General features: G+C 53.3%; 5 protein-coding genes across 9 annotated transcripts; 2 read left to right on the plus strand and 3 right to left on the minus strand.

Moving 5' to 3' along the window:
• The first annotated feature begins 1,925 nt into the window (after positions 1-1,925).
• On the plus strand, positions 1,926-14,410 carry ASPHD2 (aspartate beta-hydroxylase domain containing 2). The gene is made up of 4 exons (XM_037052383.1): positions 1,926-2,105; positions 5,582-6,687; positions 11,967-12,080; positions 12,596-14,410. The coding sequence occupies exons 2-4, from the start codon at positions 5,880-5,882 to the stop codon at positions 12,703-12,705; spliced, it is 1,032 nt and encodes a 343-aa protein (XP_036908278.1). The 5' UTR covers positions 1,926-2,105; positions 5,582-5,879; the 3' UTR covers positions 12,706-14,410.
• Positions 14,411-23,115: 8,705 nt separating this feature from the next.
• HPS4 (HPS4 biogenesis of lysosomal organelles complex 3 subunit 2) lies at positions 23,116-48,173 on the minus strand. 3 transcript variants are annotated; one of them, XM_037052386.1, is made up of 14 exons: positions 48,113-48,173; positions 45,857-46,382; positions 44,118-44,208; positions 42,129-42,272; positions 38,989-39,096; positions 38,410-38,526; positions 37,159-37,253; positions 35,563-35,635; positions 33,625-33,661; positions 32,758-32,854; positions 31,266-32,196; positions 26,423-26,555; positions 25,841-25,949; positions 23,116-23,373 (listed from the first exon to the last, which is right to left on the minus strand). In XM_037052386.1, exons 2-14 carry the CDS (start codon positions 45,895-45,897, stop codon positions 23,202-23,204), a joined length of 2,148 nt encoding a protein of 715 aa, XP_036908281.1. In that variant the 5' UTR covers positions 45,898-46,382; positions 48,113-48,173; the 3' UTR covers positions 23,116-23,201. The 3 variants fall into 3 exon arrangements, with proteins under 3 accessions (XP_036908281.1, XP_036908280.1, XP_036908282.1); XM_037052385.1 differs by having other exon boundaries at positions 48,117-48,163; XM_037052387.1 differs by lacking the exon at positions 48,113-48,173 and adding an exon at positions 48,031-48,086.
• A 28-nt stretch (positions 48,174-48,201) lies between these two features.
• SRRD (SRR1 domain containing) lies at positions 48,202-57,384 on the plus strand. The gene is given in 8 exon segments (XM_037052388.1): positions 48,202-48,414; positions 50,031-50,071; positions 52,576-52,835; positions 52,928-53,026; positions 54,696-54,850; positions 55,312-55,357; positions 55,535-55,727; positions 55,730-57,384. Coding segments are annotated over 8 exon segments (993 nt in total). The 5' UTR covers positions 48,202-48,241; the 3' UTR covers positions 55,756-57,384.
• On the minus strand, positions 55,850-71,205 carry TFIP11 (tuftelin interacting protein 11). Its single transcript, XM_037052384.1, has 13 exons — positions 71,109-71,205; positions 68,994-69,211; positions 67,086-67,242; positions 66,615-66,771; positions 64,894-65,021; positions 63,186-63,338; positions 60,958-61,485; positions 60,766-60,872; positions 59,874-60,042; positions 59,155-59,398; positions 58,524-58,666; positions 57,695-57,860; positions 55,850-56,339 (listed from the first exon to the last, which is right to left on the minus strand). The coding sequence occupies exons 2-13, from the start codon at positions 69,200-69,202 to the stop codon at positions 55,984-55,986; spliced, it is 2,517 nt and encodes an 838-aa protein (XP_036908279.1). The 5' UTR covers positions 69,203-69,211; positions 71,109-71,205; the 3' UTR covers positions 55,850-55,983.
• A 6,745-nt stretch (positions 71,206-77,950) lies between these two features.
• Positions 77,951-120,737, minus strand: TPST2 (tyrosylprotein sulfotransferase 2). Of its 3 annotated transcripts, XM_037052390.1 has the most exons (7): positions 120,641-120,721; positions 106,927-107,035; positions 89,792-90,697; positions 86,969-87,167; positions 84,075-84,125; positions 81,184-81,232; positions 77,951-78,460 (listed from the first exon to the last, which is right to left on the minus strand). In XM_037052390.1, the coding sequence occupies exons 3-6, from the start codon at positions 90,631-90,633 to the stop codon at positions 81,191-81,193; spliced, it is 1,134 nt and encodes a 377-aa protein (XP_036908285.1). In that variant the 5' UTR covers positions 90,634-90,697; positions 106,927-107,035; positions 120,641-120,721; the 3' UTR covers positions 77,951-78,460; positions 81,184-81,190. The 3 variants fall into 3 exon arrangements, with proteins under 3 accessions (XP_036908285.1, XP_036908286.1, XP_036908284.1); XM_037052391.1 differs by lacking the exon at positions 106,927-107,035 and having other exon boundaries at positions 120,641-120,737; XM_037052389.1 differs by lacking the exons at positions 106,927-107,035; positions 120,641-120,721 and adding an exon at positions 112,182-112,277.
• Positions 120,738-127,753: the final 7,016 nt, after the last annotated feature.

Genomic DNA, 127,753 nt, shown 5'->3' on the forward strand with positions numbered 1-127,753 from the left:
AGCAAGACATGTTTTCTCTGGGCCCCCAGGGACTCCATCTGTAGGAGGAAGAAACTAGGTGGCCCCCACGAGGGTAGGAGATGGCATAATGATAGGCTGTGTAGCCTTGGAGTAGGTCGGAATGACTGCGGGGGCGGGGGCGGGGGGGGGAGGGGGGGAACAGCGAGGGCGGGAGGACGCGGGTGGCAGCCAAGCCGAAGGCAGACAATTTAGATGCACTTGGCCCTCATCTCAACTCCTCCATTAGCACGGCGATAGTTCCTCTGGAGCGCTCACCCAAAAGCCCCTCTGGGGTGGGGCTCACCTCCCAGGGTCTCCCAGAGGCAGAAATGACAAGCAAGGTTAGCAAAATGTGTGCATGGTAATATTGCCACTGAACAAATAAATACTCTTAAGTACAGAGCAATATCATTTGCACTGGCCAAAGATCATTACAGGATTTATAGACAATATTAATTCATAATGTACTACAGATGGCATGGTCCAGGAACAGAACACACATTTGTAACTATGTGAAGAATGTTTTCCTTTTTCCTCCCTGTCAGTGTGATGCTGTGGCTGGCTGTAGGAGCACCTTCGGAGAAATCTGAATTAGAGCAACTTTCTGAATGGAGATGGACCAAATGCCCTGCCCCCCATCTCCACCCTACCCAGGCTCAACCACACTGCGGCTGGCAGTGAAAAGAGTTTGTTTAATGTTTCTAAATCTGATGCCCGTCGATTACCCACACTTTGAGCAAATCTGGGTGCATTTTATGGTTTCCCAATGCACTGTATGCATTTTGGCTTATTTCAGTAGAATGAAAGGGAAGCAAAGTTCTTCCCCCTTTGGCTTGAGAAAAGGGATGAAGTCACAGTGCAAGTGGGCTCTAGACCACAGTAGGTGTGGATTCTGTGCCACAGTAGAGGTGGGATCTGGAACAGTGGTGAGACGTCGATTCTGGGTCCTGGTAGAAGTGGGTTCTGGATGGAGTGAGGCGGATTCAGGGACCTGGTAGAGGTGGTTCTTAGGACAGGGACCAGGTGGATTCTGGGAAAGCAACAAGTGACTAGTGGAACAGGAGCAGATGGGCTGAGGGCCCACTGTCCCACTCCATCCTCCCAGAAGCTGCTCTTGCAAAGTTCCACGGGAGCACCTCCCACGACCCCTGGTCACTGTTAGCATATTTTTCTCCCAGAGGCCTTAGCTCAAATCACTTCCTCAGAGAGGCCTCCACGCCCTCATGAGGTCCCCATTACACACTCCCCCCTGTCCCGTTCTTTCTTTTCTAGTGACGGTAGATGTGCACCTGTGCTTACATGGGCATCGTCTGTTCCTGGTTGGACCGCGACTCCCTGCCCGCAGTGGTACCATCCGACACGCTCCCTCAGAGCACAGGGCCAGGCACAGAGAGGCTGCCCCATCTTTATTCCTGTCGGGCAAATGAGTTTCCCCTGAGGCTAAGGACGCTGTCTGATTCGCGGTTTCATTCCCAGTGAGCGGCCTTCTGAGTGTATTCTGAATCAATCGATAAAGGAAGAAGGATGTTAGGGCGGGACGAAGTGAGAGGAAAGAAGAGAGGAAGTGAAGGAGAATGAAAGGAGGAAATGTAGGAGGGGGAGACTCAGAGAGCAGAGAGAGGGACACAGGGAGAAAAGAAGGAACGAATGAATTAAGGCACGCCGAACTGAATGAATTACTGAATTAGGACTAGGCGGAAGGTGCGTCTTGCTGCACAGGGTCATGGCAGCTCCAGCAAAAGCCACCTGAGCGGGTGGCGCGAGTCGCCCTCCGCTGACCCCGCTCCAGACCAGCGAAGATAAGCGCTGGAAATCGTGGTCCCAGCCAGCTAGCTACCCACGCCTGCCTGCCCCGCCCACACCGGCCCGGCTGCGCAAGGCATAGTGGGAGTTGTAGTCCTGGCGACCCCGCGGAGCGCAGCGCCGCGTCGGCAACGGCGGGGCTCTACCTCGGCTCCAGCACAGGCTCCTGCGGCGTGGGCCGGGCAACGGCCAGGCGGTGGCTACGTGGCGCGGGCAGGGGGCGTCCGCGCGTCCGCGCCCTCGGGCGGCGGCGTCACTCGGGCCCCAGGAGTCGCCCCTGACGCCCGCGCGCCGGGGCGCAGGTAAGCGGCGTCTCTGGGGGCTGCGAGGCGGGAGGGCGGCGCAGCCGACTGACCCTGCTACGCCAGGAGGAGGCGGGGGCCCGGCGGCTGCAGGCCCGCGGTCCCCACGCCCCGCGGCGCGGCCGCCGAGGATGCTCTAAGACGTCGGCGCTCGCCTGCGCCCCGCATCCTGGCCCAGCTAAGGGGCCCAGCCGCCCGGAGCTCTCTGCGTGCTGAGCGCCGCCGCCTCGCCAGTGTTCGCGGCCCTGGCCGGACATCACCCTCCTCCTACCCCCTGCCCCATCGCGGTCCCCTGCCTGGTGTTAATGCGCCCCACCCACCCGGTTACCCTGCTTCGCGGTGACCCTCCTTGATCCCTTCCCTTGCTTGCAGTCTCCCTCCTTGCAGCGCGAGCGTCGCCCACTTCCCATATTTCCTGTAGTAACCCTCTTCTTCCCCTGCCCCTTGGTTATCACCGTAATCCTAGTTGTTCCCTGCTTTTTAGCTAGTCGTCTACTTTTCCTGTCAATAGTCACCTTCCTCTTTTCCCATCCCCTCCTCCCCTGGCCTCCTGGTGATCACCATCTGTGTTAACCTATCCTCTGCCCTCCCCTTTTCCCCCGACTCCGGAGCTAGGGGATTGGCCAAGAAAGTAAGGAGGAAAGGTCTCCAGGTCCCCACCGGGAAGGGCTGGCCCCTGGGTGAAGAGGGAGGCATGGATTACACGCCTTGCCCAGCACTACCTGGGGGATGACCTGGCCTCACCCTGAGAATGAGCAGAAGCTCTTAAGCACCAGGCAGCCCCTTGGACTGGTAATGTGAACTGGATGAAACCAGGTTAGCGCCATTAGTCAGTCTGTCCCCCAAGTAGGTGTTCATTGTATAACAAGTTATATTGGATTGGACTTGCTCACCATTGGCCATGAATTTGGACTTTGTTCCCCAAGCCCACCGACCTTTAAGGTCTGGGGCTGCATGTTATTGAAGTGCAGAACTGCAGTGAGATGTCCCCATGCCTAGTGAGGATGAAACAGATGAAGATGCACAGATGCAGGAAGGAAGCTGGAGGTTACTCTGGTCCCTGAAACAGGAGCTGGGGCTGGGGGAATCCATGCCCTCCCCACTGGGGAGAGGGGGGGGGGGGGGTTGTCACCAGGCACAGCGGGATCAAATGTTTGAAGCAGTGTTTAATAAGCTGCCAATCCCACTGAAAACGTAAGGGCTGCTTTTGGTGTCGTATTTCAGCTGTGAGCCCAGATGATCAGCCTCTGGGCTCAGGGGGCCTGCCTGCGCATTTTTGACTAAAAGTGACTGACAGGTCTGGAAAGTCCTCACTTCAGCCCTCAGTGCCGGTTTTGATCTTTGAACAGGGTCTGAACCTGGAGCTCAGGGCCTCGGGATCTCTAGCTGCCTTTTGGTAATAGCTCGCTCAGTCTAGGGAGCACTGGTGGCTGCCATTGTACAGAGTGACGCTTCCCCAGGGGGAGGGAGGACAGGGAGTAGCTGCAGGGTGTCCCGAAGAGTGATTCCTTCACCTTCTACCCTGCCCTCCCTGTCTTCATTTCGATGGACTGAAAACTCTGCTTCGAGTAGCAAGGCTGATGGGAACTAACACTTAACAGGTGTTTGTCAAATTATCACCATCTCACTCTTAGAACATTTAAGGAAGCCTCACTTCCTGAGAGACGGAGTTTAATTCCAATTCGTGGTTTAGCTCGGTGTTGGGGGGGGATCCTTTCGGTACACGCGCTTGTTAGTATGCAGGTGGTAGTTTCACACTGAAGTTCAGGAAGCTGAGGGCTCTCTTGGGGAGATGGCTCGCAAACAGTTCACCTTTCATTCAGGTTTTTCTTCCCTTTTCAAGAGGAAACAGCTGCCAGTCACCTATGGTAGGACGAAGAGAGAACCTGGGGCCCAGAGGGGTCTGTACCCATCCAGGGGTGCCCAGCCCTTCCCTCTTCTCCCAAATCTCTGAAAAAGTGGAGAACGTGTGAGAAAAAAAAATAGCATGGAACCTCCCCACTCTTGTATTTTTCCTAAAAACAGGAAACACACACACAGATCTTTGGCATGTGGGTTTCGGACTTACTGAACACGACAGCGGAGTGATTCTTCATGAAGGTCAGAGAGGCGGTCGGTGATCACCTAAGGCTTCCCTTTCGGTTTTCGGCTTTGCAAGTTGGGGACCGAAAATCATCCCTTGAGATGTGTGGCAGCAAGAGGGTCCCAAATGTCCCTTTGGCTGTTGGCGTTTTCAGTCCTCAGATATCTTTCCCTGATGCCCCCCCCCCCACCGTGGTTTGCTGGCTCATTGGGGTGGGACACCACCACATGTCGTAGCGGCCACCAGCATATACTGAGTGCTTACCATGACTGTAAGTGCCCGCTGTCCGTCATTCACCTCCAGTCAGTGAGATGAGCATCCCCCCATCCTGAGACTCAGAGTGGGGAGCGACCTGGCCAGGGGTGAGATTAATACTTGGACCAGCCTGTCTCCAGTTTGGGTTCTTAATCTCTCTGCTACGGGGCAGGGATGCACTAGACTTGTAATAGAACGTAGACCTGGCTGTTGTCACCAGATTAGAAAAAGCAGGACGCACAGAGAGTTTCAGCTGGGGGATGTGGCGGGGGTTTATAGACACGGGCAGCCTGCCAGCGGGGCTTCGTGCACAGGGTACTTTTAGGTTAATTGGGGTGATGGACAGTGGCCCCAACCATCAGTAAAATACACGGGACAGCCCCTTGTGTCTGGTTTGGAGACAGTCAGAGACCTGAAAGGGCTTTTATTTCCATTCTGTCTCATTGTGTCTCTTTCACAACCTCATGGCTGAGGCCGAGGGAGTCGTCTTCCAAGTGGGCAGACAGAAATTGCCCAGTGTCTGCCATGGCTGTGACCACGGAGGGCCCACTTCCTTTTCCAGTTTGATTTAAGCCTGACCCATGTCGGGAGGGCGAGAGAGAGTAAGAAGGATGGAGTGCTGTGAAAACGGATGGCCAAATGGAGAATGTGCGGTTTTAAAGTTCCCACGCCACTTCGACAGTGGTTTTGAGTCCATGTCTCTGAAGAGGCGCAGAGATTGAAGAAGAATCAGTGTTTATTACATGCCTACTGTGGAAGAGTGTAGCAGAATGGATAGCTGTCACTCGGAGAGCAGATGGGCTTCGTGTCCCTGCTGTGGCTGCATGAACTTGGGGGAGTGAAGGGACCTCTCTGAGCCTCGGTTTCCTCATCTGTGAAGTGGGAACTGTAGCGCCTCCTAGGGGTGAGAATATGGGTGGGATTGCACGGTAATTATCCGAGAGTGCTTGATGCCGACGAAAGGCTGCTGGATTGGGGAAATGGGGGTGGCGGTAAAATGCGGGGAGAATACACAAAATTGAGAAGTGTGTCCCCTGCCAATGAGGACCTTGCAGAATGATCTGTGACTTTATGTTTCAGTTGAGGACTTTTCCAGATGTAAAAAGATTCATGCTGTTTGTTTGTTTTTTCATCCCAGGGTTAGACTTCCTGGCAGATCATTTCCCAGGAGGCAGCACCACATGCTGACGTGACCTAAGGCAGCTCCTTCCACTTGTCCCCACAGTGACTTTTGCCTGGAGAGGAACGGTGCACACGGGTGGCCTCGGCGTTTGTCGATGCAGCCGTTGGCCGGAACCCGAGGAACCGGGGTGGCCATGCCTCCCCCGACCCCCACTGCCCCGCGCTAACCTGCACCGTGTGGGCGCCCTTGGGACCCCAGAGGCCTGACTGTCTGTCTGACCTTGCTTAACACCTTCAACAGCAACTCCCCCAAGATGTCGCTCGAGTGGCTGGTGGCCTGGAGCTGGTCTCTGGACGGCCTGCGGGACTGCATCGCCACGGGCATCCAGTCCGTGAGGGACTGCGACACCACCGCCGTGGCCACCGTGGCCGGCCTGCTGGTCCTGTTCGTGTGGTACTGTTACCACGTGGGCCGGGAGCAGCCCCGGCCCTACGTCTCCGTCAACTCCCTCATGCAGGGCGCGGACTCCGACGGGCTGCAGAACGGGCTCGTGTACTGCCAGTCCCCCGAGTGCGTGCGCTGCACCCACAACGAGGGCCTCAACCAGAAGCTCTACCACAACCTGCAGGAGTACGCCAAGCGCTACTCCTGGTCGGGCATGGGCCGCATCCACAAGGGCATCCGCGAGCAGGGCCGCTACCTCAACAGCCGGCCCTCCATCCAGAAGCCCGAGGTCTTCTTCCTGCCCGACCTGCCCACCACGCCCTACTTCTCCCGGGACGCGCAGAAGCATGACGTGGAGCTGCTGGAGCGGAACTTCCAGACCGTCCTATGCGAGTTCGAGGCCCTGTACAAAGCCTTCTCAAACTGCAGCCTGCCGCAGGGCTGGAAAATGAACAGCGTCCCCAGCGGGGAGTGGCTCACCTTTTACCTGGTCAATCAGGGGGTTTGCGTCCCCAGGAACTGCAGGAAGTGCCCACGGACGTACCGCTTGCTCGGAAGCCTTCGGACCTGTATCGGGAACAATGTGTTTGGGAACGCGTGCATCTCCGTGCTGAGCCCCGGGACTGTGATCACGGAGCACTACGGGCCCACCAACATCCGCATCCGATGCCACTTAGGTAGGTCGCGGGGCCGGGGTCTCCCGACACGCACCCTCCTGGGCAGACTCGGCCTGGCCGGCTGGAATCCCAGCACCAGCTCCGTCGCCAGAAGTCGCCTCCTTCACACCCCTCACCGCACTTGCATCACACATCGATGAGTCCCCTGTAAACCGTGCCGACAGCAGGGACTGGGTCAGCAGAGACCCTGGCGATCAGTAGGAACCTAGTTTCTGGCAGAGGCTGTACCAGAAGGAGCTTCCCGTGGTGGCAGAAACAGTCCCCGTGCGCACTGACATGGCCGCCGCGCACCTTCAGGGCTCTTGAGGGCTTGACATGTGACTAGTGCACCTGAGGGGCTCAGTTTTAACTTGCTCTAAATTAAAATCTCAGTGGCCACACGGGGCTGGTGGCCGCTGTGGGGGACAGGGAGCCGTGGAGCTGAAGGCTGTCACGGTGATCGCCGGGGCTCATGGTGACGTCAGGAGGCCGAGTGCCTTCTGAATATGCAGAGAGAAGGCGATGCTCGGTGGTGACTTGACCCAGATTCTCGGGAAAGGGCGGGGTGTGCCCTGCGCGTCGCGGTGGTGTTGAGAGCAGGGTTGGCCAGACCGCCCGTGCGTGTGTCCTGGCCCCTCCACGGGCCGGTGGTGTGACTGGGGGCAGGTCGCTGCACCGCTCTGAGCCTGAGTCTCCTTGTTTGGAAAGTGGAGGGAAAAGATTGTTTTTCACAGAGAATGTGTGTCGTAAAGCATTTGTTCACATGGAGCGTGACAGGGAGAGAGTACTTAATCAAAGTAGGCTTGAAAACAGTGTGGTAAATGGGGATGTTAGCTCCCAGAATGCCGCCTTCATTCCTGGTGAGTCGTGACGATGGCTTGGTTACCAGGACGTTGGCTTCCCAGACTAGAGGAGGGTACCGGGAGCCGAGGCTCGGCAAGGCTCTGGGAAGTTGGTGGCACTGCCTCGGCATCAGGGTGGAGGGAGCGAACCCTGATGAGCCCCTGTGGGCTGGGGCAGGCGTCCCTAACTAGTTCTGCAGTGGAGCCTCAGGGCTGCCTGCAGGGCCTGGGGTTGACCCTGCTTCAGCCAGAGCCCTCTGCTCCCCCTGTTCCTCACTCTGGGGATCCTGAATAAAGTTCAGCTTCACCCTAGGACTTCACTGCTTTAAACAGCAAAAGGGACAAGCTTCGAGCAGCTGACACCGTGAGTGTTTGAGCAGAAAGGAAGGACAGGGTGGAGGTTCTGGAGCAGGTGGCCTGGCTTCATGGTCAGCCGGGTCACTCCGGGCAAGTAGCTGAGTGTCTCTGTGCCTCAGTTTCTTCGTCTGTATAATGGGAAGGTGGCAGTTATCTCACAGGATCCTTAGAGGCTTAAAGAAAGTATTTTCTTCTGTGGCCTCTTCATGGTGCCCAGCACGTGGCAGCATTCAATCAACAGTTGCTAGTAGCTTTGTGGATCAGACGCCATGTTGGACAGTGTAGTAAAGAATCCACAAGGCCGGGCTCCACCCTCGGGAGCAGGGGGAGTGAACAGACTCTGGAAGCAGACACACCTGGACGCAAACCTGTTAGTCCCATGTACTGAGCAGCCTCGGGCACGGCCCCGAACCTCTCTGAGAGGCGGCCTGCTCCTCTCCCAGTGGAGGCGGTGACCCCTCCCTGGAGGGCTGGTTAGAGGGTTAGAAGTGCTGTCTGCGGAGCAGGTGGACAGCGGTCAGGTAATGGCGGCTCCGACTAACCCAAGAGGTGAGATGCTCACGTGATGGACGTGAGCAGTAAAGTGGCCGTGCGAGGCGCCAGGGCACACTCCAAGGTCAGAGGTCGAGAGGGCTGCAGGTGGGCAGCTCCGGGGAGGCAGTGTGACCTTAGAGGGTCCCCAGGACCCCTGGGGTGGAGCTGGGGAGAAGGCCTCCCTTTGGAAGCTGGGGGAGCCGTGTCTAGGCCTCCCAGGGTGTCTAGTGATGGAGACCGAGCTCGAAGCAGCTGGGTGGGAGCAAACCAGTGAGCCCCACCCCCCAGGCTTCCGTCTTAAGGCTGCGGGCAATGAGGAGCAATGCTAGGGGGGGGGTTTGTTTGTTTTTTAAATAAAGAGTTTCCTTTTCTGTTTTATAAAACTTCACCACCATGTAGGGAACAGCATTTGAGGATGGATATGGTAGAGCTCCAAGCAGGTGTGAGGAGTCGGAAGGGCTGCTGGCAGGAACACCAAAAATTTGCCTCCTGTGCATTAATGCCGTCTGCACACCCATGTAGTTGACTTGTGTGTGTGTAAGTCACACCCACGAGGGTCCTCTTTATAACCCATCATTCTCTCTTGGCCAGCTAGCTGCTGGCCCCCAGGAAAAGTGGGCCACGACATGTCCTCAGACAACAGGACACCTGGGAAGACGTCCCACTGGAGTGTGGCTAGTCCCTGTGGCCAGAGTATGTTCCCTTCTTTCCGTGCCGTGCCCCACCCTGAAAGGAAAGAAAGGTGTGTTCGATTCACGTAACCTTGAGTGTTGACAGGGGTCCAGAGAACGAGGCGAGGAGCAGGGCAAGCCTGGTGCGTGACTGGAGGCCGCACCTCTGCCAGCTTCCGGGCTGCAGGTGGAGGGGGTGCCTGTGGTTCCAGAACGATGCTCGTGAGTTGCCGGCCCTTGTCCTCCTTCTCTGCCTGCTGTCTGGGTTGTGGCTGATGGCCCTGCCCTGCAGGTGCTGTTCACAAGGCACGCATTTGCTGAGCCCTGATCTGAGCTACCTTTAGAGGAGGCGTCACTCGGTCTCAGTTCCCTGCAGAACCACAGGACTGTCCAGCCCAGCCACCACCCAGCATGGTGCAGGGGGCTGAGATGTGCCGACCACACTGCCCCAAACCTTCAGGAAGTGGTCTCTGATGATTGCTAGGCTGGGGTCACAGGGGAGGCCAGTACCCACCCAGTGGCCAGCTCTGGGGAAAGGGGAGGTTGGAATGCAGGAGCGTGTGCAGCCAAGTCTCAGTACATAAGCCCAGTTCGCCTCTCATTTCCTTTTCACATGTATGCTGTCCAATTTCTGGGCTGCGGAGCTACCTGGTACCAGCAGACCAGCTCGTGTTGGCCTTGCCCACCCTGAGTGCCAGCCACCAGCCTCCTGAAGTGGGGCTGCTGGTGGCCAGTCTTTTCTCCACCCTTTCCCTGCCCCCTGCAGTGGCTGGGGGGACAGAGCAGCAAACCCTAAGCCAGAGAGGGCCTGGGCATATGGGACAAGCCGGGGCCATGTGGGGGGCCTGTCTCTGTCCCCAGGAGCCACCTGAATTCTCTGGGGGAGTAGCAGTGACTTCGGCCAACTAAACTGGTTTGTGGGCAGGTGGCAGGAATGGTAGGCCCCTGGGAGGCGGCAGCAGGAGGAGGGGAGGCAGGGGGGAGGAGGGGAGGCAGGGGGGAGGAGGTGCAGCGGGCAAGCCAGGCCATTTTTCTGTCATACTGTGGTGTGGTGGCCAATCATGTAGTGTCACAGAGAAAGGGGAGCTTTCCTGAACCCCGGGTAGACTGTCCCTGCAGAGAACAACTGTCCCTGGAGTCCTTCTCCCAGCAACTGAACCCCCCTCATCCCCAGTTGCTGTTAACACTGGCGGGTGACTGTGGTTTCAGAGCCAGCGCGGACAGTCTCAGCCGATTCAGGGAAGTGTCCTGTTGGGGTTGAAACTTGTGTTAGCTGCAGGAAAATCAACAACCCTTTTACTGCCCCTGCTGCTAACGGAGTAACTCGCATTTGTGTCATGGTGACCAGTGTCCTAAGGGCCTGTTCTTTGGACCCAGAGAGGTTTGGATTCAAATCCCAGCTCCTGCCAGGACTAAAGAGTGAGAGCCAGCAGGTCCGTTACCGCTCTGTATCTCAGTCGCTCCACCTGCAAGCAGGTGATGTCTGTAAAGTGTTTCTGCGTCACAAGCCTGCCCACAGCGAGTCTTCAGTTACTGGGAGCAAGGACAGTGGGCACGTCACACTTCACAGACGCGGAGGCCGTGGCTCAGAGAGGTTCGGTGCTGGCCCGGAGCCCCACAGCAGCTGCGAGTCAGAGCCAGTGGGCCGATCACAGGGCCTTTGAGAGCTCTCGCCACATCCGCTGGCTCCTCCTCTGGCTCCGGGAGTGCCTTTGAACAGAGAGTGCGCTGTCAGAGAGAGGCTGTTTCCTGTTTGTCACAAGGGACATCAGGGGAATGTCGACTGGCCCAAGGCCGTGGCCGTCACAGTTAGCCACTGAGGACAGAGGAGACCACCACAGTCGCAGCCCTCTTCCAGGGCCCGCTTCGTCCTGGGTGAGTCCTGCCGGGCAGTTGTGAGGCTGCCCCAGCCTCTTCCCCAAGCATCCCTGACGGGGCCAGTGTTCCGTCAGATGGATGGCTTGGAGACGGGTGCGTGGGGGTGCGCGCACGGCCGAGGTTCAGCCAGACCCTCCCCAAGGTCAGGCACCCCAGCACGGCACTCCCCACGAGTGTTCTGAGCATGTGGCTCCTAACAAAGGTGCTGTTCTACAGCCTCTCAGCGCTCAGGCATTTCCCTCCAGTTTTCCTGGATGTGGCCAGGGAAACTCAGGCCAGGAACATGCCATCCTCGGGCCTGAAAATGGAGGGAAGGGTTGGAACCCAAAGAGGAGGGCACTGTGAGCCTCTGCGTCTCTCCTGTCGCCTGAAGCAGCCCTGGAGACGGGACTGCAGGTAATGCGATTATTGAGAGGCAGGGTTCTGAACCTCCATTTCCAGGGGTGTGCTGGGGGGCCTCCAGGAGTCCTAGAAGTGTCGGCTAGCCTCGGTTGCTGGGAGCGTCCATGACCTTGAAAGATGAAGCCAGCGATTTCCAACTGGCGAGCCGCAAGAATTTTCGAAACACGCAGTACCTGGGTAGTCGGGGCACTGACCGCTTTTCCCTTAGATTGTCAAATTTAAAAAATGACAACAGTGAACACATTATCCATCCATCAGAGTGAATGAATCAAAATTATACCTATCTTATGGTCAGATTGCCAAAAAACAGATTTTTTGGTGTACCACAGAATATTAGTAATTAGTTCATGCGTTCCATGAGATGAAAAAGGTTGAAAATCGCGGGGTTTAGCCAGTGGAGGAGTGAGTCTTTCCGAGGACTATGGTAAGGATCCAGCTGCTCAGCCTGTCTTTGCCCTATAGAACTACCCCTCCCTCTAAACACTTTCTACCTCATCCCGGGGGGTGAGGGTAGAGACTGGAAGCTGAGGCCTCCCCCAGAGCGCCCACCCCCTGACTTCCGGCCACGCCTGAGCCTGCCTGCCTTCACGCCGTCTTCTCTCCTCCTGTCCCCAAGGGCTGAAAACTCCAAGTGGCTGTGAGCTCGTCGTGGGGGGCGAGCCCCAGTGCTGGGCGGAAGGCCGCTGTCTTCTCTTCGACGACTCTTTCCTCCACACGGCATTCCACGGAGGTGAGTGTCTGCCCTCCCTACAGCCGCTTTCTAACCATGAACTTTATTTTAGGGGCAGTTCTAGGTGTACAGAAAAACTGAGCAGAAAGTCCACACCACACCCCCTCCCCATACACAGTCTGCCCTTTTAGTAACATCTTGTTTTAGTACATTTGTTGTCATTGATGAGCTAATGCTGACACGTCGTTGTCACCTACAGCCAGTCATTTGTATCGAGGTTCACGCTGTGTGGTACACTCTGTGGGTTTTGGCAAATGCATGAGGACAGGCACTGTGACATAATCACACGAAATAGCTCCACCACCCCAAATATCCTGTACTCCCACCAGGCACCCCTGTCCCTGGGCTTCGTTCCTTATGCATTCTGCCCAGAGCCCCTAGGAAGCCATGATCGCGTTTCTGATCGGAGAGCTGGAGATCTTCCAGTCTTGTCGAAAGCTCACCACGTGGGTGCCGGCTCTGCTCGGGCTCTGGCCTGCGGCTGTTTGACCTTTCCCCTCTTACCCCCGCCACAGGTTCGGCGGAGGATGGCCCACGGGTGGTTTTCATGGTGGATCTGTGGCATCCAAACGTTGCCGCGGCCGAACGGCAGGCCCTAGACTTCATCTTTGCTCCAGGCCGGTGAGTCCAGCTCCTGTGCTGGGCTTGGTGAGTGGCCCCGGGCGCACCTGCACAGACCACGGTGCAGCCCAGCGCCCGCCGCATCACGATTCCACGCTCCGAACCTGCCTCAACAGAAAGCTCTTATTTGGGATTTTTCCACCACGTTGGGTCCCCCTTTCCTTTTGTTATCGTTAGTGGGGAATTTCCAGCCTGTATTTTCTTCAATTTTTTTCTTCCATTCATTTGCTTCTGCGATTCCTTTCTGCCTACTGGCACGTTACCTTGCTCTGTGGCCGGAGGCTTGGTGCCCCTGTTGTCTCTGTCCCGTGGCTACGTGGTGTATCATTCCTCTGAAATAGTCAAGAGGTTACTTGTCCGAATGTAACAATGTACAACTTCTTGTGGTCACCTAAAAAGGAAAAACAGACAACACATTGTACACTGAGCACTGGAGAACTCGGCCTCTGCCTCTGCCACCGTCACAGTCCCACAGGGACCCTCAGCCCCTGCACCTGGCCAGCTTTGTGGGCAGGGTGGACCCGGTCAGGGGCAGTGCCCAGGGTCACGGCCTGGGGAAACGTCACACTCCACTCGCCCCACCCCAAACCCTGTTGGGTCTCCAATGGCAGAGAGCAGTCGGCTGCCGGGACTAGAGGCTTTTTTGCGACACTGCTCTCCTTCAGAGCTGAGGCTGGTGTCCTTGAGAGCCCAGCCGGGGCACTCACGGGTCAGCCGCAGGACGCGTACTTCACTTACCTCACTGCCTACAGAAGCCCTACTGCCACCCGGGGCCGGGACCACTCCCCGTGTTTGCCATCTTGATGATGAACTTGGACACCACCAGGCTGGCCCACTGGAGCCGTGGCGGAGTAAGAACTCACTCACCCAGTGACATTCTGGAAAGCCTTTCTCTGGCAAAACTGGAATCGTAGATGTGACCAAAGTGTCTCTTTTGTTTTGGAGTTCCATTGCCTATGATTTTCTATTTATTTGTCTGTACCTAAACATCCAGATGCTGGACTCAGAGACCGTGAGTCAGCCCTGTGTCCTTGTCACCGCACAAGGTGTGTGCTAAGCGATGGCCACCTAAGCAAAGGTGTGAGCGAGGACACTGGGAAGACCTACAAACGCGAAGGACCCAGAGTCCTGGAGCTGGCCTTTGGTCTCCAGGGAAGGACACAGCCAGGCTGAGGCACTAGGTTGGGAAGCAGCTCCTGTTAGCTGTTGTGCGAAAGGGCAGCCTCCAGCCCTGCTGGAGACACCGGGTTGAATAACGCATGGTGGTGGCGTCAGATCGATGCAGCCATCAGGGCGTGTAGCATGCAAGCAGGTCACGTGTGCAGGGCCAGCGTCTCTCCTAACAGAAGGCGGCAGCTTCAGCAAGGAGCAGCCGTCAGAAGCAAACACGGCCCGAGATGCACTGGACAGTTCTGGCCAGTGTGCAAAGAACACGTGTCTGCAGTTGAGTAAAATTTCTGCAGGATGTATTTTTTGGCGATTAGAATGCAGGAAAGGGCAGACATTTCAAAAACGCCTGAAGTCTTTTTAGTCATTAAGTATTTGTTCAAGAATCACTGAGGTGCATGATTTCTGTACATACCGACTGCCCTACGTTTACAAAGCCAACAGCCCACACAGGTGCTCACGCGGCACCTGTGCTCACAGGACGTGGTTGGGGAACAGGAGGTAAATAAAGGATCTTGCCGAAACCCAGAGCGCAGCGGTGAAGTTGTCTGTGGGGAAGGAGGCGTGACAGCGGCGGAAGCCCGAGGCTCTTGGGCTTGGATCATGTCACACAAAAGGCGGCACCTGAAGGTGACCCAGTGAGTGAAGCACAGTGTTCTAAAGCCCTGGGTGTGGAGCGGAAGAGACAGGAGCGCAGCCGAGGAACGTTAGGGATTTGCCAATGTCAGGCTGGCAGAGAACAGGGACTCTGGCTGAGGATTCAGGGCTCAGGGCCAGGCGCTCATTCCCGGGTGCCCTCTGGCAGGTCCCTCTGGGAGCCTCAGCCTGCTCCGCCACATAAAGCCACGTCGTTGGCTCCCTCCCACCGTGGCCGCGTGCCTGGCAGTTACAGAGGAGCAGGTGAGGAAGAAGGATGGGTAAGGAAGAGAGGGGTGCACGTCCCGTTGGGGTAGCAGGGGCCAGGCAGCCAGTGGCCCGTTTCCATGACCCATGGCCGACTACAGGTAGAGAAGCAGGTTCCTCAGTAGCCAGGTTTTGAATCTTTTCCCTTGGTCCTGGAAGAGGGACAGGTGACACTGGTGGCCTGGAACCCGAGGGGCAGTCTGGCTGCCAGGTGCTTTCCCCTGCAAGCCCCTTTCCAGCCCAGAGCCCAGAGCAAACCAGGGAAGAGCACCCCTCTCTGGGGACCTTGACGGTTCTCACTCGCCGGAAGTGTGCCTCGCCTAGGCATCCATCGCTAGGGTGATGTACATGGCTTAGCTAGGGAGGCTCAGGGCAGCAAAGGGGGCCAGCAGGGCCGCTCAGCCGAAACAAGAAGCCCTGCCTCTGCCTGGGAACCGCCCGCCTCAGTTTCAGGGCCAGCCACACAAGGTCACCTCCTGGCCCTCCCAGGCTCCTCGGCCCCCAGGCCCACCTAGACTGTCGGGGTTCCAAGCCCTTTGGTGACAGTTACCACACTCGGAACATCAGGTACCTTACAGCTTACAGTGGGGAGGGAAGACACTCCTAATCCAGGAGTTCTGGACTTTGCACAGCACAGTCCACCTGGGGAGTTTTGGGAAATCCTGAGGCCCCAGCCCCAGCCCCAAAGCATCTCATTTCCAGGGGCCAGGGTCCTGGTCCCAGTATTTGTTTCAACCCCTTTCCTGCCCTGACCCCACTGTGTGGCTGGAACTGAGGGTCGCTACCCCGAATAGCAAGAATAGCAAAGCCTTTGAAACCAGCCAGCTTGAGATTTGGGTCTGGGCTGTGCCCCCTGTGTGAGGATGGGCCAGCCACTTAACCCTGGTCTCCAGGGGACAGTGTTTTTAACAGGGTTCTCCAACAGAACCCGATGAGCCTTCTGCAAAGCCATGACACCCTATTCTCAGTCCTCGGGTTTCCAGGACTAGACCCAGCCCCAGCTGCAGGGCTTTGATTATGATCCAGACCTAACCAATCAGAGCCTTCCAAACACCTGGCCATTTAAGGATTGGATGAGGGCTGTGCTTAGTATCCAGAACTGGCCAATCAGAGCCTTCCAAACTTCTGGCCACTGAGATTGGGCCAAGGCTGGGCATGTGATCCAAATTATTTTGCTGGGACCATTGAGAAAGAGGCAACTTCTCACAGGAATCTAACATAAAGAAAATTGGTGAGTGAAACCCACAGAGAAAAAACAGGTCCCACCCTGCGGAGATCATCTGACCCCTAACTAGCTTTCCATGGACCCAGCTCCACCTCTGGACTTAGGTACCTGAACCAGTAAGCTCCCCTTTTATTCTTAAACCCAGTTCAAGGCGTGGTTCCTATCCCTTGCGCCCAAAAGTCCTAATCCACTCTGAGCTTCATCTATAGAATGAGCCTAATGTCTACTTTCAGACTTAAGGTGGAGTTTGAATAAGAGGTCACATTCTGGCTGGATTGGATGTGCTCCAGACGGATTTTAAAAATGTAAATCTGGGAAGCAAAGGCTAAGTACAAAGCGCTGTTTTCAAGGACTGTCACGCCTGCTGCCGGCACCGGCTCTGAAACATTCACGTCCCCAGCTGGCTCCCGCTCACCAGATGTAAACACGAGGGACGGCGCAGAATAAGGCCACATATTCCCGAGCTGCTGACAGATGGCAGCGAGAATGCTCAGGCAGATTGCAGCGTTGGGTGGCAGGAGGCGCACGCAGACTGGTCTACTTTCTGCCTCCTCCCCAGGCACACACACTGGGACCGATTTCTGATCGCCTCCCCCTCCTGCACGTCCCCACACTTCTGATGCCTTAGCTGCCCCAATTCCAGGGGAGGGGGTGCCCCCCCAGAGTCCAGACAGCACCGTGCACACTAGGGTTCCTTCACATCTGTTATTACCCCATTGGTCCTCACAGCCACACTGGGGCAAGCAGGGGCAGTCACACACATTTGCCATGAGAAAACAGGCTCGGAGCCGGCCGGTGATGGGAACAAGGCCATGTGGCCACATGGCCGGGATCAGAAGCCAGGCACCCAGGCTGACGGCCCAGCAGTCTCAGGCTCTAGACCTGCACGCAGCCTCACCGAGGCACGCAGAAGGACTCCCCACGCAGGGACACCCTGGGAAGGCCGTCCGCCTTCTCAGCGCACTCACGCCGAACTCCCCACTTCCACAGGGTCCACAGCATGCCATGCCTTTAAATGCACCACCTTTTCCTCTCCATTTTAAAGACGCTGACACTGGGTTTCAGAGAAATACGGGAACTTGGTTGGGTTTCCACAACGATAAGTCGCAGAGCTGTGACTGGAGCCCGGTCTCTGACACCAGAGCCCACATGGCCCTGTTGCCACAGGAACCAGTGGGGTCGGGCTGGAGACGAAAGGCATCCATTCAGATTAAAATTCTCTCTTACCAGCACACACAGGGGGTAGCTTGAGTCACTCACCGCTGCCCAGGAGGCCTTACTACATTGTCCATGATCTGGGCCCTGGGCCCTTCCCTGGGTCCAGCTGATGAGGAAGGCAGGGCAGGAGAGAACAGCTGGCAACGCAGCTTGGACTCGGGCAATCAAGAAATGACCTCTTCTGCCCTGGCTGGTGTGGCTTGGTGGTTCAGTGCTGGTCTGCGAACCAAAGGGTCACTGGTTTGATTCCCACTCTAGGACACATGCCTGGGTTGCGGGCCAGGTCCCCGGTAGGGGGCGCACCAGAGGCACCCACGCATTGGTGTTTCTCTCTCCCTCTCCTACCCTCTCTAAAAAATAAATAAATAAAATAATAAAAAGAAAAGAAATGGCCTCTTCTTGGCCCTTGACAGGATTCAAAAAGCATTCTGGGTCTTATCCCCAGGAGAAATACCACTGATTTCAGGTCGAGACATTTAAAATAAACAGAGAGGAAGTGTCCTTTTTAAACTGTGAAGCCTTCAGAACCTTCACCTTAAGCTTTCCCCATTCAATCAGTGTGCTAAGATCCAGGGTATCTTTGTTTTTCTTCCCCAGCTGGATGGCAAGCATTGATCTTATACTCTGCCCCCACCTGCCCCCCGCCCCAGTCTCCTCGCACAGGGGCCCGGGGGCAGGGGCAGGGGAGGCCCCTCTTCTGCTGTTCTTTTCCCAGGACAAGTCAACAGTCAAGAGTGGGGCCTGGATGTGTGTGGGGCTGTGGGGGGGCTGGGTATGTGTGGGGGGCTGGGGGGTGGGGAGGCTGGGTGTGTGTGGAGCTGTGGTGAGGCTGGGTGTGTGTGTGGGGGCTGGGTGTAGGGGGGCTGGGTGTGTGGGGGGCTGGGTGTGTGGGGGGCTGGGTGTGTGGGGCTGGGTGTGTGTGTGGGGCTGGGTGTGGGGAGGCTGGGTGTGAGGGGGGCTGGGTGTGTGGGGCTGGGTGTATGTGGGGGGCTGGGTGTGGGGAGGCTGGGTGTGAGGGGGCAAGCATATGCTCCCGTTGCGCACAGTCCTAGAGTATCAGCCATCCGCTCCCTGCATACTCCTGCCAGGCCAGGAGCTTTGTGAGGCTGGGGGCCTCCCTGGTTGCTCCCCCACCTGAGGACGCAGTGCCCACCGTAAAGTCAGCACACCCCTCTACCTGCCCAATCAGTCCATGGCCCAGAGCAGGTACTTCTCCTGAGTTAATCGTCAAGGCTGCCCATTTCTCTCCACTGTCCTGCCCCCTGCCTGTTCCATGCCACCAACCTGGACAACCACGGTCCCCTAAAAGTGGCCCCCACGCTTACCTGCTTATCAGCTCTACAGAGCCAGTGGGCTTCCTACTGAGAACCAGGTCGAGTCCCTCCCCTACTTCAAGGCTCTCCTTTGCCCAGCACCTCCGCAACCTGGCACGCCCTTTGTGGTGGGGCCCCGTCGCTCCTCACTGCCCAGCCTGCTCTGAGGCGCCGCACTGTTGGAAGGGCTCGGGACTGCCCGAAGGACAAACTTGTGATGTTTTCAGGGTGGGCGTGTGAGTTCCCCGTGGCTGCTGTAACAGACCACCGCAAGCGTGGCAGCTTCAAACAACAGAACTTTATTCTCGTACTTCTGGAGATCAGAAGTCCAAATTCGGTTTCATGGGACTTACACCAACGTGTCAACAGTGACTCGGGCAGAAGCCATCCCTTGCCTCTCCTGGCACCATCGGGTGGCCTGGTCGCCCCAGGTGGTCCTTGACGCACATCACTGCAATCCTGCCTCCGACTTCACATGGCCTCCTCCGTGGCCGAGGCCTGTCTGCATCTCTTGTGAGCACCCTGAGATGGCATTTAGGGCCTGCTCGGATAATCCAGGATAAGCTCTGCATCTTGAGATCCTTAACACAATCCCCCTGCAAAGCCGGCAGCACGTGAGGTCAACAGGTTCCAGGGATCAGGACTTGACGCTTTCGGAGGCCACTGTTCAGCCCACGACGCAGCGTGGCACACACAGCGGAGGATTTGTTGCTGCTCGGCGCGGCATTCAGTCAGGGGCGTGGTGACTGGAAGGCATCAAAGCCACTCAGCCACATTGGAAAGGACCACCGAGGGGGTTAAACACTCAGGAGGGACACCAGAAAGGGTGGCTTCCGCCAAGACCCCATCTTCACTAGCTGCCAAGGCAAGAGGAGCAGATGAGCCCAGATACCCCCCTGCAGGGGCAGCAGAGGTTGATGGGGCTCAAATGTCCCCCTAGGCACCAGAGGTCTTCTCCCAGCCAGAGTCTACTTGCCACTGTCAGTCACTCCACAGGGAACTGAGTCCTTAGGGTCCACAGGTGGCAGTCACTGAGCCTTTATAAAGCTGTCTTCTTCGGCCTTATTCTGGGGCACAATGGTTGGAGCCAGACGGCAAAGTGCCTGAGGAAACAGCCACAGCTGAGCCCGGAGGGTCCTGGTGAGAGGTTCCAGAGGCTTCTGGAGGATTCCGGAGCAGTGGAACAGTGAAATGCACACCCTAGGGGCCTCAGCTACTTGACAAGACAATAGGTGAGGGAGATTGACCCTGGCCCCTCCTCCTGCCGCCTCCCTGGGTGATTGATGTAGATGCATCGTAGGTCTGAGCAATGAGCCTCACCACAGGAACCCCCAACTTCTGCCACCACGCCGGTGGCAGGTACATCCTGTCCTCCAGCGTGTACCTGCCGAGTGTCCTCAGACTTTAGGTGGGGGGGGTCACTGTGGCCCCAGGGCTTCCACCACGCCCTTCCGGGAGTGGTGGGGCTTGGGGGCCACGCAGATGGACACCCACTCCCAGGTGAGGGTGCCCTGCTTTGGGGCATGTGGAATGCTGGAGAACGAAGGGGGCACGGGGCCAGGCCCAAAGGACGCAGGGACCCCGCTAGCTTTTAAATGCCAGGCTCTGGAACCAGTGGAAAGGAAGGTGAGGGGCCCTCGCCCTTTTCTCCTTGGTTGACGAGCCCCGTTCTCCCAGGTGGGAAAGGCGGCAGCTGGGCCCAGAGACTGATGCGCTGTCTTGCATTCGGCTGAGCCCACACACCAAGGACCTAGTTTGAGGATGCGTCACGGGCACGCGACTGTGTGGCCTGTTGCTGTGTAACAGATTCTCCAGAAGAAAGGCTGGAAACAGAAGTCTGGAAGTGGCTTAGCTTGCCGGTTCCGGCGCCGGTTCCGGCTCTGGTTCTCAATGGAGGCGCCATCAGGTGTTGGCAGGCCCTCCGAGATTTGCTTCCCACAAGGTTCACCTGCACGGCAGGGCCCTCGCCCCTGAGGGCTTCTCCTCAGAGCTACTTCACTGCTCGAACGCCAGCTGCCCCGGACGACAGGTGAACCCAGAGGGATGGACACAGTGGTGTTTTATAATCTGCCCTCGGAGTCCCGATGCGTTTCCGGCCCCCCCCCCAACATTCTGTTCACTGGAAACGAGTCACTAAGTGCAACCCACGCTCAAGGGACAGGAATTGGGTCCCTACATTGCAGCAGAGAATTTGTGAACATATTTTAAAGTGACCGCACACGGGTCTTCATTCTGCTGCGCTAACCAGTGCCTGGCATTTCACTGTTAAGGCTCAGCTAAGGGAAGCACCTGGCTGCCCGGAGCACCGATGCTGGGAAACAGAGGCTTTTTGTACGAAAAGCATCTGCAGCTCAGCAGCAGCCATGAGGAGACGGGAAGAGGCTTTTGAATGCAAGACAAGTATGATTAAGATCAGTGAGAGCCCAGCGACTTTCTCGTGAAACAGATCTCATGTGAAGAGTCCTTGAACGCAGCGCGCCGAGCTCCCAGGGGGTGGATGAAGTCGGGTTCCGGGCCCCGGCTCTGTGCCTGTTTCAACACAAAACAGCTTGTAATCCCACCGCGCTCCAGACTTGGGGGGCGTCACCGTTCTGGAGCACCAGGGAGTGAAGGGGAAAGTTTGGCTGCTTAAAAATACCCGGAGAGAGAAGAGGAACAGGAACGTCTTACATGTGAGTGGTGAAGGATCTTAGAGTGGTCAACCTGGAGGCTTGTCATGGATTTTCTTCTTGGAGGGTTTAGCCAAGAAGAAAAAATATGCATTCGTCCTCGCTGGAGATACAATCCCCTCCCACCGTGGAAGAGCACCCTCTTAGGTCAGCCAGTGAGAGGCAGGTGGGTGGAAGGGTGGTGACCAGGGCCAGCTGGGGCTGCTGGGGCTGCTGGCTGTGACCTGTCACCCTCGCAGAGGCCATTCTGAGGTGCACTTTCTTCGCCTGGCCATGCTAATCAGGCAAAAGTACACGCAAAATACGTGCACACACACACATCTGTAAAATATCACTCGAAATGTTACTATGTATTTAATTACTCAGAACCCAATGGCACGTCCGGCTATTTTATTTGAGCCCTTGGAAAGTTGTCTGAAGAAAAAGACACCATGTCATGCACATTAGGCCTTTGCTCACTCACATGGCATTATTAACATCATAGTCTTCAAATGGAATCTCCTAGTAAACATTCAGTTACGACTCTGCTAAATATTGGGTTGGCCAAAAAAGTTCATGTTTTTTTCCCTGTAAGTTGGCTCTAGTAGTGTGGTTGTCTTTAAGTCCATCGGAAACGATTTTGTAGGACTGTACTGTGACAGCTGTCCTATCAGGGTGCATTAAAAAAAAACCCAAATGGGTGAATTTTTGTGTAGCCGTTTTAATATTGAAGGTGGAAGAAAGGACACATTTTCAGCATATTATGCTTTATTATTTCAAGAAAGGTAAAAGCACAACCGAAATGCACAAAAAGATTTGTGCTGTGTATGGAGAAGGTGCTGTGACTGATCGAAGGTGTCAGAAGTGGTTTGCGAAGTTTCGTGCTGTAGATTTCTGTCGGTACGATGCTCCACGGTCGGGTGGACAGTTGAAGTTGACAGTGATCAAATCGAGACATTAACTGAGAACAATCAGCATTATACCATGAGGGAGAGAGCCAACATACTCAAAATATCCGAATCAGTAAAGTTACTGGTGGAAAGGAAAAGGTGTCTTTGACGTTATGGAGAAAACGTGCAGACCCTTTGGCCAGCCAGTGTGCTCACCCTGGGGTCCCCCCGTGTTCTCGTAACGTGTCTGACTATGACGTACCAGAACCCAGATGGCCACACCGCCCAGAAACACAGACCACTGTGGTTCTCTCGCACGAGGCACACACAGCGGCCTCTAGAGGGCGCAGTTCTGCTTTTGCCCCCACCACGTTCTGCCAACTTCCACTGGGGACCCTCACTCAGGGGGAAGCAGCCGCCTGGCCCGAACACACGCAGCCTGGCCTGGCATCACCCGGGTCTCCGGTCTCTACATCCCAGGCTTTTGGTTACCACTAACCCCCAAGTGCCCTTCCACATTATCGAGACCTGTCCCACAATGGGTACTCCATGGAACAGGCTCCCAGCATGGAACCAGAATTCAGAACAGGCAGCTCCATCCGACTGGCCCAGCCTCCCGGGAGGACCTTCTCGTCCCAGGAGGGCGGCCCCTACCCGAGCAGCGGGCGTCTGGGCTGCCTGCTACCAAACCCAGTTCCTCCATGAGGCCACCCCTCACCCTGCCGCCTGCAGACACAGCTGGAACACACCAGACCAGGGATGGCTGGGTTCTAGGAAAAATGCCAACCTGAAATTCTGTGGACACACACTCAGGAGATGTCAGGTGCCTCAGGCTCAGGGTGACAGGGATCTAACTGGCCCTGTACCTCTTTGGTGCAAGGAGCCACTGCGCCTGTCCAGGCCCCACCGCCAGTGTAGTGAAGGTCTTGATCCCAAGCTACAGGCCCTGAAGGACTACCCTGTCCCACTCCAATCTCTAAATGGAGTACCAAACACTCAAGCATCCTAAGTTCCTAAAAAGGGGAATAGTCCAGAAAAATAGAAGTTTTATCTGTTTAAAAAGGCAGCGCTTCCTTTGTTGGTATTCCATTTGACAGTCACCTCCCGGGGTGATGACCTTCCCATTGTGGCCAAGTTCAAAGTAAGTTCACCCCGTGCTTTAGCAGCTTCTGCTTGGCTTTGCCGGGGAGGCTGAAGGCGCTGTCCTGGGGACTCGGGAAGCCGGAGCTCCGCGTGGCCGATGTCAGCTGCTGGAAATAGGTTTCCTGGACGGGGCTGCAACAGGCGTACACAGCTGTGGAGGCGTTTCTACGGGACAAAGAGAGAAGGCAACAGTCTGACGCGGCCTGCGCAGACCTGAGGCCACGTCGAGACCACACAAGGTTGCTCAGGTGCCGCTTAGCACACCACAGGCTGCGGGCGCAGCTGTCATGGCTCTGGGTCCCACTTCTTCACCCGAATTCCATGTTCGGTGCCAATAACCATCTTCCTTTCAGCTCCCTAAATGCTGGGACTGTCCACGTGGACTGTCCACGGTGGCCACAGCCACAGGTGACACAGCCTGAATGAACAAACTGATGGGCTCGTGCCTTGTAGATACCGTAGCAGCTGTGCAAACGTAGCCCGCCCACTCCTCACTCTGCACGCACTAGTGGTGTCATCCCATTCGACAGATGCGAAGCCCAAGGCTCAGAGGTGCGTGGCGCTGCCCGGCCGTGATGACAAGCATCTGAGTGGGGGCTAGTCCTCTACGCACACAGGAGCAGCTGGATGGGGAGCCAGAGGAACCAGGGGACAGAAGACTGGGATGGGAAATAAAGTGGCAGGAAACCCGAGGACACAGAAGTAGAGGGAGGGATGAGGGTCTGGTGCAAAGGAGGAGCCACCTGAGAGGACCACCTCTGGGGCCAAGCGACCGGCGGGCTCCCGGCTCCTGTCTCGAACTGCTTCCCCACCGGCCCCCGTCTCCCCTCATCTAGTGAAAGAGGACGGAGTCGGGGCCACTATGGCTCCCCTCACAGGTCCCTCCTTCCACGCAAGGAGGGAAGAGCACCTACCCTCCTCCTCCAGCTTCTCTCCTGGGGGTCTCGAGAGGCTGGGAGGCCCACAGAGTGTTTTGTGCCCCTCACTGGACCAGCAGGACAAGTCCTGGCTGCGTCATTACAGCCATGAAGACGGCACCGGGGCCCGGTGGCGACGAGCTAACCCCAGCCCGGCCGAGTGCCCACGGCTGTGACTCGGCCTCCCTGAGCCCCAGCGTTCCCGTCGGTCAGTGGGTCTGGTCGCAAGACACCCCGTCACTGGGATTTTTAAAGAGATTAAATGAGTAGGAATATATAGATAATATATATATTATATTATATATATACACACACACATATACAAAATATATATGTACATACATATACATATATATCGCTAAGCACATGGTGGGTTTTTAAGAAATGGCATTGTTTCTGTTACTATTCTTAAATAAGCTACATATCCTGACGCTAAAGCCGTCCCCGCACCAAGAAAGGTAGAGTGCTATAGGGCCGAACACGGCTGCTGGCTCGGACGCTGATATTTTATTTCCACTGCTCACAGAACAGGTACACACGCCCACACCCACCAAAGCCAGTTCCCAAACCAGCGGTCGTAGGCGCAAACCACATCGAGGTTGCCTGCCTGGGGCAGGGCTGACCTGAAGCCAGGACGACACGTGCACCGTGGAAAGAGAAGGGTGAACCTGCAGCTGCAAAGGGCCCCGCGCAGCCGGAACGCTCAGCGGGCCCCGGAGCCTCGTCACCACGAGGGCCTGGGCTCCGGGCACCTCCCCCTCAACCTCGCCGCCCCGAGCCTGGAACTATGTGTGGGAAGGGCATGTGATTTAGAGTCGAGGAGGCCGGGGTTCGATCCCGGCTCTGCCACTCACCCAGGGTGCAACCCCGGGGCACGTCACTGTCTTACTTGTGCTTCCGAGTCCTCATCTGCTGAATGAGGAGGCACGCACCTGCCCACACCGGGCCCAGACCACACGGACTACGCAGCCCCGACAGCACCCCTCCTTCTGACTTGCCTTACGTTGTGCTGCGGTTGCGCAGAGAAGCACGTAGGGAGAAAAGTGGAATCCGGTTGGCTAGACACCGTGGGTTACAGTGATAACAAACAGATCTCTACCTACTGGCGTGGAGGCGTGCCGGACATGCGCCACAGTGGGAAAGGAACTCGTAAAACAGGGTGTTAGTGCCACCCTGTTTTCCAGAAGAAAGACTTTTAAATAATTAAAATACAAAAACACTAATAGTAAATACAAATAATCTACATTTTACACACAAAAAATGGAAACTAAAACCAACAAAAGCTGGAGCAGCGTACACCAAACCACCAACCAAGGGCACGTCAGGGTGCCGCGGGCGAGGCGGGGAATGCCGTGCCGCACAGATTTGGGACAAGGCTGGATGGCTTGTTAGGCTGGAAGATGACATCACCTCAGCACCACTCATGACAAGGAGACACACAGGCTCCTTCCCCAGGGATGAAGGAAAGCTCCGAGCTGGCGTGGACCTCGGGTGCCCTCACGGATGTAGCCCAGGGTCTAGAGCAGGTCTGAGCCCCGGGGTGGGGCCCGGAAAAGCATGAGAGCAGAAAATGGAGCCAGGGGGCGAACGGAAGAAGGTCTCCAAGACAGTGGCTGGAATGCTCGTCATTTAGTCATGCAGGAGGCCCCGCCTGGGACCCCAGGGAAGGCAGCTGCTGGTGCAGGACTGTGAGGGTGACTCTCGGGAAAGCTCACCTGACAGTCATCTCGTACAGCGAGGGCAGCCGGGCAAAGTCGGAGTGCATCAGGCTGACTGCCTGCAGGAAGCGGCGGTCCTGGGGTGAGGCCACCTGCGGCAGGTTCGCTTCCAGAAGAGGACACAGAGGCTGAGTGGCAGAGCCCCTCCACACACCTCCCCGACCCACAGTCAGCTGGGGCCAAGCATGGCTCGTGGCTGTGAGTGCGTGTGCTGAGGGGAAGAGGCCTGCCAAGGGTGCTGGGCCCTGACAACTGCCACCAAGCGACAGAGCACACTCTGTCCCCAATAATAGGCAGCACGAGTATCAAAATTTTGAGGCAGAACCTTATCAAAGATATTTGAACATGTGTGTGCTTCTCTCAAAACACTGGAGAAACAGCCAAAAAAAGACAAATGAGCAAGGAAGTGTTTGCCAAGCACATTTTAAACACAGTGGGAGCTGGGCTGTGAGTCAGGAAGCTGCACCCCAACCCACTGCACAGCAGTCAGCTCGGGACAGCACCAGCACGCCCGGGCGCTGGGCCTCCGTCTCACCTCCCCCCGCTGGAGGGGCCCAGGACCGACACCCGGCCTCTTACCGGTCAGCACGTTCTGAATGCGGTCGTAGTGCGTGAAGTTGTACGTCCTGCTGGAGGCAGCGGCCTCGTCTCTGGGCAGTGTCTCCTTCAGGTGGACCTCCAGCCCGTTCAGCGAGGCCAGGCTACTGTGGTACTGCAAAGGAGCCCAGCGGGGTCACGCTACAGTCAACCCCCGCAGGCCCACACCCAGCCCAGACTCGTCCCAAGTGTATTTGCATGGCTACCTGAGTCTGCACTGAGGACCCTGCCCAATGTTTTCACCCATTTTTAGAGAAATATTAACTTCTGCCCTCATGTTTTAATGCTTCTTTAAATTGTAGAAAAATCAGAAAATGAAGGTGGGCAGAAAAATAAATTGTAAAAGAAGAAAGCAAAGAGAAATGGCCCATAATGCCACCAGCCAGGAACAGCCACTGTCCTTAGGCCCTGTGCTCTCCCTCCAGCGATGACTGTCCCAGGGAGGGCGCACGTCTGCAGCACCGAGGCCGGCCCGCCCCACTCCCCCAGGACTGCTCAGCGGGGCTTGGGCTGGCCTGACCTCCACTGTCTGCGAGGGCTTCACCGCTCTCCGATGCATAAGAGCGGTGCCAGGCGGGCACTGTGCTTGGAAGGGCCGAGGCGTGCCAGTCAGGTGGTTTCCTGTGCTCTGGTTCAGGGGAGGAACTGGTTGAAAAGGCTGCCTGGGAGGTGAGGCCCAGGCACCTGCACCTCCCAGGGAGAATCGCGGGCAAGTGGCGCTGAGCACGGTGGGACACACCGTTTGGTGTGATGCTGTCTCCGTAAAATAAAGATGGGATCAAACCACAAATAATGACTGCAACCTAATGATTCACTTTTTTCACCCTTAAAATATTCTGCTACAGCTGTGTGGTATCTTTGGCTCCACTTTGGGCTTTTCCAAGCACAGCGGTCACGTCCTGATGGACTGTCTAAAACAGAGCCTCCTGGGGCTCCCCTGGGGCCGCCTCAGCCACGAGAAGCCACTGTCCCAAGAAGGCCAGCAGAAGATGGATCCCAGGTGAAGGACATCCTGGCTCAGCCTCTTCCTAGCCAGATGATCAGGGGCAAGCGACTGCATTTCCCAGCCTCTTTTTTTTTCACCTGCAAAATGGGACTACTACGGGGCTATTAAGTGGATAGAGTGAAATAGCATAGATAAAAACTCTAAAGTGCAACTCAGAAAAAATGCATTTTTGTAAAGAATCAGGAAAATGACAATTAGCCCTGGCTGGTGTGGCTCAGTGGATTGCGCACCGGCCTGTGAAGCAAAGGGTCGCTGGTTCCATTCCCAGTCAGGACACATGTCTGGGTTGCAGGCCAGTCCCCCAGTAGGGGGCGTGCAGGAGGCAACCACACGCCCTCTCTTGGAGTGACCTCATCTTGAAAATGCAGTCACTTGCTCTCTCTTTCTCCTTCCTTTCCCCTCTCTTTAAAATTAAACACACAAATCTTTTAAAAAAGAGAATGAAAATGATCGTTATGAATAAGCACACACGACTTGTCCGTGGGTGAACAATTGTTCCAGACCTGTGTGAAAGTCAGTGTGCACGGGAAGTGCAGAGATGCAAACAGGAGGCCTCTGAGATGCGCATCCTGAAGGTGCAGGGTTACTTTTGGTGGTGGGCTCAAGTTAGTCTCGCTGTCCGAACGTCTTCGAAATGACATTCAAAGGCAACTGGTTAGACACACAAGGTCTTACTTTCCATGCTCACTGTGCGTGCGCAATGCCTAGCAGCGTGCCGGTCTCCTAGGCTGTGCTGGTCAGTGCCTGCTGAATGAGTGAGCAGCCGAGCATGCCCCGTGGCAGGACATCCCACTTTGGAGCGACCTGGCTCACCTGGAGGGTAGGGTGAAGTCCAAGGGCACATGGTCGGGAAGTAAGTCAAAGGTGTCCTGCTCAGATCACTGCTCCAGCCGCAACAGCGGAGTCTGACAAATGTGCGCGCCCACACAGCACTCACAGGGAAGTCAAACCACAGCCTCCCGGAAGGGGAGCCTGGTCACAGACAGCCCTGCCCTCCTGAGCGGGTGCTCAAAGGAAGGGAAGATGGGAACAGAGAATGAGACGTGCCCAAACCTGAATTTTCTCTGTAGGCACTGAGCTCTGCTTCTGGAATCTTCTGCCTGACTGGTACTCAAGGTAAAACCACTTAACCATAAATGCACCATCACGAGATGCTAGATCAGATGACAAGGACAATTTTTGACTAGCAACCAAGTGCTTTCACATATCCTGGGGTCTGCAAACCACGGCCTGGGCCAAACCCAGCCCGTTCTCTGGTTTTGTATGGCCTGAGAGCTAAGAATAGTTTTTATAGCTTTACAGGGTCGGGGGAAAGTCAAATGAACGCATCGTGATGTGTGCAAGTTACTGAAGTTCCGATTTCCGTGTCCATAAAGGACGTGTTAAGGAACACAGCCACACCGCTTACACAGTCTGAAGTTTTGTGCCGTAACAGCAGAGCTGAACAGTTGCTCAGTGTGGAAAATATCTCCTCCGTGTTGTGTTCCTCAGCATTAAAGGTCTGCCAACCCCGACATACACTACTACGCACACAACCCTCACAACAGTCAGCAGGGACACGGAGCCAGGGCTAACTCCTGGGCCCTCCTGCCTCCCGTCCACAGAAAAGCAAGGGGCTCAGACGTCAAAGGTGCCAGGACGTGGAGAGACTGCCGTGACACATGCATCCACTCAGAAGCACCGGCTTCACGGGGCAGGGGTGCACTTTCACATTTCAGGGTCACACTCTGCACTAACCCCCAGCCTCATCTGCTGTACTCGGACAGCTCAGTGCCCTGCGAGGCCAGCAAGAACAGGTGCGATCACTGCATTTGAAGGTCAGTTGAGAGTAAGTATCTTGGGCTCTGAGCAGGAAACGCTCAGTGGCTCTCTGCTGCCCCCTGGTGTGAGTCTAGTCTGTTCCCTCTGAGCTAAATCCCACCTCTGCTCCTGGGCTCATGCACTGCGCCCACCTCCCACCCCCAGTAAACACAGAGTGGCAGTTGACCCAATAAACACAAGGGAACAAATGACACCAGGGTACTTTGGCAGTGTGTAACACAACCAAGGAGCCCTTTCAAAGGGGTGTGCTCAATGTCACCTCCGAAATGCAGCTGACCATTCCACAGGGACACTTGCTTTTCTAGGGAGCAGTGGACAGAAACAGGTCTGGGACAAAAAGACAGTGAAGGACCTCTCCAAAAATTATACAGCAGACAACCTTTGTGTCTGGTCCTCCAACCCCACTCAGACCAGCAAGCTGATCAGTTAGTTACCCCCTACTCTCTCTGGGAAGGACGAGTCTTTCCCCTTCCCTCTCGCTGCACTCTCTCCTGGAGAGAGTCTCCTGGGTCCTACCCATGCTGACCCCTCCACGTGAAAGCCATGGAGGCAGCTGCCCTGACAACATGGACGGGCTGAGGCAGACCCAGGGACGCGTCCACATGCGAAGAGTCAGGCAGGGCACTCCCCCTTTCCTCACCTTCCTACCAGACAGGGAGGCTGGGGCGGGGATGGAAACAAGATCGCTGGGCCCGCCCCTCGCAGCAGGCCTGTATCCGGATGAGGCCCAGTGTTTGTGCTGATAAAATAGGGGTTGCAATGCACCCCCCAGAACTGTTCTCCAGCCTGGCTGAAAAAGCGGATGTAAGTTAGCATGTACCGAGTGTCCAAAACACATCTTAATTTACTTCCTCCTTCAAGTGCAGCCTGAACTACTCTTTCTTTTTCGGGGGAAGATGAGAGAGAGATACCCTATCTGCTTGATGGAGCCCAGGCACTGGACCTTGAAGTACTAACATGTCCACGGCTCAAGGCTAAGCAGGGCAACCACGGAAACCAAGGCCTGGGCAGAGAGGCGGGCGTAGGAACCGCAGTCCCTGCTGGAGACGCCACTCAGCACTGTGGTGAAGGAGGGACCGGAAGCAGCAGAGGAGAGATAAGCAGGGCCCAGCTGGAGGGGAGCAGTTTCTGGCCTGGGGCTCTGAGGAAGGCAGCTGTGTCCCTCCCCCTCCAAGCTCCAAGGTGACTTGCTCATTTATGGAGGGTCCTGAGCCCCGCATACTAATGAGGCACACTCAGAATAATACAGATTGAAGAACAAAAACAAGGCAAGCCCCAGGACACCATTCGCCCTGCAGTGATTTCAACCTCCTATTCCTATTGCTACCACTGCCCCAGCAACTACAGCCAGGCTGTTACTATAGCAACTGCATCTCTAGGGTAGGCCCTGAGAAGGTACCACCGAAGCACGAAAGGGGCTGGACTGGGTTAAGGGGTGCCTTCTGAGCCAGTCAGGACTTCAGGTGTCCCTGGCCCTCTACAAAGGACCTCCACTTGGGTCAAGTGCAAGGGTTTCCAGCAAACTCCCGACTAGTCACTGGCTGTGACCGCAGGAAGGACAGGCTCCATCCAGCCAACTGGCATCCTACAGCTGCCCAGGCTCAGAACTGAGACCCCTAGTGGTGGCGATGGCACAGCAATGCCATGCATGTGGTCACTGCTCACAGCATCGCATTGGGGCTGGAGGGGCAGGACCTGTCACCACTCCCACATGGCTGATGAGGACCTGTCACACAGCCAGCACCTAGACCCCGACCTGGTCCCCCTGCCTGAGACACTGGGAGCAGTAGGAAAGTGGGACAGAATGCGCTCTACAAGGGGCCTGCTCTCACTTGTGCTCACATGCCCCGGGAGGTGGACACGCCACCTGCCCAGGTAAACTCAGACTTTCGCACAAAATCGCGTGGCCAGGCAGGGCTGTGGGAGCACCTCCCCGCCTATCTACGTTCTGGGAGATTTGGTGGGCGCCAGAGAGGTGGGGCGGGTCTGCGCACTCACCACCTCCTCCACGGCGTCGCGGTCCCCCAGCAGCGGCTCCTCCGCCAGCAGGGACAGCACCAGCCCCTTGATGCTGTGAGTGTAGAGGTTCACGCGCACGAGTTCTCCGCAGGACGCTGCGGTGTCCCTGGGGTCGGTGCTGCCCACAGAGTGGACGTCCTCTGGAGAGTCTGAGGGGCCTGTGTGGCACTCCAGGCCACCGGCCAAGTGGCCCTTAGGACCCCCATCCGCACACCGCTCTGTGCCTTGTTCCCCCACTGGAAGCTTAGTTCCTTCCCGCCTCAAACCTGAGCGAGGTGATGGCAACGGCCAGCTCGTCCTCCTGCGGAGGTCTTCCCTGGGAACGGGGCCCTGGCTGCAGCCCCCAGGAAGGTCTTCGTGCTGCTCCGGTGCCCCGTTCTGGTTGAGCATGTCAGGCACAGAGGAGGAGAGGCCGCCTCCCACAGCTGTGCCCACAGGCAGGGCCTCGGGAGGCTTCAGGCCCACATTGCCAGAGTCACCGAGGGAATCCTTGTGACGAGGACCACCACCATCGGGGATACACACATTCGAGGAGGCAAGATAACCTAAGGGTGTTCTCGTTTCCTGAGCTTCTGGGATGTGGATTTCGGACAAGTCCAGGTCCTCCTCGCCCCCGGCAAAGGCAGGCGCCCTCCCCAGGGCGCAGTGGAGACCAGGAGGCCAGTCCCGGGCAGCGCCGCGCAGGCTCACAGGCTGGGTGCTCTCCAGGTGACCATCAGGGTAGTGCCCGTTCTCGCCCCTGCCATTTGGCCAGGCCACGTCAGGGGACCTGGACTTCAGCGTGGCTGCCCACGTCCAGGCCACGGGTTCCTCACGCCCGGTGCCGCCTTCTTTCAGGGCAGATGGGAGCCAGCCCTTCGGAGGGTGCCGGGCAGAGCGCTCCTGGAGTCTGGCTGGAGATGCGGGAGGGCTGCCGAACAATGGAGCTGTGAGGGCACAGACACTGGGTGCGGGGCAAGTGCCCCTCCCCGCCCCGGGGGAGACCAACGGGGACCTGAGGGTGTAAAAATAAGGTGATGCCTGGCTCTCGGGGCTTCGCACAGCAACACCAGGATCACCGCCTGGAAGCGGCAGGACCCGCTGGGTCAGAACCACCCACAACTGGAGGTCTACAATGAGCCAGCTCCGTACTGGGTGTTGCATGAACTCTACTTCCAATTTCCACCACGAGCCCACGAAGTAGACATTACAGGGTCCATCTTAAAGAGGAAAAACTAAGGCTCAGGCAGTGAACAGACTTGACTGAAGCCGTACAGCTGCTAAGCAACAGGTCTGGGTTTTGAAACCCACACTGCGTGGCACCACACCTGCTGCTACCATCTCTACGCTGAGGTTCCAGAAGCCCCTTCCAGGCCAGAGCACAGAGAAGACGGAGTTCAGGAAGGACAGGATGTGCCAGGGGCTCGCACGGATGAAGCCATGCAAGGGAGCCCCTAAAGCGTGGTTTAAGAGCAACCCCGTGCTCCCTCACCTAGTCACGTGCTCCCCCGGGAACTCGTGGAGACTGACGGCCTCCTCTCCCGTCACGAACACGGGCAGGATGTGCACATTCGGGGGCAGGGCAGCTCCTGGAATCACAAAGCAACGTGGACAGGGCCCTCCCTGGACCAGAGAAGGGAGACAGCAGTGACGGCTCTCGGGGTGGTGCAGGCCCCCCACATGCCAGCTCAGCGACCAGACTCGGGACGGACTCCTCGGCCCAGAGCAAGCGCACAAAACCACAGCCTCGACACCCACGACCAGCAGGAGAGCCCGTGTGGGCACCCCAACCCCGCCATGGAGATGGGTGACGTTTGGTGGAAGAATGTATGTGGCACTTACACAAAAAAGACATGAACTGGGGAAAAAAGCAGTTCCGATGGACAAAAGGGACATGACCCAAGCTAGGCTCAAAGAAAGCAACACAGCCCCCTGGGGACGCGACCCCATGCCGCGCACGGCCTTCCCGGCGCCTGCATCTGTCTCCCCATCTCCTGGCAAGGCTCCCTGGGCCTCATCCGAGCAGCCTGTTCCAGTGAGTTGGGGAGGATCTGAGGGGTGAAAAGGTGCGCACACAACGCAGCAGGCTCTCTACTGCAGAGCTGGGACTTCCCGACCAGTGGCTGACGTCCTTAACCAGTCACCGGTAAGTTTAACTTTTAAACCAGGTGTGCCTAAAATCGTGAGCCACATTCACAGTTAGGACTTCGACGGCTGACACTGCACCCGAGACTCGATGCTATCTCCCTGACCTTCCGCGCAGCTGCGGCAGCCACATGGGCGGCGGCCACGGGACTGGTGCCGGGCAGGGGGCAGGAAAGGCCGCACTCCCCACTGCGGCACACACCTCCCTACTTACCACACTCCTGCTGGGCGCTCCCTCCCGCAGGCGTCCTCTGAAAAGAAACACACACAGAAGTTGGCGCTGGGTGCCCCGTCCCCCTCCTGACCTGGCCATCAGGGCTGCACTGGGCCACCTGCTCATAAAATGAGTCTGTCCCAGAGCGCCTGTCCCCACCACGTGCCAAAAGTGAAGCAGAGGGAAGAGGGAGGGGCTCCCCCAAGCTGCCTCCTCGCTCACCACCATGGTGGGTGCAGGTGAGAACCTGGGCTCCCCCACCCCACCCTGCTACGGGGCAGTTACTCCACCCACTCACGGCAGGGTGTACATTCCAGTTCCTCAGTTTCTCCCTCTGGGGACAACAGAGGGGGTTCACGTTCTCCCCCACGCTTTGAGAACGTACCCTCTAGAACAGCTTCCCTTGCCACAGCCCTGGCACAGAACTCACACAAATCCCGTGGTAACTAAGACCCGAGGGTCCCGTGCCCCTCCTGGGGAAGGGTTAGACCCGAACGAGACGCTGTGCCGGACCTCTCGGGTTTCCTTGGATTCACGATCAAGGAGAGAAACCTGGGGTTTTCTCAAAGTAGCTCTCCGGCTGTCCGGACCCAAAGGCTCCCGCAGGACACAGCCACGCAAAACCAGAACTGCTCTTCTGGCCAAAACGACCCCCACCCCTACGAACGACAGGGCTTTCTTTCTGTACTGAAGCTTACTCTAGACAAAAATTCGTTAAAAAAAAATCACGTGTAATTCCCTCACCCACCAGCTAATGCTATAATTATTAGGCGCATTTTCTTTTAAGCTTACCCATTTTTAGTACTTTATATAAAATCCTGTTTTATAAAGGAGAACACAAAGTCCTACTTTTGGGCTTACACAGTAACATACAAGTCCTGTCACTAGAACACCTTCGGCCACTGTAAACGGCTGAGTAAAACCGCGTGCAGTTTAAAGCGGCTTAGGTGCCTGGGTCCCTTCCCTGCTTTAGACCAGCGAAGGAGGCCGCCTTCTTCTGCACAGGGCAGAGCAAGCATCTTCGGCTCCGCGGGCCACGCCGCCGTGTCTGTTGCAACCAGCCGGCCCGCCGTGGTGACCTGAGAGCAGGCTGGCAAGACTTTCTCTGCAGGCGGCTGTGCCAAGTCCTACGTCAGACATTTCAGACCTGACTTGCTACTTTCACAAAGCCTGTCGCGACCAAGTTGTGAGCAAAAACCTTCTTCAGCAGGCAGACGACTGCCTTAGACCGAACCCTGGAAGCTGAGTTACGAGGGAGCAAGGCACGGGCATCCTTAACCTGCTGCTCGGGGAGTTTGCCGGAAAGGCGGTTCTGAAGACGCCGCAGCCCGGGATGGGGAAGCAGCCTGGCGAGAGGCCCGCCATCATTCTCAGTGTCTACTGACTCGGTAAGTGCGAAGGGCCTGCCTGACAGTACATGCAGACCTGCAACTTCACGGGCTGAGTGAGCAGGCGACTCGAAAAAAAGAGGACGGGAGGCAGGGCGCCCGGTGCCGGCAGCAACGCTCACTGTGCAGCTCTACCACGGGCAGCTTTACCCTCAGGGAGCACGCATGGAGCATGAGCACGCACGGTGCTTCCCATCGTGAAAACAACGGACAGACACACGATGGATGCGCCGTAAGAGTTTCTGATTTCCCACGCCATCCTCAGTGCCTCTGAAGAGCCACCTGCTCTCTGACACGAGGCCCATCCTGGTGGGGAGTCCGATTCTCAGAGTTGCCCAGGATGGAAGGAAAACCAGCCATCCAAGTCCACTGTGCGGGAAGAGGCGATTTTTCTCAGCCTTGCTGGTGAATCCGCCTTCGAGGACAATCGCAGTGCCAGGCCCAGGGGACAACAAGATGAAGGGAAACCAGCACCCCCACAGCCACCCCACCCCCCCAGCACCGGGCTCGGCCTCGCCAGCAGCGGCCTGGCGCGTGGGCTTTACAATACCTGGTCCCGAGATGCAGCTCGATGAAGCAGGACCTTGGCCGTGAGGGACGGTGGGAGCTGGGTGCTGACGATGCTAGGAGGTCAGACACAGGAACGAGGACAGTGTGAGAAGAAGAAATTCACCGCAGGACTCCGAGCTGCAAAGATTCCTAACCCCCCTCATTGGCCAGGACCTTGGGGACACAGCTGGTGGAAGTGTCCGCTGGTGACACCCTCATGGAGGGAACTCTGGCAACTTCTATCAAAATCTTAAATGCCCAAACCCTTTGACCTGGCTTGTACCAAGAAGTACGCAGAAGACTACTTATTAGAGAAAAAGGTAGAATCATTGGAAACAATGGGAAAACAATGTAAACTCACATCAAGAAGGAAGAGCTAAATTCTCAAGCACAGCCATAACACCATTCAATGCGCAGCTACTGCGAGGTGGGCCGGTAGAGACCGTATGCCGCACCCCCGGTCTGCAGGGAGTGGACAGGCCATGGGATCCCACTCACACAGAGAGCAAAACCAAACAGAATCCACACGTGTGTACACACGGGTGTGTGAAAACACAGGCAGAACAGAGGCGGCTGCTCCCCCAAAGCCAACTGCGGGGTGGGCAGAAGGTGAGGAGAGCGAGGGGAACTTCTCAACTGTGCTGTGTGCTCCTCTCTGGGTTCGTCTTTCTACAGTGAGAATGTGTTCATGCATTCGGTGTGTAGTTTGGAAATAAAAAGTAAATGCAAAATATGAAAAGGAAAAAACATACCACCTTTGCCGCCAGCTCACAGGGAGCCCGGAGACCTATCCAGAACCATCGGAGTGAGGACAGCAGAAAGGCACGTGTGGAGGCCATGGGGACCCAGGGATGACACTTGGTCCTATGCCTGTCACCTTGTTTCACTGTTCACAAACTATCTCTATTTCCCAGAAGAGAAAACAGAGACCCAGCAACTTGCCCAAGGTTACAGGGCTGGCAGGAAGGGAAGCCAGGACTGGGAACACAGCCTGTAAGACCCCTGAGTCGCCGAGGGAGCGCCTCTTCACACATTTCCTCTGGCGGCCAGAGATCCGGGCACTGAGCACTGGCCCTGCCCGCCCCTGGGACAGTGGCCTCGGGAAATTCGAGCAGTGACTCTTAGGCACTCGGCTCGTGAAGAGGCCCCCCAGTGAGTGGTGAGCTGCAGACTGATCTCAGAGGCCAACGGAGAACGGATCCAGCCAAGAGGCCAGCGGGAGCCTGAGCAGAAGCACTAACGCTGCTGCTCGGCCGAGTGGAGTGGCAGGAGGAAGGCCACGGCAGGCTCCGCCCCCTACTCACGTGCTGGTTGGCGGCCTTGGGGGGCCTCGAGTTCGCATTACACAGACCAACAAGGGAAGCCCCATCCTGAGAATTGTAGGGATCTCTTTTCTATTCCTCTTTCCTGGACACAAAAGTTTCCCATTTCCCAGCTTTGCTCAAAGACAGGCAGTGCCCCAGATCACATCTAAACTACCTGACATTCGCCAAACCAGCCACCCGGAGTGGGCCCGAGACAAAGCTCCTGCTCGCGATCCGGACGGTCGGGTCCTCGGCAGGGCCGGGGGTGGAGGAGGGGGTCTGGCGTTACTCACAGGCCTTTATAGAGGATGCAGCCGGCCAGAACGTGAGGGGATCGCTGGCAGGTCTGCAGGATGAGCGCCGCCTTCAGCAGGAGCAGGGGGTCCACCTGTGCGGGCAGGAAGCGCACCTCGCTTACCATCAGCAGGGAGGGAAGGGGAACGGGGGTTTATACAATGAGGGGACAGGTCGTAACCCAAAGCCTGGAAAGGGAGAGCATGTCTGTCACATGTAACAACATCTGTGTCCTCTCTATACCCAGAACTCCTGACACCACAAAACGCCAAATCCTCGGAGTAAGGAGGCCTCTCCAAAAGCTGGCTCAGTGAATAGGGCCCCTGGCTATTCACAGGGTACAGCGTATGGTCACCGGGAGATCCCGCCTATCAGAGCCAAGACCAACAGGCAGCAGGAGGAGGCCTGCAGGTCTCAGCAGCTCACGGCGCTGGTGAAGCCCACCCCTACCCTCTCTCTGATGCACAAGCCCCCCTGGGACACAGCCGCCTGACGTCTGAGCAGGCCCCGCCACTCCACTCCGTAACGTAAAAGGGGAGCATCACGTTCTCTCTCGGGGAGCCACCTCGGTGCCACATTCCTTGTAAGGAGCCAGCTGCCCAGAGCCCCCAAAATGCCAGGCCGTGAGGATGTGGCGTCCACCTCAGATCAGGGCCACAGAGTGACGGGCAGCACGGGCGGTCAGCCCAGCCGCTCGGCAGCACACATCTCACCAAGTGTCCACGGTGGGCAAGCGGCTCGAGGGGACACGGCACTTCCCAGCAACCCTCTCCCAGATGTGGCAACCTGATTTTTAAAAAGTTAGCTATGGGCACTTTTAATGTCGAGAATAATGAAAATCAGGCAGTAATATCAAGTGAGATGGGTACTTTCAGATTAAATCGTACATTAACATCGATAAAGAAGGGGACTCTGAGATTACAGAGTTCCCCGCATTAGCAACACAATAAGCACACCCTTGAGTATTCACTCTGGGTCATTAGGGACTGTCTCATTTCACCGCCACAACAGTCTGCGAGGCAGCTGTCACGGCACCGCCCCCTGGGCAGGCAGCCTGGGCGCTGGAGGAGGCCCACTTGCCCCGGCCCACAGTGGGCCACTCCGGGGGATCGAGGGCAGGCCTTAACCGCCCGACAGAGAAACGCTACATTCCAGTGCCCTCTGTCTACACACAGTCCATTAAAGGGGGAAAGAAGAGTGTCCCAAAGCTCTGTCCCTACACATGAAACGAGAAAGGGGGAGGATGTTACTTTGGTTTGGTCCAGGTTCCAGAGGGAAGTGAATATCTTATGCAGATTACTGGTGTTTTTCAGGATTTGTTCAATGAAGGTGTTCCACTCGGCGCTCAGCTCCTCCTGGGAACAGTTCTGAAACAGACACAGCCTGCAGTCAGCACCTGAGATTCTGAGAAATGCGCTCAGGCGTGGATGCCGACAACCACAGACTATTCCTCGCACAGAAAACTGGCAGAAGGGAGGGTCTGTTTTGAACTCCTATAAACACACGGTCTCCCAACCTCCTACCCTGATAACCGACCCACCACAGAGGAGGCACTGGCTGGGGGAGGGGAGCAACCAGGTCCTGCTCTCTCCACCTATCCCCGTGGGGGGTCGGGGGGAGATGGAGAGAAACGCTTGGGAGTGAATGTGACCCACGCCACTGGGGAACGGAGGCACCTGAGAGCAGCTCCAGGAGCCCTTGACCTTGTCGCTCACTGGACACAGCGCAGTCGTGCAGAGTGTGACAGACCCCAGAGTCAGTGCTGTGTCTGCCAACACCAGCCCTGCTCAGGGGCCCCACATCAAGACTCCCTGACACCGCCCTCCTACCTTGTAAGCCAGAGAAACGGGTCCATTGTAGAAATTAAAAAATCCAATCAGCTGGTCCAGAAACTGCTGGCAGCTGCCATCAGGGAGCTCCACAGCACAGCCCAGCACCTGTGAGGAGGGAGCCAGGGGCCCAGGCATTTTCCCACACTCCGGGTGCAGCCCCGACTGCGGCACCCAGGGCGCACAGCAGCCCGACTTCACCGCCCACGGACACGGACCTGCTGCCCAGCCCCGTACCCTCCGCTCCGGCCACAGTGGTCCCCACAGAGAACAAAGTGCTTGTGCCACCCAACCAGAAATGCCCTCCTTCCTGCTCATTTGCCCAGGGCCCTCCCGTGCCCTTCAGTGCCCACCAGAGGTCCTAGCACCTCCAGACACTTGTTCTGATCACTCCAGCCAACACCGGCCTCTTTTCCAACCCTTGCACTGTTAGGCCTGGTATTTGGACGCTCAATGTTTAATGTGGGTTTTGCCGCAGCCTGGGCTCAGACTGCTTCCCGAGCAGCTGTCCCACCCTGGCCTGGACAGAGTGCTCTGAGGACAGAAACTGGCTGCATCGTCCCACGGTTCTAGAGCTCCAAGCGCCGCAGAGCGCAGGGTTCCACCCGAGGTAAGTCCCTGCCCAGTTAGAAAGCAACCTGGCCGTCTGTTTAAAGAGCCTGAGAAAGTTCACTGTCTCTGACTCAGTGTTTCTACCTCGAGACTCTTTCCTAAGGGAATCATCAGAAAGTTAAGCAAACTAACGAACCCTGACAGAAAACAGATTTAAAACTCCCTCCCTAAATGTAAGCCCCACGGAGGCACGGACCTTTGTTGTCCCCACTGATGCAATCCCACTTGTCCCCGCCAGAGAGTTTACAGCCCTCCGGCACAGTGCCAACACTAACCCTCCCCGGTGACCTACAGAGCAAGTGCAGTTCCGATCGCAATCCCACCAGCTTCTCTTTAGAAATGACAAACTGATTCTATGACAGAAACACAGAGGACCTGCGGTGTCCAACACTGGCTTGGAAGAGAAAACAGCTGGGGACTTACACGGCCTGACGTCAGGACAGCGCAGTCTACAGCCCAGACCTTCTGGTCGATGACCCTCGGAAAAGAACAGACAGCCTGGCCCACACTAAGTGGTCACCTGACCTTTGCCCAAGGAGCCTTTGACCAAGAGATAGATAGATAGATAGATAGATAGATAGATAAATCTCCTACAACTAAAAAGAAAAAGGAAACCCAATTTACAAAACAGACAAAAACTTCCAACAGACACGTCTCAAAAGAAGATACACAAATGGCCTGGAGCAAAAGCCTTAACCTCACTAGTCACTTGGAAAATGCAAATTAAAACCAAAATGCACTTCCATTACACATCCAGCAGAATGGCTAAAATTAAACAGACCAACACCAGCGTGTTGGTGAGGATGCACAATGATACAATCACTTCGCGGAAGAGCTGGCAGTTTCTCATAAAAATCAACGTACTTCTACCCCATGACCCGGCAACTCCACACATGGACATCTACCACAAGAAAAGAAAACTCACGTCCACTGAAAAGACTCGCATAGGAGAGTCCCCAGGGGCCTTACGTAACTGCCCCGAACAGGACACAGTTCACGTGTCCACAGAACGGAGACTGCAGAGGCAGGCTGATACGCTCGGACAGTGGAGCGAAGTCTGACAGGGGAAGGCAGGCGCTGCCCGTGTGCGCAGCAGGGGTGAGTCTCACAAATGCCAGGCAGTGCGGCAGACGCCTGCGGAGAGGAACGTCACGGGCATTGCTTCCCACGTGCTGCTCTGGACCAGGCGGAACGAGGCGGAACAGGGCAGGGAGGCACAACAGCAGTTGCCCGAGAGAGCGCGGGTGGGGGTTAGAATGAACTGGGCAGGGCACAGGGGCGCTTCCTGGAGCGATGCCCATATTCTGGACCCCGACAGGGATTCTGCTGCGTCATTTCTCCAAACGCATCACGTGGCACACTCAGGGTCTGTGTATTTCGTCACGTGTAAATTTGACCTCCAAAGAAGAAAGAACCACAAGCAAATACTGAACTCTAGTGAACATCATGGATGACGAAGGACGGGGGCCAGGGAGGAGTCCACTAACTTGCACAACTGGAAAAGCACTGAGATAAAAACTGGATTCCTAAGAAGATAAAGGACGAGCAGATCCGGGACAAAGCACACGTCACTCGACGTCCATGACGGGATCTGGGAGGCACAGTTGACTCCTGAACAACTCGGGGGGAGGGGTGCTGGTGCCCTGCACTTGATCTGCATGCGACTTTGGACTCCCCCAAACTTGACTGCTAATGGCCTACTGTTTCCTGGAAGCCTCACCAATAACATAAACTGTGGAGTACCGCGTATTTTCCATGTTGTGTGTGTTACCGTATATTCTGTATTCTTACAACAGAGTAAGCTAGAGGAAACAAAGTACTACTAAGAAAAGCATAAGAAAAACACACTTACTGTATTTACTGAGAAAAACCCACACATAAGCAGACCCACCCAGTACAAGCCCGTGTTGTTCAAGGGTCGACTGAATGAGCATTCACTGTAAACTTCTCCTGACTGTTCGGTGTGTTAGAAAAAATTCATGATAAAATGCTGAAATAACACGTACAAAGCTGAATTTACTTCCTTACACTTAAACATCCCTTCTGCTCAGGAACAGTTTAAAACAAGTGTAGGCACGAGAAAGTAGCACTTCAGGGCACATGGTACAACTAGCTGTAAATAAATGGTTTTTACTTTTTTAACTGTTGCTTGAAATGGGACATACATGTGTCAATGTCTTAGAGTCACTGACCCAGTAAGTGTGGCAGTACAAAGAGTACAAAGAAAAAAAGATGGAGATTAAAAACTCAATCTGCAACAGAGTGAAGAGTTTCAGCAGGTTGGCTGAAGTCTTCCAAAGGAGAGGAGAAACCAGCTCCACGTGGTGCTGTGCAGCGCGCTCAGTCACGACAGGCGCCTGCAGGGAGTGGCAGGGGATTGTGGACCATCCTGGACACAGCAGGGGATGGTGGACAGTCCAGGCTCGAGAGCCCTAGAAACCACTGCTTTCTAAACCTCACCATCACGACACCTATCGCCAAGACAAATGACTCACAGCAAAGGCACTGGTTCTGCCTGTCCCACTTACCCAGAGGTAATCTCCGTCAATCTTGATGGCGAACTTCAGTTTCCGAAGTCGGATGAGTGTGGGCGGAGAGCCAGAGAGGTCAGAGATGCAGCGGGCCACGCCGGCAATCTGCCCACAGAGCAGCTCCTGTTGGTCGAGCAGGGTCTACGGGAAAGAAGCAAGTCCCAGGCAGGAAGCTGACACAGCTGCACTCTGCCATCCCTCGGAGCAAGTAGGGCCTGCAGGCCAGAACTAGCTGGCTGCCGGTGTTTATGTGGCCCAGGAACTAAGAATGGCCCTTTGAAGGGTTGTCAAAACAACAAAGAAGGACGTAGGACCAAGACCTTAAGTGAAGCCTAAAAAAGTTACTTTAGCTGTTTTTAGACCCAGTTGGTAGATCCCTGCCTGGGACGACTGAACTGTCATGGAACACCCACAGTGAACACGAAAGTTGATCCCACAGAACCGTGCTCTTGTTCCCAGGATCACATCCTATAACATAATCTAACCCGCATGCGTGGGCAGAAGCCTGAGCCTTTTGTGCCTATTCAAATCCCCTGCAGAGCGGCAGAGCAGCCCAGATTAATCCCAATTAGCCCCGTCCGAGGGTCACCAGGTAAGCACATTTACAGACCTTCTAATCCATGGGAGCATTAACTCAACTGTGGGGCAGCCAGACATTCTGTGATGGACTGAAATGTACACGCCCCCTGTGAAGAATTCTTGCCTCAGAGAAATAAACTTGAACCTAGCCAAGGCTCTACAATTCAGAGGTGTCCAACCTGCAGCCCACAGGTCAAATGCATCCCAGGAGGGCTGTGAATGCAGCCCAACACAAAATCATACATTTACTTAAAACATTTTCAGATTTTTTTGTGTGATTATATGTCGCAATGTATTTTATGTGTGGCCCAAGACAACTCTTCTTCCAGTGTGGGACATGCTCACACTCTGCTGTACCAATGACCCAGTTTCTTCAGTAACTCAGCAGCAGAGGGGGAAAAGGGCGGGTGGGTGAGGATTATTACCCAGTTAGAGGCACTTAACACACCAGCAACCAAAAGGAATAGTGAACTTTGTTTGGGTCCTGACTAGGAAAAAGAGAAAGAGGGGGAGGAAGGAAAGAATAAAGGAAAGTAGACCTAAGAAACATCTAAGATAGGCCCTGGCTGGTGTAGCTCAGTGGATTGAGCACGGGCCTGTGAACCAAAGGATCGGGGTTCGATTCCCAGTCAGGGCACATGCTGGGGTTTCAGGCCGGTTCCCAGCAGGGGACCCACAAGAAGCAACCATACATTGATATTTCTCTCCCTCTCTCCTTCCCTTCTACAGATAAATAAATAAAATCTAAAATAAATAAATAAAACTTTTTAAAAAACAAACATCTAAGATAATAAGGCGAAATCTAAATATAGACACTACCCTAGATGATCTTAAGGAAATATTGTTACTAATTATTGTTACTTTTGTTACTAATTATTGTTACTAATTATTGTTACTTAGGTGTGACATTAAAACAAAAAGTCCTTTTCAGTTAAAGATGTTATTTGATACAGGAGAGACGACACAATATCTAGGATTTGCTTCGAAATACGCCATTAAAAAAATAAAATAAAAAGGAGAGGAGAGCGGTTAGGAGAGGTCATGTAAAGCTGAGAGGGTCGACACCTGTTAGAGCGGGTGGCAGGTGTGAGGGCTCCCGGTACTCTCCTCTCTACTTCTACGTATGTTTGAATAAAAGTTGTCTTTGTTAATGAGCTGACCAAAAATTGGAAGCCATGGCGGCAGAGAGAAAATCATGAAGGTAACAGAGAACTAAAGAAGATGGAAGCACCGAGCTGCCTGGGCATTTTACAACCAGAGCAACAAGAAATAGTACCACTGAGTAGAAGAGAGTAGAAACAGCAATCGCCTGGATTATCCAACGAAAACCACCTTTGAAAAGTCACGACTCGAGGCATACTGTGTTCTGTGAATTCCCACAAAAACCTCACGAGCTGTGCGGCTTACCTGAGAAGGATAAAAGTAACAGATGCCAGCTCTCGTTGGGTCCCCTTCTCCCTTCACCTTGGAGCCATCGTAAAGGAAAAAGTAATTCCACCTGGCAAGAGAACAGAGTGGAGCGGTGTTGCCTTTCATCCAGCGACCAGGGTGTTTGAAGGCACAGCTTCCTATTTCCCAGCCCGCGAAGAGCTCATTACCCAGGGTTTGCAAAGCCAGAGAGAAAGAACCCAGTGGCTACGAACAGATGAAAACCATTCCCTAAGTGCAGTTGAGTCTAACTGGAAACATGCCTCCCCCCAGCCGTCCCACCATCTGTGTGAAAGACAGACGACGGCTAGGGAAAGACGACGCGCCCGCAAGGACGCCTCTCATTTCAGACACGCACCTTAACTATGTACGCCCGTGGCTCGGTAACTGTATGTTCAGGCCCTAGGAATGTCTCAGATGCACTCCTCACAACCTCGGGCACGACAATCTCCCGAAATGTCCCCTCTGCCAGGAACTCACGGATTCATTTCACAAACGTGACTGACAACCTAGTGTGCAATGGGGCCCCAGCGAACACAGGGCGGCAGGGAGTGACCTGCCTGTTTCAGTGCACGACGTGAGTCTATGGAGGAAAAACGGGGGCCTTTCGAGTCCACAGAGACGCTCCAAACCAAACCCCTCTTTGCCTATCGACACCTTAGGAGGGTAACTCAAACACGATCCCTCATCAAACTTCTGATCCCCACAGGAGTCTCTCTTCTCGGTTCCCTAATTGTCTGTCTTCCCTGAAGCCTTCTAGCCTGCTCCGAGACAGAATAGCAATAGCCTCTTCAAGACCTCAAGGCAAACTCCACAAAGGCTGGACCTGAATTCTACTTCTGATCCTCCTAGAGCCTGCCCAAGAGGCTCCAGCCTAAGGAGGGGCTGTGCCCACTCTGCCATCATCGGCGCGCTCCTCCCCCAGGCCCCCTACCTCCCTCTCTGGCTCCCACCGTATCTTCTGGTGACCAGCACTAACGCAGTTACTACTACAGTTTGCTTTCCTCAGTTCCCGATGTGCAAGGCATGGCTTCAGGGCAGGTCCAGATCAAAAAGCCTCAAAAAAGTTTCAAACTCAACTCAGAAACCCCACTGCTGGGCCCCATGCCGCCCTTTCCTAAGGTCTCGGGGTAAAAGCTCCCCGACTCGTCCAAGCACACACAAGAAGACGTGGGTGTCGTTTTGAACTGCTCCATCTGTTTGCCTTCCACACGCACACTGCCAGGTGCTAACCCTGCTCAGTCTCTTTAAACCAGGCCTTCCACTTTTATCTCCTCCATTGACCGTGTGCTGAACCAAATCACGAGAGAGGCTTAACCCGAGTGGGGTTGAGAAGGGAGCGGAGCTGCAGGCAGGTGTTGTGCAAACTCTTCACGGGACAAACTGAAGCCTGACCAAACCTCTCCTCACGGGGTAATTCTGCAGTGCAACCATGTCTTGTCTTGCAAAAGTGAAGACTCTAAGGCCCATATGATCAGAGCCAGATGCATGATTAGTCTCCCTACAATCTCCCAGCCATGCTGGACTTGTTCGAACCCTGCAAGAAGCTCACAAAGTTAGAGCATGTCAGTTTGATGTTCCATCCAGCTGCTCTCAGGAAAATGGCTTTGTTCCCCCTTAGTAAAATCAAGACAACCTGGCTGGGGGTTTTCAGTTAGCCCAAAACATCCGCCCAGCCACCTGGCAGGAACCAAACCACAGCAGGCCTCGCTACTCACCATGAGGCTGACTTCGTCTCTGTTGAGGTAGAGGCAGCCATTTACTTCCCAGGCACCCTCATTCTCTTTATTGGGGTTTCTTTTCCAGTTATGGCTTCTCTCTCCCCAGCAGTGACCGTTTCTCTGTGTCCCCGATCCAGGGCATCCAGACGTGGGAGGCTTAAGTGTGTTCCGTCACAACTGTCGCTTGCTTAGTTTTCATTCCACGTGAAAGTGCTACTTCCCCCCTCGCAAGCCTTTCAGTTCCATGAATACCTCCATGCCTCTTAGAACCCTGGGAAAGAATGTAACAAAGCAAGAGAATTGTACCAGGAGAGTCAGATCCACTAATCTCGTTTGGTGACCATCAGCTCTCTGGCTCTCCGCAGAAAGACCGCTTCAAAAAGCTTGCCAGGAAAGCCCAACAGGGGAGACGCATGCTGAAGGTGGTGTTCCGGGGCCATTTCTAGCTTGTGTGGTTCAAAGCCATTCTGAAGGTTATTTTAAAAGTTTTGAAGCTTCCTGTTCAAACATCCGTGCCTTAGACCTAAAATAAACACAAGGAATAGATTATCTCAGAAACCCACAAGAGAACATGTGACCCAGCATGGTTAAGCAAAGGGTACACTTCAAAAGAGCTTTCTAGAAAGTCAAAAATAGTTTCGAAATAAAAAAGAGAGGGTAGCAGGACATCAAATCCCTTCGATTCTTGAACGGCGATGTCTCACAGAAGAAAAAAAATTAAGCGACTAGGGTGAAGAAGCTCTGGGAGTCAGGGACAGCTGTACAAAAACCCCAGTTGCTGTAGTAATAATGGAACTCAAATTATAAGGAACTGTCACCTTGTCAGCCCCAAAGTTATCTGAACGTGCAGAATTCCAGAGCTGGGTAAGTTTCCAAAAGTCATAGTGAGAATCTGCCCTGACTGCTGTGGCTCAGGAGGCTGGGTACCATCCCACAAAGCAAAAGGTTGTCGGTTGGATTCCCAGGCACCATTCAAGCCTGGGTTGCGGGCTGGGTCCCTGGTTGGGGCGCATCCAAGAGGCAACAGATGGATGGATGTTTCTCTCCTTTCTCCCTCCCTGCCCCTCTCTCTAAAAAGAAATAAAATCTTGCTTTAAAAAAGACACGAGAACTTAACAAGTGGCTTTTAAACTCCCACAAGAAGACAACTCAGACTATCAGGGGATTTCAGAGTCTGAAAACATACACCCTGGTATCATTTACTCTAATCCTTATCTCTTGTACTTTCTTCAGAACTGACCTGGACTGCCCGGCGTACTCCCTGCGCACAGGCAATTCAGAGTGTTAACTTTACCCTTCCACCAGGCTAAAACTGGCTTCCCAGCAACCGCCACACAATAGTCTGCATAACACTCTCCAGGCAAATTAAACGAGTTCTAATCCTTCCACAAGACAACCTTCCACAAGACCATAAGGTCACTATTGTCACTATGATATCCCTATTGTCATTTTCGCCAAGATTAATGTCCCCAGGGACATGATTTCAAGTGCTTGCTTGTCATCTGTCATCCTCCTGGGAGCAGAATAGAGATTTTTAAAGCCTCTCTTGTAGAGGGAAGTCCGTTGAGAGGACCCCGCTGAATCTTCGATGGTCTACAATCTCCATGTTTTCTCAACTCTCGATATCTTGGGGTGAGCCTCCACAGCGTCACACTCACGGTATTCTCTGAAGCATGTTTGGGTGCCTGTGGAGACGCATCTAAGCTGACAGCCTAACACCCCCTAGCCCTTGTTCCCAGGGCACGCGGCCCCACACTTCCCAGTCCACTCTCTTATCTCTGAAAGGTCCAGAAGAGGCCGGTAATGGCCCTGCGGTAGGGCACGGGATGGGAGGTGACCGCAGAAGGCTCTGGCAGCCTGGGAAGTGGTAGTAACGACTCAGGGAACTCCAGAGTGGCCGGCAATGGCCCCAGGGTGGTAGTGGTCGTGGTGGTGTTAGGAAGTGGCCTCAGCGGGTCAGGTGGGAAGGGAAAAGGACGCTGGAGACTGCGAAGGGCTAGGAAGCGATCGGTCACCGTCCACTACAGTGGGAAGTGTTTGCCTCGGCGCCAGGGGGCTGGGAAGTGCTGGGTAAAGGCGCAGGGATCAATCTGGACCCGATCATGGAGGAAAGGCCTCACCGAGGCGCTCTTGGACGCGGTCCCTCCCAACAGCGTCCTGACGCTGCCCACCCGCCAGAATAGCCAAGGCAGCCCGAGGACCGGGGTTCCGAGCGCGGGCCATAGCGGGGCACCAGCACCTTCCCCCAAGTACCTACGCGCGCGCGGCGGAGAGGCCCAGCATCACGCGCCACCCGCGCCTCCCGCCCCTAAAGGTTCCGCGGCGCTGGCGCACGGCGATGACGTAGACGAGAGCGCCGCGCTCCCGTGACGTTAGAGGCCAATGGCGGCGGCGGCGGCGGCGGCGGCGCTGGAACCCTGGCAGGCTGTCGTTCCGCGGAGAAGGCGCTCTGCGGCTCGGCGTCCGCGGCCCCGGGAAGCGGTGGCGGCCCGGAACCCGGAGGCGGAGCCGGAGCTGGACTGCGGAGTCGTGCTTCATCGCATCCGGGAGGCCGAGTGAGTGCCGGGTCTGCCCTGAGCCCGAATCTTCACGCCTGTGGGCATCTCTCCGAGCCTCAGTTTCGCCATTTGTAAAGTGAGAGCACGCGCAAACCCTTTAGGGGTTATTGTGAGGATTTCACGGAGGTTAAGAGCTCATTGTCGACTGGATTGTAGTAGGCGCTCAATAAAAGTTTTCATTCCTCTTATTGCAATTACAGGTTCGTCACCTTTGGGCAAGTTATGTCATCTCTGTGCCTCAGTTTGTTCCTTTGTGAGGTGGGCGTGCAAAGAGTAGGTTTGTTTTGAGTAGTCAGGGAGTCGGTATATGCAAACCATTTCGAATAGTGCCTTCACACTGCGCGTCGTAAACGCATTACCAGTGTTTACTGTTGATGTCACGCCAGTGCCATTGGTTATTGCTAACGCCGGGGAAACAACACAAACACATAATTATCACTAGTAGTTCATTGAACTGCTAAGTGTCTGGTACTGGCCTGAGCATTCTCCATACCCCATCAATTTGAACATCTCAGCCTCGCTGGGATCCTGTTGGCCTGGAGTTTGAGAGAGAGACATAGACACTGTATGGAACCAAATTTCAAACCCACGTTTTTGGCTCTCCAAAACCTGTACTTCAAAGTGCTCCATTATTCTGGTTTATCCCAGTCCCCATCCCTCCATGCCTTGCTCTGTATCTTAGATAGCACTTAGAATAGTGCTTAATACGGAGGAAATACTCAATAAATGTTAACTACTTTTGTCATTTTGTATCACTGCCTTTTTTGTTTGTGGTCCTGTAGAAGCTCACTAAATAACAGCTTTCATTAGCACCTTTTCAGATAACAGCTAGAGGATCTTCACAACTGAAAGAAAGTTTATATGCTCCCCTCCCTGGGAATTAGGGTCAAGAGATGGTGGTGACTCAGAGGTTACCACTAAACAGAAAGTGGGCTGACCAGCTATTGAGCCGGAGAAAAAATGCGGCAGTGACTGTTTCTAGGATCTGAAGATGCCAAGGAGAATGGGGCACCTAGGAGGTTGGAGAGCTCTTAAGGCACTTTGTGTTTATTGCGATGTTGTTACTCCTTCCTCCCCAACTTCTTCAGTATGCCCCCCGGAGCTCCCCACTTCTACCTGCACCCCCAAGTACTGTTCATTCCCCACTGCCCTGAGAGGAGCCTGGCCCTCTTCATGTTGTTCTGCTGTGCACACATTCACCAGTTTACAGAGTCCTCTCTGTACATTCCAGCTCTCCTTCACCCTCTGAGGAACACAAGAGCAGGTGTTACTTTTTTCAATTCTGCCCTCTGAGTCCCCTGAACAGTGGCTTGTGTCTTGTCCGTTCAAATCCAGCTCCGTTGTGGACCAAGGATACGGAGCAGACCCAGACCTGTCCCCAGGAATTGGGGCCCTCCTCCGGGAAGCCCTCTCTGCTGCCTGGTCTGAGCCCCAGCAGTACGTGTTCTGCCTCTGCACAAGTTCACCTTATCCTCCTGTCACTGGAGGGTGGCTCTGCATTTGAGGACACTCCATCGCTCTCGCCATATCCAGAGTGTGGTCAGGAGGAGGGTCACTATTAGGTCGGCCCAGAGAAGGACAGGAGATTATCACACCATTTTCTTTTCCAACAGGGCAGACCTGCTTAGTTCCGATTTCTGGAGTTTGGCACTAGGTGAGTACCACCTCACCAAGACCGAAGGTGGGAGGGGTGGGAGGAAGGCCTGAATTTTGTCAGAGAAAGGAACCCCACGCTCATTTGATGACATGTTGCTTCACAGAGCAGTGTGCGTGCTGGGTTCTAACTCGCACTGGCCTGTACAGCTCTGAGTTGGAGCTTCTTAACGAACTCTGACCCTCGGCTTCTTTAGCTGTGAAGTGGAGGTGATAATACATACTCTGTAGTGTAACTTTGAGTATTAAATGAGGCTGTTAAGTGCTCAGAACAGTTCCTGCCTGCTGCACAGGAGGCCATGGGTATTATTAGCTGTCATTTTCATTACTATTGGAATTTATATTGGGTTGACCAAAAGGTCCCTTATGGTCTTTCTGTAAAATAAAAGACACATTTTTCATTTTCACCAGTAACTTTATCGACTTGGATATTTTGAGCATGTCAGCTATCTCCTGCGATTGGCTGCTAGTGGGCAGAGGCTGGGGTGCTGCTAAACCTCTTCCAATGCACAAGACAGCCCCATGGCAAAGAGTTATTTGGCTAAAATGTCAATAGTACGGAGAAACTTCACAAACCAGTTCTGACATGTTCAGTCAGTCACAGCACCTTCTCTATACATTGCGCAAATCTTTTTTGTGTTTCAGTTGTGTTTTTACCTTTCTTGAAATAATAAAGCATAATATGTTGAGAATATGTTGTGCATTTTCTTCCATCTTCAATATTAAAATGCACAAAAATTCACCAGTTTTAAGTTTTCTAAGCTGTATATATTTTTAAAGAATTTATTGATTGATTTTAAAGAGAAGTGGGAGAGAAAGAGAGACATCAGTTTGACATCAGACATAGTTATGCATCAGACATGCATAAATAAGCCTCCTTATTTATGCATTCATTAGTTGATTTGTGTATGTGTGCTGAACCTGCAACCTTGATGTATCAGCACAATGTTCTAACCAACTGAGCTACCTGGCCAGGTGATAAGTTTTTTTTAATGCATGCAAATATGACAGCTGTCACAATACAATCTAGCAAAATTATTTCAAGTGAAGTTAAAGACAGCTAACCACTACCAGAGCCATCGTATGGGCAAAATGATGGACTTTCTGGCCAACCCATATTGTCCTGCTCTTTGCCCTTGAGAGTACAATGTACACTCTTTCCCCTTGCAGCCATCATCTCTTCCTAAACTGCACGTGTGGGAACATAAACATTAGCACATGGAGTGGACTTACAGTAGTTACAGTTTTTACTGAGGGACATTTAGTTTGTTTATTGGTTTTTTTGTTGTTGTCATAAGTTTGCAGTGAGCACCTTTATGCATAAAGCTCTTACCAAATTTAGGGTGATCTTCTCGGGATGTATTCCCAGAGATGAAATTATCCGGTGAAAAAGGCAGTGGCCAACTTGATATCCATTGTTTAGTTGTTCTCCAGCAATTCTTTTACCCGCAAGGACTCAAACAGCCAGTTTTTCATGCAACCTTTCCTGCTAGGTTCTTACTTAAAGGTGTCTCTGCTGCTAAGTGAAAATTGGTATCTTCTTGTGGGAACGTACAGCTTTCTGTTTTGTTTTGCATGCAGATTTGTGCAGCTAAATTCAGTAACAGTATAATAAAAAAAAGAAGCAAGAGAAACCACCTCTATATGAGATTTAATGAGAATATTTTCATTAGACTCTAGAAACCCCCACCTACCTTTAAAAAAATTTTTATTGCATTTTTTTGTACTACCATTTAAGCCCTTATGCCCCTCCACGGCGATCACCACATTGTTGTCCATGCCCATGAGTCCTTTTTCCTTTTTCCTGCATCCTTCCACCCCCATAGTCGTTTTCCTGCTCTCTATCGATGACTCTGTCTCTATTTGGCTTTTTAATTCAGTTTATTCATTAGATTCCACATAGGGGTGAAAACATATGGTATAACTTTTTACACATTAAATGTTTCCTATTCCCACCCTGGCTGGGGTGGCTCAGTGGATTGAGCGCTGGCCTGTGAACCTAAGAGTCACTGGTTTGATTCCCAGTCAGGGCACATGCCTGAGTTGCGGGCCAGGTCCCCAGTTGGAGGCACGTGAGAGGCAACCACACAGTGGTGTTTCTTTCCCTCTCTTTATCTTTCCCTTCCCCTCTCTCTAAAAATAAACAAAATCCTTTTTTCAAAAAGTCAGAATTTCAGGGCATTTACCAGGGACCTCCTATTAAACTAGAATGAGATTACATTAGAAGTTTAGGTGGAAACAACCTGTAAATGAAAGCTATTTTTTCTTGAGACCCTCTCTGAAGTTGAAGGTCGTGGGGTGCAGAGGCCTGGAGGGCCGTACTTGGTGGATCCGCTGCACGTGGCAGGCGTGTGGGAGTGGAGCCGGTAGCCCTTCTCTCTAAGGAGTTGAAGCTCTTACTGCCCCACACCTTTTCTCCCTGGATCTGGGACTTCTCTTGTGGATGACTTGCTTTGCAGGGTGTGGGCGTGCTCTGTGACTGCATCTGGGGGCCTGCTCTTTCAGAAACCGTCAACAAATGTCTTGTGAAACACCTGGAGCAACTGACTGCCCCTGTGGGGGCTCTTTCAGAAGCCACTGGAAGGCTGCACCTCAACTCGTCACCGGGTGAGTCAGATGTGGCCCCTGACTCCACCCCAGTAGAGACCCCGGTCACGGGGACCTGCAACTGGAAGTGTGTGTGTTATGGCATTGGGAACTTTGCCACCTGCGTCATAGCTCGAAACCAGCTGACGTTTTTGCTTCTCTTCCTGGAGAAGTGCCAGGTACATTTTTGAACTCTTTTATTGCCTTTCCCTGGGCCTTGCACACGGTGTGTACACAGGCATCGGGTTGAAATAACTCCTTCCCACTGCAGATTCCCAGAAGTCACTGCTGGGTGTATGACCCTCTGTTTAGCCAACTTGAAATCGCCGTTCTCAACACCCTGGGGGTGATTGTCCTCAAGGAGAACGAGGTGAGTGGTCTAGGAAAGGGGTGTGGGGAGGGCTGTGTCACTGCTGGCCAGCTGAGCCCACCCTCTGGCCCATGGGAGCTGGTTCCCTGTGAAACAGCAGTCCCACTGCCTGCCGCTCTCCCAGTGCCGTCACGTGCGGCCAGCCACTTCCCCTCATCTCGGACTGTGGTGCCCACCAGAGAAAAGCAAACTACACACAGATGGCACGAGCCAGAACACGTTGGGGTTACACATTTTTTGATGAGTCTGTGTCCCGAAATTATGCTGAGTTGGTGTTTGCTGTTAGTGGTACATGTTAAAAGGGCGCACAGTCTCAGTGCCTCAAATGATGGCTTTCTGGGTGGAATTACTCTGTTCCAAGGGAGGTGATAAAAGGGGACAGGACGTCCTCCCCCTTGGGAGCTGTAGCTGTCACACCCTCAGCACCTGGCTGGCTGTGGATGACGCCTCTGTCCACCCCTGCATCCCCGAAACTTGTTGGAATTTGACATTTCTTGAGACCTGGAAAAAATAAAACAATTTCACAAGCAGAGGGTTGACGCCAGTAGGGGCCAATGCCTTTGAATTTAGTTGTGTTTTGCCTTGGTGATTACGGTCATTTGAGTCCTCTCTGTTCTGAGAAACTGCCATCTCATTGCTTATTATGAAACACGAAAATTAGGCCCAGCTGAGACGAGGGAATTGTTTGCCAATGTTGGCAAGTTGCTAAAACTGCCGTCTAATCCTGATCATCTTTTCTGAGTGCCTGCTCTGTGCCAGGCAAGGAGCTTGGGGGAGCGCGAGACAAATGGGAGCCAGCCTGTAAGCAAGCACACGGTGAATCGGACGGTGGGGCAGAGCCTTGTACTAGGACCTGAGATTTCCGGGAAGGAGGCCCATTTTGTTTGGAGGAACGGAGGAAGGCTTCTGGGCCGGAGCTGGGATCTGAAGGTTGACCAGGAGTTCGCGGGAGGGGCGGGCCCAAGGCTGCAGGCAGCCTGCACAGAGCTGGCTGCTCGGGAACCACGGGCAGTGTGTTAACAGAAGGGAAGCTCTGAGGACAGTGGGGAGAGGAGCGGCCGGGCCAGAGAGCGGAGGACCTTGTGTCCTTGCCAAGCAGTGTGGCTGTGGAGCAGCAGCTCTCAAGACGGGCATCTGAAGAGGGCTCGGCTGTCATAGGGATTTGAGGGAAGTGACACTGGAAGCAGAGGCTCACCAGACCCAGGACATGGGGATGGTAACCTCGGCCACCCCTCCTGCCCGTGCAGTCACAGACCCAAGAGGCCCTTCCGCTGACCCAGAGCTCCGTGTGTGCATGGGACACACAGCTGCCGAGTGAACACGAGTTCTTCCCTGCTGTTACAGTCTCCTTTTGTCCCATGTCGTTTTACGGATTTCACGTGCATCGCTCACGTTACTACCCCGCAGTGGAGTGTGGGGTTTTCCCGTTTCGTGTTTCAGTTTGCTTTCCTCTCAGCTCAGCGTCCCCCAAACTGTGTTGCCATGATTGACTGGTAACATTATATGAGTCTAAGGGGCGCAGGGTGCTACATACCTGCTGCACGGTGACCACCGCGATAGGTTAACGCACCCATCGGTTCACAGAACTACATTTTCATTGTGTGGGGGGGGAGCCCTCCCCGCCCCCCGTTGTAAGACTCACTCACACCCCGTGCTTGCTCGCCCCCAGGAAGGGAAGCGGCACGTCCGCGGGGCGCCCACCATCTTCTACATGCTGCACTGCGGCACGGCGCTGTACAACAACCTCCTGTGGAGCAACTGGTCGGTGGACGCCCTCTCCAAGGTGGTCATCATCGGGAACAGTTTCAGAGGGCTGGGGGAGAGGTAAGCTGAGCGTGGAGATTCTCTGCGACCCCCCAGGCGTGGCTGGTCCGCGAGCAGCACGCGTGCCCATGACTGTTCCTCGTAAGTTCACTGGCTCAGGACGCTGGGCCGAGGGCTAGAGAGAGGCCAGCCCCGGGTCAAGCTCCGCAGCAAGTTGGGCGGGGTTTTGCCCATAATTCCTCCCTTCCCTTATGATAGGCAAGATTTTTTTTAATGGGGAAAACTGTCAGATTTCTACCAGTGGCCCTCCTGTGTCACGATGCCTAGGCGTCTGCTGTCGTCCCTCCCTGATGAAATGGCTACAGTGACCGGGACAGTCACATTTTCTACTGAACACCTACTCTACACCCCCAATTTGTATAATTCTTACTGTATTTAAATCGCCTTGCTTTTGTTTGTCTTAAGTTGGATGAAATTACTCTCGTATCTCCTAATTGTGCTTTAACATCTTTTATTTCCAGGTTGTTGACCAGGATTCTGCGGGAAAACTACACCTATGTTGCGAAGGTACCCCCTGAATGAAGGGGCCAGGGTGGGAAAGGGAGCAGAGTCCTCGCATTTCTCTGTCGCTGGGAACCACACTGCCCAGACCCGTGCAGACAGACCCTCGTGGGGGCGAACTGAAGGCAGAGCGGGGTTTGCTGTGACGATCAAGCTTACACTCTTTCTGTCTTCTGTGCTCAGATCTTAGAGGGACTGGAGGAGCACGCGTTCCCTCAGACTCCACGGTACACAGACACGTTTAACGACACCTCTGTCCACTGGTTCCCGGTCCAAAAGCTCACCCAGCTCTCCACGGACACCTGGGCGTTTCGGGAAGAGCCAGATTATCGGGGCTGTGAAGACCTTGAAATCATCAGGAACACCACCCGAGATCCTCCGCCACTGACTCGAACTTGCTGTAACGTACTCAGTGTCGCGGAGGCAGAAGCAGCTGCTGCCAGAAACTAAAGGGGAGGCCGCCATGGTGGGGCCACAGAGGACGTGGTAAAACGGCATTACCACGTTTCACATCCCTCCTTGGCGACCTGGCCCGATGGGAGCATCGGTGAATAGAGAAGCACGCCCTCCCAGGTGGTGTGAAGTACTGTTTATTCACAGACGGCCCCTCGGGCGCGGGGGCCCGCCCCGGCCTACTTGGCCATGTCGATCAGGCTCTGCAGCGAGGTGGGCACCCAGGTCTTCTCCCCCTGGACGAACACCACGCCGCGGTCGATGTAGATGACGATGCGGCCGAAGGTGTAGAGCTGCTTCCCTTCGTGTCGCTTCCCGATGACGGGCATGAACACGATGTTGTGCTCCTCGGCCTTGGTCTCTATGAGGTCCTTAAAGTTCATGGGCACGGAGCTGGCGGCCGCGCCAATGCCCCTCTGGGCCATATTCTCGGCTTCCCGTCGCTCCTGCATGGCCTCATACTGGAAGTCCTTCCTCCGCTCCGTGTGAGTGAGGTAGGCGATGTTCTCCCGTGCTCCGGGCTGCATGTAGGCGCCTGGGAAAGACGGGGGCAGCGGGTGAGGGGGTGTCCCAGCACGCACAGAGCCTAGGCCCCAACTGGGCGACCCTCTATAAAACCTGTCACTCACCCAAGGGCAGCTGTGCCTCAAGTTCACAAAGCAGTAAAACAGATGATCAAGCACCTAGACACCTGGCTAGAATCACACAAAAATGGGTCTGGAAGCTTCTGGCTAATGATACCTAGTGACCAGAGAGTTTCTGTTCCCGCCTCGCTTGCTAGTTTTCACTCCACACTGCCAAAAAGGCAGCCTGGAGAACCTTGAAAACATAGGGCCCATACTAGGCGTGTGTGTAACTTACCACACAGGCCTCTGGGCCTGCAAGAATTTAAAGTGTAGGTGGGGAGCTGGAGCCTAGCTGTCAAGGGACAGAGAAGCAGTGCCACGGCCCAGTACCAGCTGAGGGTGCAGGTGGGGAGCAGTGCTAGCAGCTGGGGGCCGGGGAGGCCGCGGTAGTGTCTACAGAGCATGAAAACAGCCCACTGATACCCTCTGAAGGGCCTAGATAAAGAGCAAAAACTATATTTCATTCTGCACAATATTAAGTAACCTATGAATTCCAAAGCTGTTTTCATGTAATAGACTTAGTAGAAAGAAGTAAAGGCTCACAAAACAGAAACTGATCACAGCCACCACCCCTAAGCTGTGTGACCCTGGACAAGCTCGTGGCCCTGTTGACCTCATCTGAGACGTGGTCAGAGCTGCCTCTTGGAGAGGCGCGCCCAGGACTCCTGGTCTAGGCAGCCGCTCACCTAGAACTGAGGTGGGTGGGGAGGTATTAACTGAGCAGCCTGCTGCCCCCTTCTGACACAGCAAAGACACCCGCCGAGCACTGTATACAAACAGTACCTCAGTCCCTTCGGATTTTTAAATAAAACCTAGAAGGTAGGTATCATGACAGTTTTACAGGTAAAGAAAACGGACTGAGAGATGTTAAGCAACTACTGAGAGTCTGACGGTGCCCGACTCCACTGTGAGCTGTTACACTGGCCCAGCACACCCAACACTGGCCGAGCAGACACACAGATGAACCCCCAAAAGCCACACAGCACAGTGGTTGTGAATGTGGGCACGGAGGCAGACCCACACAGTGTGACCCCTGCTTAAATCTGCCCCCACCGAGGGAAAGACGCCCCTCCCAGTCCCAACAGAGCCGGCAGTGGTGCTCGCCGATGACGTACCGGCCTGGGGGCCGGGTTGGTGTCTGCTGGAGCAGAGGGTGAGCCACGCTGTAGTCAGCCCACGGTACCTGAACACTCGGACTCTGTGTCATTTACATGTTCAGAAACAGGCGCTCAGGGCCAGGACATCCCAAACAGCCCCCACTCACCGACGTTGGAGGACACTGCCCTGTTCATGATGTCCAGTGCTTCATTGAACTTGTCCTTGATGGACGGGTGTGCCAGCACTTGGTCTGAGAACATGGACTTCCAGCCCAGGTACCACTTGGTGATCTCCTCATAATTTGGGCTGTTACTGAGCCAGGAGCACAGCACCTGCCGAAAAGGAATAAGTAAGAAACTTGCATCCACAGAGGCAATGAATGGGATCAAAACTTCTAAAGAGGCCCTGGCTGGGGGTGGCTCAGTGGATTGAGTGCCAGCCTGTGAACCAAAGGGTTGCCAGTTCGATTCCCAGTCAGGGCATATGCCTAGGTTGTGGGCCAGGTCTCCAGTTGGGGTCCTTGTGAGAGGCAGCCAATCGATGTATGTCTTGCACACTAATCCTTCTCTCCCTCTCTTTCTCCCTCCCTCCCCCTCTATTAAAAAGAAGAAAAAAACTTATAAAGAGGACCTACGTTTTAGCCATGGTCCTACATGCTGGTGATGTTTATGGGACTGAACAGCCAGGCACTTAGGAGGGTGGAATTTGGGGTCAGCTTGCTAGCTAAGTGCCTTACACCTGAACTCTGAGCCTCAGGTCTGTACAACAGGGACATCCCATCCCAAAGTCATGCAAATAAAGTGCTTAGAACATCTGGCACGTGGCAAACGGTTAAGAAATGGCAGTTGCTGTTGTCATTGCTTAACTCGGCCCTATCCTACCACGTAATTTTCCTTCTGTTACGTGGTTACAGCACTGCCATCTGCACTGCCATCTGCCAGTTACCCAGGATCGAGTCTCCCTGCCCCCATCCCACCCCAACGAAGCGAACAGACCTGGAGCCACTTGGGGAAGAAGTGCTTTTCAAGAAGCCCCACCAGGCTGGAGACGGAGATCATCCCTTCCCAGTCGATGACCCAGTAAAAAGCATCCATGTGCTGCTGGTGGGGGTTAATGACTAACTCTCCAAGACACATCCCTGGAAGAGAAACCGGTCTCTGAGGCAAAGCCGCAGAGGCACAAAGCGTGCAGTCTTCACCGGCTAGTGTTGGCTTTGGTCTGCTTTTACCATCAGCTGGGCGCTCTCGACATGGCAGTTCCCAAAGATCTGTTTCCTCTCTAACCCGGAAATAACCTGTTTAGTATCAAGTACCACGAGAACTTCCCAGCACCGGTGGCTGTCATGTTACCAGCCCAGGTCAGATCGATCAGGGACCAGGAGGCAGGCACACTGAGTCTGCCGTAGCCTCCACAGCCCTCTGGTCACTACTGTAAGGACCCAGCCCCATTGACATTCAGCCTCAGTGCACAGAAAGGGCGCCTCCCACGGTGAGAAACGCCCTGTGCATGATCATTGGCTTTGTCGTATGGCTCAAAGGCCTCATTTCAGGAGCGCAGGCCCGATGCTGCCAGAGAACCAAGGCCCCGGAGCTGTGGGGCATGGAAGTGTTTCCCCAGTTTCCTTACCCAGCTTGGGCACTATGTTCTTGACCATGAAGGCTTCCCAGGAGCCAGGTGTGAAGACGTCTTTCCAGGGCTGGAGGATGAGCTTGGCAGAGGAGTCGCTGGGGTGCCACTTCTGCAGGGCGCTGGACAGCTTGCTTCGGATGGGGGAGTACAGCGGCTCTAGGCGCGCCTGCATGAGGGGGAGCCACGGGTGGACCCACGAGTGGATGGGGACGGTGTCCGTCAGCGGGTTCCAGTTTTCCACCTGCAGGAGGAGCGGGAGGAGGGCAGCCACGCAGCTCGTGGGGCAGTCACGCGATGCCCTGTGTGGGTAATGGCAAGGAGGCTGTGTGCTCTCATGGCCGAGGTCCAGCCTCGTGCACATGTGTGGAGGACATAGTCCCTCTCTCGTGGAGGGACAGGTTAGGTACAGAGAGGCATCCAAGGTGCGTGGTAGGCATTTTGCATTACATTTCCTCAAAACAGACACCCACATATAAACACAGCCATTCCATTGTATTACATCTCAGAAATGGCACGTTTAAGAGAGAAACCAAGAGAATCCCCTATTAGTGGGGGCTCTGGGGAGAAAGGTGCTGCCTGAACAGCCAGAGTTTGCACAGGACACGAGCACAGCCACCACGCTGTGCGAACTGCAGACATTTCAGCAGCACTGAGAGAGCAAAGCGAACCAAGTCCCAGTGGCTACCAACGAGCTGCCTCCCGGGCTCTGGCCCTACCTCCTTCTGCAGCTTGGGGAAGATGAGCTGGTCCAGGATGTTGTCCAAGATCCACACCGGGATGATGTGCGCCCAGCTATCCAGGAAGTCCACCATGGGCTCACAGTTCCGTGGCTGCCACTGGGCGACAATATTTCGAACAAAGGGCATCCAGACTTCCCATATCAGCCTACGGGAGAAAGACAGGGCAGGCTGGCTCACTGTGCTGCCCAGGCTCACTGTGTGTGAAGTACACCAGCACCCATGCCTCCCAAATAAGGAAGAGAAAGGTGCAGCCTGGAAATGCAGTCAGAAAGCCATCACTCTAGTCCCCACACTGGCCTGACCTGCACCCACCTCCTCCTTGCTTTCCTGGCCACCCACCCAACCCAGGGCCCTCATTCTAGCCAGCGCCTGCCTGCCTGGCAGGACTGCTGTGGGGTCACACCGGCTCATGGCCCCTGCACAACATCCCCTCTCATCATGTTGTGTGTTTTTCCACCCTGAGCTCTCTGCACAGCCAACACCTCTCACCCTTTTGGCTCTAGATTAAATATTCCTCTCAGAGACCTCTGCCTCAACCCCCCCACAAAGAGGTGTACACCTTCAATATTCTGTACTGCTGTGCCCAGCTAACACAGCAGGTTTACGTGACCACTCCTTATTACGGCCTGCCTTTTCTGGTCACTGAGGAAGGAGGCCATCCGCTGTACTGTCGGTGAGCCCAGCACACACGCGCTCTTCAGATACCTGACAAGCGCAGGGCAAACTCATGACGGGGACTGAAACTCCCAACATGCCCGCATGTGGCGGACGGCTTATAAAGGACGGTGCCGCCCCACCCCCGGGGTAGTGATCCTCCACAGCCCCCCAGGAGGCGGCAGTGCACACTCCGCACCACTGCACAGGGTACCTGTGAAAGGCATCGGCCGAGAGGTCCTGCCCACCGTGGGACAGGAGCTGATCATTCTCCAGGAGGCTCTTCCATTTGGAGATGATCGCGGTGCCGTAGGTGCAGTCCTGAGGAGGAACACAGCACCTAAAGGACACGGTCCGCAGCCCCCCTCGCCCCCAGGCACACCCCGGACCAGGGGTAGCGACTCACTTTGAGGGGATCCCACTCCTTGAAGTACTCCTTCATGAGCGGGTAGACGATGGCCACGGCGAGGTCCACGCGGTCGGACATGCGGTACTCCTCGTAGTACTTGTCCTGCAGGGTCTCGAAGAGGCGGGCGCACTCGTCCAGGGTGAGGGGGTGGCTGCAGCCGGGCTGCATGCGCCGCTCGCACCCCTCCACCATCTCCAGGACTCTGCTGAGGTTGGAGATGGCCCGCTCCTCGTGGTCCAGCACCTCCGACATCTTCTCCAGCTCGTGGGAGAGGGTGACCACCATGTCCCGCTCGTACTGCAGCTGCCGGTCGTTCTGGATGATCTCCTGCTCCGTGAGGTCGATGAGCAGCTGCAGGTTGTGCTCCAGCTCTGGCAGCGCGAAGCCCGGGGCCTTGGCCTCCTTGCCCGGCTGCGGCAGCTGCTGTGACTGCAGTGGCAGCCCGTCGTCGGGGATGTTGTGCTTGTTGCTGATCTGGCTGTAGCTGTAGTAGACCTTCTGCTCCCGGCCGGTCATGTCTATGACCTTGAAGAAGGGCAGAGGGGACCGGTTAGCACTCGGCACTGCCGCACTGTAAACGACACCCCTAGGGCCGGGGACACACAGTGCGAGTGGCAGGGTGTGAAACCACCCGCTCGGCCGGCAGAGTCGGGGGTGGGCAGGGGGTCCGTGCTGCCCTGTGTCAGAGGCGGCTCGGGGTCCCTTTGGACAAAGCAGATAAAGACTTTTTAGGAAAAACTGATGAAACCTGAATATAGACTGTTTAGCAGAGATGAAAATCCATTTTCATGGAAAAGTAGAGGCTATGCCGATCAAAGCAGCTGATAAAGCATATATAATCAAAGTAACATTTTGGTAAAAAAAACATGTATGTTTCAGTAAAGATCTGGAAGGATGTACATCAAGATCTGAAAACTACTGGAAAGAAGGAAAATAGTAGTTTATTTTTGCCTCTGTATTGCCTAATTGTCTAAAATATACTACACACTGCTCTGTAATAATACAAGTTTAATTTAAAAACAAAATAAAACATATAAAACCCACAGTTATTGGCCAAAGGCAACCTAGGAAATGAGCTCACTCCAGCATGTCGAGAGGACGGAGGAGAACCGGAACCTGGACCACACTGGAACGGCTTACTGACCGTCTCCATGAAGTGCGAGCCGAGAACCGCCTGCACCAGCCTCGCCCGGGGAAATACACACTCAGGCCCAGGCTACATCCGGGTGGGCCTGGACGCCTGCATTTCTCACCGGGACCCAGATAATCTGAGGCACAGCGCCCCAACACTGAGAGCCCCACTCAAGGCTGAGTGCCACAACACTGTCGCGCCTACCCAGACTATCGCACACGGCTGTCACCACTGTTCTGTGGCTACTCAGGGGAGTGAAGAAGACCTAAGACTAGGCACAGTACTGTGTAATGATGTAATCTGTTCTTTTTTATTTTAAGACTTTATTTATTTATTTTTAGAGAGAGGGAGAAAGAGTGGGAGAGAAACACCAATCAGTTGCTTCTCGTATGTGCTCTGACCAGAGACCAAACTCACAACCCAGGCATGTGCCGGACTGGGAAATGACCCTGTGACCTTTCGCTTTGCAGTATGACGCCCAACCAACGGAGCCTCACCGGCCAGGGCTGTAACCTAGTCTTAAAACTGACACACGCAGCACTGCTGAGCCCAGAGGACTGCGGCACGCCTGGTCAGAGGGTGAGGCACTCCCTTTCCGGCATCTAAGAGCCTTAAAGACAGTCCTGTTCCTTGATCGTTCTGTGACTGTTCTAAGATTCTACCCTTAAAAAAATGAAATGAAGCCAAGGCTTAATGTGCAAACCATGCCTCTTGAAAACCGAAACCAGGGAAAAGGTAAAGCTCTCACAGCGAAGGGGGCCCAGTTACAGTACAGCCGTACGCGCTCATTGAAGATCATGGCCACACTGAGTTTTTGGTAATTCCCGGCTGTAGACTTCTGAAAGGAGGGTGCACTGTCTCACCCCTCGGGTGCAGGGAAGCGTGCCGGGCACACGGCAGGGACTGGACAGCTTCCCAAAGGAGCGAGTGCACTGAATGCTGCTCTCAAGTGAGAAAAAGAGGACGGGAAAAAACCATGGACAGAAGCCCCGAAGAAACCTCAGAAAATGTCTGGTGACAGACTCTGGGCTGTGGGACTACTTTTTGTTTTCCAGCGCTCCATCCTAGACCAGGTGTCCTAGGGCCCACGTACCTTGACCTGAGACAGCTCCTTCTGTGGAGCGGAGAGCTTCTTGCTAATCCTGCCCTTGGCCTTCAACTCTTCCACTGTCCTGTAAGAGTATTTGGGCTTCTTCTTGCTTCCGCTGGGGTCTTTCCTCCACTGGCTCAGCTCCTTCTGAAACTCCTGGACCAGAGGAACACAGCCTGTCACACGAGCACACCCACTTTTCACAGTAGGCAGGGCCACTGAGACCATGAACAGACGTCCATAGCTGCTATCTTAGACGTCCACAAGGCTCCGTGCTAAGGACCGTGCCCCTGTGACACTGAAACCACCTAATTATACTCCTGGGACACCCACCCCCCTCTTATGAATAATGAGGTCCAGAGCAGGTATGTCAGACTGGAAAGAGAAACAAAAATAAAGAGAAAGGTAATAGTTACCGAGTATCTACTATATTGGGCACACTGCTGGTTTTGAATTTAACTCGTGTAAAACTTAGAAACACAACAAAACATTTTTTCAGGTACATAAAACCCTGGTTCTAATTTAAAATGAGGGTAAATAAGCAGGCCCCTGGGTTTGCAGGCAAAACTATCTTTTACACACAGCGCTGCAGAACTTTCTTGCAGAACGACCTACAGGAAAGGAGAAAGCTGTTAGACTGGGGGTGGTGGAGTCTAGCCCACCGAAGTGGGTCTTGGGCTTGTCAACTTTGTTTTTCTCACATTGGTCTAACACTTGTAATTTTTTTCTAAAAAAAAAAAAAAAACTGGACTTCTACTCTGGGGAAACCATTAAATCAGGCAACACTGAGCCCACCATCTATGTGGTAGTAATTGCCTAGAGCCGAACAGAAACTACAGCTTTAGACTGGCCATGCCTGCGCCTCAGGCCCCACCACGCCCTGCTGCCTCTCACCTGGCTCACCTGCCCCACTCTGTTGCATGCTGGGCCCCTGTTAGCTTCCAGGTCTGAGAGCCCCTGACTCGGCAGCCAACCTCACATTATCAAATGCCTCCTTCCTCAGTAAAAAGAGAGGGTCGGTGACAAGGATGGTGATGACACGAGTCTTCACAGCATCGTGCTTCCCCCATAAATGCAAAGGGGAAAAGAGTACGCGTTGATCAGGAGAGCTGGCCCCTTCCATCGCTGCAGCATGGCCACACACCGCTGACAGCAGCTGGCTCCCTGCTGCACGTGGGATGCCAGCCTAGCCCTTAATGGCCTTCAAGGCCAGGTGGCGTGGGCCACCATCTCAGCGCGCTCCCTCCGCCCTGCTTGGCGTGCTGCCACCTTGCCACAGTGCCTCCTCACTGCCACCCTTGGGGCTGCACTGTGTCCTCTGGCCTCTGACAGGCCTGGGGCCGATGCCCTCTCTCCTGCCGGGGTAACTGAAACATCTTGTTCCTGAGAGGTCTTCCCTGACCATCGTATTCATTGGAAGCGTGTCACCCTCCCCACCTGCTGCCCCGACATACACACACACACACCGTCTTATTTTCTACCTTGGCACTTCTCAGCACTTACTGCTCTTTCCGACCCCACCGTAGCTGACTGTGTGCTGTTTGCCCCAGGCCCTAGGCCGTGCATGCCCACCCTCCAGCACAGTGACCGGCCCACACCGTGCAATAACCACGTGAAGACTGACAGTGAATGAACACATGAGCAAATGAAGGAACAAACAAATAAGACTGGCACAGACACCACCCACCCGCACCTCCCGGATTCCAGTTACCTCTTCAGCTTCCTCTTCGGAGTCAACCACAGGGAAGTCCTGCAGGGACTGGGTGGTCCGCTCCGAGCCGTAGGCTCCCACGGCGCCTTTTCCCTTTCTCTGTTTGGCTTCGATCGGGTTAATGATGCCTGACAATTTCAGCAAAAGAGGAAAAGAGAGATTTCAGATCACAGCAGTTCTTGCATTTTAACAGGCCAGCCCATGAACTCACATTCCTGGACCCACCGTGCCACGTGGCCCAAGGAGCGCCCCTCTGCCCCAGGACACTGCTCACGTCCTGTGCAAGAAGCCACACCTCTGAGCGTTCACGCTGCCACCGAGCAGTTTGCTGACATGAGGCTACTTAAGTCCTGTGCAGGGACTCCTGTTTCCCCTTGGGCTCATTTTGTGGTGGAGCATTTGTAACAGGGAACTGGGGCGGGCTAACCCTATGCTCCCTCGGGAGCCTCTAATATGGAAAGTGAAGGGATTTGGATAATACCCTGACTCTGACTGAAGCAGGTGAAGGTGCATCTGAGACTCCATCTATTTTACATTCATACCAACTGTGCTCAATTCATTTTATACTGTGCTTAAGCCTTGGAAATAAATGTTCTTATAAAAGAGTTCATAAAACCACACTTCAATAAAAATTTCCCCTCACCCCAAACTTTTCCCTGCCTCCCACTTCGTTAATACTGCTGAGATCGCAATTCGAACACACCCTGCTCCCGTTCCTGGTCACCATTGCTATCTATCTCCACTTCATATCATGGGTTTTTCATCAGCTAGGGTTTCCCACACATAACCTGGGCTTCACCTGCGCCGTGATTCAGGTAGCAGCCCGTGAATCGCAGAGCACAAGACTGCCCACACCCACTCGGGGCTGTGCCTGGGCAATGGCTCATGGACAAGAACAGCCGTCTCCTGCAGGATGACTGCAGCTGCTTGCTGTGAGTGGCCCTGGCACCGGGGAGCTGAGAGCCTGGGAGAGGGGCTGTTTTGACTGGGCTGCGGGACCAAGGCTAAGGGGAGAAAGTGTGTCTCAGTGAGGCCAGAGGTAAATGATGCAGGATTTGCTCAGCCAGGTTCATAGCTACGTGTCTCTCACTACTAAAAAAGCTACACACAGCCCTGGCTGGTGTAGCTCAGTGGATTGAGCGTGGGCTATGATTCAAAGGGTCACCAATTCAATTCTCAGTCAGGGCACATGCCTGGGTTGCTGGCCAGGTCCCAGTATGGGGCGCATGAGAAGCAACCACACATTGACAGTTCTCTCCTCCTCGTTCTCCCTTCCTTTCCCTCTATCTAGAAATAAATAAAATATTTTTAAAAATAGAGAGGCCTTAAAAAAAAAAAGCTACACACAATGTTTTGTGGATATTCCCGAAGGACAGATGGCTATGTTTGCAAAACTGAAACTCTTGTGAGCAGAGACTACAAACTCTCAAGCCTTCAGGCCCCAGGAAGATTAATGGAAATGAGTCAAGCAGACTGCTCGGGAGGGTGGGGGAGGGGGGCAGCAGGCCACATGCACTGCCCCTCGGCAGCTGTGACCCAGCTGAACCAGGTACCGCCAGGCAGACCTGGAATGTTAGGTGAGACTATCTGTTGTCCTGTGCTAGACCAGGCTGAGGACTTGAAGTGCTTTCAAAGCAGAAAAGGCAAACCACGCCCCACGGCGCCCTCCTTCCACCCCCGCCTACCTCCCTCACCCAAACCACCAGGGCCCCGGAGCCTACCCTGCGCATTCTTCCCCAGGCCCCTCCCAGGGACGTAGCCCATCTTCTGCAGAAGCTTCTGTCCAATTCCTTTTGTGTGTCTTTCCCAGCTGCCAAAATCCATGAACGACTTGGTTCCTCCTGCAAAACCTTTCTGGCTGGGTTTAAAATTGCCACCCTGAAAAGAAACATCAAAGTTTAGTTGATGAAAAAGAAAAAGAAGAGAAACCTAAGCAAGCAAGCTGATGGGAAAACCGGCCTGCCAGCCCTGGAGCACCACGTGACATGTCACACGGACCGAATGCACATCTATGGCGTGTGTGAGGACAGAAAAGGGGCAGCACTGCACACTTCACACCTCGAAGTGCCCGCCACCACACGGAAAACCCCACAACTGGACCCCAGCCCCACCCCACTCGCTGAGACACGCTTAGGCGGCAATGACCTTCTAAGGCTATTACTAAGCTCACAGTCCCTCAGTAAAGATGCTACCGTTTTTAATTTCTTTGGTCCAAAATCCTTAGGAAATTCATCCTGCTTAACGGGGGGTTTCTCTTCATCCTCGGAATCTTCCAGCTCTGCCTCCTCCGCCGCCCCTTTCTTGAGCCCGGCACTGATGAAGCTGACAGGGGCGGAGTAGTCGCGGGCCCTGCAGGCAGACACAACGCCCGTGGGGCGGACCGGAAAGAACCCCCCGCCCTGCCCCCGCGGCCATGCCTCATAGGAACTCTGCTGGCCAAAGGGTTCCTTACAGCGGAGCTCATGGGATGCATTTACAAAGCAACACTTTACTTATATCAAAAAGGGCCCATCGAGCCTGCGATCCACACGATCGAGGTTCAATTCCCAGTCAGGGCACATGCCTGGGTTGTAGGCCAGTTCCCAGCAGGGGACTCATGAGAAGCAACCATACATTGATATTTCTCTCCTTCTCTCCTTCCCTTCCTCTCTAAAGATAAATAAATAAAAAATNGGGGGGGGGGGGGGGGGGGCCCAGGTCTGGCTTTCTGTTACTGCACTTCACATTTTTATCTGATGGGCTCAAATCAGCCCTCTGGCTGAAGAGCTGTCAATATCAGCACAGAGCTGATTGAATAGTCAATAAATGATGTGATAATCCAACTTCCCTTTCACTTTTTTTTTAACGTGCCAAGCCTAGTGTACTATACTTACTCTAAAAAACATTTGTTTTGGACACTATATCAAATGCAAAATCAAACAGAAATTATGACAGCTAAAAATCATGAATAAATAAAAACCCATTAAAAAAGATGACATGAATGGAGAATATATTAACAATTATATCAAACTAAGAAAAAGTACATGTCCATTAAATTTATTTGTAAATGAAAACTACAACTATAACACCTAAGAAATTAACTCTTGAGGAGGAAAGTATTAATTTTAACTGGCTGCCTCAAGAACAGCACTCAAAATAGGTCATTAACCACAGTTCCCTTTTGCATAAACTGCAGCCAGTACCTTTGTATCGTGGGTTAAAGCAACTGAGAAAAGGTTCTAATGAAAAACCCTGGGAATACTGCAAAGTAAAGTGATGCTTTATAAAATGACTACCCTAGAAATTAAACACCCCCACGAGAGCCACACAACAGAGAATTCCTTCCTAAAATAATGCCCTGCAACTCAGTGGGTAACAGCCTGAACTCTAGGGTCAGACAGGCCCAGATTCTCGCAGCCAAGCCGTGTGGCCTCCGACTGCAGCTCCTTCACCTGCAAAGCGGGGTGGTGACTGTGGCGCCTCTCTCATAAGGTAAACAGGACCAGGCTCCACACCAACTTTGTACATTAGCAAAAAGGTCTTCTCCAAACATCACCCTGCCCCCTGCCACACCCTCTCTAACAGAGCCCCAGGCCTCTTCTCAAACTACACCCCACTCCCTCTCTCCGCTGCAGCCTGCAAACCCATTCACATCCTCGTGGGTACCCTGCTGCCTCCCGTCAAGGGTCTGGGCCTCTCCTCCCACCCTAGTTACCTCCTGTTCTTATCAGCTCCACGGTTGCTTCCCTAAAGAAATCTCCCCTGCCCTCTCGAACAGGTCAAAAATCCTACAATGTGCTCTCCCCCGCGTCCCAAATCCTAGTTACACACTGTTGATTGCTGCCTATCTCCATCCACCAGGGTCTGGGCTCTGAGCAAGGACTGGGTGTACCACACAGGGCCCTACATCACTGCTCAGCAAGCACCAGCTGGTGATCGATCAGCAAAAGGGCAGCATTCCAGCCTAAAGAGAAAGCTGAGCCTGGCTGGCTGACATCTCAGCTAAGGGACTCAGTAAGGCCAGGAGAGAAGTATTTAGTGGGGCATCCCCCCAAACCCCTCTCCAGCTACCCCAACCCCTTGCAGGCTGCAAAGGGAAGCAGCCCCATGCTAGCCAGTACCGTTTGCCTCCAAAGCTGGGCCGCTCTTCATCCGAGTCGCGCTCTGCCCACACTCCGTAGGTGGCCTCTTCCTTGGTCTGCCAATGCCGCTGCCGGTTGGGGTTGAACTCATTCTGCAGATCCCAGTCAGTGATCTCAAAGTTCTCCCTCTCATCCTCGTCATCATCCATGTGGCCTTCCCCGTCCCGGTACAAGTGGGACAGTGACATGGCCAGTCACTAAAGGAACAAACAAAAAAGGTTTAACCCACGGTCTGTGGTTAAGTTCAGAGAGCATCAAGAGAAGACTTCCTTGTGAGTTCCTATTCCTTACTACCTTCAGAACGTCCTGCGAACTCAAAGTCTGTCAAAATCATTCTTCCGATTCCAAAAGCAGACATTAAAAACATATTTTAAAAAACAATCACTAATAAAAAACGGGTGGAATGAAAGACTAGTCCCAACAGTCAATGTGACTCAAGCGTGTTATTTCCTTGTCCTATTCAGTGTCATAAAACATTTCTCACACAAACCACAGAAAAATAACATTTAAGTTATTCCATAAACGATTGCCTTGGAAACTGCAGCCATCGTCCTAGACTCCACATTTTTGTTGTTTTTTTTTCTATTGCTGAGAAAGAAGTATCTGGACCCTTGGCAGTCCCAGGAAGTGATTTCTTTAGAATATGCTTTCTGAAACACATTATCTGACAAGACCCTAAGACCCAGTTTTCCTCCCAAAACACAAACCGACCTCTTCTTATAATCTGGAAAGTAGTTGTGCTTAAGAACTCTACCTTGCCCCGGTTGGTGCAGCCCAGTGGATTGAGCCCCAGCCTGCAAACCAAAGGGTCACCAGTTCAATTTTCAGTTGGGGCACAAGCCTCAAGTGGGCCAGGTCCCCAGTGGAAGGGCATGCAAGAAGCAACCATACATTGATGTTTCTCTCCTCTTTTTCTCCCTCTCTCCCAAAATAAATAAATAAATAAAATCTTAAAAAAAGAGAGAACACTACCTTAACAGTCAAACAGCTCAACTGTAATAGAAAATTCAACTCTTATTAACCAGGTGAGCAGAGTCAGCAGTGTCTTAAATGCATTAACTAGCATACCAGCCTCAGAGAATGTTTGTAAGGCAGAGTCAATGAGACGGCACTTAGAAGAAGGGCTGGAGGAACATCAGTTGTTACTGCAGTCCCGCCATTACCTTCATCATCATTACTAATATTATATTGGTGGGGACCTAGCAAAGTGACAGAGAAATCGGGTGTTAAAATCACAGCCTGAGTTCAAATCCCCCAAACTCTACAAGGCACTCAGTGTGTGAGTATTACATGCACACGAAGTTCCCGGCGTGGTGCCCTACACAGTAATACATTCACTACATGACAGCGACTATGACTGTTTGCCAGTTGTCCAAGCAGCCTTCAGGAACAGGGAGTTCATGACTTCCACAGGCAGTGTCTACCTGCTCAGCTCTGTTAAATAGTTTTCCCTGCTTATTCTACTCACTGGTGCACCGGTTGGGTGCCTCTGGATCCACCCCACCCAGGAGTAAGAAGGCGAAAAATGTTCCGCGGCGTCCCGTAAACATGGGAGACAAGAAAGGCCTCGCCGAGCCTCTTTGGCCATTCTTTGTCCACTGCCTCCCTGAACAATGGACATGGTAACGATCCCAGAGTTGTCACGAGTTAAAGAGCCGTCGGCTAGTGCTAAGTACCTGCTGGACGCTTCAGACCGACAATCTAACTTAACATCAAGACACTTCTACGAGATTGGTTCTATCGGCGTTTCCACGCTCGGAGCGAGCAAAATGAGGCTCAGAAAAGTTAACAACTTGCCCTAAGTTCCACAGCTGGCCAAGGCTTAAAGCCAGGTTGGCTTGATGCAAAGGCTCCGGCGTCTCTCTACCCTCTACAGTCTGTACAGTTCAGACTTCGCGGTGTGGGTCCCGTTCCCAAATCGACCCAGGCCCCGACTTCCCGGTAACCCCGAGCGGGCCCGCCCCCCTCCCGGCCCCGGCACGGCTGTCAGCGAAGTCCACGCCGCCGAGGCCGAGCCCTGCCTCCCCGGGCTCTCGCACCCACTCCCTCCCGGGACGCAGTTCCCCGTCCCTTCCACGCCCCAGCCCAGCTCGCCTCGTCCAGGTTCAACGTCCCAAAGAGCGAGCTACTCGGTGACAGATGAGCGCCGTTCTGGATGGCGGAACCCGGATGTACCCGCACCGGCGCGCCGGAAATGACGTTTGAGATAGCGTAAATGGCGCGCTGGTTGCCATGGCAGCAACGGAAGGTTTAAGTGGCTTTGACTTAGAGAGGCCGGGCCGAGATGGAGAAAAGAGGCTCAGACTTTCAGGTCCCCGCGTGGCTGGGTGGTGCCATCCCCGCTAAATCGGCCTCCCTGCCGCGCCCCTGGGCTTCGTGGCAACGCCCAGCCTGTAATGAATGGTGTGGGCCTCGCCGAGCCTCTTTGGCCACCCTGGAATTCTAAAACTGTAAAATGAGGCTAAAGGACTAGTTCATAGGATAGTTGTGAGGAATTGTGTGAGACGTGAAGGGAGCCGGGACACGGCATTCGTATGGAAATAATGAAGGTCAAGACTGTATCCCGTATCTTCGGAGTCTCTCAGTATAAGCATCGTGTGGGCACAGAGCCTAATATAGCAGTTTGAGGGCATGAAGGAATGAATGGGTGCACTCTAGAGGTCCCAAGTATTCTCTCCACGAAATTTTTCCATTTTCTTTCTTTCCAACAAGTTCAGAAAATGCAATGGACAAAATCATCCCTCCACAGAATCCCTCACCAGCTATGAACTCTGTGTGGGGCCATGGGCCCTGGAGTTCTACTCTCAGCTTGCAACTTACCAGCTGTGGACCTTGGGTGCGTCATTGTATTTCTCAAAGCCGCAGTTTTCTCCTCTGCAGAATGGTTGGAAAACCCAATGAGATACAATATGCAAGCAATTAAGACTGTACGTAGTACACAGTAGGTGCTTAGAAAATGTTAGCTGTTCATGCTTGCATAGGTTCTCTCTTGATCTCCCAATGGAAGAAAGATTCCCAGGGGCAAATAGGGGAGTGAACAAAGAGCACTGGACTTAGAGTCAAACAACTTGGGTCCAGCGTCCCATGGTTGTTATTAAATAAATGAGAACCTACATGAAGTTAATTAAATGCCGACTTCTTAGGAATGGTGGCTGGAATTCAATAGTCTCCGTACCCCTAGTGACATGTATTGTCACTGTGCCTGACCCAAAGTATGTCCTCAGGAAAGAAACTAGAAAGCGAGGTTTTAGTACAGAGCAGGGGTGGGAGGGTGGAGAAGAGTCTTAACACCAAAAGTTTCACTAAGGACCTGAGTGAGGGAAACAAGGAGATGAGATAAGCCATTTTGAGTCTGGGCCTGAACATGTTTACTCAGCTGTTTGTAGCCCAAACCAAAAATATAAACACAGCTTGGCTTTTCTGCAGCTCTGTCTATAGCTTCACACTAGACTTTATGGAGGTGTAATTACTTTGATCATGAGGCACTAATGGGTTTGCTTTGCCAAATGGGTCCCGCCACGTGACTTCTGGAGAAGAGAGGTTTGTGGACTATTGGGAAGTCATTAAGAATGCAGGCTCTGATCAGGGGATCTGAGTGTGCATCAAGAATGGGACAGATCGCAACCGTGTACCACCTGATAGGATGCCCTGGGAAGATCACAGCATCACTCCTGTGATGTTTCTGCTGCAAGTGCATACCCTGGGCCAAATCACAAGGACACATCAGACAAACCCAAATAAAGGGACATTGTACAAAAACTAGCCTGCAATCCTCAAGAGTGCCTAGGTGGTGAAAGCCAAAGACCTTGTAACTTCCATACTGAAGGAGACTGGCAATCAGATACAATCATGACCAAACTGGATCCCTTTGCTATAAAGGAAGCTATTGGACAACTGGCAAAATTCGAATGGAGTTTGAGGTTTCCATGGAGTGATGGTAGTGATGTGTCCATGTTAATTCCCTAATTTGGGGGGGATTTGCATTTACATAGAAGAATGTCTTTGTTGGAAATACAGAAGTATTTGGGGGTGACAGGGCATCAAGTAGGCAACTTAATTTCCAATGACTCAGAGAAAAAGCTTTTCATTTAGAATTTTTTGAGAGGAGGTTTTGGAGTAAGACTTCAAGGACCCCAATCTCTATTTTTCTGCCTCATAGGTTTGGGACCTGGGGCAGGTTGCCTCACCTCTCTGTACCTCAGTTTTCTCATCTGTAAAGTGGGGATAATGAAAGTACTGCTCTGAAAGGGTTGGTTTCAGGACAAAGAAAGGGGGTGAGGCTAATTCACTCTCCTGAAATAGTAAGTGCTTCGTACATGGTTGTGGCTAATTTTGTTTAAAAGACCCAGTGTCATACCTTTGCATGGAAGGTTTCTGAGCCTGAAAGGTTTTTTGGGATTTTGGGGTTCAAAGACCCAGACTCAGGAAAAGCAAGAAAAGAGGCAGCCAGAGGCTTAGATTTAGGATCTCATATCCATTCTGGTCTCTAGTCACCGCCCAGAGAAACCTTGCTTTGGGACTCAAGGACATTCAGACCTGTGTTTAGATTCCCAATGAGGTACTCAGACATGTAGCCTTCCCAGAGGGGTTGCCAAGCAACAAGGCTCCGCTGCAGGAGCCTGGCAGGAGCCTGGCAGGGCCTTCGGACACTCATCGGTCCAGCCCTCCCTTTTCACAGATGAGGCAATGGAGGTGGCCATGCCACAAGAAGCATGCCCAGGAGTTTAAGGATGGAGCCAGTTCTGGAACCCATGAGTTCAGACTTCCAGACCAGTACTTTCTCAGCTATTCCATGCCTGGAGCCCTCGTACCATTTCTGTCTGCTTATTTGAGCTAATACTTTGAGTGATTCCTGTCTCTTCAGGGTCCAAAGACGAACCCTCTGCATGCGTCATCTCTCCAATTCTTCCACCTCCGGAGGCAGTCTCTATAGCCACCCGAGTGCACACCCAACCGCCCCTGTAGGCAGCCTGCGCCATCCTGCACTGTTCCTGTGTCACCTTCGAGACTTTGGGGCGAAAAAACCCTTGCTCAGTTACAACTTGAAATAGATGGATACCATAGAAACAACTCACAAGCGGCATTTCAAAGCTGATATATTTAAAGTCTAGCACAGTACCTTTTCTAGGACAGTGACATTATTCAGTTGCATGTGGCTTCTTATTTTGAATCTTGTCATAAAAATATATATTGTGTCCTAAAGATTCAGATCAGCTAGATTAGCAAATCTGCCTTCCCTGTAAATGCTTTCTTGCAGATGGTTTTCTACCCTTTCAAGGACTCGTAAACACTCTATCCTTCTGTAAAGCTGGGACGTGACGTTCTGCAGGCTTGAGGCATTTCCTGTGAAGTGTCCTCAGTAGCACACAGGTGAGACAAGGAGCCACAGCCTCCATTCATTCATTCAGTCACTCGTTAATAAATATTTAATAAGCTCCTATGTATCACCCATTGAGTCTCTGGAAACAACCGTAAACATTATCTCTGTTTCTCTGGGTGGAGGAATTCAAGAGTGGCTCAGCGTGCTTATTCTGGCTCAGGGTCTCCGTTGGGGATGTGGTCAGGACGGCACCTGGGACTGCAGCTGCGGGTAAGCTTGCCTGGAGCTGGAGGAGCCCCTTCGAAGGGGACTCACTGCCGTGGCTGGCAGGCTGGTGCTGGTGGTGGGCAGGAGGCCTGAGCTCCTGGCCACGTGAGCCTCTACCTGGGGCACTGAGTTCTTTGTGACATAGTGACAGCCCTCCCTGAGAGTGATTTGAATCAAGAGATAACAAGGCCGAAGTCATAGTTTTTTTGTTTTTAGTGAACTCACCTTGGAAGTCACACACCGTCATTTCCCTAATATCCAGCTGGTTGGGTGGTCAGCCCTATTTAGGGTCGCCAGATTTAGCATATGAAAATAAAGGAAGGATGCCCAGTTCCATTTGCATTTCAGACAAATAATGAATAAAATTTTAGTGTAGGCCCCATGCAGTTATTGTAAAATACTAAGAAAGTCATTCATTGTTTGATCTGAAATTCAAGTTTAACCATCCATCTTGTTACTCTGGAACCCTGTCCTTGTCCAGTGTGCAAAGGGACATCATACAGAAGGGTGTGAATCCCGGGAGGCGCGGACTCCCGGGGGCAGCTTGGAAGCTGCCTCCCACAAACCTCCATATGCCAGGTACGATGTGGGGTAAATGGCGAGCAATTAAAAATGACGGTTCCCATACTCCTTCAGTTGGCAGTTCAGTAAGACCAAGCTGAATCAGATCGCCAGGCAAATACATGCAAAACCCCGACCAGGACAAAGCGCTCCAGAAAGAAGGGGCTGGAGCTTGGGACGGGTATGGAGTTCTCATCAGAACTGTATGCTTTGTAGACTGAGCTTTCACACGTGACTGTGTGTGTGTGTGTGTGTGTGTGTGTGTGTGTGTGTAAGGGGTGGTATATGGAAGGTTCTGCCATTAAAAGAAAACAAAATCTTGAAAATACACACAAATCAATAGACACCGAAAATGGAGAAAACCAAAGAAGATCCGTGCTCTTGACAATTTCCTGGGTTTGATATTGATCACAGTTGTGCGTCAGCCCCGTCAGCACCGGGGAAGCCGTGAGGACTCTGTACTGCTTTTGCAACTTCCTATCAATCTAGTTAGCTCAGCATAAAAAATTCACCAACAACCCATTTAAAAAACAGCTGTTACTTATAGGAACAAAGTTCGATGAGAATAATCCAGACTTGTGGAAGGACTTCAGTTGGAGTAGGGCCACTCGGTCAAGGGCATGCCCAGTGGAGGGCAGCTACGGCTTTCACCTGAAGGAATGGCATTCTCATTGCTAATTATCCTGAAGTGTTTGCTTAGAACAGAGAAGGAGGGCAGAGGGTAGGAGATGTGCTCCTGGTTGTAGGCCCACATTTGGGGCTTGGGGAGACCCGGGGGAGCTCCACCAGTAGCAAGAACCATCCCTGATCCCGAGGTGAGTCTGGGGTTTTGGATGACCTAGGTTTGGGGGGAGCCAGAATCACTCTAATTTCAAAGACAGGTCTTTCTTTGGTACCCTAACTGAACAAAGGGAACATGTGCTAAAGCCATACATTTAATTGAAGAAAGGGAAGATCTGATGAATTCATCGGTTATTTGATGACCTGCAGGTAAGGCGGATCGTGTTTTTATGACTGTGGCTGAGTCTGTTTTCCAGAGCTGGCCACCTACCTGTCACTCCTCAAGCTCTTCTGCTTTGTGACCTGGCCACGCCAGCATCACGAGGAGTCCGCTTCTCTGTGCTCTCGAATGTGGGAGAGGCCTATGACGGCTGTGATAAACGAAGGGTGAGGGGCACTGGGCCAGTTCCAGGCACACCCCCGAACTGGCCGGCGGTTGTGCTGCCGCTGGCCTCCTGCAGCCCTTGCTCTGGGGAGAAACCAGCCGCCATAACAGAAGTCTGACGGTCCTGGGGCCGCCACGCCACGAGGAAGCCCAAGCCAGACGTGTGGAGAGGCCACATGATAAAGACGCCCAGCAAAAGCCCCTGATGCTCCGACCATCCCAGCCCGCGACCAGACGTGCTGGTGAAGAAGCCTCCTGTCGACATGCGTCCCAGCTGCCCCCTGGCTGTGAGGACCACCCTGCTCTATCCAGTTAACTCCCAGAGCTGAGATTTTGCAATGAATTGTGTTAGGTCACTACGTGTTACGGCTGGTTGGTTTGGCAGCAAAAACCCAAGTGGAACAGTGAATGGGGCTGGATGTCTTAGCTTCCCAGTGAGTGTTAACCATGAGCTTCCCGTGCTCATAACCACTAACTGCCCAGCCGGCGCACTTCCCCAAGACAAGGAGAGATAGCTGTTGTTTTGCACCACGCCCCAAGCACCCCTGCTCACATCACCCATCAGTCCCCCCAATGAGCCTAGGAAGTTTCACTTCCCTGTTTTACAAATGAAGAGACGAAGGTTTGAGTCACTCCTAGGATAAACTGGCCCAACTCCAAAATCCACGCCGCAAACCACTGGGTCACTTCCTTCCCAAAGCTTCACTATTACCATCTTTAAAGATGCAAACTGGCCCTGGACGGGTGGCTCCGTTGGCTGGAGCATCATCCCGATGTGCCAAGGTTGTAGGTTTGATCCCTGGTCAGGGCACATGCAAGAGTCCACTAATGAGTGCATCGATTGGTGCAGAGACAGGTCGGTATTTCTCTTTCTCTCTCTCTGTCCCTTCCTCTCTCTAAAATCGACAAATGAAAATTTAAAAAAAAAATAGATAAAGAACTGTCCTGAGCCTTGTTGCTCTCCCAGCCTTGGGCAGCTGAGCAGTAAAGGGTTAATGCAGCAGGCTTGGAGGGTTCAAGGCCTGCATGGGCCAAAGAAAGGACAGGGCCCTGACCAACTCTGGGTGATCTCCTCTAAGCCCCCAGAATATTCTGCCCAGTAAGAACCTCTCAGAATACCTGGGTCCCTAAACCACACCAGGCCAGTCTGTGTTGGCAAGGTGACTTGCAGTGAGGACCTTGGGTCCTGCTCTATCCTTTGACCCCTGCAAGGGCTGGGGACTAAGTCACTGAGGTTGGTCATGTGGTTGCCCTACGCCTACATGACCACTGCCTAATGCAAAGTGCTGGGCACCAGGGCCCAGGTGAGCTCCTCTGGGTGGCAATGCCGAACCCGGGGTCACGCAGCGCTGCCAGGACAATGAAGCGCGTCCACAGGGCTCCTGGACTCTGCCCCACGTGCCTTTGCTGATTCCAACCTGTACCCTTTCGCTGCAATAAACCATAAGCGCGAGTCTAACGGCTTTTCTGAGTTCTGTGAGCCCTTCGGGCAAATCACTGAACCTGAGCGTGCCCCTGGGGACCCCCCGGCCCAGGCTAGAGCCATGCCTGGCGTGCACCCATCCTCCAGCCTTTGCCTGCCATCCATCCACCCAACAAAATTCAAGATGCAGAGACAGGACCTGTTTGCTCTGCGAAGTAGGGCACAGACAGATGAGTCCCTCTTCACTTTAGTCAATAATATATTTTTTTTCTTTGTGCAATTGAGAACTGAGGAGGAATCAGAGAAAGCCTCATATATTAAATTTTTAAATAGATTCTTTGAATTCAAAAATAAGAGTCAACAGGAGAGACACGGGTTGTGGGCCTTGTCCCAGCAAACAAAGCCACCGAGGCGGTCCGGCGAAGGGAGGGTGGCAAATTCCTTTCTTTAAAAAAAAGTTCTCAAGGGGAAAAATATAAAATACTTAAGTTTCAAAGGCCTGACTACTTCCACATGCTTCGTTTCCTATCCCAGAGTATCCGAAGAGAGAGCGCTTCAGGAAACGTTCTCAACGGTTCAGGCAAACAGAAGCAAATACACTCCTCGTGAGCGGTCCTGTGACAGCAAGCAATGTGCTTGGATTCGAGGTCCGATTTCCACTCCAGCGCCAAGTTTCTGCCCTTCCTGGCAACAGAGCCACTTGCAGAGATCTGAAAGTCGGGGAGAAAAGCCTGTTAGGCCCGGAGTAACAATTCTGGAGTAGATCTTTCACGTCTGTATGTGTGACTGCAGCATGAACAGGCTTCACACAGTCACACGAGATGCGAGGGTATCACTGTGCATCCCAGATGAGAATTTAAATTCCATTTCTTGGCCGCTTCTTCACATCTCCACCTGCACTCACCTGGCCTCACAGACACGCTCTTCTTATTTACGGAGAGCCAACGGCAATGATGGCGTGGCAGAGGCCAGTGAATGTCGGGAGGGAAGGGTCAGCATTTGAAGGTCAATGCCTCGCTGTACCAGGGAATGGATGTGCTATACTACTTATACTGGCCTGACTAGCCAAAGAATAGAACGAAAAGGAGAACCGACAATGTAAGCTTCCAGAAGAATTCATGTACAGCTACCCATGTCGCTCTTAGGAAATGTGAAACCCAGCTTGTTACTCAAACCTGATTTTTCTCTCGAAGCTACAGCCTATGTGTCAAATGTTTTTTGTTGTTTTTCTTTTTTTTTTTTTACTGTACTTTACCATTCAGCAGGTTCCACTGATGTGTGAACCTAGGAAGCAGCCTGACCTCAGGACCCCAGGAGTTCGGCTGCTAGGAAGTCAGATGGCACCTCAAGGATGCTGACCGTAGAGGTGTGTACTGGGACCAGCAAGGACACTGCATGACCACAGCCCCTCCCCATGGGTCTCTGGTCCTGCTTGCCCTCGCCTTCCTGATACTGCATGCCCCCCGCCCCCCGCCCCCCGCCTGCACTGAGATGTTAAGATGGGCTTTGGGACAAGAGTCTCCCATCTTCTAGCCCTGGCTGGTATAGCTCAGTGGATTGAGCGCGGGCGTGCAAACCAGACAATCGCAGTTCGATTCCCAGTCAGGGTACATGCCTGGGTTGCAGGCCAGTTCCCAGCAGGGAATGCACGAGAGGCAACCATACATTGATGTTTCTCTTCCTCTCTCCTTCCCTTCCCCTCTAAAGATAAATAAATAAAATATATTTTTTTAAAAGTGCACACATCTAAACACGTGTAATTTTTTAAGAAAAGCGTCTCCCATCTTCTCAGGTGGCGGGCACTTGAAGAAACCACTTTCCTTCTCGTTGGCACCTGTCTCATGGGTTTGGCTTCCACTGCAGCTGCTGGCAGAGGCTGTGCTTGGTTACAACTCCAGGAATTAACTCACGCGTCCTGTACGCGGAATCTTGGTATAACAGTAAAGCAACAGATACTTTGCTTTTGGTATGGAGAGCATGCAGAATTCTACTAATAAATCGGCAGAAACAGAGCAAGGGAAATGAGAGGGAGAGAGAAACGTGGAGAAAACCGGTTTTCCACGTGAGGGTTCTTTTCTCTGGAATAAGCTAGAACTCCAGGATTTTAGCACAATTTAAGATGGGAACCCTGGTGGCCCCGGCTGGGTTGGTCAGTTGGTTACAGAGTTGCCCCGATATGCCACAGCTGCAGGTTCAATCCCCGAGCAGGGCATATATAAAACTCAGCCAGTGAATGAATAAATAAGTGGAACAATAAATTGATGTTTCTCTCTCCCCACTTCCTCTTTAAAAATCAATTTGTAGCCCTGGCTGGCATAGCTCAGTGGATTGAGCGCGGGCCTGCGAACCAGACGATCGCGGTTCAATTCCCAGTCAGGGCACATGCCTGGGTTGCAAACCGGTTCCTTGCAGGCTAACTACCAGCAGGGGATGCACAAAAGGCAACCATACATTGATGTTTCTCTCCCTCTCTCCTTCCCCTCTAAAAATAAATAAAAATCTTTAAAAAAAAATCAATTTGTAAAACAAATGTACTCTTTCCTAAGATGGGAACCATGGTAAATGACAGGGACTGACTGTCCCCAGCCCTGCAGGCTGATGCAAAGTAGATTTTGTTTTTAAGATGAAAAAAATTTGCTGATTATTTAAAAATAAGGAGACTAAATCTAGAGTCTGGGCTAGAAGCTCTCTCTCCATTTAAAAGACATGGGGAAATACTCATGCACATCAGTGCCCTTGAACCTGTTCGGGGAGGCTGGGGTGCACAGGGGAGGGAGCTCAGTCGCCGGACTCCAGGGCCCGGGTCCACAGCCGGGGCCAGCACTTAAAAATCGATCGTTAAAAGCAAACTGTGGGGGAGAGGGCTCTGGGGGATAACTCTGGCATTTGCTGCCTTGGGCGAGTTGAAGCCCTTCTCTGGGCTTGGGCTTTCCGCTCTGTGAAATGGGATGGTGGGTGGTGCTGCCCGCCTCCCAGGCAGACTGAGGGTTAAAGGTACACATGGGAAGCACTTGGCCCAGTGCTGCAGGGGTTATTCTTAGAGCAGAACTGCTGTGGCTATTATTGGAACATTAATTGCTTTGGCCCAAACCTGTAGCTCTTTATAGAAGCTGGACTAGCAAGACAGCATTCTGTGCAAAAAGCAGTTCTAGAATCCCCCGTCCCGCTGGTCCTCGGTGCCCCCACCCAATGCCAGGCAAACCATTTTCTCCTTGGCTCAGCATTGATTCCTGCCTTTAACCCCATGCAGGGCTGGCAGACCAAGCCTTGATTCTATGAATAGCTCCCCAGTCTGTCACCATGGAAACCTCCCAAGGGCGGGGTCAGGCCACCTTGGGGGCAACTCCTCCCCAGGGAGGCTCTGGAAGGACAAGCTTTTCAGAAAAGTGGCCCCTGGGTTCAGAGGTGGTCGGGGGTCCCGATGAGGGCATACCTGGAAATCATGAGCTTCCCAAGGGGGAGGAGGTGCTGTTCTGGTTCACCTGGAGGAAGACAACACACAGAGGAAGGGGTCAAGGCCAGGTCGAGGTGCCAGGGTCTCACCGCCCTGAGGTTCACCCCTCAGCATCACGGTCAGGTACACACACACTCACCCATCGAATATTTACTGCATGCCTACTACGTGCCAGGTGCTGGGGTACGTGAACCCGCCAGACCCAATCCTGTGCTCATGTAGCTCATATTCTAAGGGGGAGAGAAACCGTCAAGTACATGCACAGGGAAAATGATGTGAGCCCCGGGCAGCACAACGGGCCGACAGAAGGGACCACCAATGGGGCAAATGCACACAGGTGCCCAGGGGAGGCCACTCAGGAGACACCCTTTCGGCTGTAGTGCGAGGAAAACCTCCAGTCTTGGTTCAGGTTTTGGACACATGGCTCCTAAAACCCCTGGAACCTCCAAGCATCTTCTGTGCGCTAGTGAGATGACTATGGCTGGAGGACCTGAGAGAGTGTCAGGTGGTGGGGGAGCTGGTCACCACAAAGACCAACAGGTGACTGAAGGGTTGGGAACTTCAGCTCCATACCCCCAGCCTCTGGGGAGGGGAGAGGGGCTGGAGATGGAGTTACTAACCAACGGTCAGTGGCTGAATCAACCACTCCTACTTCGTGAGGCCTCCACGGAAGTCCCTCAATGACAGGTTCAGAGCTTCCGGATCGGTGAGCACACGCAGGTACAGGCAGGCTGGTGCACCTGCGATAGGCGTGGATGCTCTGCCCCTTCCCCAGTGCCTTGCCCTGTGCATCTCGTCTGCCTGGCTGTTCCTAAACTGTATTCTTTATAATAAACCCATAATCTAGGAAGCATAGTATTTTCCCGATTTCTGTGAGTTGTTCCTGAGAATTATGAAACCTGAAGAATAAGGGGTGCAGGAAACCCCAAATGTGTAGCTGTCTTGGCAGAAATGGGGGTATCCTGCATACCCCATTGCAGCTGGCACCTGAGGTGGGGGCAGCCTCACCGGATGGGGCCCTCAGACTGCAGGGTCTGAAGCTGTCTCCGGGAGTCGGGGCCAGAAAAGCACTAACTCAACACCCAGGTGATGTCTGGAGAACTGGTTGTTACTGTTTGAAAACACCCCACCAGCCAAGATCGAAAAGATGAAAACAAGCCCAGCCAGGCAGAGATCAGGGTGGAAAAGCAGCCCCAGCAGAGGGAACAGCAAAGGCCTGGGAGGTGGAGGGGGCTCAGAGCCCAGGGAGCAAGCAAACGCTTTTACGTTAGTTGAAATTCTAGCGTGTGAGCGGCTTTGTCTGGCTGGGTGACATTTTTCCATTTTTTTTTCGGTTTCACGATGACCACTTGAGACGGCTCCCTGTGGTGCTATAGGATGCCATGTGCCACCATTTTTACTCAACTGTCGCCCTACGGTCACTTCCGGTTTTTACAATATCCTGAAGGAAGCGGCGTGCACAGGGGAGGGGAGGGCAGTGCAGGGGAGGAGGGCAGAGAGCGACGTGCAGGGCGGCTCTCCTGGTGAAGGGCGATGAACACATGCCATTCCTTCACATTTTATTCCTTACAGAGCAAAAAACAGCCCTGGACCAGCTGGACGTCCCCAACACGCCCTATAATGCAGGGGGCGAGAAAGTGGTCCAACTCTTTGGCGAAACAACTCTAGCCTCCTAGTTCATCACAAAACTATTTGGACCCTTCCACCCACTGATTCTGCTCCTTAAAAATGTATCCTAAGGCAATGAGTCGATAGAGCCCCACCCAAACCCCTTGCCAAACAGAAGAGGGGCAACACTAGGGCGCTGCACACGCAACATCATTCGGGAGAAATTGTAAATGGCCTCAGGGCAACAGCTAAGTAACTGGTGCCATGGAAAAATACCACCCTCCAGAGAGGACTGCGTAGCCATCCAAGATGGCAAGTGCGAAACCCACTATTTTACAAACAAAGCAGCTCATACCCTGGAATCACGGGGAATGCAAAAGTACCTGCTTGGGCGGGCAAAGGAAGGCGACCGGCAAAAACTCAGTTTGTGATTGCAGCTCATTCCTCCCAGCCCTGCCTCTGTTTCTCTCTTGCTACGGCACCACTTCGGTTAAAATGGGTAAGACGTGAATGCTAACTAATTCTGGCAACATGATTCCACGGTGGCAAGCAATGGGTCGTCGACAACCACAACGGCAGGGTGGGCCCCTCCCCAAAGAAGGGACGTGTGCACAAAAGCCGAGTCCAATCGGACTCCCTGACTTTGCTAATTCAACACGGGACTGGCACAGGGCGGCCCACCCTTTATTTGCCAAATCAAGTAAAACACACACACACGGGAGGGACTGACCCTGGCACCGCCACCTCCCTTGCAAGGGAGGAGGACTGCTGTGACGGCGGTCCAGGGGCAGATCTCGACACCGCCCATGTACCACCTCCGGACGCACGTGCCGCACAGGCGACGGGGGGACGCGCATGGGGTGCGGGAGTGCGCCTGCGCGTCTATGTCGCACAGCGGCCCGCACCGCCCGACCCTCACTGTTCCCCTTCCTTGGTGGGCCGATGAAAAGTTCGCGCTGGGTCGTGTTTGGGAACTGCTGCCTCAAATAAAACGGAATGTAAGACTGAAGACAGAAAGGGGCCCCCAAGACCCCTCCAACTGCTTTCCCGCCGGGAGACCAGGTGAAGGGAGGGGCCCAGGCCGTGGGCAGCTGAGACCGGCCCCAGCTGGTCAGACGCTAGGCAGCCTCGGGCTGGACGCACCCACCGGGGTTTCTGGTGGGGAAGCTGCCACCCACGGGAGAGGAGTGAAGTGCACGGAGTCGCGCAGTGGGCGGCGCGGCCGGGGAAGCAGAATCCAGAATCCCCTCACGGTTTCTAACCTGGAAATAGCCTTTCAGACTGGCTGGGGTTTTGTAGTCTCCTTTCAAGACCTAAGAAAAAGAAAAAAAGTCACTCTCGTGGAAATGGTCGAAAAATAAAATTTAGTCCATTACCTCCACGCCCATCCACCCTTCCCCCCATCCACCCACCCTTCCACCCATCCATCCACCCACCCACCCATTTACCTTCCCTCCCTCCCTTCCTTCCCTCCTCCCACCCATCTAATAAATACGTACTGAGTTCCTCTTATTCCAAGCATTATTCTAAGCTCGGCAGGTACAACACTAACCAGACAACTAAAATTCTTGGATTCCTGGAGCTTCCGCTTTATAGGGGTAGCCAGGCAACACACAAGTAACAATAACACAAATGAGGAAGAACGTTATCAAAACCCTGGAAGTGCTGCAAAGAGATCAAAACAAGCCATGTGCTCAGGAGTGAAGGGGCGGTCACAAAGGGCCTCTGGGAACAGGTGACCTTTGAGCTGAGACCTCAGCGACAGAGAAAACCAGCCAGGTGAAGAAAGCCAGCCTGGCTGCACTGAAGGCAAAGCATGCGAGGCAGAGGACACAGCCAGGGCAAAGGCCCTGAGGTGGGCAGCAGAATGCCAGGCCTTCCGCTGTCCCGCAGTACAAAGGCACAGTGCAGACCAGCGCTGCCCCAAATAGAATGGGAACCAACTGTGTAATTTCAAATGCAGTAGCCACATTTTTTTAAAAAGGAAATTTAAGCCCTGGCTGGTGTAGCTCAGTGGACTGAGCGCCGGCCTGCGAACCATAGGATCACAGTTCGATTCCCAGTCAGGGCACATGCCTGGGTTGCAGGCCAGTTCCCAGCAGGGGACACATGTTTCTCTCCCTCTCTCCTTCCCTTCCCCTCTAAAGATAAATAAATCTTTTTAAAAAAGTAAACTTAAAAAAGTGAATTTGCTCACATTAATTCTAGTTATATCTTTTATTGAACCTGACAGATCTAAAATGTCGACGTAACATGTAATCAATGTAAAAATGACCAATGAGAAATTGCCCCTTTTTTTGGACCGGAACTTCAAAACCCAGTGTGTACTTGACACTCATAGCAGCTCTGCATTGGGACCAGTCGCGTTTCGATGGCCATGCCAGGTCAGGAGGTAGTGGTTGTAATGGGCGACACAGGCACAGATGACTTCATTGTCACTGGGGTCCTCTCAGTCACGGAGTTTACTGCACCCCAGGATCCATTACAGGAACACATGTGTGCACATGTGGGCACACACAAAGCTTTCAACATGGGAATTTAACTTTGTAGTAACATCCAACCCCTGTAAAGACTGAATGACTGTGTGGCACTCGCGGAGACGGTGGGTCCCCCAGGCAGGAGAGTTCTTCAAAGAAAACTGGAAACATCTTCCATTTTAAACACACTACGCAGCTGCAAGAGCCGATCTTAATCATCGGTGCGTGTCGGAATTTGTTATGCAGCACCCAAGGTCAGGCCTTGCTCCAGGAGCTTCTGACCCCACGGTCAGGAAAGACAGGGGTCTCCACCTTGTAAAGCGACCTCAGAGGAGCCGCTGCTGGGCCTCGGGCAGGGAACATGTGGTAAAGGGGGCCCAGCCTGGTGGGGCCTTGGGCCCTGTCCTGCGCCCCCGCCCCCGCCGCTACTTCTGAGAAGTGCTGGGGGGGAGGGGAGCCACTGGACGTCAAAGTCATTTCAGCAAGACTTCTCCTTTCTAATTAAGTTAATTTTTTTATTGTGAAATATAGCCTACATACAGAAAAGTATATAAAATCCCTAAGTACAGTTTAAAGGGTAATAACTATTTGTTAAAAAAATAAACACATAACAATAAATATTGATAATAAAAATGATAAAATAAAATACACCCAGGTTGCAAACAACCGCACTGTCATGTGGTCTGGGTGTCTGTTTACATTGGTTCTCTGAGAATCTCCACAAATAGATGTTTGCAAAACGCTCTGATGTCGTGGGAAAGAGGAAGTAGAGACCCAAAGACAGGCCTGTGCTGCCCCCAGCACGGGGTGTTGGTAAACCCCTTCTGCGAAGCTTGCCCACCTGGGGGGAGGTGTTAAGACGTGTCGGCACCAAGTGGGGTCTTTCTCCTTGAGCCCATGGAAGGATTCGAGGAGACCTAAGAGAGGCATGACTTTCTCCCTTCCTGATTCAACACCAGAACTGGGACAGCGTGTGTTTAAAAGGCTGAGCGCGGCTTCTGTGAAGACTCTGGGGGGCTGGCAGGGCCCTTCCTCCGGCCAAGGTCCCACCTTCAAATATTTCCTCTAACTCAGTGCCTATAAGGAGGTCAGAACACAGCAGCCAAAGAACACCAGAAGCTGTGCCAGTAACATGTAAATAAGAGCACAGACTTGCGAACTTTGGTTAATCCAGAATTAGCCTACTTTTTTTAATGTTTTCAAAACGTGTCTTCGAAGTCCTTTTCCTTGACCACCTTAACTAAGGGGGATTTAAAAAAGTAACTCAAGCTGCCCTTCACTCACACTTGTCTGAGAAATCAACATTAAAAACCTTACAGGGCAATAAAGAGACCAAGAGTTTATTTATGCCCAGCGTCAACAAAGCCTTGAAGTGCTTTTTAAACAGACAAAAAAAAAAAAAAAAACCAGCCAGAGAAATAAGTGGAAACGGGTAAAAAAGCGTAGAGAAATAAAGCAAAATCAGCGCACAGATGGGCCTGTGAGTTAGATTCGAAGGGTGTGAGAGACAGTCAGCTTTGAGCTTCCTTGTGGCCTAAGCAAAAAGAGAAATACAAGCGGCCATACGATATCACCATGGCCACGGTTCAGGAATCAAGAGACTGTTTTTTTCTGATCGCTGGGGCTCGCACCCCTGCCACGGCCCGAGAGCACGCCCCCCTGCGCGCATGCGCACTCACCCGGTGCGTGTTGTTGACCACGATGGGGTCCGGGTTGCCGTAGTTGGGAGGGTTCGCATAGGGGTCGTATCCCAGCCGAGCCAGCATGGGGGCGATCTGGGCCATGTCCCTCACCACATCCCCAGGGATGTGACCGGTCCACTTGGAGAGCGCTTCCAGGTTCACAGGCTTGATGACTTGGTCCGTGGATCGCTCGATCCTGGAGAGAGAGGACAGGCTGGAAGGCACCTGGGCAGGCTCCCTGCTCCATCACTTCGGGGCCGCAGCAAAGACTGGGGGACCGGGCCCCCAGCCAGTTCTGCCTCCACCAACTAGGACTGTGGATGAGCCCCCTGGCCTCGTCCCCCCTCCTCTGTACAGTGTGGGTGACAGCAAGTGATGGGACATCAGAGGACGGTACTAGGCAACAAACACCGGTGGTGCTTAAATCCTGCCTTCTTGACGTCTCTGACCTTCTACAAATAACCTTTTACTTATGTGACTGAGATAGATATTTTATTTGTGAGAAATAATTATCAAACACTAATGGCGAGGCTAAGCGTCCCTATGGTCACCACTCCCAGTCTGTCGGCTCCCTGTAGGGACCCAGTCTCGGCATTCTGGAGCACATCCTTCCAAGTCCTTCTCTGCGCTTTACACGGTAGAGCAGCTAAGAGCCAACTCCGGACCCAGGATGTCTGGGATCGAATGCCAGCTGTACCAACACCATCCGTGTGGTCTTGGGAGAGTTATGACTCCTCTCTGAGACTCGGTTTCCGCCTCCGTGAATGGGAATAATGACAGCACCCACATTATTGGTTGGGCAGTTATAGAGGGTAAATAAGTTAATAATAGAAGAGTGTATGGTACATTGGTGTTAGCTTTCTCTCTCTCCTCTCCTACCCCAACCCCACCAGAAAATCTATGATTTTGTCTGTAGTTTCTGAAACAGAAACTATAGGCTATATATATATTGGTGACTCTTTTCTTCTCTTCAACGCATTCTTCTTCCCAGCTGTGTAGCATTCCTGCACAGCTGCTTTGTCCATTCCCGGACATCAAGGTTGTCTGCAGCTTTGTGCTGTAACAACGGACCACCATCACCTTCTGCGTGCTTCCTTCCTGGCCCCCAGACCTGGCTTACCCAGCCATCTGACTCACGGTGATCTGACCCGGTGCGCTCCAGGGGCCTTGCAGGATGCACAAGCTTTTTCTAGGTGCTTCCATCCCAACTAAGAGATGACTTGGGGAAAAGAGCAGAAAGAAAAAGACAGAAAAAGGAGGACAGGGCTGGGAGTGAGGACTGGGGAGGGGGAAAGGGGCGTGGACAGGTGGGAAGACCATGGATTTGGGGTCTGCAGACCTGGATTTAAACCTCAACTCCGGCTAATGTGCCAAGACTCTCAACTACATGCACAGGCTCTACCACAGCCCTTGCGGCTCCAGGATGGAAATAACACAGATGCATTGAAGAACATGAACGGGAGCAAAGCTTGATGTGAAGCAATAAAACCAGAAATAACCCATGTACGGTAAGTGGGAACAGAACAGTGATGCGCACAGTGGAGTATTGCACAGCCATCCAAGACGAGGGGGCGGAGGAGCGCTCAGGGCCACAGGTGCGTGGCCCCACGTACTGAGTGATCACGGGTCACAGAGGGACGCGGTCCGCAGGGCTCCGGCTTTGTCAGTAGCCCCTGACCAAGGACCAGCAGGACGTGTATCAAAATCTGGGTGGTGGGATGACGGGTTCTGTTTCTTGTTTTGTGTATTTCTTCTACTTCCCTACAATAAAGATGTGTTTCTTTGGTAATCTGGTGTTTTGTCGTGAGAATTTACAAAATCCCAGTTACAGCGCCTCCTCACCAGGGTGAAGCGCTCCAGGGGGCTCAGGAGCTCTTGGGGATGGAGTCTGGCAGGATCCTGCAAGCGAAAGAAACCGGGAGGCAGGTCCCGGGCAGGGCCACCCTTTCACTGGGTTCTCCAGGGTGCCCCGGCCTGATCAGGGTGGAGACAGGGTGCTGGCTGCCTCTCATCCCGCCCTGTTCCAGTGCTCAGGGTCTCGGCAGAGGGTCAGCCTCCCAAAGGAGGAAGGCAGACAGCACGGGGCAACAGGAGGGAGGAAGAGGCTGAGTGCACACACCCCGGAGTCCGACAGACCTGGGCCCAGACCCCAGCACCACCCGTGGCTGCCTGTGTGGCCTTAGGCCAGTAGCTTCTCCTCTTGGAGATTCAGTCTCTTCATCTGTAAAGAGGGGATAAGCAAGCTCCTACAACTTCAGGTTGCTGTGGGCATTAAAGGAACAGTGTCTGTTGGGGGATTAACTCAGTACCTGCCGCACAGCAGGCACTTATTACATGGCAGTGATGGTGAGGATAATGAGCATTCCAATAAAACAGTATCAACACTAACAATGATAGTAACAGTAGCCTCGGACATGTGTTACCTTACATGGTACTCTCAGGTATCTAGTATCCATAAGGTAGACAGATTAGAGCCCCATGTTACAGATGAGGAAATGGAGGCACAGAGAGGTCGAGTCACTTGTTCCAGTCACACAGCTAGGATGTGGCAGAGCTGGGATTCGAACCCAGACAGCCTGGTTCCAGAATCTGTGTTCTTAACCTGCACTCACCAAAGCCTTCCTGCAAAGCCTATTCGAAGCTTGCTGATTCTTTCAGAAAAGAGCAAGTGACTGCCCATTTTTTTGGACACCGAGGCCGAGCCTCAGAGAGGTAGTGACTTGCTCAGTGCCACATAGCTCAGTGACAAGGAGCCCATCTTCCCAAGTGCCTCCCACCCCAGGACCAGGATCTGGGAGGACTGTCAGGGAGTCCACTCACTTGGACAAGGAGACACCACCAGGCTTGCCAATGAGGTCCTCATGGTGCAGGACGGCATCGCTCCAGGCGATGCCAAGGAAGTCGAGGATGAGCTTGAGGGAGCGCCGTGGGTGCAGCACCAGCTGCTCGTAGTACACCGGCAGGCACTTGGCCTTGCCCACCTCCATGCACTGGGCGTACATCACCTCAATGGCCTTGTTCCACTTGGTGAGGCAGTCGCGGTAGCTGCTGAGGTCGAAGCCTGCAATGGTGACCTTCCGAGTGATCATGGAGTGCACCGACGCCCGGCCATCCCGCACCATCAGCAGGAACTTGGAATTGGGGAACAGGCGTGACAGGTAGACGGAGGACTTGAGTGTGAAGGGGTCCTTGTTGCAGAGGACTCGGGCCGGCTCGCCGTGCTTGGCGATCACCTCCAGGATGAAGGCCTGCATGGCGGCGTCCAGCACTTCGTCCGTCACACCTGCCTCGTCCAGCCGCTGCTTCTCCTTGCTGGACTTGGACCAGGCCTGGCGCATGGCCAGCACGCGGGGGATGATGCGGGTCTCCTCGCCGCAGCGCACCTCGGGGTGGGCGTCCAGCATGGCGCGCATCAGCGTCGTGCCGCTGCGGGGCACGCCGCCCACGAAGATGAGCGGCATGGCCTTGCCGTAGCGGTACTCCTCGTGGTCCAGGCCCACCATCACCAGGTCCTCCTGCTCCGGCCGCATGGTGCGCCGGGGGCTCTGCAGGCCTGCCAGCACCGCCTGGCACTCCAGCATCTGCTGCCCCAGCTGGACCACCAGCACCAGGGCCAGGGCGCAGCCGGCTACCAGCAGTGCCCTCCGCACCGACAGGCGCATGCTGGGCCTGGGGTGGGGGGCCTGCTTTAGCAACAGGTCAGCGGGAGGCCCACCGGGCTCACATCTGGGGAGAGAGGGACAAGGTGGTCAGGGAGGCCTGCTAGCTGCTAGCCCTTTGCCATACAGACCCAGATGACAGCAAATGTGAGAATGGTGACAGTCACGGCAGGAGCACCCATTCACCAGGCTGGGCACTTCATCTATGTGGTCTCATCAGGTCCTCCGACCACCCTACAGGTAAGTGTTATCGTCACCCCGTGGGGGAGCCCGAGAGCCTGGGTTCAAATCCCTTCTCACCACCTCCTCAACCACTCAGTGCCTCAGTTTCCTCATCTGATCAGTGGAGGGAGGAATTATTTTCAAACTGACAATTGAAACGTGGACTAGACAAAATGTGGCGATCAATAATACGCTGGAATGCCCGAGTCCAGCCACACATCCTTCCCGAAAGGGTTTCAGCCTGTTTGGTTCATGGCTGTCTCCCAGTGCCTAGCACGGCGCCTGGCACTTAGTAGGTGTGCAGTACATGTTTATGGATGTCCCTGGGTTGAATGAGCAGGGCCTGGCACAGACTCACTGCTATGAAATGCTCACTGTGGAGGTCGCTGGGCCCCCAGAGCGGAGGCAGCCAAGCTGGGCTCCAGGCTGGGGCCCAGGCCAGTTCTTTCGGCTGTGAATGAACACACTCTGCCTCTGCACAAGACGCTTTTCAGGAGAAGGCACAGAATACCCGGCCTGGGCTGCTTCCAGAATCCCCATCCATTGAGTCTTCATTCAACAAATGCTTATGAAACACGGAAAGGTGCCAGCACTGCGTTCAGAACTGGGGACGGGAGAGCCGATGAGACTGCCAGGCCTCTCGCCTCAAGGAGCTCATGTCCTAGCAGGGGATGCAAATGGCACGCCAGCCAGGGCTGGATCATGGTAACGGCTTGCAAAGAAATGAACCAGACGCTGTGGGAGGGATCAAGTAGGGAATGGAGGAGGGAGGTCAGGCAGGGAGGGCCTCCAGGAGGAGGTAACAGACAAGCCAAGACCTGGATGAGAAGGAGCTGGCCATGTGAAGGTGTGTGGGAAGGGTGCTCCAGGAAGATGAAACAGAGTGCAAAGACCCCAAGATAGGAGAGGTGTGGGGTATTCAAGAACCTGAAAGGAAGATGGGGGTGCTGCCAGGCCCTCGGGGGGACAGGGGCCACCCTGGAAAGAGGGCCTGCAGGCAAGAGGATGCAGGTGGGGAGGGAGATCAGGCTGGAGGCTCACACTGGTGTTCCGAGACTGGGGTGGGGGTGACGTGGGACTGGGGGGAGGGCATAAGTGAGGACATGAACTATAACCGTGACCCTGTGCTCCCGACCCCCCTGCCCCTCACCGGGCACTGCATGAAAGATGACCAGACTTCAGTGGCAATTCTTTAGGTAGGGGTTGGAACAGAAGGGCCCACCCAGCCTGGCGACTCCTCCTCCGGTCACCTCCAGGGACAGATCTGCCTTCCTCCCCAGTTTACCCACAAGGCCCTTCGACTCTGCAACTAAAGCCAATACAGGAGACGCAGATTTGGACGCCAGACACTCTGCCAACCTCCATCCACACCAGCCCCTCTCTGCCTGGCCCCAGCCCTGTTTCTGAGACTTTGTTTCCTCTCCCATCTCTCTCCAGAATCAAAGTCAGGGCTTGAGGTTTCTGAGCATTCAAGGAATCAGGCAGACGTGGGTTCAAATCCCAGCTCTGCTACTTCCTATGTAGCTGTGTGAGCTTGGGCAACAGACTTTACTTCGCTGAGCCTCATCTGTAAAATGGGTCTAAGGGCATCAACATCAAAGATTAATAATGTTCATTAGATGACCCCCCCTAAGTAGTTAAGAATGTGCACAGTACATAGAAAACATTAGAATTTCAGTGGTTTCTGCCATAATTGGTTATTCATTTATTCTAACATTTAATGAGCACCTACTGTGTGCCAGGAATTGGGCTATGGAGCTAAGAGACACAGTCTCAGCCCCCCAAGTCCACGCACACCATGGACCAAACCTGGGAGGGGTGACGAGTTCTACTGTGTAGGTGAGGGAAGGCTTCCTGCAGGAGGCAGCCCTCGTGCTGGGTTCTGAACAGTGAGCAGGTGAGGTTTCGAACAGCCAGGTAGAGAAGAGAGAGAAGAGTGTTCCTGGCAAAGGGGATAGCCAGTGCCAAGTCCCACATGACTGGGGAGCTGCCAGCAGCTTGGGGACCAGCACAGGGTCTGGAGGGAAGGAAGTATTCCCTTTCGCACACCGGATTCCGCCAAAACCACCAGAGGACCAATCCACCCTCAAGGGCCCTGTCTGCCTGGTGCTCTTTGGTCCACAGCAAATGGAAAATAAATACCCAAGCCCTGGGCCTGGGGTTGAAACACCTGAGAGGCCCTAGCATTTCCTGGCCACGTGGCTTTGGGAGAGTCACTTCCTCCATCAAAGCCACAGTTTCCTCCCCTGCAAAGAGGGGTGGGTCCGCTGACCTCAAAGAGATCTTCCCAGAAAGGAAAGGTAGAGTGGGCACATTACTGTGTGCACAGTAGTCCCCTTCTCCTGGGCGACACCTGCCAAGACCACCCCCCAGGGACGCCTGAAACCGCCGATGGTGCCAAACGCTGTATGTGCTGTGCTTTTCCTATTCGAACACACCTGTGCAGTTTAAACTACTTTTGCACTTTGGGCCATTACTCAGCACAGTGAGGGTTACGCGGACACAAGCACTGCCTGAGCGTGAGTGACACTCGTCTCGGACACCCGAGAGGGCTGCTGGTGGGCGGGGAGCGTCACAGCGTGGAGACACTGGCCAGAGGGACAGCTCACGTCCCAAATTGGGGCCGTGAGAGATTTCATCACACCACTCTGAATGGTGCACATTTTCAAACTTAGGAGCTGCTTTATTTCTGGAACTTTTCATTTCATATTTTTGGACCCCGGCTGACCACAGGTAACCGAAATCACAAAAAGTGAAACCAGGGATAGGGGGCCACTACTGTCCTTCCAAACTTCTTTGGGGTTAGATGTGATCTGGATACTAAAGGCCAGGAGGAAACCCCTGGAAGAAGGGAGAGACCAAGTAAGAAAAATGTCATCAACTCTCTAGCTTTGCGTAATACCGGTCACTCATTTGGCAACAGCATTTTGAAACAAAGCTCCTGGGTTTTGTATTTCCACGTGTGTTCAGCACGTGCTATGCCATGGCTTTTTCCACGTGTTGTCTAACAGGTGCCCCCTGACCTCTGGGGCCAGCATGCCTCAGCAAGAAGCGACCTACCCAAGGTCTCATGGCCGGGGCACCAGGCCGAGGACAGGCCCCAGCAAGGGGCCCTTCGCCGCCACCAGAGGAAAACAGCTTAAAGCAGGCGGGTCAGATGTGAGCAGAAGACAGCAAAGACCTGGAGGGCAGCTGCGGGAGCAAAAGCAGGGCGACCTGGCCTGGCGACCCACAACACAGGAGTCGGCCTCCTGGGCACCCAGAGCCACTTCCGGAGGGGCCAGAGGGTGCGGCCCAGGCCCCTGGGCCCGTCCTCCACCCCGAAGCCCTACAGCTGCAGGCTCCAATGCCTCTTCTGCCTCCTGCCAGCTGGTGCCTGGGCAAGGAGCTTCATTATGCTGAACTTTGTTCCCCTCTCTGAAGATAAAAAAGAGGTAAGAATAACCTTTTCTCAGGGAGCTATCAGGAGGCTCACCAAGCTGCCAGTAATGGAGGCTGGGGGTGTGCAGGTGACCGCGCCCAGAGGTTCTGGGGGACTCAGGCTGCACTCACCTCCCCTGGGCACTCTCAGCCCTGGACTCTAGCCCCAGTGACTGCTCACGAAGGCCATCTGCCCGCTGACCCCTGCAGAGCAGAGATACGCAACAGGGGTGGGTGCCACGGACAGGGCCTGGGACCCTGAGAGGAGCCCAGTGGGGAGTCACTTGAGGGGAAAGTGCTCTGGGGGACAAACAAGGTGCAGCACAGGGCAAGGCCATCCAGGCCCAAAATGTCACAGCAGGGGGTCTGGCCCCTCCTGAGCCTGCAGGGAATGAAGCTCTCTGGGGGTGAGCTGTGAACCCGAGCTGGGGTGCCACTGCGTCAGGGTGTCCCCAGTCTGTGTACCCATTTCACTGACAGTGAGACTGAGGTCCAAGAAGGAAAACCACCGCACAGAATCGCGTGCCAAGTCTGAGGCCCAACTTCTGCCCTCTGGGTCTGCCATTCCAGGAGGCTTAGAATCGGTGACTCCCTGACTACAGAGTCTGTCTCTCCTCTGAGCCTTGGTTTTCCGCTTCTGTAAAATGGGCTGTGGGGAGGTTTCAGTGAGACAACGGCAAGTGCCCGGAAATGTCAGCTGTTATTTCCTTTGAGCCCCGACAGAGATAAACAGGGTGCAGTTCTCTACCTTCTCTCCCTTCCTGGGCCCCGACTTCTCACTTCCATATTCCATCCTTAAATACCAGTCCAATTAGTGCCTCTCCACCCAGATGGTGAAGGCTCCCAGGTGCGACCACAGTCGCCAGCCCCCACCTTTCCGGCTCCAGAATAACACACAGGCCTGGCACTCCTGGGGCATGAGTGGCCAATGAGGGCAGGCCTGCCTCTTGGAAGAACCAATTAGGGACCAAGCACTTAATGCTCTTCCAGAAAGAGGCGGCAGGAGGGAGGGAGATGGCTCGGGCCCAGCTGCCTTCAGGGCGCCCTTGAGATGCCAGGGAGCCGGGGAGGCCCGGTAGTCAGGCAGCCCCCTCGGCAGAGGGGTCCTCTCACAGCCAAGGGACAGGGCTCTCAGAGCCTCCAGCCTCTGAGAGCGGCGTGTCCAAAGTGGAGCGCTAGCCACTTACATTGAAAGTAAGTACATTTAAAGTAAATACAAGGAAGGAACACTTACATTTAAAGTAAGTACAATGAAAGGAAATTTAAAACTCAGCTTCTCGTTTGTGCTGGCCACAGGTCAGGTGTCCAGGATCCATGTGGTGGCCAGTGGCTACTGGCCTGGACAATCCAGTAGATTGTCTGTGTTAGACCTAGAATGGGAGGAGCAAATGGTGGCCCTCAGGCCACGGCCACCCCTGGACCCATGTCTGGGTGGCCTGGGAGCTAAGAATGGCTTTTCAATTATTTTTAAGGGAAAGAGGAGGAGAAGGAGGGGAAGGGAAAAAGGCAGAGGGGAGAGAAGAAAAGCAATGATGAAAACTGTGTGTGCTGCACAAACCCTGAAATACTGACGACCCTTGGAGTGCAGCCGCCATGAACAAGGAGCCTGCCTCGGGCGGTGCTGGGGACGGCGGTGCTGGGGACGTAAATAAGTCAGGACGTGTTAGAGCAGCGCCTGGTGCGTGGGGCGTGCTGTTTACGTGCTGGCTTTCATTTTCTAATGTCATCCTCTGTGGAAACTTTTAACAGTTTTTTCCACTCATTAGAGAGAGACATCAATGTGTTGTTCCACTCATGTACACATTCACTGGTCCATTCTTGTATGTGCCCTGACTGGGGATCAAACCCACAACCTAGAGCATCTGCTCTAACCAACTGAGCTACCCGGCCAGGAGACTTTTAAGGTGGGGATTTTTGTTTTTATCTGATAGGTTGAGGAGACTGAAGCTCAAAGCCCCACACCCAGTAAGAGGAGAAGCCAGTCTCCAAATCTGGCTCTGGCGCCCAGGTGATCTCTGTGTCACAGTGACTCGGTGACTCGTAAAAACGCGTGCAGCAGGAGAGGATGGCAGGGAGCTTGCTCACTCGTTCCACTGACCCATGGGCTGCCATGGTAGGGACGGGAGAAAGAGAGGGCTCTTCAGTCTTCAGGATCCCCTTAGGCCCTGATTCATTCATTCCCCAAGTGTTTCCTGAGAGCCTACTATGTGCCAGGCACTGATCAAGACCAGACACAGCAAGACCAACAGACAAAGGGCCCTGCCCTCCTGGACCTGTCAGTCTCTCGGGAAGCAAAAATCCAGCATGTGAGACAGTAATTACACCTGTGACAGATGGTCAGAAGGAAATGCCTGGGAGGGGAAGCCCTGCCATGGAAGGTCAGAGAACGAGGTAACAGTCACACTGACACCACGCTGACTTGCATCCAACCCATCTGAACTTTCTAATTCAGCATGGCTTCTCCAAACTCCTCAGATCAAAGGTTTCTGAGATAGGGGAGCAGGGCTGGAGCACATGCCACCAGCTAAGGTGGCAGGTCACTGCACTTACAGAGTGGCCTTGGAGCGATGGCCAGTGCCCATGTGCCCGAGTTCAGCCATCTGTGCTGCAAGCCCTCCCCGTGGGAACCAGCTCCCAAACATTCCGTTGCCATGGCTACGACCTCCACCACTGGGCACGGAAGACCTCACCATCCCAAGCCCCTGCCCTCAGGGGCAGAGTTGGACAGACCAGGGCTCTCTGGCCGAGCCCCTGGGGATCAGACCTCTGACCCATTCTGGAAGGAAGCCAGCCAAGAAAAGCCTGCCAGATTCCATGGGCGAGAGGAAGAGAAAAACAGTAATTCTGAGGCGCTGGCCTCGGCTTGAGGTTTGAGAGGGGTAAAGAGAAGACGGCTGGTGCGCTCCCTTAAAAAACAAGCTCCGACTTACTGAGCTCTGCTGCCGGGGGCACGAGCTGAGGACTCACAACATACCAGTGACTTCTGTCTTTGCACGCACTCCCCCCCAGGTCGCCCCATCTCAGGCTCCCTTATTAACCACTCTTTTACTGGGGCTCGGGGGTCACCTGCCCACTGGCACACAGCTGGTGAGCTCAGGAGCCTTCTCCCTCTCTCTCTGTAACCCCTGCTCCTAGGTCCAGGATTCCGCCTTCCTGACTTCCTTTGCATTTTCCCCTAAAACGATCAAAGCAGGACCACCTCCCCAAGTTGCCCACCTCCCCCTTGGGGACCCAGTTCGGCACAAGCTGGGGGTGGGAGGTGATGAGGTCGGAGGTCACATTTCGGCTCCCCCTCTCAGAGGCTGGGTCTCCTGGGTGACTCTGGGGCTCTCTGAGCCTCACTGTTCCCATCTGAGAAACGGGAATAACACCCACAGGAAAGAGTAGGGAGGAATTCTGTATCTCCCATCCAGCCTGGCTTGGAGTTAACATGCAAAACTATCAGCACTGAGTACTGTCATCCCTGTCATCACAGCAAAGGAACGGAGACTGGAAGGGACACACATGCAACCCGAGAACCGAGTGGCCTGGTGAGGCGGAACAGCACAGGGCCAGACATCCAGTGGCTTCGGCCGGGTGGCCAAGCTGGTGGTGGCCGTCTCTGCAGCGTGAGCACAGCCCTGGGCAACACGTCCAGGAACGCGGGTGGTGGCAATCCAGGGAAGACCACTCACAAGACCAGGCGGCGAGCAAGCGGGGTGCGCCCCATGGGCCAGAGTTTGCCAGCCCCCGTTTCGGTTCTGGGCCCCACCTCAGCAAGGCCGGCCTTTGGTAGGTGAGAGAAAAACGTGCAACTCGGGAAAACCAATCACTGATTTTTTCAACAGTAGCACACGCACGCCCACAGAGGCACCCAGCATGTGGTCTGTCATCAAGGAAAGACCTAAGGCAGAGACCCGAGCACACCCAGCAAGTTCATCCACGTTTTGCCCCTCACAACAACCCTGGGGCAGGCACGACATGAGTCCCCTTCAACAGAGGGGAGCCCAAACTCAGAGGGTGGCAGTGCTTGGCCTGAGGTCACACAGCTGGGAACTGACAGCCTGAACTGGCACTTAGGCCTGCCGGACGCCAGAACCCATGCGTTTAACCAGCCCGAGTTCCCTACCCCGCCCAATATGAAGATGGGGAAGCTATTTGTCCAAGGTCAAGCTCAGGGTGGCAACCAGGTCCAACACAGGGTCACCAACTTCCAGCCTTGCCTGTAGTGCCTGGTGCAGCCCTTGCTGCCTGCTTGGGAACACCCCTGCCTGGTGACAACGCAAATAGGGGAGGCCTGGAGTGGGTGTTTGGGCCAGAGCTTCCTGCACCTGCTACACATACACAGACACACACACATACATGACCCTGTCTCTGGACATGGGGGGTGAGCAGTGGAGTGGGAGCTCACACACGTGACTTTGAGTCCTGGTTCTGCTGATTCCTAGCCATAGTGCCCTGGGGGACAGGAAGGTGTTACATGATTTCTTTGTGCCTCAGTTTCCTCATCTGTGAAATGGGGATGCTAAGAGCAGCAGCGAGGACTAAACACAGGAACTGATACACAGCACTGGGAGCAGAGATTTGTTAGCATATGGATGTTACTTCTTCCCTTACGGTGTTTTCAAACTCACACGTGCACCAGAATCTCCTGAAATTGTTAAAGACACAGCCCTGGATCCTGCCCCCAGATACTCCAATTTGGAAGTTACGAGAAGGGGCCCAGGGATCTGCCTGACCAAGTGTGGCCCCCTCGCCCTGCTCTGTGAAATACTGCTTGCGGCCCAGCTTTCAGTGTGCCGGGGCTCCTGCCTGGGCCCGCACTCAGGCCAGGCACAGGGAGTGCAATGTTCACGGAGGACGGGGTGGACGCCAGGATGGGTGACATGCAGCTGGTCGTGGGAGCCCCCACCCGGGCCTGCTAGAGCGGCCCAGTGCCACACACTGTGGATGAACAGACAGACAGACAGACATCACTGCTGACCCCCCCCCGCCCAAACACCCACACGGAAGAAAGCTCCCCTCTGACCAGGCCACAAATGCGAAACGCAGACTGGGGCGGTGGCAGCCCACATCTGCAGGGGTGCAGGGTGGCATCGGGGCTCGCCCACAGGTCTAATCAGTCCTCTGACCATCTGGTGAAACCTACGGGCCCAGAAAAGTGTCATTAAATGGAACAAAATACAGAGGATTGTAATGACACCAACTACCGCACAGTAAAATCTGGCTGAGAACACAGATAAAAGAACGCTGTGACACAGTGACCCATGTGGCCCTTCATCACAGCGATGAATAACAAGATGAGGACTACGACTGACATGAGCTAATGAGAGGAGGTGTCTGCAGCGACTGAAATGCGTATGTGGCTTCTCTTGGGTATCGGCCCAGCCGCAGGGATTTGCCACCTTCTCTGACACCTGGGGGGAAGTGTGACACTGAGTCAATAAAGATGTTCTTTTTCCCCATCCCAATTCCTGAGCCCCTGGGGGGCCACCCACAGACCCAGGAGCTGCAGAGCCTGCCCGGGGAGGGCCTGGCTCCCACTGCAGCCCATTTCCTCTCTCCACCATCACGCTCCAACACGGCAGGGGTTTGTCCCAGGAAGAACTTGATGGCATATTCTGGAGCCTGACTGAAGTGTTTTGATTTTATTTTAAAAAGTAGGAGACAACAGAACTATTATGAAAGATGCAAGGTGTCCCCCTACGCTGGCATCACTCACCAGCATGTGACCTCGGATACTCAGTCGGAAGTGGGTGAAAGGGCGCTAGGGGCTGAAGTGGGCTGGCCGTGGCCCCAGACACTGCACACCAGGCCTGGAGGGAAGTGGAACCAGGCTCTGCATCCCAGGCACCAGCTGTGGACTGCACCCCAGACTGCAGCTCTTGCAAATTCCCGCGGGCAGGTGCTTCTCCTGCCCGGGAGGAGGGGCTCTTTCCAACAGCAACACTCACCCTTTTTGGCCAAGGCTGCAAATCCAGCTACCGCTGACTGCAGTGGCTTCTCCTAATTGGTCTTTCTTCCTTGGCTAGCACCTGCCTAGCACATGTGCCTCAAAGACACAGAGAATCATGAGAATATGAAGGTACCTGGCCAGGTTGCCCAGTGGTTAAGGCCTCGGGAGGAGGACTCTAGAGGGGCTAGGGACACACACATGGCCACCTTGCCAAGGACTAGCCATGAGATCTGGGGCCTGTTAACTTCAAAAGCCTCAGTTTATTCCTCTGTAAAATGGGGCTGAACCACCTGCATCAGAGGGTTGCTGGGATGACTGTCAACTGCTCCAGGCAGGACCCAGCAGGAGAAGGATGTCAGTAAATGCCAGCTATTAATGTAGCATCATCTCTAATTAGACATTCTAATTAAACATTCATGATACAACATTAACAGATTCCGATCGGACTGTAAAAAAATACTCACTACTCCAACAGACATCTGGGATAAGATGTTAGGTGATAAACAGGTCATCTGATCCCATGCTGGTAAATATTTATGTTGGAAAAAATACTCCAGAAAGATACACCCCAGAAGGCTAACGGGGGCTTCGCTTATTCCCCCTCCTCCCCACTGACTTCTCTGTTCTACAGCAGGGATGTATCAGTGGTGTGACATGATGTAAAGGAATGGGAAAACGAAATCAGGGTGAATTCTGGGTGTGTTACATCATTTGGGGACCTTGAGCCCTGCAGTACAGAGCCAGCCTTGGAAAAAGCCCCGGCAGCCTGGGACAGAGCCTGCTGCAAGCCCAGAGAGGAGAGTCCAGCCAAGGTTATACAGCGAGGTCATGGCTGGCTCTCCAGACACCCAGACCTGGGTCCCTCTCTGCTGGCAGCGTGCTGATTCCTTCTCTCAACGAGATTAGGTAGGGTGGTTCCCAGGTGCAAGGCTGGCTCTGGGGTCAGGCTGCAGATCCAAAGTGGGTCACTGCTAGGGGACCTTGGGCAAGATGCTTCATCTCTGTGGGCATCACCGCCTTCGTTTGTAAAATGAGAGACTGGCTTACGGCTTTTGTAAAAATTAACTAAGATAATACACGTAATGCACTTAATACCAGTGTGTGCCTGGCAAACAGCAGGTGCTCTAATTATTATTATTACATGGAGAATCTTTCGTAGGTAATAGAATGCTAACCCAGCAGGCACAGAAAGGAAATTCAGTCTGGGGCACTGGGGAGCCATGGGGGATGTTTGAGCAGGAGCGGCGCAGTATGACTCTGAAGCTGCATAGGGCTGGCAGCCAGTGCCCACCTACAGAGGCCATCTCTGCCCAAAGTCTCCATCACAGGCTCCACACCCCTGGCAGTCCTCCCATCGCAGCGGGGCAAACATGCAGCCCAACCCCCACATGCTACACTCCTGCCGCTTCCTTGGTGCCAGCTGGGCTGGTGAATTTCAAGCAATCAAGAAGCTGGGGGACTTGAAACAGACCACAGGTATGATGGCCTCAGACCGCAGGCATGTTTTGTAGGACATGCGTGTGATCCTGGGGAAGTCCCTCCCCTCCCCCTCTGCACTCCAGGGGGCCCGGATGGAAAGAAGGTCTAGACGGTGGAGGCCAGAGGGGTGCCACACAACAAAACAGCGTTTCCTTTTGGCTGCGCTCCCACTATGTGCCAGGCACTCTTTCATAAACCCTCAACGTCTCTACAGCTGGGTCCTTGTACCGCTCCTGTTTCTTAAATGTACTCAAGTTACAGATACAATCTCTGTATTTAAAACAAACAAACAAACAAAAAACAGACAAGGCTTGAGTCTCTTTGGAGGAGTCTCCAATCCTGTCCTTGTCCTTTGTTTCTAAGAGGTCACCACTGGCGATCAGTTTACGAAGGAGCCACCCTCAGCTGTCTCTGAGGTTACAGCCAAATACCGACCTGAATGAAAATCCCACGGGGCCCCCTCTCCCACCCTCCCAGACACCATCCTTCCCTCCTTCCACCCACATGCGAGCACATCCCACCGGTGGTTCTCAACTAGAGCCAATTTTGCACCTCGGGGACAACTGCCAATGTCTAGACACAGTTTGGGCTGTCATAACTAGGGAGCATCTAACAGGCAGAGGCCAGGGATGCAGCTCAACATCCTGTAATGCCCACCCAGGCCAGCCCCCTCCACAAAGGACCATTTGGCCCAAAAGGTCAGTAACGTTAAGGCTGAGAGGCCTCAGACCACGCGTATCCTTCTGAAACTGGCTTGGGTCTCTCCAACTAGTGGAGATCTTCCCACGCCAGTGTACTTGTTCCGACATTCAATACACCCCACCCGAGCACCTCACCTACTGTGTGCCAGACCCTGCTCCACCACAGGGCCACATCGGTTAAAGACACACCGAGTCCAAGCACTCGGAGGGTGCTCCGTCCTCGTGGAGGACAATACACACCGATTTGAGACCATGATGGATCACCCTCCCTCCTTTTAACTGCTCCGGAGCATCCCCAGCAGGGATGGCCCGCCCTGCACTTGGCCAAGGCCTTCCCGAGGGACATTCAGGCTGTCATCTTTGATGTGTGCACCCTGTCACAAAGGAACCTGTGTAACAGCCATCCTAGGACCTTGCTNCTCTCCAACTAGTGGAGATCTTTCCACGCCAGTGTACTTGTTCCGACATTCAATACACCCCACCCGAGCACCTCACCTACTGTGTGCCAGACCCTGCTCCACCACAGGGCCACATCGGTTAAAGACACACCGAGTCCAAGCACTCGGAGGGTGCTCCGTCCCCGTGGAGGACAATACACACCGATTTGAGACCATGATGGATCACCCTCCCTCCTTTTAACTACTCCGGAGCATCCCCAGCAGGGATGGCTCGCCCTGCACTTGGCCAAGGCCTTCCCGAGGGACATTCAGGCTGTCATCTTTGACGTGTGCACCCTGTCACAAAGGAACCTGTGTAACAGCCATCCTAGGACCTTGCTGACTGCATTAGGAGTGTCTCCTGGAAGCCGGCTTGTCCCACCCCAGAGGCACTGAACCAGACTCTGTCCTTGAACCAGCACGTGGGCATTCTCATGCACATGCAAACTGACCAGTGCCGCTTCCAGTAGGTACCTGAGAGAGGTCAGCTGGCTCAGGACCTGCAGCCTTTCCATTTTAGCAGAAACACCCAAAGTGCCTGGAAAGACTCCCCCTGCAAGTTCCCCTTCTGTACCCACTTTGCATTGTCAGACGCTTCCGTTTACCCAGAGCTGATGATTCCTCCCATTTTCCAGATGTGGAGACTGAGGCCAAACAAGGTGTCTGGACCACCAGAGGCGATGACTTCTAAGGCGATGTCTCTCAGCTCTAGCTTTTAGGATCTGGCCTCCTCCTGGGGATGTTCCGAGCCAGCTTCCTGCCCCACAACTCTGGCCATCAGAAAGCAGCTCAGAGGAGGAAGACAGAAAGGCTGCAGGCTCCCCTAGTAAAGGAAGGAGAGTTCCGAGGGCGGGCACAGTTGCTGTGGGCTGGGCATCTGTGAGTGCTGCCGCCACAGAGGCTGCTGCGTGCCCTTTCATGTCCAGTCATCCAGAACAGAGGGCCAGGTGGGGAACAGAGCAAACCTACCCTCCCCAGGCACAACAGGAAATGCCAGGGTTCTGGGCCAGGGCGCTGCAGTGGGGAGAATGGGCTCCGAAACCAAGAGCGGGTTGGGGCCCCAGCTTTGATCTCACCAGCTACATGTCTTAACCTCAGTCTTTTCCCCTGAAAAATGGACTCATACCACTCAGTGCAGAGAGCAGCTGGACGACTCATGTGCAGATGAGTCAACACAAAGCAGCAGCCATCGGGAGCCCTGCTGTGGGCTGGCACTGGGCCGCTTCACTCAGTTTACACGCTCACAGCAACCAGCTGTGTGGTCGGCTCCGCTACTCTCCCACTTGACAGATGAGAACATTGCAGCCCAGAGAGGTGTAGTGCCCTGCCCTTGACTTCACCCTGAGATACAGCCATGGGAGCGGCAGCCTTGGACCTCAAAGGTCAGTATTTCTGATCTGAATTCAGCCTCTGTCGACCCGGGCAAGCCACCTCACCTCTCTGAGTCTCAGCTTCCTCAGCAGGGAAAGGGGGGCACCGAGTGGAGTTTGGAGATGGGAGGCTACCCGCAAAACGGAGAGCTCTGTGTACCCCCTCCCTCAGGGTTGCATACTGTCACCACCCGAAGACCCAGTCCAGGAAGACCTGTCACCCACAGGCATCTCTAATATCTCCTACACTCTAGGTGTGACAAGGGCGAGGCCATGCAAAGCCAGCAGCCCCCAGGGAGGGAAAGCCACTTGCTCAAGGTTACACAGCTGAGAAGCAGCAACGACCGGGGCTGACAGCAAGAGGCAGGGTACAAACTTGAGTAGGGAACAGCCAGGGCAAGGGGAGGGCAAGGCCGGGACAGGCAGGTGTCTGGAGCAATGACTGTCAGGCACAGGCAACCGGCAGCAGCTGAGGTCTCTCCTGCTGGCTCCTGGCTGGAAGGACGTTTGAAGTGGCGGCTGGTACTACCTGACTGGGGGTGGGGGCTGCTCTCTGTGGCTGCAGTGCAGGCCTTCTAGGCTATACAGTCTCCTAATGGCCAGGCTTGCCCATCTTCTGGAATCTTCTATCACCACAGTGGCCAGAGGGTACCGCCACCACAGACACCTGACCGCATCACCCTGGCCTAAACCCTCCCAGGAGCCCTCAGGCTCAGGATGCCATTCCGGCTCCTCCCCACAGTTTACAACAGTGACATCCGACAAAGATCCCGCGTCCTCATGTGGAGTTCAGTTTTCCAGTGGCCACATCAAGAAAGAAAAAAGTGAAATGAGACCCTGGGGAGACATTGCCTCACACCTGTCAGAATCGCTACCATCAATAACTCAACAAGCAGGCATTAGCGGGGGTGCGGAGCAAAGGAAAAGCCCCGTGCACCGTGGGTGGGGGTGCAGACGGGTGCAGCCACTACGGAAAACAATGTGGAGGTTCCTCAGAAAATTAAAACTAGAACCACCATATACGCAGCAATTTCACCTTTGGATATTTATCCAGAAAAATCCAAAACACTACTTTGCAAAGACACGCGCCCCTGTGCTCCCTGTGGCATTAGTTACGACAGCCAAGACGGGCACGCAGCCTAAGTGTCTGTCCATCAGCCGGTGACTGGAGGAGGAAGATGTGGTACGTATTTACTCGGTGATAAAACAGAACGAACTCTTGCTATTGGCCACAACGTGGACGGACCTAGAGGGTGCGGCGCTACGTGAAGTACGTCAAAAAAAAAGACAGATACCAGATGATTTCACTTACACGTGGAATCTAAAAAACGAATACACACAACGGAAACTCAGATACAGAGAACATTCTGGTGGTTTCCAGAAAGGAGGGGATTTGGGGGGAAATCAGTGAAAAGGTGAAGGGGATTAAAAAGTACAACCTGCCAGTTATAAAAACAGTCACGGGGATGTAAAGTACAGGAGAGAGAATACAGTCCCTAATTCTGCAAGAGCTATGTATGGTGCAGGGTGGGCACTAAACTTATTGGGTCATCACTTCATAAATTCCCAGTAAATGTCTAATCACTATGTTGTACACCTGAAACTAATATATACTGTCAACTATAATTTAAAAAATTTTTAATATTAAAAATGAAATAACAGATTTTATTTCAACCAATGTATCCACAAGATTATCACTAATCAATGAAAATTAAAATACATATAATAAAAATCTATATAAAATTAACATGAGTATAAGAATCAATATAGCCCTGGCTGGTGTAGCTCAGTGGATTGAGCACCAGCCTGCAAACCAGAGGATCACAGTTCGATTCCCAGTCAGGGCACATGGTTGGGTTGCAGGCCAGTTCCTAGCAGGGGATGCACGAAAGGCAATCACACATTGATGTTTCTCTCCCTCTCTCCTTCCCCTCTAAAGATAAATAAATAAAATCTTTAAAAAAAAGTTAAAATTAATGAGACATTGTACTTTCCCCTTTCCCCCCTCCTAGCGCTGGGCCTTCGAAACCCGGGCGCACACTGGCTCATCTCAGCGTGGGTGATAAATTTCCTGTGGGCTCACCTCATCTGCACGGAGAGTTCATAAAACTTACAGGTGAAAAAATACATTCACATCCCCAAAGAGTTCCACTCACATTTCAAAGTTTTCTGAGAAAACCGAGTATTTGTTTTGAAATCTACAGTTAAATTATAGCATTAAAATAAAAAATTCCGTTCCTCAGCCTCACCGGCCACATTTCAAGGGCTCCACAGGCACAGGGGCGCGTGGCTCCCTCCCAAAGTGGACACACAGGCCCATGATGACGATGTCCGCCGCCCCATCATGCCTGCTTCCCAGGCCTGTCCCAGGTGGTGAGCGCAGCCTCTGTGCACGCCCTGAGTTTCCCATCTCTGAGTCTGGGGGACTGTCGTGTGTATTGAAGGATGTTGAAGAGCATTCCTGGCCTCTACCCACTAAATGCCGGTAGCACCCCCCCCGCCCCAAGTCATGACAACCAACAGTATCTCTGGGCGTTGCCAAATGTCCCTTGGGGGCACAGTCCCCACTACTGAGAGTCAGTGCCTGGCACAACAAAGGCACCAAGTAGGCAGAACAGGAGACACTTACTCAAGTATTCTCTACCATGAAGCTCGCCTCCTCCAGGAAGCCTTCCGTGATGCCCTAGTCCAGTTAGTGCTTCCCCTGGGCTCCCACGGCCCCCTGTACTTACCCCAGGTGCAACCCCCTCCAAATGCACCAAGTCTTGCTCACCGATGTACTTTCAAGTTTAGCCAAAGATTGGTATAGAGTCGGCACTTAACAGGATTTACAGAAGTGACCTGAGAAAAGGGGATGACCCAGGTTGAAAAGCACCACAGGGAAAGTTTCGCTCATTTTAGTCCAGGGCGCTCTCATCCCAGCAAAGGTACTACTAACAGTCACAGCTGTGCTTATACACTAAACACGGGGCTACATACTCTGCTGGGTTTACAGAGGGAAACTGAGGCTCAGACAGATGAAGCGCTTGACCTGTGTTCAGACAAATGAATTCCTAGTCGTCCCGGTTTCTCTTCATACTGATCCAAAGAAATTACACATGGAAGATATTTATAATACAAGTATCAAAAAAGACACCTGTGTCTAGAATATATAAAGAGCTCTGTGAAATCAATAAGAGTAAGACAGGCAATGCACTAGAAAACTGGGTGAGTTTGAAGAGATACTTCACACCAGAGGTTATCTAAATAGCCAACAAGCATATGAATGGGTACTCAATCTCACCCACCAGGAAAATAAATGCAAATAAACAGTACATTATGGGACCACTGTATATCTGAATGGCTAAAAAAATGAAAAAAAGGAAATACCAAGTGCTATCAAGGATGAGACGCAGCCCGAACTTTCACGCTCCACTGGTAGGAGGTTAAACTGGCACACACTCTTTGGCATAACAGAGATGAAAGCCAAACACTCACCTGCTCTACCACCCAGCAGCAATTCCTCTGCTGAGTACACATCAAAAATGCAGCTAACCATTCACTGGTGACCTGCCCTGAAGTGTTCCCGGCAGCACTACTTGCGGTAGCCCCCAACTGGCAACTGCTCAAATGCCCATTAACAAGAGGGTGGGTAAATGAGTAAATACAAATAAATAAATGTAAACAGCCAGGAGAAAGAACAAGCCAGAACTTCACACTATACCATGGATAGATCTCTCAGATATGCTAAGCAAAAAAAAAAAAATTGATACAAAAGAAAACGTGTGTTTCTATGTATGTCAAATACTTTCTATGCATATGAAGTAAATAGGCAGGCCAAATTAATCTCTGGTAGGAGACTTCAGGATGGTGGTTGCCCTTGGTGGGGAGCATGACTGGGGGGCGGGCACAAGGTATCTTGGCGGGGCGTGCTGGGATGCACTTTGAAATTCAGTGAGCTGCTCACTTAGGACGCGTGTACCCTTCTCTAGGTACAACAGATTTCCACAAACACAGTCTTAAGGAAACACACTTGGGCAAACAGTGATGCTGCTGGCTGGGTGTCCTCTGTCCTTCCACCCACACACCTTTCCTGTCGGTGCAGCGAGAAGCACACAGGCCTCCATTCATTCATTCAATCGACACTCACTGGCAGGAGCTCTCCCAGGGCCAGGCTTGGTGCCGGGCGCTGGGAACATAAAGGTGAATTGAGACACAGCCTCCGATCGTGCCACCCACACCTCAGTTCCTGGCACGTACACCCCCAAACCCACACTCAGTAAATGTGTGGCCGGGCTGAAGTGGCTTTTGATCAGGGGCCAAGGAGCTGATGTCTACTTGTCATCCTCAGCCCCCCTCCCACCACCCCTGGGAGCGTGACAATTTTCAGGTTTTTTCCTTAGGCTAGGCCACGCCACTCTGGTCCAGACAGCAGGAGTTCCACACGCTCTACTTGTCTCTGCCGCCATCTCCCCTCCCTCCTGCCAGGCTTTCCTCTTTTCCTGAAGGCCAATGACTCCTAGCTTGTCATCTCTAAGCCAGATCCCCTTACTCAAAACAAGACTCAGACATCAACTGTCTCTCTGCCTGCTCTGCTTGGGCAATGAGCTAGCACCTCATCAAGAGTTAATGCCTGAGAACAAAGCCATCTCAGAAGAAAGCCCATCTAATACAGCAACAGATAGCACCCTGGTATGTTAGAGCACCTGGATACAGCTGTACCTGAAGGCAATTTTCCATTTACCTGAGGCAATAAATTCCATTTGCTACCTTAAGTTATTTGAAATTGGGGTTCTACCACTCAACAGCCAACTGATACAGACATATAACAGGCTCTTTTGACCTCTGAATCCTTACCACTCAAGTGGTCTTCTCCCAGGCCCCACATGAGTTTTTTTTTTTTAAATTGTCCTGACCAGTATAGCTCAATTGACTGGGTGTCAAATCCATAAGGTGAAAGGTCATGGGTTCAATTCTCCATCAGGGTACATGCCTGGGTTGCAGGTTCGGTCCCCAGTCGAACAAGTGCAAGAGGCAATGGATCAATGTTATCTTTCACATCAATGTTTCTCTCCCTCTTTTTCTTCCTCCCTCCCCCACCTCTCTAAAAATAAATAAATAAAGTCTTTAAAAAAATAAAAATTAAAAAAAGGTTGACAAAACTAAGCAATAAATTTCCTAAGTTTTATTTGAAAACAAAGAATGATGGCTGGAGCCAGCTGACGACTCTCACTTCTCTCCCACGGTAATGAACTTGAGTTTCCCACCGGGGAAGCCGACTATAGAATATCCTTACAGAAAGGTCAGAGGGCTGTTCTGATCTTTTTTGCTGAGGAAGTTCTGGCTAACTTCCCCCTTCCCCTGCCCCTAATTGTAGTTTTCGGGTTTTTTTATTGCATTACCTTCCACCACTTTGTTGTGGAGGTTTTGAGATGGCTGAGAGCCAAAAGGTGGAAAACCTTGACCAAGAACAAAGCGAGCAAGCGTAAGTACTTGCTGATGTAATGTCCCTGGATGTGATGTTCCCAGATAAGATGGCGGAAACCTGCTTTTATGGTTCATGCAAGAAGCATGAGGCTTATATCCTGGTGATCTTTAGGGCATTTATGGCAGGTAGATTTTTTTTTAAGATTTTATTTATTTTTAGAGAAAGGGGAAAGAAGGGAGAAAGACAGAGAAACATCGATCGGCTGCCTCGCACACACACCCTAACCAGGGACGGAACCGCAGCCCCGCATATGCCCTGATCGGGAATCGAACTGGTTCCCTTTGTGGAACAACGCCCAGCCCACGAGCGGCAGCACTCAGGGCTGGCTGGGTGGGGGTTTTAGGAGCACAATTTGCAGGCCAGGTTCTGAGGCAGCACATAGCAGAGAATCCAGTTTCCTAGGGCACTGACCTGCCCCTCGGCCTCCCTCTTGGAGAAATGCAGCCCAGGACTGAGAGAGCCACCTCCTTGTCCCCTGCTTCTAGAACAGAGAGAAGAGGAAGAATTTCAAAGGCTTCAACAGAGAAACCCATGCAGAAGAAGGGGCATCTCCTCCAAGTTCACTGTCTTCTGGGCCTGACTTAAAGTGAGTGAATGGCCTTGTCCTACAAGAAGATGGCCTGGGGCTATGAGGAAGCCTGGGGCCTCACTGCAAAGTATTTCCATCTGCACACTTGTCTGGACATTGCTAAGAACAAGGTCAGGGAGCAAAACGCTCTGTGAGAGTCCCTGAACTGCTCCAAGCCTCAGTTTCCTTGTCTGGAAAATGGGTGAATGACACAGTCCTTGTTGCTCTGAAGTACTGAGTACTTCTCTGCATAAGCACCACACAAACTTACCTATAGTCTCCATGGCAACCCAAGAGATGATCACCATTACGGTGGCTGTTTTACCTGGGAGGAAGTGGACCCCCAGAGAGAACGAGTGACCAGCCCGAGGTCTCACAGCACGCGCATGAGCCAGCTGGTGTTCCCACTCCAGTGTGTCTGACTCCAAAGGCCCCATCTTTGTCCCACGCCAAGGCTCCTCCTGCCTCCTGGGTCCTTGTGCCATTTCAATGCCATTACACGCAGGAAGGTAACCATGCACCTATTTGCTCAGAAATCAGCAAGTTGGGGGTTTTAGGTATGGCCGGCTGTGCCCATCACTTCCTGCCCCAACTGAGCCCCACCAGGAAGTTGCTGCCCACCAGCTGACCCCACCAGAAGGGCAGCCATCCTCTTCTACCCACTCTTGCAGGGCTTCACGCCACACTGGTTTTCCAGACCACGCGATGAGAATTTGTGCCGTGAACCTCACCGCCCTGCACGCAGGACCACCCAGGGACTCTGGTGAGAGGACGTGCTCCCTGACCTCTGGGGTTCAAGGCAACCCTAGAACCCATTCAGCCCAAGTCCCCACCGGTCTCACCTCCCATCACTCACCTATACGAGCCCTCAGCCCCTTGCTGGAGGGCTGGTTTCCAGTCCCACTCCCCCACTTGCCCGGATAAATGGCCCAATTCCTCTGTGCCCCGTTAGTCTCCTCTGGAAATGGGGATATATTAAAAGCACCTCTCTGGAGAGTGAGACAGTTTATGGCTAGCAGGCCATTAGCCCCTACTAGAGCGGTTCTCAAAGTGGGTTCCAAAGCAGCAGCACCGGCAGCACTGGAGAACCCGTTAGAAAGGCAAACTCTCGGGCCCCTTCCAGGCCTTCCGAATGGGGGGCTCTGGGCCTGGGATGCAGCAAGCTGTGGTGAACAGGCGAGCCAGGGAACACTGCTCGCTCACTCAGGGTGCTGCACTCCTGCACACCTTCTCGGGAGGGGAGGGGAGGCTGGAGAAGAAGAAGGCCAGGGCCAGATCTCAGGCTCCGGGGACATGAGAAGGAGCGCCCCACAATCCTTTGAGGATGGGAGCCCCGTTTCCCCCTCTTGGGTTTTTTCAGCTAAGTTGCTGAAGGCCCTGTGATACAGCAGCATCCCTGTGATCCAAGACAGACCAGACAACACAGAAGCAGACACTGGGGTTCCCAAGCCGGGGGCAGCCGCAGCCCCTGCCCAAGAGCAAGCACAGGGTTACCCCAAGGTGCATGTTATCACCTGGAGGGTGCAGAGACCTCCGGGGTCTCAGGGGAGGAACAGCTTGCCCAGAGTCCCCCAGAAGTGGGGGAGGGCCGCAAACCCAAGTCCCACACCTCCTAAGGGAGGGTTTCCACAGGGCACCCACAGCAGGTGGTCAGTGCAGGAGAGCTCTCCCTTCACTGCGAGCAGGGGATGGGTCCCACCCGGTCTGTACTCCTCCGTACTCCGAAGCTGTACGTGTGATCCTGAGCAAGTCACCTGCACTCCCTAGGCCTCCCTCCCCATCTGTGAAAAGAACAGGCTGGACTCAACTTGTAATCTGCTGTTCTCCCCAAAACTCTTAGCCAACTGATAATGAACATAGCGTAGGGCTGGCGGGGGGGGGGGGGGGGGGGGGCNGGGGGGCGCACACCAACCGCATGCAGGCGCCCCAGGGGCAGGTAATTAACTACTCACCCCAAGTGATGAGCCTTGCTGAGCATCCCAAACCAAACCAAACCAAACCCAAAATGGTATCCAGCCTAACCCAGGCTTCCTCTTTCTCTCCCTCCCCCATTGCCCTGGAGCCAGAGGGGCGGGGTGGGGTGAGGCGTGGCCAGGGGCCGGTGGGTGGTTGGAGGGTGGGATTCAGGACCTTAGAAACACAGTGTGGCCCTCTCAGGCTCCAGCTCTCCCTTGAGCCTCCGCCTCTTCGCAGGGAAGTGGCATACCACCATCTCCCACGCCAAGGGTTGGCGACAGTTCCAGCGGTCCTGAGGCAGGATGTCACTCACAGCCAAAGGAAGTGGGACGGAGAGAAAGGAAGAGAGCTGCGCTGCGCAAGGAAAGGAGGGGGGAGGGGAGGGGAAGTAGTGCAGGAGGTGGGGGAGGAAGAGGACAGATACACAGAGATGGAGAGAGCCAGCCAGACACCCACAGAGATGGGGGAGACGACACTGGGGGGCGGGAGCCAGGAATGGGGTGGAGAGGGAAACAATGAGAGACTGAGATAGGGGGAGACAGACAGAGTCAGGGGAAGAGACCTGAACAGAGGGAGATAAGGATGAGAAGGAGATAAGGAAAGACAAAAATAGAGACTGAAAGGGAAACAGGCAGAGCAGAAACAGCCTGGAACAGGGGCCTCAGCTTCAACCACACGGCACCCACCACAGCTAACAGAGTCATCCCCAGCCGTCCAGTCAAGGCTCCTGAAGCTTCGGGGAAGGAGAACATGAAGTGCAAGGTCACTGCTGGACCGGCCCCTTCCAAGCCTCCCACCTCTTGTCACCAGGCTCCCCAAATTCCCACCTGCTGAGGACCACCTTCCTGATATTGGCTACATTCAGGAACTCCTTTACTCTCGCTTAATATTTTTGTTAAACAGATTCAATATTTTCAAAGCAAACTATAACCCACTGGCTTAAATTTAAAAACATGCCATAATTAAAAAGTAACAAAAATACATGCAAAGAAAGCAATCCTGAGGCCTCCTAGCTGGAGGCTGCCACCTGCCCGAGGGGCCCAGGGGAGCCCGGCAGGAGTCTGTCCTTATTAAATGATGGAAGTCTAGAGAGAAGCATTAAGTTAGCACCAACTAGAGGCTTTCTCCTGGATGTCACCAGAGAGTACAGGGGACCTGGAGAGGAAAACTCATTCTCCAGGATGAAATTCTCCAGTGTGGCACGTGAGGCTGTGTTGTGACTCGACTCTTGCTGACCTCCAATTCTAACCCCCACCCCCACCCAGACCCAACACACACACAAACCTATTCAAATCTCTAAGCCATAAACCAAACCTACCAAGGCCACAGCATCTCCCATCTCGAAACTTGTGCCTGTGGTTCCCATCCCCTAGAAAACCTTTCCTGCCCTCCTCTCCCCAGCTAAATTCTACTGACACAATATATACCCCCTCCTCCAGGAAGCCTTCCCTGACTATCTGCCACCCCTGTACCAGTGTCTCCCAAAGTGCAGAGCACCCTGTGTGACCTCTCTGGAATATGTAGAGGTGTGAATTGCCCACACCTTCTCGGGACTCAGCAGGGTGCCAACTCCCAGCATGGGTTACCCAGCTGACTAAATGGGAAAAGAGACAAATAAAGAAGAGAATGCACCCTACCGCCCTTGGACGGGCTGAAATCCAAACAAAACCCTCTCTGTGCTCTGTGAAAAGGTTCCAGGCAGAAGCTCCTGTAAGACGAAAATGAGACAACTAGGCCCCACGGGCCTCACCCACTCCCCAGTCCCCAGACTCTGCACCGGTGGCCTGGCCCCCGGGAGCCTCAGTTTTCTCATCTACAGACCAGAGACAAGAGTGTTACCTACGACAGGGTTAAGTCAAGTATACAGTAGACACTCACTTAACTACAGCCATTACTATCGCCACCTTACATTCACCAAACCACAAAACATAACGCGCAGGCACCCAAGGACTGATTATATCAGGGATTGCTAGACTTTCTGTAAAGGACCTGATAAGTTTCAGTTTTGTGGACCATATGGCCTCTGTTGGAACTACTCGGCTCTGCTGCAGACAGCAGCAGCGTAAAAAGTGACCAAAGTGTAAATGAACAAGCATGGCTGTGTCCCAGCAGAATGTTATTTATACGAATAGGCAGCGGGCCGAATGTGGCCCACTGCTGACCTCTGACCTCTCACCTCTGCACTCACAGCTCCAAGTGTGGGCTTTAGAGCAGGGCACTGCATTCAGAGGGAGCTGGTTAGAGGCACAGCCCCAAACCTGCTGAATCCGAGTCTGCACTTGAACGGGGTTCCCAGGGGGCTTGTGTGAGCATTCAAGTTTGAGAGACGCTGTGCCCGGCCTCCTAGCTCAGCACCTCAGGTCAGAGATGTGGATGGCTTTTCTTATCTGACGCTTCCACCAGAGGGTAAATTCCAGGAAAACTGAGACCGGGCGGCCTCTTAACTCCTGAAGTCCACGTGTCCCCATTCATCAAGTAGGTACAGATTGCATGGTATGAACCAGGCCCAGTGCTGGCCACTGGGGACACAGTGACTGCAGAGGCTAGAGGAGGGTGTCACTCTGCAGATGTCCCTGCGATGATGGGACAGACGGATACTGCAGTGGGTAGCCTCTGGAGGTGTGGGGCCCTGGGTTTAAATCCTGGTGCTGTCCTGTTGGGCCTACGTGACCTTGAGGAAGTGTCTCTGAGGTTCAGTTTCTGAAAACGGGGTGGCCTCCCAAGTACCTTGTGAGGACAGAGCAAGAGTGTGAGACGGGCCCCGGCAGCTATGAGATGGCACAGATGGGTGGGGACACAGGCGCACGCTCGCCAGCGCTCACAGCAGACAGACTGAGGCTGGCCCTGGACATCTCCCTGCGGGTTAGTTGCGGGGCCTGAACCAGGGAAGGAGGGACCTTGGGGACCAGAGACAGGGGCTCCTCATCCAGGGAGCGTGGAACGGGGACAAGATTCCGGTGCATTGAAAGCCTTGACCGGGTGGGATGGGATGGGAGTAATAGACAAAAAAACTGTACTTGAAAAATAATTAAATAAATTAAAAAAAAAAAAAAAGAAAGCCTTGAAGGTTTTTAGTGGCAGAAAAGGCAGCAGGAGCCCTCAAGGAGCCTCTGATGCCCTAGAAACACAGGGCTGGAAGGACTCTTAGGAAGCAAAGAAAGCGGTGGTTAAAGAGAAAAGTGCTCCTAAAGCAATGCAAGTGTTTGTTCAAGTGACACCCGGACAGATCCATGGTGTCTTCGGGGCCCTGACAGAGGGCCCTTGGGACCAGGGCACCCACATGATGGTGGGGAGTGGTGCCCAGGAGAGCCCAGGGTCCGTCTGAGCAGCAGCTTCAGGCCGCTCCAATTTGGCCCAAGCTCCTGAGTTTCCAAGAGAAGCGAGAAATTGGAGTTACTCTCTCAAAAATATTTGACTGTTGGCTCAATTTAAAATGAAACACCACAGGTGCCAAAGAAAAACCACCCTGGGAGTCGAAACCAGTGACTGGCAGCTTCTTTTCCAGCCCAACGCACCCATTTCACGGGGAGAAACAGAGTCTCGAAGAGGGCAAGCACTTGCCCAATGGGACCCAGTGTTTTTGGAGGAGCACTGAGACTTCAAGGCCCCCAAGCTCTCGCTCACCCCCAACTGTGCATGGGAGTGTGGGAAGGGGGAGGGAGTGGGGGAGGGGGAAGGAGTGGGGGAAGTGAGAGGTAGAAATCTCGACTTCACAAGCTGAGACCCTGCTTGCTCTGTTCACCCAGGAAAGAGTGTGGACAAAGGGACAGGGATGGACATTTATTAGTCACATACAATGTTATAACACACAGTAATAACTATATACCAATGGGAAAATAACTGACATCTTCTGAGTGTTTCCTATGGGCATCAAGAGAGGGTAGTGACCCGGGGTAAGATGGTAGTTGAGAGTGTAGACTCTGGATTTAAATTCTGTCTCTCCCACTGCCCAGCTGGGTGACTTTGCGCGAATGACTTCACCTCTCTGTGCCTCAGCCTGTTCATCGCACAGGGCTATTGGGAGAAGTGAATGAGTTAAAGTACATAAAAGGCATTTATAATGACTACNTTTATTAGTCACATACAATGTTATAACACACACAGTAATAACTATATACCAATGGGAAAATAACTGACATCTTCTGAGTGTTTCCTATGGGCATCAAGAGAGGGTAGTGACCCGGGGTAAGATGGTAGTTGAGAGTGTAGACTCTGGATTTAAATCCTGTCTCTCCCACTGCCCAGCTGGGTGACTTTGCGCGAATGACTTCACCTCTCTGTGCCTCAGCCTGTTCATCGCATAGGGCTATTGGGAGAAGTGAATGAGTTAAAGTACATAAAAGGCATTTATAATGACTACCTTTTGACAGCTGGCTCACAAAGGGACACACTCCAAAGTCCAAAGAGCCTGTCTGAACAGGGCCTCACATTTTGCCCAGTGATAGGGTAGATTCTCTACCCCCCTCCCCTCCCGTCCCCCAATCCCAGGCACTGGGTCAGATTCACACCTCTGTGCTGCAGATGAGAAAACTGACGCGTAGGGAAGGCCGCCAATGGACCCGGACACACGAACCCTAAAAGGAGCAGCAGGATTTTAACGCAGACCCCAGCCCCTGAGCAGGCGACCACTGAGCCCACCTTCTGGCCACAGCAGCCTGGGAGAAACGTCTGGTTGCCTCGAGAATCCTCTTGGCAAAGGCCGGATACCCTGTCTTGCTGCCTGGCACCCGAGCACAGGACAATACTAGGCTCCACCCCAGGCAGCAGCTCCAGGCGCACCCCCAGGCACATGGCACTACCCTCCAAGGTCCTCCCCTGCAACTTCCGGAGCCTGGCCCAGTGGTAGGGACACTCTGAATGAATCATTCCCAGGAATCCTCAGGCCACAGCCCCCGGATGAAGGATATCCGAGAAGGGGCGTGGCAATGGGTGGGCATCCCAGAACTTTCTCTGGAGAGGCCTCAAACTGGGCCAATGTGTTTAGAGAGAGCAAGGGGCCTTGCAGGCAGCAGAACAGGTGGAAAGTGGGGACACCAGGAGCTGTGGCTACCCAAACAAGCTTCCACAATGCCACATGGCCAACCCCAGGCACCAGGCCACATCTGGGCTCTCAGATCACCAATCCTGGCCACACGTAAACTGCCACTCTTTCTACAAATGGATCCATAAAGTCACATCGGCAACAGCCTGTGACAGCCTCCCTGCTCGTCCTCCTGCATCCTTTCTGGCAGTGCATGCCCATTCCCCAGCAGGGCACACTGAGGCCCAGTCTCCTCAACCCAGTTTCCAGTTCCCCAGGCTCCCCAATTCTTCCTGCACAGGGATTTGGGATTTAAAAAGGCAAGGAAGGAAAAGTATACACAAATGAATAAAAGCAGGAGACGCTAGATAGAGTTGCCACACCAGAAGGCCTGGTCTCAAGTGTCTCACTGAAGGCACTCGATGGCCACCAGGAAAGTTCAACTTCAGAATGAGCATGGGGGGCCAGCATGGGGCAGGATCCGACTCCCTTTGGAAGCCAAGGGACAGGCTTTCCCCGTGGGTTGCAGCCTAGGAAACCCAAGGGTCTCCCTGGCTTCTGGGAGAAGGGTCTCAAGGCGACCCTCTACCAACCTGGGGTGTGAAGGTTCAAGCAGTTTACACCTTTCCTTTGCCCCACCCGCAGGTTCCTAACAGGTCCTATGCAGGTCCTAGGGTGGGTGCTGTGAGGCCCTGGGTTCCTCACTGCCTCCTCCTCTCCCGCCCAGGGCCTGGGCGAATACCCTCGGCAAGTATTTGTCACTGTCACAGAAAGGACAAAGTGCACACGCACCTCAGGCTAAGGACAGGCTTGACCTGTTCCCCTGATTGATGGTCCCAGAGATGTTGCTGGTGACCCGAGGGCACTCCCTATTCTGCTAACGAGGCCCTTAAATTCATGCGTGTGAGAAAATAATCTATAACTTAGCGTATCAGAGCCAGGGATTTTAAAGATTATAACTACTTAAGAGAAGACTCCAATTTATGCAAGATTATCAGAACCCTCATACATCGCTTTGGAATGCACGATGGTGCAGCTGCTCCGGAAAACAAAGAATTACCACGTGACCCAGCAACTCCACTCCTAGGGGAGTGCACCCTCCCAGAGTGTACATGAATGTTCATAGCAGCATGATGCACGAGAGCAAAAAAGCAGAAGTAACCCAAAGGCCCATCGACTAATACACGATAAAAGAAACCACGCCCTGGCTGGTGTAGCTCAGTGGATTGAGCGCAAGCCTGCGAAGCAAAGGGTCACTGGTTTGATTCCCAGTCAGTGCACATGCCTGGGTTGTGGGCCAGGGCCCCAGTAGGGGGTGCATTTGAAGCGACCACACATTGATGTTTCTCTCCCACTCTTTCTCCTTCCCTTCCCCTCTCTCTAAAAATAAATGAATAAAAATTTTTTTAAAAAAAGAAACCTGTGGTCCACCCAAACAATGGAATATTATTCACCTATAAAAAGTAACGAAGTGCTGACAAGTGTGGCTCAGTTGGTTGGGCATCCTCCCACAAAGCAAAAGGTCGCCAGTTCAATTCCTGGTCAGGGCACAGGCCTGGGCTGCAGGTTCGGTAGCCCTTTGGGGCATGTACAAGAGGCAATTGATCAATGTTTCTCTTTTCTCTCTCATGTGAATACTTCTCTCCCTCTCTTTCTCCCTCCCTTTCCTTCTCCCTAAATATAAATAAAATCTATCAAAAAAATTAATGAAATACTAAAAAAAGGAAGTACTGATACTATCACATGGATGTACCGGTCACAAAAGGCCACACAATGCATGATTCCAGGAAATGCCCAGCACAGGCCAAGACATAGAGACAGGAAGTATCAGTGGTTGCCAGGGTATGGGGGAGGAGGGATTGAGAAGTGACTGCTGACGGTTCCAGGTTTCTTTTAAGGGGCTGAAAATGTTCTAGAATTAGACGAAATGTTCTGGAATTAATTGATGGCTGCACAACTCTGAATATCCTAAGAACTACTGAACTGAATACTTAAAAATGGTGAATTGTATGGTACACGAATTATATCTCAATAAAGCTGCTATAAAACCAATCACATGAGGTTTTCAAAACTCAGGTGATAGAAACCTACACATTAAGTACAATATGTGGTGTGATGGGGTAAAATGGTTAACAACTGAACCCAATATCACAGTTATGGAAACTGAGGCTGGGTGAGAAAGAATGACTCACCCAGGCCACATCACTACTCAACCAGAGTGAGCCATACCTAAATCTGCCCAAATCCAGATGCTTCGCCTAACCACCAGGAGACCCGGCTGGAATGAAAAGATATGAGATGGAGTATGCAAGAGGTGCCCACCGCCCAGTGTGAGAGACAGACCTGCAAGGAAATTGGTACATGAGGTCAAGGCCCAGCTACCTCTTTGGGGTTCAAAACAGGAAGCACCCAACAATGCCTGAGGAATTGTTGGACAGGGTGCCGAGAGGAGACTTCCGAAGGATGAGTATATTTGGCCAGCCCCGTCTCCAACATCCCTATAGGACCAAAACCCAGGAGATCTTAGGGTAAGTTTAAGCTCTGCCACATCCTAGCTGTAGGACCTTGGGCCACGGACAGGTGACCTATCCGAGCCTCAGTTTCCCCATCTGTAAAAGCCGAAGGGGCAGGGCGATAGGCACAGTGCTTTCTAAGGCCTGCTGAATCAAGTGGTTCTCACTCTTCCTCCAAAGGGCACGGACCTTTGCGTGTTTTCCCACACAATAATAGACTGCCGGGTCAGGCGTGCCCAGCCTTGGTGACGCTCCTAGTCCAGGTTTTATGAGGCACCTTCCGTTCAGCTCATCCTGATAGGAGGAGGTTGCCAGGAGTCGGGATTCTCTGGCCAAAATTCCCCTCACTTCTCTCGCGTGACTCCCAAGTTCATGAGGGTCTCCCTTACCCCAGGTTCTCGGCGCGCCCGTCCCCAGCAAGCGATAGCCACCTCCCAATGCCCCCACTTTTGAAACGCCTCGTAACTCCACGACGGCTGCAAGTTAACTTGCACGCGCCCCCCGTCCGTCCTGGAGCCCGCCTGGGGGTGCCCGCAGCCGGGGAAAGGTCCCAAGACTCGGATGGCGGTGACACGCCGCGCTTCCCCAACTCCCCGCCCCCCGCCACACACACACACACACACACACACACACACACACACAACGCCTCGGGTGCAGAGTACAAAGCGGGACGCATGGGAATTGGACTGGGTCTCTGCCGCACCACGCGGAAAGCACTAGGAGCGCCTGCGGGTGGGGATCTCCGAACCAAGCGCCCGCGCTGCCTTCCTGCCTGCACCCAGCCCCGGAGCCCCGGCAGCCGTGCCGGGCCCGGGAGACACCGCGAGGGCCGAGGGCTCCCCAGGGCCCGAGGCCGACACGCGGACGGCCCCCTGCCGGTGGCTGCTGCCAAGGCTCCCCGCGCCGCCCCAGGGCCACCTACCGTGCGGTGGTACATCTAGCGGCCCATGCGACCAGCGAGCTACTCCCGGCTCGCCGGCCGCCTGGGCCGGGGTAGGCAGGGAGGCACCCGCGCGGGGGCGGGGCAACGGCGCCGTGACGTCACGCTGGGCGGGTCCGGGGAAGCCACGCCCATGACTCCCCCCCACCCCCCACCCCTGCCAGCCCGCCTCCAGGCTACGCGATAGGGAGGGGCCCTGGGAGGTGACCCCAACCCCGGAAGCCTTGGTCTGACTGCTGGCTCTCTCCCTGCTTCTGCGCTCACCGTTTTTTACTCCCGAGGCAGCTCTGTTCAAGAGACGTTCCCTTCTGTCTATAAGCAAGAAGCAGAATGAGCGCCAAGAAGTGTCATTCTAGAGCTAGACTAGAAAACTAGACTAAAACCTGAGCAGGGTGCATTTACGCTACTGTTAGTATAAAATAAAGAAAAAAAATATATATATATGAATATTCCCTCCCTCTTTTTAAAAATATAAATATATGAGAGGTTCTCAAGAAGGAGATGATGTTGCCCTGCCCCTTTTCCTACAGGGACACTTGGCAATGTCTGAAGACATTTTGGGTTGTCATAATTGGGGGCAGGGGGAGGCTTGTCATGGTGTCATCTAGTGGGTAGAGGCTGCGATGAACAGGACAGCCCCCTTTCCCCGTCCAACCTGAAAGGTAGATTGTTCTGAGTTTGAGAAACCCTGCTATACATGAATAAAAGAAAACTTCAGGCTGGTAGAGCTCAGCTCTGCCTACCATATTTAATGTCTCTGTGCCTCAGTTTCTCTTTCTATAAAATGGCATATAATAGATCTATGTATGCATAAATGCATATGCACTGAATACCTGAAGGAAGGAGAGGAAGGGATGCGGCTTACTTCGCACAGAAAACCTGTGTTGTTTGTTCTGTTGGAATTTTTTATTTTTACTGTTACCTATTTAAAATAAATATTAGTAATGGTTACAACCAGAACAACAAGCATTTTATATCTATATAAAAATCACCTGCTAAGTTCCAGGCATTGCTTTAAATACTGTATACATTTAAAGCTTTGATAGTCTTGTGTTGGGTCCATCATCATCCCAACTTACAGCTAAGGAAATCAAGGCATACAGATATTAAGGGATCGTCCATGGGCAGCTATGAGTTCCTCCGTAGCTCATACATTGATTTATTCAGATGTCCAATAAATGGAGCCCGCCACGCAGAAAGTGCTGGAACTGACAAAACAGAATCCCCTGCCTTCATGCAGCTGGCTGTTAATGGTCTGGAATCAATAGACCAATTATCATCTAGTGTTGATGGTGCACGTATTAGAGGTTTTGTATGACTAGCTGCCTTGTAGCCCTGCGGGTGTTTCATAACGTTCCTTTGTGGGCGGAGAAATAGAGATCAAGGGGAAGAGGCCTGAGGAAGGCATTTCCTGGGTACCCTGTGCTGGGCACTGGGAGTCAGTAGGTAACAGTGATACAGGGTGCAGCCGGGGGGGGGGGGGGGGGGGGGGGGCGNGGGGGGGGGAGGGGGACACACACACAAAAAAGATGTGGAATGGTGTCCAGAACTCAGTGTATAGGAATATTGGAAGAAATATTAAGGTGTCCTCACCCCCCCCCCCAGGTGTCAGTTGGGGGAAGGGACAAATGGAGCAGGGCCATTGAGAGCTGTTTTGCAGAGCAACAGTTTTGCAGCTAACCTCTGCGATAGTCATTTAACATATCTCTAACCTTTAACTGGTTTCATAGATATGTTAAATAGCTGTGGCCAAGTTTTGGGCCAGGGAGAAGTGAATGGCTGGGACCCAGGAGGTAACTGGGGGCTGATCGTCTGAGACAGTGCCTGGGAGAGAGCCATGTGGCTTTAGCAGAGTTGAGGACCCCCTCTTGGCCAGGTGAAGGGGAGAGCCACGCTGTCTTGGAAAGATGTAGACCCCTGTAGCCATTAGGAGAGAGATCCAAGCCGTTTCAACAGAGTTAAGACCTCCTTTTGGCCAGGTGAAAGGGAAAACCACACAGCTTTGCCAGAATGGAGATCCCTGCAGCCAGGTGAAGAAGAAAGACACGCGCTTTTGGTGGAGTGCAGACCCCTGCAGCTTTGGTAGAAGAGGCCCATGCAGCTTTGGGGAGCTCCCTTTGGCCGAGTGGCCTGGAAAGCAGGAGAGACTTTGACTGGAACTTGGTACAAAGAACTCTTGCCAGTGAAAGGTGCTGCATGACTTTGGATTAACTGGAGATCCTGCCTGGACAGGCAGGCGACACAGCTCACGTGCCAGCGACCTGAAAAACGGACGTGCGCTCTTTTCCTGATTTATGGTACCCTGAGTTGGGACAGTGGGAGAAGGGAGCGCTGTGTGTGTCTGTGTGTGTGTGTAGGTGTATACCCTTAAAGACTTTAATATTTTAAGGAAGGCATTAGGCCTGAATAGCATTAAATAAACATTTTGTTTCCTTTTCACAAATCTCTGGCATTGAGAGATGTCTTTCCAACTGGTGGCCGACAGAAGAGCCCAGTAGATATTAGTATACCGTCCTTGGGAGGGGCCCCTGTTTTCTGTAGCAGTTTTTTTGCATCCTTCAGTGGGCCAAGCATTGCCCCCCCCCCTGGACCCCCTGTTCGGTAACAACAGGAGGACTAGGGCCCTATGTCCAAGTGGGGGAAGCTGGACCCTCCATCAAGCACTGGGGAGTTGGGAACAGAGAGGGTTAGCCTGGTCCAGGAAGGGAGACCCAGGGCCAGGGGGTTATACCGTGCCTCACACTGAGGCCTGAAACATAGATGAGGCTTCACAGAACAGTACAGCAGTGACAGGCACCCAGAGGTGCAAAGTATCAGCAGGAAGGCCCTTTGTTGCGGGGACTTGCATAAATTAAAGAGTAGTCAGGATGTGGGGGGAGGGATGAGAGGATGTGAGAGCGGTCTGCAGGGGTTGGATGCTGCAGGGCTTCCTGGGCTCTGGGGAGGAATCAGGGCTTCATCGTGCAGCCATGGACGGATGGAAGGTGTTCAACAGGGAGAAGATGTGGTTAGCTTTGCTTCCTACGAAGATCCTGTTGGCTGCTGCGTGGTGGAGGACAGGCAGGGAGACTGCTTCCGAGGCTGTTGAAATACTCCAGGGAAGGCTGGCCTGCCCAGAGAGAGAGCATCCGGCTCCAGAGCCGTTTGGAAGACAGAGTTGGCGGATCTTTTGCAGGGCTAAGGAAGGGGATCAGAAGGATCTCCTGGTTCTTAGGTTGGGCCTTATCCTTTCAGCCCCGCAAGGCAGCAAACCCATTCAGGCCTCAAGCTGGCTGCCCTGAGGAAACTGAACAGTGCCCCCAGAGCTTTCTGATGGGACAGACACTGGAATTGGATGTGACTTTGAAGGCAGATGAAAGAGCTCATTCTTGTCTGCTCCCCCCCCTCTGTAAACAGCTGGGCGGGGCCTCTACTTTCTTTTCCCCCAACCTGTACGCCCAGCACCTACACAAACCTGGCACTTGGGAGGTGGTAAGTCAATATTGGTTCAGAGCGGGAAGAATGGCCCTGGCCAGCATGGCTCAGCGGGGTGAGCGTGTTGTCCTGCAAAGGGAGGGCTGCTGATTCCATTCCCAGTCAGGGCACAGGCCTGGGTTGCAGGCCAGTCTCCCATGGGGTGCATGTGACAGGCAACCAGGTGATGTTTCGCTTCCTCTCTTTCCCTCCCCTTCCCCTCTCTCTAAAGATAAATAAATAAAATCTTTATTTTTTAATTTTTTAATATATTTTATTGATTATACCATTATAGTTGTTCTATTCCCCCCCTTCATTCCCCTCCACCCACACACTCCCTCCCCCACCATTCTCCCCCCCTTAGTTTGTAACCACCTGTCTCAAGTTCTTTAGATTCTGTATTTCCCCTATTATTCTTGCCCTCCCCCTATCTATTTTCTACCTACTGTCTATGCTATTTTCTGTACCTTCTCCCTCCTTCTCCTCCTCTTACTCCCCTGTTGCTAACCCTCCATGTGTTCTTCATTTCTATGGTTCCACTCCTGATCTAGCTGTCCTCTTGGTTTGCTTTTGTTTTAGGTGTGGTTGTTAATAACTGTGAGTTTGCTGTCCTTTCACTGTTCATATTTTTCATCTTCTTTTTCTTATATAAGTCCCTTTAGCATTTCATATAATAAGGGCTTGGTGATGATGAACTCCTTGAACTTGACCTTATCTGAGAAGCACTTTATCTGTCCTTCCATTCTAAATGAAAGTTTTGCTGGATAAAGCAATCTTGGCTGTAGGTCTTTGGATTTCATGACTTGGAATACTTCTTTCCAGCCCCTTCTTGCCTGTAAGGTCTCTTTTGAGAAATCCGCTGACAGTCTGATGGGTACTCCTTTGTAGGTGACTGTCCCCTTATCCCTTGCTGCTTCTAGGATTCTCTCCTTCATTTTAGTCTTGGCTAATGTAATTATGATGTGCCTTGGTGTGTTCCTTCTTGGGTCCAACTTCTTTGGCACTCTCTGAGCTTCCTGGATTTCCTGGAAGTCTATTTCCTTTGCCAGACTGGGGAAGTTCTCCTTTATTATTTGTTCAAATAAGTTTTCCACTCGTGGCTGTTTCTTTCCCCCTTCTGGTACCCCTATAATCCGGATGTTGGAACGTTTAAAGATGTCCTGGAGGTTCCTAAGCCTCTCCTCATTTTTTTGAATTCTCATTTCTTCATTCCTTTCTGGTTGGATGTTTTGTTCTTCCTTCTGGTCCATTCCATTGATTTGAGTCCCAGTTTCCTTTCCATCACTATTGGTTTCCTGTGCATCTCCCTTCATTTCGATTAGTTTAGCCTTCATATGTTCCTCTAATTTGTGACTATAATCAACCAGTTCTGTGAGCATCCTGATAAACAGTGTCTTGAACTGTGCATCTGAGAGGCTGGCAATCTCTTGGTCGCTTAGAGTTATCGGCTCTGGGGCTTTGAGTTCTTCTTGCGCCATCTTTTGGGCTGTTCGTGCCTGTTACGTATCAGGATCAGAGCCCTAGGTGTCCACCAGAGCAGGGCAACTCAGTCGCTGGGTTGTGACGCTGTACGTGGGGGCGGGGTCAACAAGGAGCAATGGTGTCCCGTCTGCCGCCTCCCGCCGCCGCTGCCACCAACACCGGGGCCCGCGCGTTTCGTCCCACTGCGCGTGAGTGTGCCACCGCCGTCAGTCCTCCACCACTGGGTTTGCCCCCTGGGGCCTGCGCGGTCCGTCTCACTGTGCGCGAATGTGCGACCGCGGTCAGTCTACCCCACACCCTGACTGTGTCCAGGCTGCCTGTGTGCCTGGCTCTGGGGATCCTTCCTGCCTGACCCTGCTCCGATGCTGGCTCCGCCCCTCTTACCGTCCCGGTTGAACAGTTAGTTGTAGTCAGACTTCCGTTTAATTCAATTTTCTGTTCTTTGGTTGTGTCTTTGTTCTCCAAACCTTTGTTGTATTCAAACTTGGTTGTGGGAGAAGGCACAGTGTTTCCACCTATGCCTCCATCTTGGCGGAAGTCTAAATAAATAAAATCTTTAAAAAAAAAAGAAAATGATCACATGAAAAAAGTTTTCTTTGTTTGTTTTTTAGATTTTATTTATTTATCTTTAGAGGGTAAGGGAAGGAGAGAGGGACAGAAAGGTCAATGTATGGTTGCCTCTCGGCATCCCCTCCTGGGAACTGGCCTGCAACCCAGGCATGTGCCCTGACTGGGAATCAAACCGCGATTCTTTGGCTTGCAGGCCCGTGCTCAATCCACTGAGCTATGCCAGCCAGGGCTCAAAAAGGGTTTCTTAAGCAGGAAGAACAAATGTGGCACAAGACACACATTGATTCTAAAACTATTTCCAGTTCTGACATCTGAGAAGATGATACTGGTGATGTGCTTGTAAGTATTATATTCAAGCCGACCATCTACCCCTTCCTACAACCTGTTATGGTTTTATGGTCATCACTCCCATTTTACAGATGAGGGAACCGAGTTTCCATCAGGTAACTTGATTTGACGTAGAGCAACAGCTAGTAAATGTCAGAGTGGAGACACAAACTTCGTATAGCGATGGAAGCAGGTGTGGCAGCACTGGGCAGGAAGCCAAGGCAGAGAGAGGGCCAGGTAACCCTACATCCTCCTGCTGGAAGGATGTAGGGTTACCACACCTAGCTGGGTACCCAGGTTTCACAAAGCACTCTGATTGGGGGCAGGTCTGATCCTCGTGACTGGCCGTCATAGCAACACAGCTCTAAAGAGATGCTCACCTGTCCAGAACCTCCTCAGAGCACGCTGGCCCCATGCCCTTTCCCCCAAAATTCAGTTGTTGTGATCATGCCCCTGGGGTGTTCTCCCCCACACACAGCCTCCCCCACACACAAGTTTCAGGTTTGAGGCCAAAAAAAAAAAGGTGACATCTTTTAAGCTCTGAAATTCTGCCTCAGGTGGTGAGAGACTCACATTTCTAGAGGCGTGCCGAAACTGGGACCCACAAAGGGAACAAGAGGTTCACGTAGAACTCTTATGTTTCACTCCCTCCTGGCCTTTCTACATGTTATTTTTCTCTACTTGGTTCTTTTCATCTTTGTTACTCATTTTTTCTTGTAATTTTAGTAACTCCTCTTTTTTCATCACATGCTTTGTTTATCCATAAATTTGTTAACAGAAGTTAAATAAACATAACACTTTGTTATTTTCTTCCAGTTGTTTGTTTGCCCAATGTACGTGTCATGCGTCAGCGATGTGAATATGCACATTTTCCCCATCCAACATCCTTGAGAAAATAACGATATTGACAACTTTGAGATCAAAGTCATCCAGATTGAGACTATGAATGAATGTAAAGAAGTTCTAGGACTGACTTAACCAATACATTTCTATGATGTTTTCCTCTTATCAGACTCACAAGATGAGTGAAGACAAAATTGTCACATCTGAAGAAGTCAGAAATAGTTTTTCAACATGCACGGAATACAAATTGTAAGCGATCAGAGAGCAGTTGTGTTTGATTGGAATGCGTTTGTCTTTCTTGAGTCATAAAGTCAGGGTGCGTCTCGCTACCAGTGAGATCTTAGCGCCGAGGAAACACGGACTTCGGGTCCGAGCGGCTCATGCCTTAAGGCTGGGCTCCTCTGCGGTAGAGTTTCAGAG

The sequence above is a fragment of the Sturnira hondurensis genome, unplaced genomic scaffold (genome assembly GCF_014824575.4).
Source record: "Sturnira hondurensis isolate 20B ecotype Veracruz unplaced genomic scaffold, ASM1482457v3 Scaffold0007406, whole genome shotgun sequence".
Lineage (NCBI taxonomy): Eukaryota > Metazoa > Chordata > Mammalia > Chiroptera > Phyllostomidae > Sturnira > Sturnira hondurensis.

Bases quoted from the DNA above. Each gene is read 5' to 3' on its own strand.
- TFIP11 (XM_037052384.1), bottom strand. From the start codon at position 69,202: ATGTCACTGTCCCACTTGTACCGGGACGGGGAAGGCCACATGGATGAT. The intron at 61,486-63,185 runs GTACGTGGGCCC...CCCTTCTTCAAG, and splicing joins AGGAGCTGTCTCAGGTCAAG to GTCATAGACATGACCGGCCG. The intron at 60,043-60,765 runs GTACCCTGTGCA...TTTCTCCCGTAG, and splicing joins TCGGCCGATGCCTTTCACAG to GCTGATATGGGAAGTCTGGA.
- HPS4 (XM_037052386.1), bottom strand. From the start codon at position 45,897: ATGGCTGCCTCTACCTCAACAGAGACGAAGTCAGCCTCATG. The intron at 37,254-38,409 runs GTAACATCCTCC...CTGCCCGCACAG, and splicing joins GGAACCTGGACCAAACCAAA to GTGGACCCCCTGCTCCTGCT. The intron at 33,662-35,562 runs GTATTGTAAAGC...GTTTCTTTTCAG, and splicing joins GAGCTGCATCTCGGGACCAG to AGGACGCCTGCGGGAGGGAG.
- ASPHD2 (XM_037052383.1), top strand. From the start codon at position 5,880: ATGTCGCTCGAGTGGCTGGTGGCCTGGAGCTGGTCTCTGGACGGCCTG. The intron at 6,688-11,966 runs GTAGGTCGCGGG...CCTGTCCCCAAG, and splicing joins CCGCATCCGATGCCACTTAG to GGCTGAAAACTCCAAGTGGC. The intron at 12,081-12,595 runs GTGAGTGTCTGC...CCCCCGCCACAG, and splicing joins CCACACGGCATTCCACGGAG to GTTCGGCGGAGGATGGCCCA.
- TPST2 (XM_037052389.1), bottom strand. From the start codon at position 112,207: ATGCTCAGCAAGGCTCATCACTTGGG. The intron at 90,698-112,181 runs GTGAGTAGTTAA...CTCTCTCCCCAG, and splicing joins AGCAAGGCTCATCACTTGGG to ATGTGAGCCCGGTGGGCCTC. The intron at 87,168-89,791 runs GTGAGTGGACTC...CTCTCTCTCCAG, and splicing joins GGTGGTGTCTCCTTGTCCAA to GATCGAGCGATCCACGGACC.